The sequence below is a fragment of the Theropithecus gelada genome, chromosome 2 (genome assembly GCF_003255815.1).
Source record: "Theropithecus gelada isolate Dixy chromosome 2, Tgel_1.0, whole genome shotgun sequence".
Classification (NCBI taxonomy): domain Eukaryota; kingdom Metazoa; phylum Chordata; class Mammalia; order Primates; family Cercopithecidae; genus Theropithecus; species Theropithecus gelada.
In genome coordinates, this window is record NC_037669.1 from 51,938,967 (window position 1) to 52,080,382 (window position 141,416).

The 141,416-nt window shown below is 48.3% G+C and overlaps 3 protein-coding genes, 1 non-coding gene and 2 pseudogenes across 12 annotated transcripts; 4 read left to right on the forward strand and 2 right to left on the reverse strand.

Moving 5' to 3' along the window:
- Positions 1 to 5,338: 5,338 nt before the first annotated feature.
- Positions 5,339 to 18,412, reverse strand: LOC112619308 (annotated as a pseudogene).
- Positions 18,278 to 25,613, forward strand: RPL32 (ribosomal protein L32). Of its 6 annotated transcripts, XM_025377009.1 has the most exons (5): positions 18,295 to 18,359; positions 19,561 to 19,661; positions 20,265 to 20,446; positions 23,599 to 23,724; positions 25,593 to 25,613. In XM_025377009.1, exons 2-5 carry the CDS (start codon positions 19,566 to 19,568, stop codon positions 25,603 to 25,605), a joined length of 417 nt encoding a protein of 138 aa, XP_025232794.1. In that variant the 5' UTR covers positions 18,295 to 18,359; positions 19,561 to 19,565; the 3' UTR covers positions 25,606 to 25,613. The 6 variants fall into 6 exon arrangements, with proteins under 6 accessions (XP_025232795.1, XP_025232794.1, XP_025232796.1 ...); XM_025377010.1 differs by lacking the exon at positions 25,593 to 25,613 and having other exon boundaries at positions 18,278 to 18,359; positions 23,599 to 23,791; XM_025377011.1 differs by lacking the exon at positions 25,593 to 25,613 and having other exon boundaries at positions 18,296 to 18,359; positions 19,558 to 19,661; positions 23,599 to 23,795.
- On the forward strand, positions 19,341 to 19,479 carry LOC112619925. Its single transcript, XR_003118403.1, has one exon. It is a non-coding gene; the product is annotated as a small nucleolar RNA SNORA7 (small nucleolar RNA).
- CAND2 (cullin associated and neddylation dissociated 2 (putative)) lies at positions 25,224 to 63,952 on the reverse strand. 2 transcript variants are annotated; one of them, XM_025377006.1, is made up of 15 exons: positions 63,819 to 63,952; positions 57,399 to 57,542; positions 53,421 to 53,575; positions 52,560 to 52,683; positions 50,578 to 50,843; positions 47,673 to 47,778; positions 47,379 to 47,521; positions 45,338 to 45,630; positions 44,766 to 44,907; positions 42,898 to 44,400; positions 40,591 to 40,686; positions 35,327 to 35,496; positions 33,062 to 33,226; positions 28,739 to 28,846; positions 25,224 to 26,269 (listed from the first exon to the last, which is right to left on the reverse strand). In XM_025377006.1, the coding sequence occupies exons 1-15, from the start codon at positions 63,884 to 63,886 to the stop codon at positions 26,042 to 26,044; spliced, it is 3,711 nt and encodes a 1,236-aa protein (XP_025232791.1). In that variant the 5' UTR covers positions 63,887 to 63,952; the 3' UTR covers positions 25,224 to 26,041. The 2 variants fall into 2 exon arrangements, with proteins under 2 accessions (XP_025232791.1, XP_025232792.1); XM_025377007.1 differs by lacking the exons at positions 52,560 to 52,683; positions 53,421 to 53,575 and having other exon boundaries at positions 35,327 to 35,424; positions 63,819 to 63,929.
- A 7,304-nt stretch (positions 63,953 to 71,256) lies between these two features.
- Positions 71,257 to 72,548, forward strand: LOC112619703 (annotated as a pseudogene).
- A 29,971-nt stretch (positions 72,549 to 102,519) lies between these two features.
- Positions 102,520 to 135,446, forward strand: TMEM40 (transmembrane protein 40). 3 transcript variants are annotated; one of them, XM_025376538.1, is made up of 12 exons: positions 102,520 to 102,868; positions 117,595 to 117,675; positions 118,330 to 118,458; positions 124,535 to 124,624; positions 126,314 to 126,367; positions 131,834 to 131,869; positions 132,255 to 132,287; positions 132,672 to 132,719; positions 133,578 to 133,649; positions 133,760 to 133,834; positions 134,488 to 134,550; positions 135,297 to 135,446. In XM_025376538.1, exons 2-12 carry the CDS (start codon positions 117,603 to 117,605, stop codon positions 135,314 to 135,316), a joined length of 693 nt encoding a protein of 230 aa, XP_025232323.1. In that variant the 5' UTR covers positions 102,520 to 102,868; positions 117,595 to 117,602; the 3' UTR covers positions 135,317 to 135,446. The 3 variants fall into 3 exon arrangements, with proteins under 3 accessions (XP_025232323.1, XP_025232325.1, XP_025232326.1); XM_025376540.1 differs by lacking the exon at positions 124,535 to 124,624; XM_025376541.1 differs by lacking the exons at positions 118,330 to 118,458; positions 124,535 to 124,624 and having other exon boundaries at positions 102,750 to 102,868.
- The last annotated feature ends 5,970 nt before the right edge of the window (positions 135,447 to 141,416 follow it).

A 141,416-nucleotide genomic window follows, 5' to 3' on the forward strand; every position in this document is an offset into this window, starting at 1 on the left:
AAGCAGGGATCCGGACATCATGGAATAGAGAATACTGCTGAGGTGGTATACGTCTATGGCAAGTCAATGGTACCCTGGGCCCAGGAAGATTTCTGTGACTATGTAGGGGTACACCCCACAAAAGGTTTTCAGCAATCTACTGCTCCCTGAATATTGTGCTAAAGTCAAAGTCCATGATTTTTATATTGCCTTCCTCATTGAGTAGGATGTTTTGTAGGTGTGGATGTGTGATGTTCTTTAAGTGGCAGTACTGCAGGGCTGACAGAATCTGCCTTAACATGATCCAGGCCTCCTCCCCATCCTTGATGTGGTGGTGGTGGTGTATTAGGTGGTGCAGCTCTTCTCCTCTGGCATACTCCATTACCACCTAATTGTCAAGGTGACTGCCTTGTCAATCACTTGGTGGAGTTGAATGATATTTGGGTGATGGAGAATTTTTATGATGCTCATCTCTGTCTGGAGAGCAAGGCCAGCCTTTTTAGAGATGATTTGGAGGACAACCTGGGTCTCAGTTAGCCTATGCTGGACCAGATCCCTGGTGGATGGTGCCTATGATCTTACAGTTTTGTATTTCTTTGTCAAGTGAGGTGGAGGCCGATCCCTGTTCCACAGTACTCCTAACTATGCTGTTTACAAGTCCTACCTCTCTGCAAACTAGGCTAAGATGCACAGCACCACTGTGGCTAACTAGGCTAAGGTCACTAACTGTTGCTGACAACACCTCAGCTGCCAGACTTTCTGGGCCTGGAGGCCCTTCCCTTTCCTGGTTATAACAGACTGGATCCCTGACCTATTGCCCACTTCACAGGGAAGAAGCAGAAATGTGGACACATGGACAGACTCGTGGTGTCTCCTGGTGGGGCAAGCCTGGGCACCATGGCTGCAGGCACAAACAGGGCAGAGACTGGGGCAGGGCCAGGTGCTGGGGGTGGGTGTGAAACAGAACTCCCATGGGCAAAGGACCTGCCCAGCTTGGTCTCCCTAGGCACAGCTGGACCCCTGTGGGCTGCCATGGCCACCTTTCTCCAGGCAACGCTGTCCCCACACGGTTGGGCGCTCTCAGCAGGGTTCTGCGGCTCCCGGACACACTCAGCACCTCCAGATACCTCAGGGGGTCCCCTCTGCTGTGTCCCCCGTGGCCTCGAACCACTGGGCCCAGCACAGATTCACTCCCCTGAGCCTCTCGACCTTCGCGTGGGTCCTTTGGAGCCCTGGGTTTTGGAGTTTGTCCTCCCTAAGTACCGCCTACCCAGACGCGGCTGCCCCAGGACCACAGCTGACCGAGTGTGGCTGTGTCCCCTGGGGGCCACCCATCAAGGGCACATGCAACAGGCACCCCAGGCACAGTGGCCTGGCCTGCCTGGGGCTGACCCTTGGGGTGGGGAGAGGGCATTAACTGGGCAAGAGAGACTAGTCTATCAGTGCAAAAAACTCCCAATAGAGATAGCAACTAGGAAGGAAATACCAAGAAAAATGATGATGGAAGATGGGGGGTAACCATACTGCAGATGGGGTGCTCAGGGAGGGCATTTTAACATGCTTCTCAACTGACAGAAATCATCTTTTAAAAATCCTGCACATAGCTCAGGCTCACCAGACAGACTAACTCCTAGTACTTGGAAATGAATTAAAATCTGGCAGTGAGCAAACAAACAAACAAACAAACGGTTTTGGCTGGGCATAGGAGCTCACACTTGTACATCCTGCACTTCGGGAAGCCAAGGCAGGAGGATCGCTTGAGCCCAGGAGTTCCAGACCAGCCTGGTCAATAGAACAAGACCCTATCGCTACAAAATATATATTTACAATAAGAATTTACCAGACATGAAATTCAGACCGTATCCATTCTAGGCCCCAGGATATCACTATGACCAATAAAAACGATCTATGGCCTGGCACTCAGCAGGTGCAGGTCAATGTGGACAGATTCTTTCCCCCATCAGCAGGATAAGAACATCTTCCCTCTCCAAAAGGCACCTGCTGAGGATCTGCAGTTCTCTGGAATTACGCTGGGCACCCAGATGTGTGCACCTAAGGCCATAGGACAGTCAACATGGAGTGTACTCGAAGACACTTTACTTTTTTTCGAGAAACACTCTTAGGAGTTTACTTTAACCCACTTCCCACCTCATAGCACATGAGGAGAGGCAGACATTTTGACCTCAGTAAGACATGACAAATGACGTTAGTTGGACCCCACAGCAACCGGTTACTTTTGTAGAGAGAAAAATTATGCTCATTGGCTTCAGGTGAAGACTGCTAGATCCAGGCCAGCGGATTTACAAGTGAGAGTCAGCAGCCCTGGGCATTTTTGGCAATGGCTCCGAACAAGCCCTTTACCATGCAGGTAGGTAAACCCCAGAACATATAGACGCCCCTTACAATGCGCAGGTGGAGAGGGGATGTGACGGAGGGAGTATGAGCTTAGGAAACAGACGGGGCTTGAATTTCACTGAGCTTTTGGCTGTGGACCCATGGGAATGTGGCATAGCCTCACTGAGCCTTAGTTTCCTCCTGCATGGAATAGAGAAAGCAACAGTACCTGCCTCATTCAGTTGGCGTGAGGATCTAGAAGAGTGCCCACATGGATTGTCCCAGTCGAAACGGGCTGACCTACACCTAGAGGAAGCGGCAGCTCTGGAGCACTTTGAACTGAAAGTGTGGAGCAACCCTGGCCACTTGCAGCCTCTGCTCAGCTGTATGGCATGCTCCCTCCTAAAAAGACCTGGGGAGATGAGCGAGCCCCTGGCCCCTGGCTGCCTTGAAGATGACCACAATGTAACTTCATCCTTTCATCCTGCAGGGCCAGGCTTCTGGTCAGAGGCTACCCTGCAAGCATCTGTAATTCAGTTGTTGCACAGCTGGACAAAGGTGTGAGGATTGAGTGGGAAGATGCCTGTAAAGCCTGATCCAGGAGCAGCATCTCAGATTCTGGCTGTCACTCTTATTAGCTATCATCTATGGCAAGCACCTGGTAGTAGCCTGGCACATCATAGGCACTCCAAAAATAGTGGCTTTCATTATCGGTATAATCACTGGCCATGTATTACACAATGCTGCTTTTCTTAGCATCTGTCAACTAGAGTCGAGAAGATGGTCAAGGTCTCTGATTCTGACAGCAATGTGGCCACTTCCCACATACCTTCATGGCGGGATTCATGGACTTGATTCATTGTGTCCTTTCCTGGCCTAGTCTATGAAAGCTAGAGAGATGGCTGAAAACATCTGGCCCCTTTCTGCACATAAGGAAAAGCCCAGGTATGTTCCTGAGCTGTGTTTCCATCTAGAACCTGAGATGGAGGAAGGAATGGCTTCCAAACCCCTCTCCCCTACCCCTTCCCTCTTTATCTCCCCACAGTCAATTAACGAGTTGCTCATTTTGTGCATACTCCTGGGCTGATACTGAAGGACTGGCAAAGAGGGATGTGATGCCCGCCTTGGGTTAGGTCAAGACTTATAGGCATGAAGAGAGAGGAGACTGGACCAGACCGGGACTAAGAAGCCTGGCTGAGAACCAGCTGTGCCACGTAACGGGCTCTGGGACCTCAGGCCAGCCGCTTCCCTCAGAGCCCCAGTCCTCCCAGTTCTGAAATGGGGGTGGTGAGAATGCCTGCTGCAGTCATGAGGCTTAACTGAGATGCTGTAAAGGGGAATTTAAATCAGGGATGGTTGTGCAGATGCTAGCCATTACTAAACAAGGGAAGTGATCATTGTGTAACAATGATCTAGATTATATTTTTAGATGTCCTCAGTGTAGGAAAGTGGAGATGGAGGAGGCTGTAAGATTCAGAGGAGGGAGGAGGCATCTCCATGGAGGGAGCTTCCCTCTCCTGCCCCACCCAGAAATGCCAGCAGGGAGGAAGACAACATCCCTAGAATAGGTGTTGTTTGCTTTGGACACAGAATGAAATTTAAAGTCTTCCCTCTAGATTGTCACCTCCTTACACCCAGGAACTAAACAAGTACCTCATCTTAGCGTCACCCCACACCACCTAGCAGTGCCTTAGACAGGTCCTTTGTTCAGCAAATGTTTGAATGGCAGAGTCAGGACTGAAAGCCGGTGCTCCTTCCCCGAACTGCGCAACTCCTTGCCATGCTGACTGCCCCGTGAGTGGGGCAGGCACTCAGACAGGCACATCACAGCTGAGCATATGATGGATGGCTAACACTTGGACTTTCTGGGAGGCACAATTTGAGTGGAGTTTTAGAAATAGACTCACTCACCCTCTGAGACTCACTCACCCTCTGAGCTATACTTTATCTTGCTGTTGCATTCCAAACATGAAGTCACCACCACCTGGAGAAGCCCTCCCTCCTAGGGCTCACTGTCTTAGTTGGCAGCCCTGACAAACCAGTTCTTGCACAAGATGATATAAATTTTGAAGGGAAACCAAAAATTCAAGACTGTATCTGATGCTTTATCCCTCCTCTCCAGGCCAAAACCGCAGGATGGCCGGAGGCAGAGGCGACAGAGTTGCCTTTGTCTTAAGACTGCCTTTCCTAACTTTTGCCAGTCCTGACCTGCTGTATCAGCAGGACGGCCCTGGTGCAGCCAGCAAGACTTTGCTGATGAATCTTTTTTTTTTTTTTTGAAATGGAGTCTCGCTCTTGTTGCTCAGGCTGGAGTGCAATGGCATGATCTCGACTCACTGTAACCTCCACCTCCCGGGTTCAAGTGATTCTCCCGCTTCAGCCTCCCGAGTAGCTGGGATTACAGGCATGCGCCACCATGCCCAGCTAGTTTTGTATTTTCAGTAGAGATGGGGTTTCTCCATGTTGGTCAGGCTGGTATTGAACTCCCGACCTGAGGTGATCTGCCCGCCTCGGCCTCCCAAAGTGCTGGGATTACAGCTGTGAGCCACCGGACCCGGCCTTGCTGCTGAATCTTAAGGTCCTGGCAGAGGCAGCCCCAGGCCACCCCTTTGGCTCCTCTTGGCGGGCCATAGTCAGGGAGTAGCAAACTGCATTTATTTTTGAGGTCAGGATGGCAATCTTGGGAGAACACTTTTATTTTTTTTTTTTTTTTTTTTTTTATTTTTTTTTTTTGAGACGGAGTCTCGCGCTGTGTCGCCCAGGCTGGAGTGCAGTGGCGCGATCTCGGCTCACTGCAAGCTCCGCCCCCCAGGTTCAGGCCATTCTCCTGCCTCAGCCTCCGAGCAGCTGGGACTACAGGCGCCCGCCACCACGCCCGGCTAGTTTTTTGTACCTTTAGTAGAGACGGGGTTTCACCATGTTAGCCAGGATGGTCTCGATCTCCTGACCTCGTGATCCGCCCGCCTCGGCCTCCCAAAGTGCTGGGATTACAGGCTTGAGCCACCGCGCCCGGCCGAGAACACTTTTAATAAGCAGAGTTGGTTTGGTGCAATTGAGGGAGAGCAAGTTCCTGGTGGATGTGGTGCACAGGGAAGGTGCTGGCTTTGATGTTGAGGTAGCCTCCTCCCGAGAAGCAGAGCATGTCCTCACACTGGGTGTTCGAGGCCACACTGTTGGCGTTTGGTTCCTGGGGGACAGGGACGGTGGGGATCCTGTGGGAACCACCCTGGGCTTGGGCAGTGCTTGCACATTTCAGCCCAATACCCTTTTAAAGGCTGAATCCCACTAAATTGCTTACAGTGGGATGGAGGGAAAAGGAGGAAAGGGAACCACAGAGAAATGAACAGAGGCAAGCCCCTCCATGCACCTGCGTGTTTTTGGAATTTTTCAGTAAGCAAGCATTACTTTTGAAAAATGTTCTCCTGAAATATGAATTCCTATATAGAAAGTGGAGAATCAGCAAAGGGATTCCACTTCTATTACAGAAGAAATGTACATCTCTATACACAGAAAAACGTTTACCAGAATATGCTTCAAACGATTAACAGCGTTTCTGGGTAGGTGGAATTGCATAATTAGAAAATCTTTTTTGTTTGCCTGGATTTGTTTTGTCATTAACATCTGTTGTGGGTTTTTTTGGTTTGTTTGTTTGTTTTTGTTTTTGAGATGGAGTTTTGCTATTGTAACCCAGGCTAGAGTGCAATGGCGCAATCTTGGCTGACCGCAACCCCTGCCTCCAGGGTTCCAGTGATTCTCCTGCCTCAGCCTCCTGAGTAACTGGGATCACAGGCATGCGCCACCATGCCTGGCTAATTTTGTATTTTCAACAGGGATGGGGTTTCTTCATGTTGATCAGGCTGGTCTCAAACTCCTGACTTCAGTTGATCCACTCGTCTCAGCCTCCCAAAGTGCTGGGATTACAGGCATGAGCCACTGCGCCCAGCCCATCTATTGTGTTTTATAAGAAAAAAAAAAGTGTAAGATTTGTAAGATTTGAAAAGAATATCTTGCATTTGCATTTACGGTTCACACATTGTGAAAATAGAGCTTTCCTGGGAGGCACCCTGGGTACCTCAGTTTTCTGCTCGGCCCTGGAGCCCCAGGGACCAGCAGATGCTCACGGCTTTCTACCTAGGATATTTTATAATGTCTGAATCTTTTAATAATGAGCATGGATTGCTTTTATAATGAGAAAAAAAGCAATATAGCTGTTTCATGCGTAGCGGGAGGGGCAGTGGAGAAGAAGAAAAGCCGGCAGGCAATGTCGCAGCTGGGAATGCTGATGTCTCCTGGCAGGGCTGAGAATCACCTCCCCTAGCCTGCTACAGAACCAGCAGTGGGGATGGTGGAGCACACACCCTTCCACACTTGTATGGTTTTAGACTCAGACAGATTCACATTTGGGGCCTGCTACCCACCCCCACCATAGGTGGAAGTTGAGGCTGGGGAGAGAAGAAGTGACATTTTGGGCCCTGTTTTGTGCCCAGCACTGAGCTAGGTACTATGGTATCTTGTTTATTCCTGTAGCAATTCTGTGAGGGGCAATTACTAATTTCATTTTAGAGAAAAGAAATCAAGGTTCAGAGAGGCTCACTAACTTACTTAAGATCACACAGTAAGGGATGCAGGCAGGACCCAAGCCCAGGTCAGTCTGAAGGCTGTGCCCTCTCTTTCCCCTGAACCATTCTACTTTCTCAGGGACCGAGTGAGTTGAGATTGATGGGAAGTCACCTCTGGGCTAGTGGTGGCCAAGTGTATTAGTCTGTTCTCATACTGCTAATACAGACATACCTGAGACTGGGTAATTTATAAAGAAAAAAGGTTTAATTGACTGAGAGTGCCACATGGCTGGGGAGGCCTCACAATCATGGTGGAAGGCGAATGAGGAGCAAAGTCATGTCTTACATGGTGGCAGGCAAGAGAGTTTTTGCAGGGGAACTCCCATTTATAAAAGCATCAGCTCTCATGAGTCTTATTCACCACCATGAGAACAGTATGGGGAAAATCACCCCCATGATTCAATTACCTCCACCTGGCCTCACCCTTGACACATGGAGATTATTATGATTCAAGGTGAGATTTGGGTGGGGACACAGTCAAACCATATCATTCTACCCTTGGCCTCTACCAAATCTCCTGTCCTCACATTTCAAAACCAATCATGCCTTCCCAACAGTTCCCCAAAATCTTAACTTGTTTCAGCATTAACTCAAAGGTCCACAGTCCAAAGTCTCATCTGAGACAAGGCAAGTCCCTTCCACCTATGGGCCTGTAAAATCAAAAGCAAGTTAGTTACTGTCTAGATACAATGGGGTACAGGCATTGGATAAATACACCTGTTCCAAGTGGGAGAAATTGTCCAAAATAAAAGGACAAGAGGCCCCATGCAAGTCTGAAATCTAGTGCGACAGCCAAATCTTAAAGCTCCAAAATGATCTCCTTTGACTCCATGTCTCATATCTAGGTCATGCTGATGAAAGAGCTGGATTCCCATGGCCTTGGGCAGCTATGCTCTTGTGGCTTTGCAGGGTATAGCTCTCCCACCCCCACCCCATCCTGCCTGCTTTCACAGGCTGGCATTGAATATCTGTGGCTTTTCCAGGTGCACAGTGCAAGCTGTCAGTGGATCTACCATTCTAGGGTCTGGAGGACAGTGGCCCTTTTCTCACAGCTCTACTAGGCAGTGCCCCAGTGGGAACTCTGTGTGGGGCTCTAACCCCACATTTCTCTTCTGCACTGCCCTAGCAGAGGTTCTCCATGAGGGCTCTGCCCCTGCAGTACAACTCTGCCTGGACATCCAGGCATTTCCATACATCCTCTGAAATCTAGGCAGAGGTTTCCAACCTCAATTCTTGACTTCTGTGTAACCACAGGCTCAACACCATGTGGAAGCTGCCAAGGTTTGGGGCTTGCACCCTCTGAAGCCATAGCCCAGGGTGTACCTTGGCCCCTTTTAGCCACTGGAGCAGCTGGGATGCAGGGCACCAAGTCCCTAGGCTGCACACTGTAAGGAGGCCCTGAGCCTAGCCCGAAAAACCATTTCTTCCTGCTAGGCCTCTAGGCCTGTAATGGGAGGGGCTGCTCTGAAGGTCTCTGACTTGCCCTGGAGACATTTTCCCCATTGTCTTGGTGATTAACATTTGCCTCCTCCTTACTTATGCAAATTCTACAGCCAGCTTGAATTTCTCCCCAGAAAATGGGTAATTTTTCTATTGCCTCATCAGGCTGCAAATTTTCCAAACTTTTATGCTCTTGTTCCTCTTGAACACTTTGCTGCTTAAAAATTTCTTCCCCTATATAACCTAAATCATCTCTCTCAAGTTCAAAGTTCCACAGATCTCTAGGGCAGGGGCAAAATGCCAACATTCTCTTTGCATAGCAAGAGTGACCTTTACTCCAGTTCCCAATAAGTTCCTCATCTCCATCTGAGACCATCTCAGCCTGGACCTTATTGTCCATATCACTATCAGCATTTTCGTTAAAACTATTCAACAAGTCTCTAGGAAGTTCCAAACTTGCCCACATTTTCCTGTCTTCTGAGCCCTCCAAGTCTCTAGGAAGTTCCAAACTTTCCCACTTTTTTCTATCTTCTTCTGAGCCCTTCAAACTGTTCCCATGAGGCAGGAGAATAGGGCCTGGAGGCAGGGAACATAAGGCCAATCCATGCTGACTTCTTAGAACTAAATCAAATGGAAGCACTTCAGCAATGACAGAAATGTGAATGGCTGGCCAGGTGCGGTGGCTCACTCCTGTAATCCCAGCACTTTGGGAGGCCGAGGCGGGTGGATCACAAGGTCAGGAGATTGAGACCATCCTGGCTAACACGGTGAAACCCTGTCTCTACTAAAAACGCAAAAAATTAGCCAGGCATGGTGGCGGGCGCCTGTAGTCCCAGCTACTTGGGAGGCTGAGGCAGGAGAATGGTGTGAACCCGGGAGGCGGAGCTTGCAGTGAGCCGAGATCACGCCACTGCACTCCAGCCTGGGTGACTGAGCGAGACTCCATCTCAAAAAAAAAAAAAGAAATGTGAATGGCTTTGTAACTTCACTTCATCCTCTCCATTTACACCATTTACACTTTGTAGCTTCACATTCATCATCTCCATTTACATAGCCCACACGCTCCAAGTAACATCCTCTCCATTTACACTTTGTAACTGCACATTCATCCTATTTACCTAGATGACACATGCCAAGTAACATCCTCTTCATTTACATTGGACACACTCTGAGTAAATGACTTTGTAACTTCACTCCATTCTCATTTACACAGAGCACACACCAAGTAACCAAAGGGAAACCTCTAGAGTATCAAAACCCCAGAAAACTCTGTAATGGGGGCTCTTGAGCCCTGATGCTCAGGCCCACTTCCCACACTGTGGAGTGTACCTTCGTTTTTAATAAATCTCTGCTTTTGCTTTCCTTGCTTTGTTTGTGCATTTTGTCCAATTATTTGTTCAAGATGCCAAGAACCTGGATACCTTCCATCAGTAACCTCTGCCTGTCACCCAGTTCCAAAGTCGCCTCTACATTTTCAGGTATCTTTACAGCAGCATCCCACTCCAGGTACCAATTCACTGTATTAGTCTGTTCTCGTGATGCTAATCAAGACATACCCGAGACAGGGTAATTTATAAAGGAAAGAGGCTACTGACTCATAGTTCCACATGGCTATTCACAATTCACAATCATGGCGGAAGGTAAAGGAGGAGCAAAGTCACATCTTACATGGCAGCAGGCAAAAAGCGCTTGTGCAGGGGAACTCCACCATCAGATCTCATGAGACTTATTTACTACCACGAGAACAGTATGGGGAAAACTGCCCCTATGATTCGATTATCTCCACCTGGCCCTGCCCTTGACACTTGGGGTTTATTACAATTCCAAATGAGATTTGGATGGGGACACAGCCAAACCATATCACCAGGTAACCCCTTGTAATTAACTGAGGCTGCTCCCTACTCCAGGCCCCTCCCACTATCGATTTTGCTGTGGAGAACAAGGAGGAGCCTAGTAAGGGGACTGAATCTTCCCGTAACATTGGGAAGCCCTGTAGTAGTCGAGGTAACCAGTCAGGAGGGGCTCCAACTTTGGGGGGAGCTTCATTCTGGAAAACCAGCCCTGACCACCTACAAAGCCCTAAAGAGGCAAAGAATGGTGTAAGCCCAGCAGAAAGCCAGCCAGGCCCTGGGCATGGAGCCTTCGATCTGTCTTCTCTGGTGACATGCTTCCTCAAGCCACAAGGCTGAATGAGACATAAACGCCCATGTCCCCAAAGATCCAAGCACTTCCCATTCTACTGGCTCTTCTGGCATTCCTGTGAAGTAAGCAGAAGGCTGGGTTTGACCATCTCTTTTCCCCTTTCAGATAACAAAACTGATCGTTTCCTTCCTGCACTTTAGGTGTGCATAGACACAGACAGGTCTGCAGCAGGTGAAGCTTACTCAAGCTAGAGTGCAGTGGTGCCATCATAGCCCACTGAAGCCTCCAATTCCTGGCTCAAGCAATCCTCCTGCCCTGGCCTCCTGAGTAACTGGGACTACAAGTGAGTGCCACCAAATCCAGCTAATTTTTAAAAAAAATATATAAATGCGGTCTTGATTTGTTTTCCAGGCTGCTCTTGAATGCCTGGCCTCAAGCAATCCTCCTGTCTTGGCCTCCCAGAGTGCTGGGATTTCAGGTGTGAGCCACCATATCCAGCCCAGCTTTAGACTTTTAAAGAAATTTTAATAGTATTTTACACCACAGTGATTCCTTTTTTAAAAAAGAAATTTGGCCGGGCGCGGTGGCTCAAGCCTGTAATCCCAGCACTTTGGGAGGCCGAGACGGGCGGATCACAAGGTCAGGAGATCGAGACCATCCTGGCTAACCCGGTGAAACCCCGTCTCTACTAAAAAATACAAAAAACTAGCCGGGCGAGGTGGTGGGCGCCTGTAGTCCCAGCTACTTGGGAGGCTGAGGCAGGAGAATGGCGTAAACCCGGGAGGCGGAGCTTGCAGTGAGCTGAGATCCGGCCACTGCACTCTAGCCTGGGCGACAGAGCGAGACTCCGTCTCAAAAAAAAAAAAAAAAAAAAAAAGAAATTTATGTCCCTAGCATGTAAAGTAAATATCACAGTGATTCCTAAAGAATTCTTCCCTTTTATCACTTCCAGTAGGGCTATGTGAAACCAAATCTACCTCTGCTTCCAAGAAAGATGCCGGGCTGGCCTTCTCTCAAAGTCTTTCCAAACTTTTCTTGGCATTGACTTAGACACCCTAGGAATCTGACTTGAGAAAATTTTTTCATTAAAGAAAATCTCTCAGGAAGTAAAACCTCCTAAATGATTACTGAGTTGACATAAATCTTATGTATATATTCTTATCAGAAAAAAAAATCTTCATTTTGTGGGACACCAATTTATTTATTATTATTATTACTATTTTTTTTTTTTTTTGAGACAAAGTTTCGCTCTTGTTGCAATGGCGTGATCTCAGCTTACTGCAACCTCTGCCTCCCGGGTTCAAGTGATTCTTGTGCCTCAGCCTCCCTAGTAGCTGGAACTACAGGCACATGCCATCACACCCAGCTAATTTTTTGTTACTTTAGTAGAGATGGGGTTTCACCATTTTGGCCAGGCTGGTCTCGAACTCCTGACCTCAGGTGATCTGCCCGCCTCAACCTCCCAAAGTGCTAGGAGTACAGGCATGAGCCACCGTGCCCAGCCATGGGACACTAATTTATGTTTTAAGTCACTAAAATTATACAAGCTGGCCAGGAATGGTATCTCACACCTGTAATCCCAGTACTTTGAGAAGCCAAGGAAGGCAGATAGCATGAGTTTAGGAGTTCAAGACCAGCCTGGGCAACATGGCAAGACCCCATCTCTAGAAGATATTTTATATATATATATAAAATATATATATTCAGAGGATATATTATATATAATATATATTCAGAGAATTATTTTATATATATATGTGTGTGTGTGTGTATATACATATATATTCAGATGATTCGCCAGACATGCATTACTGGGTAAAGGAGAAGATCAAGGTCAAGAACAGGGGTCCCCAAACCCCATGCCAAGGACCAGTACCTGTCTGTGGCCTGTTCGAAACTGAGCCATGCAGCAGGAGGTGAGTGGTGGGTGAGCATTACCGCCTGAGCTCTGACTCCTGTCAGATCAGCACCAATATTAGATTCTTATAGCTGTGAGAACCCTATTGCAAACTGCACATGTGAAGGATCCAGCTTGTATGAAAATCTAATGCCTGATGATCTGAGGTGGAACAGTGTCATCCTGAAACCATTCCCCTCATCTGTGGAGAAATTGTTTTCCACCCGTTCCTGGTGCCAAAATGGTTGGGGGACCACTGGTCAAGAAGTTGAGTGCAACCTCCTGGTGGTGTGTGCCAATCACATTATCGTCCTCTGCCAGGTGGGCAGCAGCATGTTGGAGGAGTTGGGGTGAATTCCATTCACGCTCGCTACAACAATAGGGTGCCTACCTCATGGTTTTAACACTGGTCACTAGAAAACAAGTCTGTTTCCTCAAACTAAGTGACTGCTCTTTGGCTTTCATTTCCTGACATCTAGAGGAACCAGACTCTATTAGCATGTCATAAGCCATAAACTGGAGAATACTTTTTTGTATTGCAGAGCACTTTGTCATACTGGGACTATAGATATAGCATATATATATGCACAGCCACCTGGCACGGGATGATGTGATTGGCACACATCACCAGGAGGTTGCACTCAAACTTCTTGACAATCTTTTCTTCTACCTGGTAATGCATGTCTAATGAGTCCTCTGAATATAATTATAGCAGAGGATTAGTTGGATAGCTAATCAATTTCTATAGATGGCAATCTTCTTGGTGGTCTCTTTGCATTTAATCTGAACTGTCAAAGAAAAAAAATATCTAGTTCTAGCAAGAGATTGTTAACTAAATGGAAGGCAGAGAAATTAAAAAGCTATCACTTTAAACTACTGGCAATTAAAGTGAGACACTCTCATTGTAAAATCTTTAGGCTGGGCGTGGTGGCTCATGCCTGTAATCCCAGCACTTTGGGAGGCCAAGTAGGGCAGATCACCTGAGGTCAGGATTTTGAGACCAGCCTAGCCAACATGGTGAAACCCCATCTCTACTAAAAAATACAAAAGTAAGCTGGGCATAGTGACAGGTGCCTGTAATCCCATCTACTTGGGAGGCTGAGGCAGGAGAATCAGTTGAACCCAGGAGGCAGAGGTTGCAGTGAGCTGAGATTGTACCACTACACTCCAGCCTGGGCAACAAAGCGAAATTCCATCTAAGGTAAGGTAAGGTAAGGTGAGGTGAGGTGAGGTGAGGTGAGGTGAGGTGAGGTGAGGTGAGAAGAGAAGAGAAGAAGAAAAGAAAAGAAAAGAAAAGAAAAGAAAAGAAAAGAAAAGAAAAGAAAAGAGGGAGGGAAGGAGGGAGGAAGGGAGGGAGGGAGGAACGAACGAACTCACTGTTACCATCACTTGCTGGATACAAATATAAACTCCTCTCCACAGCACTAGTGGCCCCTGGTGATCGGAAGCCTGCTTAAGTAACTGACCTCACCTCTGGCCGCTCCCTGCCCACCTCCTTGACAAACAGGAAAGACACGTTAATTTCTGGTACATACCAGGCTCTACACTCCCACTACAGACCAGGTGGAGAGAATGTCCCTGACGGGGACACTATGGAGCTGTCCAAGAGGCTTTGCCCCAGCCACCACAGCCAGAATCTTCAGAAACATATGGTCCTCCAGGGGGACCAAAGGACACTCATCTGAATCTACAAAAGAACCCCCGACCTGGATCCCTTGCAAAGGCACCCAGCAGTGCACTAAGGCCAGCACATCCAGATATGAATACACCTGGAGTAAGTGGATTCTGAGCCTATTTAACCAGCACAGCTACTTAAGTGGACAGAGGGAGAGACTGCGGTCTTAGGGCTTGGAATGACTATGCTAAGCCTGGAACCCTGATCTTCTGACTAAGCCTGTGCCAATCCAATTCCGCTGCTCATCTCTGGCAGAAGGACCCAGCAGGAGGCAAGTGGAGACTGGGCTGAGGGAGAAGCACCCCTGAGTGACTCTGACCAGAAAGGATAAAGGTCCACAAAGACCCATGTAGGTCAACCACCTGGCTCCAACCTGTCATAAATCATCCTCCCTCACTCAGGAAATTCACGTACTCCTTGAAATTATGTGCAAAATTCTGAGTTGGTACATTTTTCAGAGAGGGTTTATTGCTTTCATGAAATCCTCAAGGAGATTGGCATCCCTAGTTCCCCCACCAAAAAACAAACAAACAAACAAACAAACAAAAAAACCCAAGACACAGACCCAGTGGCTAACATGTTTTCAAAAGGCCAAGGAGAAACCTTTCCTGTCATTTCAAGTGCCCTGTCAGTAGCCCTTTCCATCTGCTTCTACCTGTCCCTCTTCCCAAGGTCTAGACCTGCTTCTCACCTTTCTGCTCAGTAATCAGGTGCTGCACAATGACGTCAGTCATGCTATCCCTGTAGGCATAGCGGTCCTTGTAGAGCCCATGGACTGTGCTGAAAATAAGCTGGTAGAAGGAAATGGTGCCGTCCTGGCAGCCGACCACCTGCAGGGCGACAGAACTGTCAATTCCCAGCTCTCTGGAGAGAGTCTGCACTCCCATTTGTCAGACACAAACCCCAGTGATATGTCTCTCGAGACATGGCGGCTGCTCAGTGCCTCTTCAAGCCATGGCCCCACAGAACAAACTTCCTCTTCTTACCACATAGTTGGAATCCGGTTTCACTTGACACGTCCACACCCAGGAGTTCTGCTCCCCAACAGTCCCAAGCCGCACTCCATCCTTGGTGAAAAGAGATACTTGCTTGTCTGAACCCCCCAGCAAAATGTACTCCCCTTTAGTAAAGTAGCTGATGCAGCAGGGGTCAAAGTTCAGTGCCCGATCCTTCCCAATCTGAGGAAAAAGAACACACACCAAGGGAAAAACCATTTCCGAATCCATAACCATTGCAACACAATTAAGGGCTTTTCTCGCCAACTTTAATGGAGGGAGTTGGGAAGACGGAGAGCTGACCAGTCTTTTCTCCTGTGTCATCCCACGGTGAACAGGGGCCTCTCTGCCTCTCCATCTCCCTACTCCCCAACCACACAGCCCAATCCTCAGCTCCTAGAGTCAGTGGCACCTCCCCTAGGCCCACCCAAGTGCTCCAGGAGTGCAGGAGCGTGTCAGGGCTCCTCAGCCAAGATGGAGACTGGATGGTTTGGCTCCCAAAGGCCTCCCTCCTCTGCACATATAGTTATTGCTGTGGTCAATGGGTGCCCTCAGCTTCTTTTTTCCATCTCTTTTTAAAAAGTATTTTGCAGGCCGGGCGCGGTGGCTCTTGCCTGTAATCTCAGCACTTTGGGAGGCCGAGGCTGGCGGATCATGAGGTCAGGAGATTGAGACCACCCTGGTTAACACAGTGAAATCCCATCTCTACTAAAAAATACAAAAAAATTAGCCAGGCGAGGTGGCGGGCACCTGTAGTCCCAGCTGCTCAGGAGGCTGAGGCAAGAGAATGGTGTGAACCCGGGAGGCAGAGCTTGTAGTGAGCCGAGATTGCGCCACTGCACTCCAGCCTGGGTGACAGAACGAGACTCCATCTCAAAATAAATAAATAAATCTTTTACAAAGCTGATTTTATTCAGTTGAAAGATTGTCCTTTTTTCTGCAACTATGCCCATACTATTACTCTTTATAACAACTTTTTTGAGATGTAGTTCACATACTGTACAATTCACCCATTTAAAGTGTATGATTGCCAGGCGCAGTGGCTCACACCTATAATCCCAGCACTTTGGGAGGCCGAGGCAGGTGGATCACTGGAGGTTAGGAGTTCGAGACCAACCTGGCCAACATGGTGAAACCCTGTCTCTACTAAACATACAAAAATTAGCTGGATGTGGTGGTGGGTACCTGTAATCCCAGCTACTTGGGAGGCTGAGGCAGGACAATCGCTTAAACCCAGGAGGCGGAGGTTGCAGTGAGCCGAGAGCACACCATTGCACTGCAGCCTGGGTGACAAGAGTGAAACTCTGTCTAAAAAAAAAAAAATAGTGTACATGTCTTTCAGTATAGTCACTGAATTGTGCAATCATCGTCACCATCTAATTCTAGAACTTTTCCATCACCCCAAAGTAAACCCCATTAGTAGTCTATCCCAATTCCTCCTTCTCTTCAGCCCTGGCAATGACTAACATACTTTCTGTCTCTAAGGATTTGCCTATTCTGGATAATTCATATAAATGGAGACATACAATATGTGGCCTTTTGTGTCTGGTTCATTCATGTTGTAGCACGTACTGGTACTTCCTTGTTTTTCATTGCTGAATAATATTCCATTGAATGACAGATGATATTTTATTTATCCATTCGTCAGTTGATGGACATTTGGTTTGTCTCTACATTTTGGCTATTATGAATAAGGCTGCTGTGATTATTCATGTACAAGTTTTTGTGTGGACATATGTTTTCATTTCTCCTGAGCATATACCTGAAAGTGGACTTGCTGGGCATATAGTAATTCTATGTTTAACATTTTGAGGAACTGCTATTCATTTCCAAAGTGACTGCACCATTTCATATTTGCACTAGCACTGTACGGAGATTCCCCTTTCTCCGTCCTAGTGAGTGTGAAATGGTATCTCATTGCAGTTCCAGTTTGTATTTCCCTGATGGCTAATGATGTAGATCATCATTTCATGTGTTCATTGGCCAGAGAAATGTCTATTTGGATTCTTTACCCATTTTTCAATTGGGTTATTTGTCTTTATAGGTTTGTTGTTGTTGAGACAGAGCCTTGCTCTGTCACCCAGGCTGGAGTGCAGTGGCATTATCACAGCTCACTGTAGTCTAGAACTCCTGGGCGCTCACATGATCGTCCCAGCTCAGCCTCTCGAGTAACTGGGACTACAGGCATGTGCCACCAGCCCTAGCTAATTATTTTATTTTTGTAGACACAGAGTCTTACTATGTTGCCTAGGCTGGTCTTGAACTCCTGGGCTCAAGCAAATCTCCCGCCTCAGACTCCCAAAGTATTGGAATTACAGGTGTGAACCATAGTGCTCTGCCAATTTTCACAATAATCTTAAATGCAAAAGCTAAGCAAAACGAATTAAGAGTAACTTTAAAAACTAGGCAGTCTGGGAGGCAGTGGCTGCAGTGAGCCGTGAGATGGCGCCTTTGCATTCCAGCCTAGGTGACAGAGGGAGACCCTGTCTAAAAAAAACAAAAAACAAAACAAAACAAACAAACAAAAAACAACTAGGCAGTAGCTCGTGCCTGTAATCCTAGCTACTCAGGAGGCTGAGGCGAGAGGATCGTTTGAGCCCAGGAGTTCGAGACCAGTCTGGGCAACAAAGTGAGACCTCATCTCCAAAAAATGAACAAACAAAAACTAGGCCATTTAGCATCATGGTTAGGGCATGGAGTTTGGAGTCAAGTCTCCAAATTTCACCTTCCACATATGCAAAATGGAGACATAATAGGGGTACGTTATAGAATTGTGGTAGGCATAGTGAACTCCATCGCATATTAGCTATCATAGTTTCGTTACTATTTACTGTCTAAATTCGGTGAGGAAATTATTAGGAAGTCTCTGTCTTGTTCTCTTCTGACCACTAAGAGGCGCACTTCGGAGTAGAAGAAACGCGGGCGGAAATAGCCCAAAAGCGGATTGGCTTCAACTTCTGGCGGAAGTAAGTTCCTCCCTCCACCAGGTCTTATTAGCTCAGAAAGAATTCCAAATTTCTACGTAGACCCAAGGATAGGTAGAATACATTGTTCAGTCATATGCCTAGATACTACAGTCTATTAAAACATGTATACTCAGAATTTTTTGCGGCATTATTTTTTGACGTGTCTTTATTTTATTTGAAAAAGCCGAACCGGAAGTGCTTGCCTTTTCCCTGCCAGGACCCAGGGGGTTACGTCCCATCAGCCCTTGCGTGCCACTGTCCCTTCTCTCTTCCTCGGCGCTGCCTACGGAGGTGGCAGCCATCTCCTCCTCGGTAAGTTTTAATCCGTGGTCATCTGCATTCCTGCGGGATTCATCTGGCCCCATTGCCCAGTGGTGCGGGGGCCTCCCCTTCGGCGCGGTAGTGGCTGTGGGTATTGTTATTGTCAGCTTACTGGGGCGTGTACGGGAGCAGAACGAAGCAGCCCGGGTTGATGGGGCTTTGCGTCCCAGAGCCTCCTGCTCTCCGCTTGTAGTCAGAGCTGCGGGCTGCTTGTTTGTTCCTTGGCGGTGGAGGGTGCTAGTTGAGCCCAGACTGCGGGGTCTCCTGTGGGCCGTGGGACGACCAGGGGTGTCCCAGCTTGACAGCCGTCAGCTGGGATCTGTGGATCCCAGCGCTCACCGATGTCGGCCCACGTGTATTCGTTCATTGCTATAGCCCGCTTCTTCGCTGCAGTCTCGGGCCCTAGGGCTGCTGCGGCTGCTGGTTCAGTTGCAGGCAGAAATTCTCGTAGTATCTCTGGAAATAAGATGCAACTGCCCCCACCTTGCCTTCGAGGATATCATGGGCCAGAAGGCAAAGTCGTTTATGAATACGTGGTTCACTGATTACCCACTCTGTGCCAGTTGATGGCTGCGAACAGAAGGGTTGCTGCTGTAGGAAATAAATGAATGGCTCTGAAGACCACACTGAGGAAGGTGTGAGTTGATACTGGAAGATCTCCAAGTTTGAGGCATCCTTAGACGGATATGATGGTTTTGTGTGTGTTGAGGGTGTGGTAGCGCAGCAGCTCCCTAGGGAATTAAAACGTTTACCCTGTGACAGGCACTGCAGGCATTCAGCGTGCAGTGTCATCTCTATTCTACAGGTGAGGAAACTGAGACTCAGGTCCAAGTAGATGGTCAAGGCCATCTCGGGGTTCGGACACTGGCGACGTGGGATTTGCTGCCCCTTGCAAATTGAGTGTCTTGGGGTCGGTTTTGGTTTGCTCAGCTGTTGGCATTCTTTGGGCTCTGAGTGGGTGAGGTGACCCTTGACCTCCTGGGATCGCGTCTGGAGAGTGCCTAGTATTCTGCCAGCTTCGGAAAGGGAGGGAAAGCAAGCCTGGCAGAGGCACCCATTCCATTCCCAGCTTGCTCCGTAGCTGGCGATTGGAAGACACTCTGCGACAGTGTTCAATCCCTGGGTGGGAAAACCTCCTTCCAAGCCTCCTTCCAGGATTCTTCCTCACCTGGGGCTGCTTCTTTCCCAGAAGGCGTCATGGCCGCCCTCAGACCCCTTGTGAAGCCCAAGATCGTCAAAAAAAGAACCAAGAAGTTCATCCGGCACCAGTCAGACCGATATGTCAAAATTAAGGTATGTGGTCCTGGGATGGAAATGGGTGTGGGGTGAAGAAAGAAGTTTCCAACAGGCTGTCGGTTTCTGACATCACCTAGTCGGGATTACCTTTGACCTATGAACTGGTTTGTGGAAGAGCTTTCTGTAGAAATACAGGTCTCCCCCAGTGTGCCCTAGTGCTGGTACTTAACATCTCTTGATGTGTTAAGTGAAATTTAAATGAAAAGGGACACTTGGCTATTTTGATGCATTTGTGTTGTGTATTTTGGGTTGCCTTATGACAGCAGGATCCCTATTTTATAGACAAGAAAACTCAGAGGTGCTGAGAGCCGTGTCTGCAGCTGTGCTCGCCATCTCAGTATCTACACAGTCCCCTCGCATCCCACTGGTGCCTCCTCCATTGCTTGGGAGTAGGAATGGTGGGGGTGCCTGCATTCCTGGTGGCTAAAGCCACGAGCTCCTGGTTTTTCCCACCAAAAAAGTAAGGAAATAGTGAAGTCCTGTCACCAAAGGCAGCTACTGTGTGGCATACTTCCTTTTCATCTGGTCCTTTTTCCCTCCCCAAAGGAACAGTTGGCACTCTGCACAGACGCTAACCCACCTGTGTGTTATTTCCTTCAGCGTAACTGGCGGAAACCCAGAGGCATTGACAACAGGGTTCGTAGAAGATTCAAGGGCCAGATCTTGATGCCCAACATTGGTTATGGGAGCAACAAAAAAACAAAGCACATGCTGCCCAGTGGCTTCCGGAAGTTCCTGGTCCACAACGTCAAGGAGCTGGAAGTGCTGCTGATGTGCAACAAGTGAGTTGGGTCCCACCTCTAGTTTTCAGGGATCTGAAGTTTGCATCTGTGTGAGCACTTCTGGCAGAACTCTAGAAACTCTTGGGGGATGCATTTTGGCTGGGAGGGGTTGTACATTCTCTGAGGGAATCTGAAGTTGTTCCTTGCGGGATTTTAGAGAATGCTTGTTGGGGAGTGAAGAATTTGGGGAGTTCAAGGTGTTTCCTTTACCGGAGGGAGGAGGCTTGGTCTTCTAAGTGTAGAGACCCAAGACCAGGAAAAGACTGCTTTGTGAACACTGCAGTAATAACCACTTTCCACTACTACAATATCCTTTGGCTGTTGTTTCCAGAACATTGCTTTCTTTATGAAGGTGTCAGCCAAAAGAGTTGAACTCTGAAATATTTGAAGAGATTTATTCTGAGCCAAATATGAGTTGACCATGGCCTGGGACACAGCCCTTGGGAGACCCTAAGAATATGGGTCCAAGGTGGGCAGGGAGCAGCTTGGTTTTACATATTTTAGGGAGGCATGAGACATCAATCAAATACACTTAAGGCATACATTGGTTTAGTCCAGAAAGGCGGCAGTTCGAGGTTTTGAATAGATTTTCTGTTTCTCATCGGGAATTGGTTATCACTAGAAAGGAATGTCTTGGCTATGGTAAGAGGTTGTGGAAACCAAGAGTGCCCTATTCAAGGAGGGAGTGCATTCAGATGGTTGCTGGGGGCCTTTGAATTTTATTTTTGGCTTACAAGGAGGGTAGGGAGAAGATCAAACATGGACCTTAGGCCTTAAGGGGCCCTTTAGTCTGTGCTGTGGTAAGGGGTATCTTCAGGGACAGGAGGGCTTTAGAACCAAGTTTGGATTAGGTGGAGAACAGGAGGAAATTTGGCAGGCAGAGAGTGCTTACACAAAGGTGTAGAAGTGAAAGCGCATGGAGGGTTTGCAGGGCATTGGTTCTAGGTGGGTTTTATTGGTTTTTGTTTTTTTAAGATGGAGTCTCACTCTTTTGCCGCGGCCAGAGTTCAGTGGCATGACCTCGGCTCACTGCAACCTCCACCGCCCAGTTTCAAGCATTTCTCCTGCCTCAGCCTCCCATGTAGCTAGGATTACAGGCGTGCACCACCATACCTGATTAATTTTTGTATTTTTAGTAGAGATGAGGTTTCACCATCTTGGCCAGGCTGGTTTTGAACTCGTGACCTTAAGTGTTCTGCCTGCCTTAGCCTCCTGTAATCCTGCTGAGATTACAGGCATGAGCTACTGCACCTGGCCTGGTTTGATCTGAGAGAGACAGACGCATCTGTGTTGCCCTGGCTACAGTGCAGTGGCTATTCACAGCTGTGATCATGGCACACTGCAGCCCCAAACTCAAGGTGGGCTCAAGCTGTCTCTTCCCATCTCAGCCTTCCTGGTAGCTAGGACCACAGGCATGCTCCACCACACCCAGCTAGTTCTAGGTGTTTTGAGTAAGTTAGACACTTGATGAGCTCTGTGTATAAGAGACTTGGTGACCTGCTTAGACCAAAACTAGGGCAGTGGAATGAAAAATTCTCATGGGAAGTGACAGTTTATTTTCTTCACTTATTGGTAAATGAAAGCCAAAAAGCTGAATTTTCCTAAGTAAACTAGAAAGAACATGGAGTGTGTGTGAGTAACTAGGATGTTTGTGTTTATGTTTACAAAGATCTTTTATCTACAGTGGTGGTAGATATAAGTAATAAAAATGAACAAGAGCAGTATTCTAACGTGGTTACCTTCCAAGGCTGGAAATGTAACCAGGCGTTGAAATGCTGAAAATTTCTGTTAGAAAAAGATGAGCATAGGAATTAATGGTGGACACTGAAACCACAGTTGAACTGTAACAGGCCAACATGATTACTCAGTTGCAGTGCACATGTTGGCTGGTTGCCATATGCTCTGTAAGTGCAGCTTGGCAGTCTTTTTAAGATCCTTGGAAATACTCTGTTATCTCTGACCTTTGATCTCTAAGTTCCATTTCTGGGCATTTGTCCTTAAGGAATGGAAAAGCAGGGAAACAAAAGCTAGTCATTGCAGCAGTACAACTGGAAACAACTGAAAATATAATGAGAGAATTGTAGAGTGCTGGATAGAATGTTGTGAGTCTATTCAAAATGATTGGCCTGTTGTAGTATGGAAAATGCCCAAGCTAGGGGGACACATTTAAAATGGTGGGTACACTCTGTAATTATCAAATATGTAGATGGACAAGGACAGGAGAGTTTTTTGAAAAGGACAGATGAGAAGTGTAATATAAACCTAAGCCTTTGAAACATAGAAACATTTAAAAATATAGTTGCTTTGAATTTGAGTGGACTAATGTAAAACAAGAATTGTCTGGATTTGCTGTCTTGCTGTTAAGGCAGGGTTCTTGAAAAGAGCTGTGTGTCCACTGCCTCATTTAATCACTCCTCACAGTCCTGCTGCTTCTCTCTTTGCTGAAAATGCTTCAGGGGTGGAATGTCTGTTCTTAACCCACTGTGGGTGGCTTCATAAATCACCTCCTTACTGAAGTGTGCTTGTTAGGCCAATTGGTTATCAAATGGGGCACAGTGTGGCTGCCTCTTAAAAAGTCGTAAGGAATGAGTTAGAACTGGATCTGGCACACCAAGTCCTCAGGTATTAGGCATGGCTATGACTGGGTGACTTTAAGCATTGTTGCTTCTACTTGCTTTGTATCCTCAGTGGTCAAACTGGGTGCTCTTGGCTCCATTCAGACTCTTGGGTTCTGCTCTTGACCACTTTGAAGAGTTCTGAAACTTCATGGGCAAGGTAAAGCACCCTGCGACTGGGGGAGAACCATTGAACCTGGAGCGTGGGCCTGGGTTCACCCTGGATCCCTGTCCATTGCTTGCTGTGGGCCTTGGTTTCCTTATCTGTAAAATGGAGGTAATGCCTGGATTACAAGGCTGCTGTAAGGATTAGATGAGAGGGAACAGTGAGGATACTTTGTAAATGAAAGTGTTCTTGTCATCACCAGGGAACCATAGACTCGGGAGTCAGGATTTGGGGGCATGTAGGTGTCATTCCACAGCCACATACCAAGCAGCCCTCTCTTAGCTTGGTGCTGGAACTCACTGCCTTCTTAATGGAATTTTCCAAGTGTGTTCAGGGCTGTCTTGCTCCTTACCTACTTGATTCTCTTACAGATCTTACTGTGCCGAGATTGCTCACAATGTTTCTTCCAAGAACCGCAAAGCCATCGTGGAAAGAGCTGCCCAGCTGGCCATCAGAGTCACCAACCCCAACGCCAGGCTGCGCAGTGAAGAAAATGAGTAGACAGCTCATGTGCACGTTTTCTGTTTAAATAAATGTAAAAACTGCCATCTGGCATCTTCCTTCCTTGGTTTTAAGTCTTCAGCTTCTTGGCTAACTTAGTTTGTCACAGAGATCGTTCTTTTGCTTAAACCCCTTTGGCATCTCCCACTTGGAGGGGATTTGTGAAGGACACTCGGTCCTTGAACAGGGGAACGTGGCCTCAAGTGCACAGTTGAGGCTGGGGATGAGGGGCACAGACTAGGTAGGTTGTAAGACACTTAGAGAAGCTGTGGGTCCCAAGCCACAAGTAGTCATTCTTAACCTTGCTTTGTAAAGTTGGGTGACAAGTTATTCCGTGTGATGCTTGTGAGAATTGAGAAAATATGCATGGAAATACCCAGATGACTTTCTTAAACAGATTGTTATGGGATGCCTAAATTGCATCCTGTAACTTCTGTCCAGAAAGAACAGGATGATGTACAAATTGCTTTTCCAGGTAATCCACCACGGTTACTGGAAAAGCACTTTCAGTCTCCTGTAACCTTCCCACCAGCTGCTGCTTCAGGTATAATGTTACAGCAGTTTGCCAAGGCGGGGACCTACCTGGTGACAATTGAGCCTCTTGACTGGTACTCTTAGAATTTAGTGACACGTGGCCCCGATTTTTTTTTTTGGAGACAGGGTCTTGCTGTCACCCATGCTGAGAGTGCAGTGGCACACTCACTGCAGCCTTGACCTCTCCAGGCTCAGGTGATCTTCCCACCTCAGCCTGCCAAGTAGCTGGGACTACAGATGCACACCTCACCTGGGTAGTTTTTGAAGTTTTTTTGGTAGAGATGGTCTAGCCATGTTGCCTAGGCTCTTGAACTCCTGAGCCTCCCAAAGTACTGGGATTACAGGCACCTTACATAGTGTATATAGGTCATGAGGGATATGGGATGTGGTACTTACGAGATGGAAATGCTTACAGGATGTTTTTCAGTAACCATCCGGTCAACTTACCAGAAATGCTGCGCTGGTTATAACAAAGCTTCTCTACGTCTAGTCTCATTCTAGTAGATAGGCATCTTACAGATTGTCTCCTGTTCAAAACCTAGTCATAAATATTTATAATGTAAACTGGTCATTTTGGGGATTTTTTTTTTTTTCCTGGAGACTGTCATGCTGTCACTCCGGCCGGAGTGCAGTGGCTTGATCTTGACTCACTGTAACTTCTGCTTCCTGGGTTCAGGCGACTCAATTCTCCTGAGTCTCTTCAGTCTCCTGAAAGCTGGGACTACAGGCCTGCCACCGTACCCAGCTAATATTTTTAGTAGGGACAGGGTTTCGCCATGTTGGCCAGGCTGGTCTCAAACTCCTGACCTCAGGTGATCCGCCCGCCTCAGCTTCCCAAAGTGCTGGGATTACAGGCGTGAGGCACCGCACCCAGCCTCATTTTTGGGATTTCTTACAAATTGACAAGTGCATTCAAGATATTGGTCTAACAATTGGACACGAGTTGTGTAGAGAAAAGAAGTAACTTAGAATCTAATCTTTATTAACCTGGGATGTCACAGAAAATACTTGGGCCTGCCACTTGCATTTCTTTGTCCTCAATGCTAAACACTAGACACATTTGAAACCTTCCTCAGAAGGAAACAAACCAACTGGTTATTCCTGGGTGGTGGCATGGAAGATGTGTAATTCCTTGTTGCCCAATTTGCTAATAAGTATTTTGAAATTAGAAATGAAACGAGGTCCAAGCCTGTCCAGTTCCCTGCCCAACCCATTTCTCCTCCCTGGAAAAGAAACACATCATCCAAATTTCTGATTCATCGCTGCCACTTAGAAATGAACCGTTTTGAATTTTAAAATGTGAATGACCCAAGTATCTTTTCTTTTTGAGATGCCCGGCCTGAGCACTAACTTCAGGCATTGCTGAATGCAGTGAAGAAACCAGAGTGGTGTCTGCGGCCTCCTGACCTTTTACAGCTGACAGCACAGCCTATTTCTAAATGCTACTAGTTTGTGAGGCAGAGACAGCCTCTGAAGGAACCAGACAGACTATGGAGGGATACAGTGTGAAGTCACTGGAAAACTTCCTCACCCTATTTCTTTGGATGACTGTCCTGAGTTAAGGAAGGGGCCCAACTGTTGGCAGCCTCGCAGCTTGGGCTGGGGTCCTTTTGAGTTGGGTCCCTGGAGAAGGCACTGTAAGCCCTGACCAGGAGCGGCAGGGCCCCCAGTGAGATGGTGGAAGGGCAAAAGTAGAGACCTGCAGTGGGCAATGGGGAGGCCTTGGGCTTGGGTGGGCTCCTTTCTCTTAAGTGAGGGCCCACCTCGGTGCTGGGGGGACTAGCTGAGCTCCATTGAGTCTGTACTGGGGGCTGAAGTGGAATCCTTCTGGATGCTTTCAAAGAGGGCAGCAAGTTCAGGGTTGGATCTGATTTGGGAAGAGAAGTCGGCCATGATGGGGCTTTTCCCCACCTCGGGGATGGTCAGCAGGGCAGCCACTGCCCTCATCGCAGAGCGCTTCAGTTCATCTTGCTTTTCAAACTCCTGCTTCACGGAACCAGCTTTGACCTAAAGCAGGAAACAGCAGAAACAGCCATCCTTTACTGTGCCTGGCCCGCACCACTGCCTACTCACCGGTCTTTGGCTTCCTCTTTGCCCCATCATCTTACCCAACATAAATCCCTGCTGTGAGGTCTCCTAAGGCTTCTGTCTCACCAGCCATGTCCTAACTCCACCTTCGGGCTTTTACACTGGCTAGTTTCCCCACAGAGGTTCTTTGCCATTCAAATCAGCCTGAGGGGCCTCAGAGCAGCCAATCTAAAATGCTCACTTTTTGTTGATTGACAGTGGCAAGTACTGTGTTCCCATACTTACCTCCTACAGACTGCAGGGATCCAGCCTATACTGTGCTTAAAACCAGCTCTTAGCACCATATGACTAGACTGAATGAATGGATCACTGTGATGGTCTTCTAGCAGCCTCCTCCCTGCACTCAAGTCCCTGCCCAGCGATCCGTTCTACAGATGCAGCCGGAGAGTAAGCACCCCAAACTACCTCCTGCAGTTTGTTTCCTCTTCCCCCACCATCTCCCACTTAGGCAGAGGAGCTCAGCAGTTCCTCCATTGCTAATGGACTAAAGTTCAAATTCCTTATGCTGGGCTCTTCCTAAAGAATTCAATGCAGTGGATAACAGCTTGGCATTGGAGTTGCAGAGTCCTGCATTCAAATGGCTCTGCCCCCAAGAGCTGTGACTTCAGGTAACTACATCTTTGAGCCTCATTTCCCCATCTGTAAGTAACAGCTGCCTCTTCATAAGAGTTGCCAAGAAGATTAAACAACTTGACACAAGTCCACACTCCCTTCTCTGAAACCCCTGGAGCCAGATGTGCTTTGGAATCCAGGACATTTTGGGTTTTAGAAAGGTAATACTGTGCAGATTACATTCCCGGGGGGTCTTGTACAATACCCTGTAATCAAATACATGAATACTCTACTACATGTATGAGTACTGTGAGTAGTAAGGTGTCCCTCAGTATCCATGGGAGTTTGGTTCCAGGATCCCAATGGATGCCAAAATCCTCAGATGTTCAAGTCCTTTACGTAAAAGTGGTACACCGGCGAGAATTAAAGATCATAGCCTCATGCCACTTCAAGTCAAGTTTTGTGACAAACAGGTTCCTAAAAAGCTTTTGGTTGTCAGAGCTTGGTAGATTCAGAATCATGGGTAAGGACTGTGGGTGTGGATGTATCCACGCTCATCCCAATGCCCAACAGACAGCATCCTCCGCATGGCCAGATGAGTGGCTCTTGTAGAAACTCAGAGCAGAGCTTCTCTTGCCACCTCGGCCTACTGCAAGAATGTTCTGGCACTGCAGTGCCATATATACCTCCCCTCTTAAGAACTGGGACTTTTTGCCGGGCGCAGTGGCTCACGCCTGTAATCCCAGCACTTTGGGAGGCCGAGGTGGGTGGATCACAAGGTCAGGAGATCAAGACCATTCTGGCTAACACGGTGAAACCCCGTCTTTACTAAAAATACAAAAAATTAGCTGGGCATGGTGGCAGGTGCCTGTAGTCCCAGCTACTCGGGAGGCTGAGGCAGGAGAATGGCGTGAACCCAGGAGGCAGGCGGAGGTGGCAGTGAGCCGAGATTGTGCCACTGCACTCCAGCCTGGGCAACAGAGCCAGAACTGGGACTTTCCTTGGTGCCATAGAGCTCAGAGAAAACTAGAAATGATTTGGCCACAGAGACTGTCAAAACTGGCCTGGCCCTGTAGAAGCATTTTTTTGGATTGACTCAATAGTAAGCATATGTTAAAAATGTAAACTTACAAGGCAGGTCTCTATGAATAAACTACCAATTTTAATGTTTTATCCACAAAAGATTTCATTTTTGAAAATCACCACTCTATGGGTATCTCTCCTCTTTAAGCGCCAATCTAAAACACTGCTCTCCTTTTGGTAATGATTCCCATTCTTAAAAAACCCAGATGTATTCTTCCATTCAACAGGTATTTACTAGGTACCACCTAGAGCATAGATGCCAGGCTCTGCTCCCAGCACCAGCTTTCCGTGAGAGCTTCCACTCCAGATCCCTCCTCCAGACCCTTCAGGCACTCCAGTCTAGCGGCAGCTTTGCCCTAGATCAATCACCTGACCCAGCTTCCCAACAAGGAGGTGAGAGATTGACAGTAGGGAACCTATCAGGCTCAGTGTTATATCTTTAGTATCTCCCATGGGGCTCAGCACCCAGGAAGTGTTTAATGAATGGAAGAACAGACAGAGATGGGTCTGAATCCAGCTCTGCAATTTACTGGCTGTGTAGCCTTGGCCAATAACAACCTCTCAAAGCCTCTGTTCCCCTGTGTATAAAATGACAATAAAAAGCACTTTATAGGGCAATGATAATGATTAAATGAAGCACTTTCACAATATCACCTGCACTGCAGGAAGTGCTCAGTAAGGGGTAACTGAACAACTGGCCAAGGACTCAGTAGGTGCTCCAGGGCCTGGGCTAGGGCTGGGCCAGGGACTTACCTTGGCAGTGCAGGTGGCCCTTAGTGGCTCAATGAGTCGGTCCACCCTCTGCAGGACAGGTGCAGGACACAGGGTGGCCAGCCGGGCAAGCATAATGAAGGTCAGCATCTGCCCAGAGGAAGGAGACAGGAGACAGTTCTTAGTGAAATGGTGCAGGAGCAAGAGAAGCAGCCAGCCCTGGGAAAGAGCAGAGGCCCCACACCCGAAACCTGACGCCCAAGTTCAGACCACCATGAAGTCCTGCCAGAGTCTCTCCCTCTCTGGGTCTGTTTCCTCAAATGGTGACACTTTCTTTGCCAACTACACTTGGCTGACCCAAGGAGGATCAGATAAGCACCAGGAAGGGAGTCGTACTCAAGCTCCGATGCGCACCAGTCAGGCAGATGCTGGGGATGAGTGAAGGGGGCTGCTGGGGCAGCTCTGGCTGACTGTGGCCAGGTGGGAATGCAGACATGTGACTTGGGGCCACTGAAATGTTTTCAAAAGAAATCCCGATTTTCATGTAAAAAAAAGTCTCGATTTTTATTATTTATTTTTTTATTTTTTTTTATTTTTTTTTTTATTTTTATTTTTTTTTTTTGAGACGGAGTCTCGCTCTGTCGCCCAGGCTGAAGTGCAGTGGCCGGATCTCAGCTCACTGCAAGCTCCGCCTCCCGGGTTCACGCCATTCTCCTGCCTCAGCCTCCCGAGTAGCTGGGACTACAGGCGCCCGCCGCCTCGCCCGGCTAGTTTTTTGTATTTTTTTAGTAGAGACGGGGTTTCACCGTGTTAGCCAGGATGGTCTCGATCTCCTGACCTCGTGATCCGCCCGTCTCGGCCTCCCAAAGTGCTGGGATTACAGGCTTGAGCCACCGCGCCCGGCCAAGTCTCGATTTTTAAATGTTGACACCTGATTTCAAAACCAAACAAAAACTTTGACACCAACTAAACATGACTGCAGGCCTAGATTCAGCCTGTGGGAGAATAACTGTCACATCTTTTGGAAATGGTCAAGTCCTCACAAAAAAGCCTTGCACAGCATAAAGAGTGGTTGTCTGAAATCCCCACGCCCTACCCATCCCCACATGCTGACCCCTACACCCACAGCAAAGGAAGAGGCCCAGCCCACGGCAGCGAGGAGCAGCAGTGCCGGACTTCATGAGCTATGACTCTTGGCTCCTCCACGACCCTGTGCCCTCCAACTAGACAAGATTCCCTGTCTCCCCTGTGAACTGGGCGGTGTTCACTCCCTCTCACTTGAAGACTTGATGATGCAAGGCTGTGGGCTCTGTCGCTGTCACACCCACCCTCCTCACCCCAGGGGGTGGTAACAGAGTGGGCTCCAAGGCTGCACTGGTGCCTAGGCCCTGTCCTGTGGTCCTGAGGGCAGGCATGAGAGGATATGGCCAGACTGGACGGAAAGAACAGACTTGCTCGATCCTGAGAAGCTGGAGCTTTGGGGCCAGCCCAGAACTCCTCACTCTGTGTTCTGGGGTGTTCTGGGCATCTACTGAGCCCCACAAGATGCCTAATACCAGGCACACCCAAATGAGAGAAGCTGAGTACACCCCTCCCGCCTGGAGCCTTCCCTGTGGTGGAAAGTCCTGTTCAGCTTTGTGCGCCCCATGATTTTCCACTAGTTCTCATGGCATACACTGGAAAACCCAACCCCCTTTCTCAACCAAGACCTTGGGGCTGGAACCCAGAGAACTTATGTTGTTTCTTCTTCTCTCTTTCTTAGGGGTTGGCGGGAAGCAAGTTTAAAGCAATAATAAAGCCAAAGAGGAAACAGGCAGACAGGGAGTGCAGGAAGGAGCATCCCTGGAGCTCCAAGTCTGCAGTGGTCAGAGGCACACCCACTGCAGGAGGTGCAGCCTCACCACGTGCATCAGATGCTCTAGCAGGAGCACGCACTCCACCGTAGAAGCCCAGCGATCACACCATGGGTCAGTAATGCACCAGGGTGTTCACAGCAGCACTGTCTGTAATAGTGAAAATGTGCAAACAACCTACATGTGTAGCAGTGAGTGCAACAGAAATGGGAACTCCCGCAGCTGTGAAATATGACAGGACTGATACATACTGAAAAGCAAAGCAAAAAACATACAGTAAATGTAAGTTAAAAGACTGGGGGAAAAACAGCATGTGTGGTGTGATCCCATTTCTAGAAAACAGATCTCATACACTCATTTCCACAGCTTTCAGAGCAGGGACCCCACCTCTCACACTGACCTCGGCGTGGTGGCACCCACTTCATATGGATTGACTAATGAATGAGGGTCTATGTGCATCATCCCAGGAAACACAGAGACTGACAGCAGGCCTCGCTGGGTGGGGGGAAGCTTTTGGATGATTATTACTCGCTTCTTTGTTTTCATCAATCTTTTAAAACAAGTATGGGTTACTTTTGATTACTTTGTATTACTTTTTCATTATAAATAAAAAGTGACTCATGCTTACAGTACATATTTTTTAAAGTTGTAATATGGGACCGGGCATGGTGGCTCACGCCTGTAATCCCAACACTTTGGGAGGCCGAGGTGGGTGGATCACCTGAAGTCAGGAGTTCCAGACCAGCCTAGCCAACATGGTGAAACCCTGTCTCTACTAAAAATTACAAAAATTAGCCAGGCGTGGTGGCACACATCTGTAATCCCAGCTACTCAAAGAGGCTGAGGCAGGAGAATCACTTGAACTCGGGAGGCGGAGGTTGCAGTGAGCCAAGATGGCACCAATGTACTCCAGCCTAGGCAATAAAGTGAGACTCCATCTCAAACAAATAAATAAAAATTTAAAAATAAAGTTGTAGTATGGCAGTTCCTTAAGACATTAAACACAGAATTGCCCTATGATCCAGCAATTTCACTTGTGGGTAAAGTGAAAAGAACTGAAGGCAGGATTCCAAAGGATATTGGAACACCTAGGTTCACAGTCACATTACTCATAATAGCCAGAAGCTGGGAACACCCAAATATTTGTCCAGCAATGGATGAGTGGGTAAACAAACTGTGGTCTGTACATACAACAGACGGAAATTCTGATGTGCTGCAACATGGATGAACCTTGAGGACATCAGACTAAGAAGTGAAACAAGTCGGTCACAAAAGGACAAATACTGTATGATTCCACTCACAAGGGCAGAATCCTAGAGTAGTCAAATTCATCGAGACTAGTGTTTAATGGGTGCAGATTTCAGTTTGGGAAGGAGAAAAGAGTTCTGAGATGGACAGTGGTGATGGCTGCAAAGCAATGTGAATCTGCTTAATGCCACTGCACTGTGCACTTAAAAACAGTGAAGACAGGGCCTGGCACCGTGGCTCACACCTGTAATCCCATCACTTTGGGAGGCCAAGGCAGGCAGATTACTTGAGGTCAGGAGTTCGAGACCAGCCTGGTCAACATAGTGAAACCCCGTCTCTACTAAAAATACAAAAAAAATTTAGCTGGGTGTGGTGGTGGGCACTCCACCACTTGGGAGGCTGAGGCAGGAGAATCGCTTGAACCTGGGAGGCGGAGGCTGCAGTGAGCTGAGATCATACCACTGCACTCCAGCCTGGGTGACAGCAAGACCCTGTCTCAAAAAAAAAAAAAGTGAAGATAGTAACTTGTATTATTAATATTTCGCCACAATTAGAAATGATTTCTATTATATATGTGAATAAACTTTAAAATTTTTAAAAATGATATAGAAAGATATAAAATGAAGAAACCGAAGTCTCCGCACTGTTCTACCAGCCCCAGCCTCATTCTCTCTGGTAAGAAAATGGCCCTAACTTCTGGAACTAGCTCTTGCCACTCAACAGTGGGGCTTGGAGCTCCTTCAGGTCACAACATGAAGAGATGCAGCCTGCTCCTCAATGCTGCTAGTATTCCACAGCTCAAAGTGCCCTGCTGGGTCAAAAGTTTCATCTGGGAATTTATTTATTTATTTATTTATTTATTTATTTATTTATTTATTTATTTATTTTGAGACAGGGTCTCACTCTGTTGCCCAGGTTAGAGTGTAGTGGTGCGATCACATTTCACTGCAGCCTCAACCTCCTAGGCTCAAGCCATCCTCCTGCCTCAGCCTCCCAAAGTGCTAGGATTACAGGCATGAGCCACCACACCTGGACAATTTTTTTTTCTGGTTGCTGCCAAACCATCCTCCAAACAGCCTGCCCAGTGTAGACTCCCACCAAAGGTATCTGAGGCACAGGTTCCTTTTCTTATCAGAAAACAACAATGCCGCTATCTTCACTGGGTGCCTGGAGTAGCGAGCAAGGACAAACAAGCATGGCCCCAGTGGTGCCTGACTATCACTTGATACAGGGGCACATAGGTCTGGCAGGGGCTTGGTCTTACCCGGATGTCGTAGTGGTCCTTCAGCCCGTCCTCCACATGGTTCAGGAACTCACAGATATCCAGCTGGCCCAGGCAGCTCTCAAGCAGTGAATACATGCACTCAAAGGCCGCCTTCCGCACGTCCAGCCCATCGTCCACTGTATGTTTAAAGGGACCCATTTCCACCTGCAGGAGAGATGAAGGTTGGGGATACGGCCCCAGGGTGTAAGGACACCTCTTGTAGTTTCTGCTATAAACCCCACATCTAGGCCGGGCGCGGTGGCTCAAGCCTGTAATCCCAGCACTTTGGGAGGCCGAGACGGGCGGATCACGAGGTCAGGAGATCGAGACCATCCTGGTTAATATGGTGAAACCCCGTCTCTACTAAAAAGTACAAAAAACTAGCCGGGCGAGGTGGCAGGCGCCTGTAGTCCCAGCTACTCGGGAGGCTGAGGCAGGAGAATGGCGTGAACCCGGGAGGAGGAGCTTGTAGTGAGCTGAGATCCGGCCACTGCACTCCAGCCTGGGCGACAGAGCGAAACTCCGTCTCAAAAAAAAAAAAAAAAAAAAAAAAAAAAAAAAAAAACCCCACATCTCTATTCCACACTGCACGCCGGCCCCAAATCATGCCTTATACTCTCAAGTCTCCATGCCTTTGCTCAGCCTGCAGCATCCTTTCCCCTAGGTGATAATAGTGGCAATAAGAACAATTATTCTTATAATCTACTGAGCAGGCACTGTCTGAGCGGCAGGCACTGTACTGAGTGCTTGATGGATGACGTTTCATTCAAGCATCACAAATACCATCAGAAGTAAATGTTACTGGCTGGGTACGGTGGCTCACGCCTGTAATCCCAGCATTTTGGGAGGCCAAGGCAGGTGGATCACGAGGTCAAGAGATTGAAGCCATCCTGGCTAACATGGTGAAACCTCATCTCTACTAAAAATACAAAAAATTAGCCAGGCACATGCCTGTAGTCCCAGCTACTCAGGTGGCTGAGGCAGGAGAATCTCTTGAACCAGGGAGGCGGAGGTTGCAGTGACCTGAGATCGCACCACTGCACTCCAGCCTGGGTGACAGAGCGAGACTCCATCTCAAAAAGAAATATTATTGATCTCATTTAACAGATGAGGAAACTGCATTGGGCAGGTTAATTAACTGGGTTGGACAGGTTAAGGATACACTGCTTGTAAGTGGCTGAACTGGAATTTAAAACCCAGGTAGGCTGGGCATGATGGCTGTCCTCCCAGCACTTTGGGAGGCTGAGGCAGGAGGAATTTTGAGACCAGTCTGGGCAACATGGTGAAACCCCATCTCTACAAAAAAATACAAAAAATTAGCTAGGTGTGGTGGTACACGCCTGTAGTCCCAGCTACTCAGGAGGCTGAGGTGGGAGGATCACTTGGGCCCAGGAGGTTGAGGCTGCAGTGAGCTGTGACTGTGCCACTGCACTCCAGCCTAGGTGACACAGCAAGACCCTGTCTCAAAAAAACAACAAAAAAGACACCCAGGTCTTTCTGAAGCTTTCAACCATGAAGCCCTGTTTTAATGGTAAACACCTTTTCACCCTTCAAAGCTCAGCTTAAAGGGCCTCAATGCTGCTAGTATTCCACAGCTGAAACTTATTAAATCACCTTTAACCTTTGCCCCTTGAATCCTTACTTTACCAGGTGGGCTCTAAGTTAAATGCATTCTTGGTGTATGATGGGATTATGTCACAATAGGTCCATCATAAGTTGGTTTCCAGAGGCAATCCCATCATAAGGTGAGGAGCCTGCTGAACGCTACTGCTTTTGCACCATTGTAAAGTCGAACCATTGTAAGGAGGGGGCTGTCTGTAATCAGCAGAGTGGGCATCTCTCTCCTTTAGGGGGCCATGATGAGCTCCTTGGTGGCAGAAACCAAATCAGGTTCAACCCTGAGTCCTGGCACTTGGGCTCAGCGCAGATGCTCAGTGAACACCTGCCAAACGTCAACGTTTACTGGGTGCTGGTTGTGTGCCTGTGGTGGTTCTAAACACTTACAGGACCTCGCTCACCGAATTGTTGCAGCAACCCTACGACACAGACAGAGTTAGCACCCTCATGTGCTCACGAAGAGAAACTGAGGCTCAGAGAGGATCAGGTTGCCCTGGCTGGGGTCACATAGCTGGGAGTCAGGGCAGGACTTGACCCAGGGCATGTGGCCCCAGCACCTACTCTGATGAGATAATAATGCCCTACCAATGAGGCATGAGAGGTGGCATCACCCCCAGCTTCCCCAGGGTCCCCAGCTCTGCTCCACACCTCTCGGATGAGGTCCCGGCGGATCTTTGTCTCCTGGTAGAGGAGGGGCAGGATGTCATCCAGCAGGTCCCGGACTAGCGAGGGCTTGTTGTGCACAGCTGAGTTGAAGAAAGCCAGAGTCGCACGGCGCACGTTCAGATCTGGGTCCTGCAGGCTCTCCATGAACTCTCCTGGCAGAAGAACATGAGGGGTACGGGGGATGCATAGCCACAGCACAGTCACCCCCCTCACCGCCCTGGCCATCTGGTTACTGTGCATGTGCAGAACTCGCTGAATGGGGGTAAGCTGGGAGTGGTGAACATGTACTTTGTGCCAGGCACAAACAACCCTTCAAAGACCAGATAAGAATGTGGGCTCGAGGCTGACCTGGCTTCCATTCCAGCTCTACTAATTAACTGTGGGGCCTTGGAAAGCCTCAATGTCCTCATCTGTAAAATGGGAGTCATAAGAGAACCTATGCTATAGGACTGTGCTTACAATTTAAAATGTGGTGCCTCAGCATTATCTTGAAAAAAAAAAAAAAGAAAAATTTTTTAATGTGGTAATGCATGGAAGGCACATAGCAGAGTGCCTGGCACAGAGCATGAACTCTGTGAATGTTAACTTGGTATCACAGGCGAGGTTCTTAAAGATCAGAGCGGTCAAGTCACCAGCACTTCTCAGGATACTCCTTTTTGCACAGTGCTATCTTTTTGTTTTGTTGTTGAGACAGAGTCTCACTCTGTTGCCCAGGCTGGAGTGCAGTGGTGTGATCTCGGTTCACCGCAACCTCCACCTCTCAGGTTCATGTGATTCTCCCGCCTCAGCCTGCCAAGTACCTGGGATTACAGGCACACACCACCATGCCCGGCTAATTTTTGTATTTTTAGTAGGGACGGGGTTTCACCATGTTGGCCAGGCTGGTCTCGAACTCCTTACCTCAAGTGATCCGCCCACCTTGGCCACCCAAATTGCTGAGATTACAGGCACGAGCTGCTGCGCCCAGACTTGTACAGTGCTATGATTTGAATGTCCCCACCAAAACTCATGTTGAAACTTAATTGCCATGGTAATAGTATTGAGAAGTGATTAGGTCGTGAGGGTGAAGCCCTGAGGCATGGATTAATGCCGTCACTACAGGAGTGGGTCAGTTTTCATGGGAGGGAGCTCCTGTTAAAGGAAAAGCTCAGCCCCCATCTCATCTCTCTGTCTCCCATACTCACTTCTGCCCTCCCTTCCACCATGGGATGGCCCTCACCAGATGCTGGCGCCATGTTCTTGGACCTCTCAGTCTCCACAACTGTGAGGAATAAATTTCTCTTCTTTATAAATTACCCAATCTGTAGTATTCTGCTATAGTAGCAGAAAAGGGACTATGACATAGAGTTTAAACTTAAAAAAAATTTTATTATTATTATACTTTAAGTTCTAGGGTACATGTGCACAACATGCAGGTTTGTTACATAGGTATGCATGTGCCATGTTGGTTTGGAAAAAAAAAATTTTTTTAGAGATAGGGGGGTCTCACTATGTTGCCCAGGCTGGTCTCAAACTCCTGGACTCAAGTGATCCTCCTGCCTCAGCCTCCCAAAGTGCTAGGATTACAGGCATGAGCCACTATGCCCAGCCATTACAGTTGAAACATTTTAGAATTGTTAATGTTTTATATATTTAATAAAGAAAATCAAGGATGGGGGAATCCCTAAATATAAAACCAAAACGCAAAAAACTATTTATTTATTTATTTATTTATTTGTTTGAGTCAAAAAGACAGTCTCGTTCTGTTGCCCAGGCGGGAGTACAGTGGCACGATCTAGGCTCACTGCAACCTCCATCTCCCAGGTTCAAGCAATTCTCATGCCTCAACCTCCCAGGTAGCTGGGATTACAGGCGTGTGCCACCACACCCGGTTTTTTTTTTGTTGTTGTTGAGACAGAGTCTCGCTCTGTCGCCCAGGCTAGAGTGCAGTGGCGCGATCTCAGCTCACTGTAAGCTTCGCCTCCCAGGTAAGCTCCGCCTCCCAGGTTCACGCCATTCTCCTGCCTCAGCCTCCCGAGTAGCTGGGAGGGACTACAGGTGCCCACCACCACACCCGGCTAATTTTTTGTATTTTTAGTAGAGACAGGGTTTCACCATGTTAGCCAGGATGGTCTCAATCTCCTGACCTCGTGATCCACCCGCCTTGGCCTCCCAAAGTGCTGGGATTACAGGCATGAGCCACCATGCCTGGCCTATACCCAGCTAATTTTTATATTTTTTGGTAGAGATGGGGTTTTGCCAGGACGGTGTCTAACTCCTGACCTCAGGTGATCCTCCCGCCTCAGCCTCCCAAAGTGCTGGGATTACAGGAGTGAACCACCGTACCCGTCCTCAAAAACAAACAAACAAAACTGTATTTAAAATGATCCACGTAACCACCCAGGTTATGAAGGGGAAAACAAACCAACCACTTTGAGTATTTTGACTAGCTGTCCTCTAGCGGAAGACAAAAAAACTACCCATGAATATTAATTTTCACAGAGATAAGAGTCAGCAATTCTCAGACTACTTTCTGTGTATTTCAGGATTAAGAAAATAAATATCTTGTAGATAATGGGAGCTGGGTTTCTTACTGTAAGAGAAAGGAGTTACAGATATGGAAAGGGGGCTAGACTACAATAGGAAGCAGCTATGAACTCAAGATTTTCAAGATAGGTGGGTAGGTAGGTAGAAGAGAGGGAGGAGAAAGAGGGACAGAAAGAGAGGCAGGGAGGGAAAGAAGGAGGGACAAAGAAAGATGTGGATGAATGTGTATCTGGAAGCACAGATATGCACGTGCATGTTTGTCTCTGCATATAGACATGCATTTCCTAGTTCCGTCTGCTGAGAGGGCCTAGAAGCAATGAGGCCCCAATAGCAATAGGCACATCTAGTGTCCAGATCTTGGATTCTAAATACCATTCTCCACTAAAAGGAATCAGGACTCCTTGGAGAAATGGCTGATTCCAGGACTGGTGCAGAAAAGGTTTGCGATGAATCTGGAGCATCTCATCGTGCCAAAAGCAAGGATACACTTAAAAGAATGATGGAGGCTGGGCATGGGGGCTCACGTCTGGAATCCCAGCACTTTGGGAGGCCAAGGTGAGTGGATCACTTAAGCCTAGGAGTTCAAGACCAGCCTGGGCAACATAGCAAAATGCTGTTTCTATAAAAAAAAATTTTTAAAGTAGACAGGCGTGGTGGCTGGCGCACATCTGTAGTCGCAGTTACTAGGGAGGCTCAAGTGGGAGGATTTCTTGAGCCTGAGAGGCAAGGGTTGCAGTAAGGTATGACTGTGCCATTGCCTTCCAGCCTGAGTGACAGACTGAGACTCTGTCTCTCAAAAAAAAAAAAAAAAGGAAACATGTCAATAGAAAATAGGAACCAGCTTGAAGCGCTCCCAATGGCCAAATCTGAGACAATCTTGAGCATCAAAATTAAAGACAGTAATAGGTTATAACCCACAGAATGAAGTAGGAAGAAGCCATGAGTCTCTAATGACAAATAAATTGATGAATAAATAAATAAATAAATGCAAGAGAAGAAAAAGTTCTTCCAGACAGTAGAATGCAAACCTATAACTATGGAAAGAATAATGGAACTAGAAAGTCACCATTTGGCAAATATCACAGTAATCATTGACTCAGGCAAGAAACAACCGTGGATGCTAAACATAGTGGGCAAAAAAATTGATGAGAACAAGGATGTTTACATAAAATACTTATTTTATGTACTCAAGAATTCATATTCATTCCAAAGGAAAAAAGAGAAACTTTAGAGTAGAGAGAAACCCTGGCGGTATCCATCTGAACTGGGTGATCAAAGTTACCATCGCCAGTCAGGAGACAAGCCACCTCCACGTGCCCCTGATGTGATGCACTGAGGGCAGGAAGGCTCCCAGCAGAACAGGATGCAAGCTCAGAGCCAGAAGCCTCTTCTGGGCCCCTTTCAATGGTGCCGCATTGGCTCCCAGGTTCCCCATTCTCTGTGAGAACACAGCTGTGGGGAACTGGCAAGACCCGAGTTCACATCCCCGCTCTGAGTTAGTTTCCTCACATGTAAAATGGGGCCAGTCCTACACACCACGGAGGGAGCTGTGAGCACCACTGTGATGAGGTATATTAAAGGGTCTGATGTGGTGCCTGACACAGTGAGAGCTCAAAAACAGTTCAAATGTTCTAAAGCAAACAGGAACCCCAGGTGAAATCGCTGGTGGTGCCCACCAAGGGCAGCTCCGTCACGATGGAGGAAATCAGGCAGGGGGTGGGGCACGTGCCCACCGCACTAGGGCAAGGGACAAAGTTGCTGCCGATGACATTGCTAGAACTTCTGCACATGTTCTCCAGTGTAGAACGTGGTCACATCTGCTGACCCCTTGGTCTCACACAACAGGCCCCTGGCAGATGAGGATCAACACTTTTTTTTTTTTTTCTTTAGTGGGTGGCAGTCTCCCACTGCCACCATGCCTGACTAATTTTTTTTTTTCTTTTTTTTTTTTTGAGACAGAGTCTTGCTCTGTTACCCAGGCTGGAGTGCAGTGGTACAATCTCCGCTCACTGCAACCTTTGCCTCCTGGGTTCAAGTGATTCTCCTGCCTCAGCCTCCAGAGTAGCTGGGATTATAGGTGCCCGCCATTCCGCCTGGCTCATTTTTGTATTTTTAGTAGAGACGGGGTTTCACCATGTTGGCCAGGCTGGTCTTGAACTCCTGATCTCAGGTGATCCACCTGCCTTGGCCTCCCAAAGTGTTGGGAGGTCTCAGTTCCTCTCCTCACAGTGAAGGCTGCTTGGGATCCTCAGGCCAGAAGACCCTTCAGACAGAGGGCGATCTAGTGGGCAGGGTGGCGGGGGGAGCACTCTTCCCTGCCCCACTTTAGGGCCCATAAAAGCTAAGGTATGTGAGAGGCTGGTGGTTTTCCATTCCCAAGAGTCTATATGTTTATGAAGCATCTTCTCCCTCAGTTGCCCATGGGCCTCCAGGACAACTCTAGAAGATGCAGATGATAAGAGTTTCTCACGTTCATTTGACAGATGAGGAAAGCAAGGCTTAGAGGTGTGATGGACATGCCAGGCCCACCCATGATTTAGTGGCAGTAGGGAGGCAGGGATGTGAACCCAGGCCTTTTAACTGGAGGGCCAGGCCCTGCTGCCCATCATGGGCATGCCTCCCAGGTCTCCCACTGCCCTTGGCTATTGGGTAGGAAATATCAGCCCAAGCTTAAGGACTGGGTGGGGGCACTGAACAAGGTAGGGGAGGCAGGTGCTCACCAATGAAGCTCTTCAGGAGGGGGTCAATGGGATGGGGCTGGTCCAAGATGAGGAACTTGACCGCGGTGATGACGGTGCTCCGGGTGTGTGGCCGACCTGCAGAACAAGAAGAGGTGGAGGTGAGTCAGTAAGGGGCAGGGGCCAAACCTGGATGCTTACAGGTCAGAAGGTGCAGAGGCTCCTCCCTTGCTTCCCTGGAAGACAGAACTGTACCCCCTCCCCATCTCTGGGAAAGTGCATTCTACCATTTCCCTTGGCAGCCTTGAATCTCCCCTCAATCCTTCATGCTGTAGCTGAAACAGTAGGACTGACAGTGCTTAGGTAACCACACCACAGGTTGCAAACAGGGAACCGATAACCAAGACAGGAACTGCTCCGACAAAGACCTTCCCTCAGGCCTTGGGATTTTTCAGACATGTTATCTCAATTAGTCCTAACAATGATCCTATTAATTAATAATGATAAAATAGTATTAAAATCACCAATAAAAATCATCTCTTTGACACATGAGAAAAGAGACTCAGAGAGGATAAGTTCGTGTCTAAGGCCACACAACAGATCCAGAATTCCTGGCTGGGCCCTTCCTCCTGGGCCTGCATTCTGGCTGGTGGTCAGGGGGACCTAACAGAACTCGGATCATCTCCAGGCTCGGTCACGGAGAGCTCGCTTACTTGTGCTCTGCTGCTTGCTTTCTGAGTAGAGAAGCCGAATAAAGAGGGGGAGGACATTCCCTTAAAGAAAGAAACAAATGGGTGGATGCTCCACCTGCCTGAATCTCTCCTCAGTGGCTTGCCCCTCTTGCCCCCCGCCCAACCCCCAGCACACTGCAGCGAGTGGGCTAAGGTGCTTCCACCACACAGGCTTTACGTTCAGCCTCGAGGAAAAGTTTACCAATTGGTGCTAAGGCATGAATGAATGGAAGAGTTACTGAACTCAGACTTTTAGCTTTTACCTCTTTCTCTTGCCAGCCTGACTGGCTCCCAGGAAGATTTAGGGTGGCTGATGAAGACAGGCACAAGTGAGTAAGATTAAGTGAACTGAAAACAAGAACAAGGCCAAGGACGACTGAAGGCAGGGAGGTGAGAAGGAGACTAGAAGGAAGACGTACAGAGAGCATCAGTTAGGAAGTTCCAGGAACCTACTAGAAGCAGGACACTCATCTGGCTCTAGGCTTCCCAGCAGTTGGTGGTAAAAAGGAAATGTGACCAGGTGGCTAGTTCAACAGAATATGTGGGACAGAAACAAATAGGTGTTTAGGCAAAGCAGGGCTCCTCTGCATCTTAAGACTCTCGTCTGTCAAGGTTCTTTGTGTGATGTAACAGACAGTGTCCTTGACAATGTTCTTCCATCTAGTCATGAGGCCAGACAACCGCTTCTTATGAACCCAGCAACCCAAGAAGGCCTTAACTGAAATCACTAACATACCTAGTAACAGCAGCAGCTCTCAACTTACTCAGTATTAATTACTGTAGGTACCACACAGTGTACCAAACACTGTACCTGCGTTCTGTCAACCAGAGCACCCACTGGTTCCGTAAGGGGCCAGCTGGCCAGCTTGAAGCCCACTGGCCTTTCATTCTGGGGACTCTCCCTTTCCTAGGAGCCCCACGACCCCACCTGCCTGCCTTCCACCTCCTGAAGCTAAGATACCTGGTGTGCCAAAACATGACAAACCAAAACGCCTGCCCCTCCTGGTTCCTGCCCAGCCCTCCCCAAGCCTCAGGGGCATGTCAGCCTGTCCCAGTCCATACTGACATCTGCTCATGGCTCAGGCTAGCTGAAAAGAGCTGACCCTCTGCAGGTTGCAGTCTATGGCTACTCAGAAAACTGTTTTTGTTGACCTCTGTGTGGAGCACTAAGCTACTGTCCACATCGAGGATTATGAAGTTGGCATCATGTTTTTTTGTTTTATGTTTTTTTTTGTAGAGGCGGGGTCTCATCATGTTACCCAGGCTGGTCTCAAACTCCTAGGCTCAAAGTGATCCACCCACCTTAGCCTCCCAAAGTGCTGGGATTACAGACATGTGCCACCATGCCTAGCCAACATCATGAGATTTTTAAGTGTATTTGTTGTAGGGACCTATCAAGGACTCTGTCCCTTCTATCCCACAGTCCCATAGAAGGGAGCCTTTAAGTCTCAGGTATCACTGTGTGTTCCTCTGTAGCTTCCTTGCCTCTGTCGCATAGATACCACGATTCTTGTACCCAATGACTTGAAATAGCTCACTCTGCCCCAGCTGCTTGGATGCTCAGTGACAAACTGCCCACCTCTGCGCTGGGTTGCCTTGCCCACACCTGTGTGCCTACCTGCAGCAAGCTGCTTCCGGAAGCGGGGCAGAAGGAATGAAGGGTTCACAAGGACCAGCTTCCCAATGCACTCGGCCACCACCCCCCGGGTGCCCTCCTCGGCGCCCTCGCAGCGCCGGAACAGCAGGGCCCAGATGTCCTCAGCGTAGGGCTTCAGGCTGTCAGGCTGGGCGGCCCCCAGGGCCTCCCTAAGTGAGTGCAGCAGCAGGTACTGTCGTCGGGGCTCAGCCTCGATCTGCTCCAGCAGGAAGGGCAGGAAGTCGGGCAGGCTGCCAGCACCCACACGGCCCAGTGCATACGAGGCTGCAGCCCTCACATCCTCACTGGGTGACCCCAAGGCTTCCAGGAGCACTGCCTTCAGCTCCCGCTGGGGGCCTGGCCCAGCCACCTGACCCACCTCAGCCAGCGACAGGAATGCCAGGACTTTGACCCCCGTGCTGGAGTGGGGCGACCTGGCATCGCAGACCAGACGGTTGGCTGTGCTTGCCGCCTCTTGGGGACAGGCAGCTGAGAGGGCTGCCACACACCGGGCCAATGAGTGGAACACCTGCTTGTGCAGGCCAGGCCCACCATCCACAGCCTGCTCATAAACAGGAGCAGTGAGCAGGCTGATGAGTTTAGCATAGTCCACACACGGGGGACGGGTCCCCACCAGGGCCTGCAGGAAGCCTTCAGCGGCTGCCAGAACCCCGGCTGGCAACAGGGGCGAACGCAGCAGCCGCAGCAGCTCTGAGAGCACAGGGCCACTGACCTCTACCAAAGAGGCTGGCTGGGCCTGGGTCACTGTGGCAAGGAAGTCCACAGCCAGCTGGGCCACGTGCATGTCACTCTCGTTGACCAGGGCAGGCAGCTCAGCCAGCACAGCCTGCACGGCAGACGGTGGGAGGCTGAGGCCCTGGCTCTGGGCCAGGGCATCCAGGGCTGCCAGTGTGGCCAGTCGCAAAGCCCGCTGATTCTTCCGCAGGAATGAGGCCAGAATGGGCAGTGCCTCGGCCAGGATGGGCTGTAGATCAAGCTGCAGCGGGGACACAGCCACCAGCGTAAGCGCCTTGACAGCAGGCAGCCGGGTGATCTCATTCCGCAGGCGGTCCAGGAGGAGCAGTAATATGGGCTCCAGGTCATCCCCAAGCCGGTCACCCAGGTGGCCTACAAGGTGGCCCATGCAGGAAATGGCCCGCTCCTTCACCTCCTGGTCCAGGTCAGTGGCACGGAGTCGCGCCAGGGTAACCGCAGACATCTCTCCAACATATGGCTCAGGATCCAGTATCCGAGGCCTGTCCAGCGGCCACAGGGCCTGCACCAGCTCCTGTAACACCACCAGGGCCTCAGCTGCAATCTTATAGAAAGGGTCAGCCACACAGGCCATCACAGGTGGCAGGAGGGTGGGCAAGTGTGGGTGGAAGGCCTCAGCTGGTTCAGTGCCCAGCAGCCCCTGCAGAAAGGCCAGGGCATCCATCCGGATGGTGGAGGAGCTGGAGCGGTCGGCCAGCGAGAAGATGATGCCTGTAGGGTGAGTACAAGGGTTATGAGGCCACCGCCTCTGATGCAACGCGGCCCTCCCTGGAAGCAAGGCGGGGATACCTACAGGTGCCTGAGCTGGACTGAAGCACCTAAACTCTTCTGCAGAAGTTTCCAAGAAGTCAGCGCTGACCAGTGGCCAGGGTTGAGGGAAACATGTCCAGGGAACTCATTGGAACCAGCCTTGTTCTCACTACTGGTAGTGGGAGGCCACTGGAGACTCTTGACCAGGGACTGAGCCTGGGACTGGGTCCCAGACTCTCTCAGAAATTGGAGGCTCAACTCAGGGGTGGGGTCTGGGTTCTGGAAGTGGCCCAGAACAGCAGATACCTGGTTGCACTCCAGCCTACCTGATACCAGCACAGGCATGTGCTCAGCCAGGCTGCCGGGGAGGACGCCTGCCAGCTCGGTGAGGAGGCTGAAGCATCCCTGGCGCGCCCTGATGCTCCGATCTTTAAGCTGCCGCTGCAGGGCCTTGACCACAAGGGGCACCTGTGGACAGGAGGGGGAAGTCAAGGTCAGGGACCACCAAAGAAACCTCCCAGGCTGCCCACTACCAGGAGGCTTTGCCAGACACATCCCCAGGGAGGATGCTGGCATCAAGGTATCTCCCAAGCACTCATCCCTCACTCTGTGCCAGGCTTTTGGTGACTGCACACAGACCCTTGGAGGGTAGGCAAATTTCCCGCATCCATTTTACAGGTACAGAGACACCAAGCAACTTGCTCAAGGTCACCCAGGCAGGTTGGCTGTCACTACCACACTCCAGAAGCCTGGCTGGCTCCCGCCCCCCACCCCGGGGACCCCTTCCCTTCCACAGCTGGATGTTCTCCCCAGGTGAGTTTCCAAGTCCAGGGAAACTAACAGTGAGTGGCTGGGTGGGCAAATTGGGGGTAAGGGGTGGAGGTGAAGGCACGCCCACCTGTCCACGTAGCATGTGGAGGTTGCTGCCGGTCTGGGTGGGTTCCTCCATGGCCTCCAGCCATCCCTTTGGGGGCCGCGTTTGCCGCAGCAGCACGATGTAAGCGGTGAAGACATCAGCCTTGACATTCTCCTCGCGTTCTCTGAAGCGGCGGATGAGCACAGGTGCCAGGGTGCAGTGGAAATCAGGCAGCAGGTCAGGCCGCGAGCTGATCAAGGCTGCGATGCACTTGGCAGCTGCCCGGCGCACCTTCCAGCTCATGTCATCATCATCGCTGTACTCATCCTCACTCTCTGGGGCAGGAACAAGACACACGGGGAACCCTCATCTCCCAGGACAGGTCTGCGGCTCGGGGGAGAAGGGATGGGGAGGAGAGGGAGCCGGGCACTGTGCTTCACCTTTTGCTGATCAGCTTTTATAGATACCCTACGGGGAACATTCCCCTACCTTTTAACGGGTATCTACTGTGTGCTACAGATGGGGCTAAGTGTGTCAAACCCATAATCTTATTTTAGCTTCATGATGACCTTTTGAGACAGGGATTATTTCCCCATTATAGAGGTGAGCAAATTGGGGTTTAGAGAGAGGAAGTGGATTGCTCCAAGTTAAGGAAATACTTGGAGTTAAACTAGAGTCCTCCCTGCCTGCAGACCCTTAATTGTCTGGACCGTACCAGGGAAAAAACAGACTTCCAAGTCGTCATGTAGACTTGGAGAATCAATTTGGGGCAAAAAACTCATCTTTTGGCATCAGGTTTCGCTATGTGATGTTTCGTTTACTGGGACTCCAGAAGGGAGAAGGGACAGAGCCTCCCTTTGGCCTCTTCTCTTGCCTGATCTCTGCCTCTCAAGGGTCCCGATTCCAAAGGCTTCCAGGCAGGACTAATAAAGAGGAAATGCTGGGTTTGTGTGGCTTTCTACCCCACAATCTCCCTGAAAGTTAAGGGCTCATGCAGTCTTTACCATCACCTCAGAAGTGAAGGTACTGCCGAGCCCCATTTTACAGATGACAAGACTAAGGCTCAGAGGGGGTGAGACTCTCAGGGCACAAAGCGAGGAACAGCAGAGCTGAGATTCAGGCCCACGAGGCCCAGCCCTATCACCTGCGGAGGCACTCAGGAGGCTCAGAGGAGGACAGTCTTGCCTGGGAGCGCCCCGAGGCAAAGGCTCAGAGCCAGCATGGCCTTGCCCATACCACTCTGTGGACCACTTGGACCCACAGGGTGGTGTCTGGGCAGCCACGGTGGGCCACGGCCACCGGGTAGCTCAGCAGCCATCCCCTCTGATGGACCACTGTCACCCCCACAGCAGGCCACCCATGAACACACATCTTTAGCTCCCTATTACTGACAAGTGTCCCACCTCCCTGGCTTGGCATTCAAGGCCCCCACATGCCTGTCCAATCTCATTTACCATCCTATCTTGTTCCAAGTACCCCATCAGGCTCTAAATCCATCGTCTCCATCTCTGCCCTGCCTTCAGGCCTAGCAGCATCTCTGCCCTGGAAATCTGTCTGAATGACAGACAGGACCACAGGCATAGGAGGAAAGAAGCTATCAAGTCCACCCCCATTGAGACACCTCACTCCCCTGCCAGTGCCTGCCATTCCACCATCAGGGCTTTCCTCTGCTGGGTTAAAGACATTATCTCCCGAAAGCCATTCATAAAAGGGTACACAGTGGCAGTGCAGAGGTGGGGGAGTCTGACAAACCTGGCTCCAAGGCCCAGCTATGCCAACTCCTAGTTGTGTTATCTCAGGCCACTCTCTTCTCAGTATATGTCCTTGTCTGCAACACGGGGTAATAATATCTGTTTTTCTGGGGTTTTTGTGAGGAACACAACCAGCAAATGCTCAATAAATGACAGCAATGACTACTATCATTACTGTGCTCTATGCAGTCACAGCAGGTGGGACTGGAGCTTGAGGAAGAGCTGGCATCAGGACAGGGGCACCAAATGTGACCACTGTCTTTGGCTGGGGGATCCCAAGAAGGCTGTGCTCACCTCCACCCTCCAACCCCAACGACGGGCTGTCCACCAACCTTGCTCACTGAATTCACTATCCTCTGTCTCCATCTGCTCCTCATCCTCATCACTGTCGTAGTTGTAGTTGGGGTCATGTTTTATGTACTGGAGGCAGAGGCTGGTCACGTTGGGCACGTGAGGGCCCATTTCCTTGGGGCACCTGTGGGGTAGGATGAGGAATGCTTTGCCGAATCCAGTCAGGATGGGAGTAGGGGGTAGGGCCCAACGGGAGTCCTGAAATTTTACTGCTTTGAGGCCAGCATCCCCACCAACTTCCCAAAGGAGTCCCCAGGCAATCCCACCATACATACTTCCTCAAGAAGGCCTCAAAAGCCTGGAGGCAGGACTCCCGGAGCTCATCATCATCCAGGTTGCAGAAATCCTCCACCAGGGGCACCAGGCGGTCCAGGTGAGCCCCTGCAGGGCCGGGTGGGTCACTGAACCCAAGCCAGACACTCTCATGGAGTTCCCCCAGCCTGCAGCACTCAGCCTGTCCCCGCACCTACAGCGCTGACCACTGCAGATTCAACTCAGAGGTTTCATAGTCAAGCAGATGTGGGTTCTAGCCCTGACTCTGCCACCCAACTGCTATGGGACTTTGGGCAGGTCACAACATTTCTTTGACCTTAGCTGATTTTCACAACAAGGATAATAATGTCTCCTGGGCAGAGATTTTGTGAAGATAAATTATATAAAAATAAATAGCTGGCTGGGCGCCGTGAGTCACGCCTGTAATCCCAGCACTTTGGGAGGCCGGGGCGGTCAGATCACAAGGTCAGGAGACTGAGACCACGGTGAAACCCCGTCTCTACTAAAAATACAAAAAATTAGCCAGGCGCGGTGGCGGGTGCCTGTAGTCCCAGCTACTCAGGAGGCTGAGGCAGGAGAATGGCGTGAACCCGGGAGGCAGAGCTTGCGGTGAGCCAAGATTGCACCACTGCACTCCAGCCTGGGCGACAGAGCGAGACTCAGTCTCAAAAAAAAAAGATAAATAGCTTAGGCCAGGCGCAGTGGCTCATGCCTGTAATCCCAGCATTTTGGGAGTCCAAGGCAGGTGGATTACAAGGTCAGGAGATCGAGACCATCCTGGCTAACACGGTGAAACCCTGTCTCTACTAAAAATACAAAAAATTAGCTGGGTGTGGTGGCACACACCTGTAGTCCCAGCTACTCAGGAGGCTGAGGCAGGAGGATTGCTTGAACCTGGGAGGTGGAGGTTGCAGTGAGACAAGATAGCATCATTGTACTCCAGCCTGGGGGACACAGCGAGACTCTACCTCAAAAAAAAAAAAAAAAGATAAATAGCTTAGGCTGGGCGCGTGGCTCACACCTGTAACCCCAGCACTTTGGGAGGCCGAGGCAGATGGATCATCTGAGGTCAGGAGTTCGAGACCAGCTTGGTCAACATGGTGAAACTCCATCTCTACTAAAAATTCAAAAATTAGCTGCGTGTGGCAGTGCGCCCCTATAATCCCAGCTACTTGGGAGACTGAGGCAGGAGAATCGCTTGAACCTGGGAGGTGGAGGTTACAGTGAGCAGAGATTGTGCCACTGCACTCCAGCCTGGGCAACAGAGCGAGACATGAGACTCAGTCTGGAAAAAAAAAAAAAAAGTTAAGAAAAGCTTAGTCCAAGGCTGGGCGCAGTGGCTCACCCCTGTAATCCTAGCACTTTGAGAGGCCGAGGCAGGCAGATCACGGGATCATGAGGTCAGGGGTTCAAGACCAACCTGGCCAACCAACATAGTGAAACCCTGTCTCTACTAAAAATACAAAAACTAGCCAGGTATCGTAGCGTGCGCCTGTAGTCCTAGCTACTCCGGAGGCTGAGACAGGAGAATCGCTTGAATCTGGGAGGTGGAGGTTGCGGTGAGCCGAGATTGCACCACTGCACTCCAGCCTGGGCAACAGAGTGAGACTCTCTCTCAAAAACATAAATAAATAAGTTTAGTCCAGGTTCTGCACAAGCAGGCACTCGATAAGTAGCTTCTGTTATCAAAACCATTACTCATGTCCTGGCCTAATTTCCTTCACTAGGTTGTAAGTCCCTGGATAGGAGAAACGGGAGGCAAGTACTGCCCTAATAGACCAGGCAAGAGGGGTTCCTGCCTGGTCTCTAGGCTTTAGAGCATCCCACTCATGCCCTTCTCCAGCCACATCCTTCCTCACAGTACAAGAAGAGACATGCTGACCTAGAGACCCCCCCAGCACTCCTAGATTCCATTCTGTCTGGGTATCTGAGGACCCCAGAGTTTCCCGCCCAACGGATCCTGACCCCTTGTCCGAGCCTGCACAGGCCTCTTTCCCGGGTCCATGCAACCAAGGATGGCTGAGGGCTGGCTGCTGTTTGGGAGAAATGGGACAGGGTGTGGCCATGTCAGCTGGGGTTGTCCCCATGTGTGCCTGCAAGGCCGCTTGCAGTGAGAGAGCCAGGGGTTAGGAGAGGCTGACCGTAGGCCAACTCTATCCAAACTGTCTTGGTATAGTCAGAATTCCAAGGTGTCTGAAGATACATTCAAATCTGATTGCAGCTTTCCATTTCTAAAAAACTAATCTATAGTGACAGAAAGCAGATCAGTGGCTGCCTGGACAAGGCAGCGAGAGCTGGACTGCACACGGACACAAGGTGATAGAAATGTTTTACGGATATACACAAAGGTCAAAACACACTTAATTGTACACTTTAAATAGTGCGGTTTATTGTATGCACATTAAATTGTTTCTTAAAAATTCAAACTTGGCCCACGGGCTGTTACTAAGATATCTTTGTCAAAGTGGGAGAACAAAATATAGTCTAACAGTTTAGTGGCGTGACTTAAAATTGTAATTACCAGCCAGTCCCCAGGTCTCAGAAGTGGTTGATCCAACCCCCTTCTCTGAACCATCTGCACTAGGCAGGAGCTCAGGCCGGGTGGTTTGTCCAGCTCCGGCCCGCCCTGCACCTCTCAAGCCCCGCACCTCTCAAGCCGTGCCCGGCCCCAACCTCTGCGTTCCAAGGGCTTCAGGCACACCAACCAACCAAGGAAGCAGCCCGGCCCAGGCCCCACCCACCACGTCAGTCCAGGTCCCGCTCCATCCTCCCTACCAAGGAGGCTGTCCACCCTTACACCCGGGCTGCACGACGCCCCAAGCTCCACCCCCTTACCGAGTCATTGGCTCGCCCCTAAGCTCCACCCACCATGCCATCCCAGGCCCTGCCCCTTCCCCGCCCCCTTACCGAGGCGGTGGCCGGCCTGGCGGCCGACGCTGCCCAAACATTGGATCAGGGTGCGGATGGCAGCCGGGCTGGTGGGCGCCCGTGGGCCGGGAAGCCGGTCCAGTAGGTGGTCAGCGAGTTCCACGAAGAGGTTGGTGCTGCAGGCGGCCGCCAGGTGGCCAAGCGCTCCAACCGCCCGCTTGCGCACCGCCAGGCGCGGGCTGCTCAGCTGTGGCAGCAGACAGTGCAGGAGGCTAGCGTGGAAGGCGCCCAGCGGGGCACCCAGCCTGGGGAACACGAGGGGGCATCAGGCCGGTCGCACCCCGCGGGCAGCCTGGGCCAGGCTCCGCCCCTCTCCCCATTCTCTCCCGACCTCATTCCCAGGATTATGGCAACTCAATGGTCCTTGCAAAAGAGGTGCCCTGCAACTGTGAGGAGGAATTATTTTAATTATTTTGTTACATGAGAGAAAGCGGAGAGAGAAAGGTACTTCTCAGCAGTGCAAAGCCTGGCTCCCAGCCCAGGGAGAAGGACCTGATGGGGGAAGCATGGGGGATCGAGTAAGGCTGTCCCTACTTCTTGTAAGTCTAGGCCTTGCCTCAATACCATCCCCCTCTGTCCAACCTCCTTGCTGAGACCAGAGCAGTATAAAATCTACTTCTCACCTGGTCACTCCTCTGCTTAACTCCTTCCATGGCTCCTTAGTGCCTTTGGAGATGCTGAGCTCTGGGCTCAAGAGGCAACACCAGAGAATGGCTTCCACGCACACAGCACAGCCCCTGCCTGCCTCAGCAGCTTCTATCCACACCTTCAAACGAGGCCCGTGCATTTTCTGTCCCATAAACATCCCGAGACCTTTTCTCACTTTACACAAACACACTGACCTCACTCTCCCTTATTTCTATGTCCTACCCAACCCTCTCTCCTGGGTTTCATTTGTCTATTCACCTGCTAAGTGACAGGGACTGTGCTGGAAGCCAGGGTGAACAAGATAGACTGATCCCGGGACCTGCCCTCATGGAGTGTGTGGTTGAGTGGGTGCCTCCCAGGAACCTCAAGTTCAACATGCCCCAGCTTGAATCCATCACCTTCCTCCCCACACACCTGCTCCTGGCTCCCAGAGTGCACCCCATCACAGCACCTCTGTCTGTCCCCACCAGTTACTAAAGGCAGAACCCTAGGGGTTAGCCTCCAGTCCCCGCCTCTCTTGCCCACTCCAAGTCCTGTGGAGTCTACCTCCTGAATACAACCCGAATTGCTTTCCCTATAGTAGCCTTTTAACCAGTCCCCAGCCTGTTCAATCCCCTCCCATCTACTCTCCACTGCAGAGAGAAAGATCAGAGTGGAACACACAAATACCCCCACCCCATGGCTCCTGGCCAGCCCTCCACCTCATCTCTCCATACCCACCTCTCCACATTACAGCCTGCCCCACGACCCCTGGCAGACTCTGGGACCCCAAGTCTTCCCCCATCTCTGCCTTCCGGACTGGGGGCAGTCTTCCCTCCAGCATCCTCCTTATACCTGCCCAAACTCAGCTAAGTCCTGCCCCTCCTCGAAGGCTCAACTCTAGCAGCACGCTCTTTTAGAAGGCTCCTAGTTCCCAGCTGGGCTGGGGGCTCCTCTGAGCTCCTATCAGCCCTGTTCTTATCCTTAACTGTTGTGCTTACTCCATTCACAGTTTTATACATGTCTGTGAACTCCTCCCTAGGAACAACCAAGACTGATCTAACCCCATGTTCCGAACATTAGGCCAGCGCCTGCCATTTTTCTGGTTAGAGCAGGTATTCAAGTCGTGGGAGGTTTTACTGACCGTGTGACCACATCACCTCTCAGAGCCTGTAAAATTGTGACAATTGAGTTCTCCTTTACGAGGCTGCTGGGATGATTAAGGAGCCCCGAGCACAGGGCTTGGTGTGCAGTAGGTGCTAGCTCTGTGATTTGAGTCCCTTCCTGTCCCCTTTTACCCATTCTTCCTCAATACCCAGGGTGGCCTCCCACACCTGCTCAGCATGTCAGAGAGGATGTCCAGGGCTTCCAGCTGCACAGCCACATCCTCCTGCTGGGCAATGGCACTGGTGAGCTGGCCCGTGATCTTCCGGCACACGTTGGTGGCCAGCCCGGAGCCTGCACAGGGCACAAGGTGGGCACAGTGAGGCCCTGGCCTGGGGAAAAGGCAGCCTTTACCACTGGTCTGCCTCTGCTCTGGCTGTGTTCCTGAGCCCACATCCCAGGGAATCTTGCCAGGGCTTCAGAGGTCCCAGGTTTGACCCAGAGTCTGGCCAAAGTAAAGGAGACAGCTAGGGGAGCTGCAGAGCCAATGGCCGAGCTGCTGGGTGGCACTCACATACCCAAGCCCTTCTTCCTTTCCCCATTCCTCTAGGGAGGCAGGGAAAGTTAAACACTTCCTTTCCTGCCTCCCTTGCTGCTGGGAGTGGCTGGGTGATCCAGCTCTTGCCAGTGAGATATCAGTGGAAGTCGTATGGGGGCTTCTGGGAAAACGTGTGCTTTCCCTATAAAGGGAGGGGACATGGGGCAAGACCTGAACCCTGTCAATATTGAGCCACTAAATGAATTGCTACCGAAATGGAGTGGCTGATTCCTCCAGAATTGCCATGTGAGGAAAAACCACCCCTGATTTCTTTAAACTGTCGTTGGTTAGATTTCATCACTTGAGCTAAAAGCATTCCTAACTGACACAGAAGCATGAACTTAAACGGAGCTGGGCCTGAATTCTCTGCCCTGCTTACTAGCTGAGTGACCTCAGGTATGTCTCTTCAACTCTCTGTGCCTCAGTGTTTTTTTGTTTTTTACCATTAACTAGGACAAATACTAACAGTACCTAGTCCTGGGGACCTGGGTACCTGTGGCTGCAGGGGGGAGCTCCGAGAGGACGGTCTTGAGGCCAATGCCGGCGATGTCTCGCAGCTGCTCCTTGTCTGACCGCATGTTGGCGCACAGGGTGTCCACGATGGTCTCCACCTGGTACTCCTTCACTTTGCCCACCAGAGGACCCAGGCTGAGCAGGGAGTGGGAAGGTGAGTCCAAGGTCCCAAGGTTCAGCCTGAGTCAGGCTACCCCTTTATGTCCTTTCATGCTCCTGGGACCACATGTGCTGAGGAAAAGGCCTCAGATCACCAGGGGAGCCCCTGTTTGGCCAGAAAGAGGTACTCTCTGGCTATGCCAAAATTGTTCCTGGCACCTCCCAAACCTACGTTTCTTCTTGTTTTACGTCTCAGGAAATGGCCAAATAGTGCCCCAGAACAAGGGTGCTCAAACTTGGGCGTGCATCTGAATCCCCTGGAGGGCTTGTTAAAACAGATTGCTGGGCCCCACCCCCAGAGTTTCAGAGTCAGGAGGGCTATCTCGGTGGGGCCTAACAGCATGCATTTCTAGCAAGCTCCCAGTTGAGGCTGATAGTGTAGGTGGTCCAGGGAGCACACTTGGAGAACCTCTGCCTTAGAGGCTTGCTTCTCAAAGTTTGGTGGTGGGTTAGCATCGGCAACACCACTCGGAAGCTTGTTCAGGATATGGGATCTCAGGCCCTACCCTACCCTAGATCTATTGAGCCAGGATCTGTAGCGCCACAAGGTCCCCAGGTGATTCTAATGCACAGGAAAGTGTAAAAACAGCTGCACTAGATGCCTGGGTTCTCAGCCTTAGTTGCCATCACCTGGGCCTCTGAAACATGCCTACCTGGGCACTGCCCTCAGAGAGTCTGAGTTAATTGGTTTCACGTGTGACCTGGAGGCGGGAGGGCTTTTAAAATTCCCCAGGTGATTCTAACATGCAGTCGAGGCTGACAACCTCTGCCCTACCTGAGTAGTTCTCAGACATTGGTTGCATCAGAATGCAGATTCCAGGGTGCTATGGTCTCATCCTCTGCCCCAGCTCCCTCCCTGCTCCATCCCCTGAATATGAATCCCTGGGCAGGGAATATAGAGTTTCAACAAGGGCTTCAGGTGACTGCAGTGGACAATGGTTTTCTTTTTTCTTGATTTTTTTTTTTTTGAGATGAGGTCTTGCTCTGTTGCCCAGGGTGGAATACAGTGGCATGATCATAGCCCATGGCAGCCTCGAACTCCTGGGCTCAAGCAATCCTCCTACATAGATGAGATTACATATTCAAGCCACCACGCTTGGCTAATTTCTTTTTTTAGTGTCTTGCTATGTTGCCCAGGCTGGTCTTGAACTGCTGGCCTCAAGTGATCCTCTTGCCTCAGCCTCCAGAATAGCTGGGACTACAGGCATGCGCACCATGGTTTTCAAACCTTGGCTCTCTCAGCTTCCTTCTCCACAGCTCCTCTATCTACATAATGATGAAATCCTCCATCCTACCTCCTATAGCACTGGTTCCCACTAGGAGTAATACCGCCTTGGCAATTTATGGGTGTCCTTGGTCATCATAACTATAGAGTTAGTACTTCTGGCCTTTAAGCGGGTGGGGAGCAGGAACCGCAGAAAGACAACAATGCAAAACAAAGCATTGTCCATGCCCCGAAAGAAATTCTAACATCCCAATGGGCATTTGTATAGGCAAAAGGCCTTTCTGTAATTATCTAACATTTCAGTTAGAGACACAAAATATTTTTACATTGTTTTAATATACCGCATTCTAGATTTTCCAAGAATGCAATTTTCAGGTAAATAGAAGGAAAAGTGTACTTTGTTTTCTGGGAAACTTTATTGGGAGATGGTCACTCACTTTAGAAAATCCTGGCTGGGCGTGGTGGCTCACGCCTGTAATCCCAGCACTTTGGGAGGCCAAGGCAGGCAGATCACTTGAGGTCAGGAGTTCAAGACCAGCCTAGCCAACATGGCGAAACCCCGCATCTACTAAAAATACAAAAATTAGCCAGGCGTGGTAGTGTGTGCCTGTAATGCCAGCTACTCAGGAGGCTGAGACATGGGAATTGCTTGAACCTGGGAGGAGAAGGTCACAATGAGCTGAGATTGCACCACTGTACTCCAGCCTGAGTGACAAAGTGCGACTCTGTCTCAAAAAAAAAAAGAAAAAAGAAAATCTTGCCACTAAGAGCAATGCCTCCAATTCTGAAACCTGAGTCCCAACACCCCCTGTCTATATCTGGTATCTGTACTCATGATGAATACTCATGATGAGTTTACATGCAGGTACAGGCTTCTCGTGACTTCATCACTTCTACCATCACAGTGCCCCAGCACACATACACGGAAACACACACTACTTTACTATAAGCTACATTCCTTCTAGTTTGCCTTTATGGTTAAGGTTAGGGCATTATGTGTAGACGTAGGTTTTATAATGTACGAATTTCATTTCCTAATAGGAAAACAGTATTACAAACGATTTGTTATAAAAAGGTATTGGTTCTGCTGGTGGGAAACCACACTCCATCCTAAGTCTACTCCATGACCAGAAAGACACTCCCAACTCATAAACTTGTCCATGTCACCTTCCTACAGAAAACCCTTTACTGAATTCCCTCTGCTCTTGGGATCATGTTGCAATTCTTTAACATCTTCTTCTGGGGAAACTCAAGACTAAGGTACCATTCAACAAGAGCTGCTCAGCAGGTCCCCTCTGCGAGGCTGTACCCCAAAGGGACAGGGGTCCCCAGAATGCTCCCACACCAGGTAGGGCCCCTGCTCCTGCTCCACCAGGGCAATTCTTTAACACGCCCCGGAAGAATGCCTGGACCCAGCTCACAGACAGTGGTTTGAAAGACAGTGCCCAATTCTCTCACCTTGATCCCTGGCATTCTATTTAAAATTACTCAGGTGATGCTAACCTGCAGTCAAGGTTGACAACCTCTGCCCTACACGAGTGGTTCTCTGGTATGGGTGTGAGAATGACTCTACCATCCAAGCATCCCCACGTGCTCTGCACATACCCTTGTCTTGTTTTTTTCTACTCTGGAGATAACTTGCCAACGTCTCAGGATCACAGCCTCACAGTGATCTAAGGCTGGGGCTTTTAGGACCTCTCCCAATCCCATGTGCCCTAAGCCTTTTTTGTTTTTTATTTTTGAGATGGAGTTTTTGCTCTTGTTGCCCAGGCTGGAGTACAATGACACAATCTCGGCTCACTGCAATCTCTGCCTCCTGAGTTCAAGCGATTCTCCTTACTCAGCCTCCCAAGTAGCTGGGATTACAGGCATGCGCCACCACGCCCAGCAAATTTTTAAAAAAATTATTATTTAGTAGAGACAGGGTTTCACCAGGTTGGTCAGGCTGGTCTCGAACTCCTGACCTCAGGTGATCCACCCACCTTGGCCTCTCAAAGTGCTGGGATTACAGGCATGAGCCACCATGCCCAGCCTTTAAGCCTTTACCACCTTGATGTGTATCAGCTTGACCTTCCCAGCATTTACATCTGTCTGAGGGCTTTCTCTGGCTGGAGGTGGCAGAAAGTGGACAACCCTCTGTCCTACCCCAGAAGCAGCCCTTAACCAATGACTACCAGGGAGCTGGTGGACTAATACCCCAGCTCCCTCACCCTTTAAGTGGGAAAAGTCCAAGAGGCATGTCCTATACTGTGTCCCAGAGGTCCCCATGGGGTTAAGCTCATCAGGCCCACTGTGGTCACTTGCTTTGTACTGTACCCTTGATTGGTCCTCTTCCCTCTCCTGCCTCACTTCCCTACTCCACCACCATGTTTCCTGGGATCACCTCCCAAATAAACTTAGATTTGAATCCTTGTCTCAGCATCTTCTGGGGAAACTCAAGACTAAGGTACCATTCAACAAGAGCTGCTCAGCAGGTCCCCTCTGCAAGGTTGTACCCCAAAGGGACAGGGGTCCCCAGAATGCTCCCACACCAGGTAGGGCCCCTTCTCCTGCTCCACCAAGGCTGACACTCACCACTTAACAGCCAGGTTCTGCACCTCACCGTTCTTGTCCTCCAGGAGCCGGAGCAGCATCTTCACCACCTTGCGCTCACTGTCCTCGTCCAGCTGAATGGAGTCCTTCTGCAACTCCGACATCAGGTCGCTGGTGGCCATGAACCTGTGCAGGGAGGGCAGAGGAGGACTGCTGAGCAGCTCCTGGGCCCTGGTGGATTTGGGCAGTACCTCAGGGTTCCCCTAGAAGTAGACCTTAATACAAAGATTCGAGGTCAAATGCACTCCTGTGTCACATGATGATGTTTTGGTAAATGAGAGGCAACATATACAATGGTTGTCCCGTAAGATTATAGTGAGGCTGCCCTATATAGGCATGCCATTTTCATCTTTTCTACCTTATTTTTACTGTACCTTTTCTATGTTTAGACACACAGATACCACTCTGTTACAGCTGCCTACAGTACTCAATACAGGTGCGTAGCCTGGGAGCAACAGGCCGCACCATATAGCCTGGGGGTGTAGTAGGCTCTACCATCTAGGCTGTGTAAGCACACTCTATGAGGTTCACACAAGGACAAAATTGCCTAATGATGCACTTCTCAGAATGTCTCCCTGTCGTTAAGTGCCACATGACAGTGGATTATTTGGGCAGTGGGTATGGTTGGGCTACAAGGAGACCCACATGTGTGACACCAACTGCCACATGGTGGCAGACTAGGAATGGCCCAGCATGCTGGCTAAATGCATAATGCTTCAGGGTCAGTGGCTCCCGACCATTTATGCAGTGTGAATTTGGGCAAGTCATTTCACCTCTCCAAGCCTTAGCTTACCTGTCTGAAAACGGGGATGAGACTAGTATCTGCCTCATGGGGTTTTAAGTGCACATGGTGAGCGTTCAGTAAATGGCACTGCCATTATTATAATGACATCATCCACATCCCACAACAGCTGACAAAGGGATGCCAGAAGGTTGTTTTGTTTTGTTTTTTGAGATGGAGTCTTGCTCTGTCGCCCAGGCTAGAGTGCAGTGGCGCAATCTCGGCTCACTGCAAGCTCCGCCTCCCGGGTTTACGCCATTCTCCTGCCTCAGCCTCCTGAGTAGCTGGGACTACTGGTACCCGCCACCATACCCGGCTAATTTTTTGTATTTTTAGTAGAGATGGGGTTTCACCGTGTTAGCCAGGATGATCTTGATCTCCTGACATCGTGATCCACCCGCCTTGGCCTCCCAAAGTGCTGTGATTACAGGCGTGAGCCACTGTGCCCAGCCAAGGGATGCCAGAAGGTTGAACAGACACCTTGTGTCCAAGTCAGAGCTAGAGGCCTACCAAACAGATGGAGGAAGGCGAGCCCTGTCCACTCCCATCTCAGAGAACTGGCTTGGTCCCTGCCCTTAGAGCAGTGGATCTCCAGCTATAGCCAGCATCAGAATCACCAGCAGGGCTTGTTAAACAATACTAGGCCCCATTCCCAGAGTTTCTGAATCAGCAGGTCTGAGTTGGGGCCCAGGAATCCGCATTTCTAACAAATTCCTGGATGACGCTGAGGGTCAGGGACCACCGTTTGAAAACCACTGCCCTACACCATGCTGATGGGCATGGGCATATTTTGGAGACCAGCACCAATAGCTGACTGGCTCACTGACCTAGGGTGGGCATCAGAGGCAAGGGCTACCCACCCAGAAAAATCAGGCTTTTGGTGTCAGGCCCCACAAATCCTGATGCTGTCCCAGGCATTTGAAACTGCAGTGGGAGTCTAAGCTGGAAGCCATGGAAAGTTGAGGCTGGGGCCATTATTAGGCACCATTCCTGCCAAAATTAAGAGGGTAGGAGCAGAGGTCTGAAACTAGTAGCCCTCAGCTATGTCCAGCTTGCAAATGTGTTTTCAAAAATTTAAATTACTTGTCAACATTTGAACATTGGGAGAGTTGACATAAAAATACTGACTTTGGCCTGGCATAGTGGCTCACGCCTGTAATCCCAGCACTTTAGGAGGCTGAGGCCAGTGGATCACCTGAGATCAAAAGTTCTAGACCAGCCTGGCCAATATCGTGAAACCCTGTCTCTATTAAAAATACAAAAATTAGCCGAGCACGGCAGTGAGCACCTGTAATCCTAGCTACTGGGAAGGCTGAGGCAGGTGAATCACTTGAATCTGGGAGGCGAAGGTTGCAGTGAGCTGAGATCGCACCACTGCACTCCAGCCTGGGTGACAGTGCGAGACTCTGTCTCAAAATAAAATAAAATAAAATAAAATGCTGACTTCCAGGCTAGGTGCAGCAGCTCATGCCTGTAATCCCAGCACTTTGGGAGGCCAAGGTCAGCGGATCACTCAAGGTCAGGAATTTGAGACTAGCCTGGCCAACATGGGGAAACCCCATCTCTACTAAAAATACGAAAATTAGCCAGGTGTGGTGGTGCACGCCTGTAGTCCCAGCTACTTGGGAGGCTGAGGCAGGAGAATCACTCAAACCTGGGAGGCAGAGATTGCAGTGAGCCAAGATCGTGCCATAGCAACTCTAGCCTGGGTGATAGAGTGAGATTCAAAAAAAAAAAAAAAAACCTGACTTCCAGATTATCTTGAAAACATAGTATTTCTGTACAACGGGGCCTACAATCCCTGGTGACAATACCTGACTAGAGTCAGGTTGTGGTTGCCCTCTCCCCAGTTTACCTGGTCCCCACTAGGCCCACTTCACCCACTGACTGGCTCCTGCAGGCACGTGAGCAGAGTCTCAGAAGAAAACAGGACAGAGCAGCGAGGAGATACCACGAGGCTGCCTCGGAGAGAGCCTCCAGCTTTTGCTGGCCCTCCTGGGCCACTCCGCTGCCCCACACTGGCCCTGCTTTCCAGCATGGTTGAGCAAATCAACCAAGAGCCCTGACCCCAGCCTCCTGTGGCAAAAACTATCACAGCTGGGATTCTGGCTCTCATCTGTGCAGACTCAGACCTGCTCCTGGATGTCATCGCAGCCCACAGTGCCCTGTTACCAGGGGTGGACTGGTCGATGTCCTATTTATTTTTAACAGGTAGATTAGCCACCAGTTGCTAGGAGAGAGGAGGAGGCTGGGCTGGCAGCACGGGCAGGATGGTAAGACTGACTGTGCCCACCTCTGGGCAAAGGTAAAGTGAAGGAGGAGGTTTGGATTTGAGCCAGGCCAAGGCCTGAGGTGGGCACATATGCATGCCTACGTCTGCTCAGCTGAGGGGACATTCTGAGATAGCATGCAGGGTCTCCAAGTTGTGTTTCTGCTGCAGTCCATGGGGGCCCAGCTCAGCCTGGCAACCCAGGTGATGTGCCTCTTTGCCCAAGATAGGCCTCCTGCCCCCGCTCCTCTTCTCCACCTGTTGAGCTCCTATTCACCCATCAAGACCCCAGCTCAAATGTCCCAGCTCAGGGATGACTGACCACCCTGCCCTACCCCTGCATTCACAGCCCCTAAACACAATGTTCTGACAGGATCCTTTCAGAGCACTCTGCACCCCTCCTTTATAGCACTTCTCACACTGCAATACAAGTCTGGCCACCAGAGCATCTTCTCCATTGGACTGTACACTCACTGAGGGCAGAGGCCCATCAGGTTTACCTCTGGGACTCCAGGCTCAACAAAGAACAGGTCTGCAGGGGGCTTTGTCGGGGAGGGTGAGGGCAGGAGGAGAGGTAATGAGAGAGCTAGCCCTTAACAGAATTTACAGCCAAATAGCCTGAACTCAGAAACCAACTCTTCTGAAGTATGCCTCAGCATTTCAGACACCCCTGGTTCCTGCATACACTGGCTCTCAGAGAAAGCAAGCCATATTTTACACGTGTTATGTGTGCAGGGATGGGAGAGGGAAGGAAAAGTATATAATTTGGTGGATAAGAGCTTGAGCACCAAAGTTTGGCTTTAAGTGAGTATACTGGTCTTGCCATTTATCAACTAGGTGACATTGGGCAACTACCTCCTTTTCTCTGGGCCTCATATTTTCTATATATAAAATGGGAACTTTTCTTTGCCCTACCTCATAGTATCCTTGGGAGGTTTCAATAGGACAACCAGCTCTTAGCATGAGGTAGTAAGAAAACTAGGCTCAGGGAGGCTGCGCAAACTGCCTAAGGTAACAGCAAACTGGGCGGAAAACCAGCCCACCACACACGTCTCCTGGCTTCTCAATCACTACTACTGTGTTTTCAAGAACAAGACCCGCAAGTGTACTCGTTTTGACTGTTGGAGCCTCTGTGGTAAAGGGGCACCTCCTGCCCATAAAGCCAGGGTCCAGGAAGAACAGGAATCAAAGGTCTCCTCCACCCAACCTGGGACCCTCATTTGCAGTCACTGCCCCCCTCCAGGAACCAGAGGACAGTCTCAGTTTCATTACAGAGAAACCCTAGAGGCAACTCAGCTGAAACCCTTGGCCACACAGGCGCATGGACAGCTGGTCTGCAGGACCCAGCACCCTGGTATTCGGACTTTAAAAATAGACACCATTCTCACATGCTTGGGGTGGTTTTAAGTGTTCTCCAGGCCACTGGCAGAGACAGGCTGAAAGGACTTCTCGGGCTCTAGCTGGCAGGGCCAACTCCCTCTCCCAGAGACTGGACCTGAGGCCTGAGAGGCAGTAGCACAAATCCCCTAGGCCACTAGCCAGCTATGTGACCTTGGGCAAGTCACTGCACTCCTCCAAGCCTCCGGAAAACAGGAAGAACAATCACTACCACCCATGGGTGGACTGAGATTACATGCGGAGTGCACAGTAGGGAGCCTGGGACCCAGTGAACATTCACTAAGCACCTACTGTGTACCCAGCACAGGTGCTGGGGCACTAAGAGAAAGTGCATAGTCCCGGTGGCCCAGGAGCTCAGGGTCTCCCAGGGCTGAAGTGATCTAGCAGAAACATGAGGGGAGGCATGGTGGGAGCTCAGGAGAGGTGCCTAATCCTGCCTGGGGTCAAGAGGCATCCCAAAGAATTATAGGAGCTGTCAGATGAAGGGAGGAGGTCAAGGGAGAGCAAAGAATCCCCCTAGTGAAGGTTTAGAGAGGGGACAGGGCATGGCAGATTTTGAATGTGCACAGAATCATAGCAGTGTCCATTTATTAAGCACCGACCCAGTGCCTGCCACGAACCTGTACTATCTTTTTTGTCGTTACCCCAATCCTCAGAGATGGGTTCTGTTACCCCCATTTTATAGAAACAGAAGCACAGGAAACTCATGGGGGTTAAGTTACTTGTCCTTGGTCACACAGCCAGTGAGTGATGGCAGCTGGGATCTGAAGCCAAGACCTTGGATCCCAGGCTCTATTCATGTGGGGGACACTTGAGGGGTACTGAGGAATGGGCTGCAGGAGAAGAGTAGGAGTCAGACTACCAGAGCAGGTCTCAGTCTCCTAACCTGTCAGGGGGCTGGAATCAGAGGGCCTCACTAAGATCTTGGCCTCTGTATTAGACTGGCCTGGATTTGGACTAAGTCTCCCACTTCCTGGCTTTGTGACTGAAGCTACACCCTTCATGCCTGAGACTCAGTTTCCCTATCTGTAAAATGGGGACAAAGTGAAAAAGTGTTCACTGAGTCTCCAAGGTCTTCTTTCAGCTGGAGGGGCCAGAACTGGCCATGAGACCACAGGCCAATCCCTTTTCCTCCCTGGGCCTGTTTCCCAGGAGAATGCAGGTGGAAACTCATTGGACCAGATGTTTCCACCGTTCTTTTCAGCTCTATTCCTGTAGTTCTGTGATGCTGTGAGAGGGGGAAAAAAGGAAAAAGGGAGTGGGGAAGCGGAGTGGCACACAAAACCTAGAAGGTCCCACCCCAACCATCACCTACCTGTGACTGGAAAGCCAGACTCAGCCCAGCCCCCTCCTTTAGGCTGGGTCTGAACAATCCCCAGGAGGTGAGGGAGAGTGGGAGGGAGGGGTCCGGGTGATGTTGAGAAGCGGACATCACTGAGGGTGCCAGTGAGAAAGTCAGCAGGGGATAGCGGTCCCAGGAAGGGTCCGGTTTCAATGCGGAGGAGAGGGAGGTGATGGGGTCCCCAGGGAGAGGCGGAGGGCTTCACTGTGGACTTGCTGAAGGTGGCGGGGGATGGGGGCGCTGGGCATCAGTTGCGGGGGAAGAAGGGGGCCATACAGAGGGAGGAGAGGCCGAGGCAGGGTGCAGAGGGGCGGAGCTGGGGCTCTGATGGGGGATGAGAGGCCGGGCTGAAGCCTGCACGGTGGGAGACGAAGCAGGGACTGGAGTCGCGGAGGGGCAGGACCGCCACTAGGGGAGAATGGCCGGAGCTTCAGTGGGGACCACGAGGCAGGAGTGGGTCTGTGGGGAGGGGGCGCAGCTTAATGCAGGGAGAAGACAGAAGAGGCAGGGGGCTGCATGGTCATGGGGGATGGGCTGGCACTTCGGGAGGGGAAGAAGGCCCTCCGGCTTTACAGCGGGAAGGAGAGGCGGGGGGCCGGAGGCGGGGTGCACCTGAAGTCCTTGTCGCTGGACGTCATCTTCTCCAGGAGGCTGGAGATGTGGAAGGCGGCGGTGCTCATGGTGGCTGCGCGCCGCGGGGCTGGCCGGCGGGAGGGAATATGGCGGCGCGGGCGCCCCCTCCCTCGCCAGCTGCGCGGGCTGCGCTCACCAGACAGAAATAGCAGCTCCCGCCCCGCCCCGTGCTCACGCCTTGGCCATGGCGGCTGCGGGAGGCAGGCGGGCCTGGGCCTGACTCGGTGGTCTTAGCCCCGGTCCCAGCCCCTGCCCAGTTAACAGTGCAGCGCCGGCTTGCACACCCCCAGAGACGGGGAGCTCACTACCCGGCCACCACCTTGTTGTTATTCCCCTAAGTGCCAGCTCTGTCTTGCGGCATGGATATGATATCAGAGAGTCTCAGGTTCGAATCCCAGTTCTGCCTCTTCTGCTGTGTAGCCTTGGCCAAGTTACTTTACCTCTCTGAGCCTCAGCTTTCTCATCTGTGGGCATTCAAGAAACAGGAGCTATCAACCAAAGTTGGTCAGGCCAACCAAAGAACCCCTCACCCAATCCCCTCACCCACGATGCTTGCCCGCCCCTGAGCCAGACAGCATCTGGGGAATGAACTCAGTCACACAAGGCTCCCTGCCTGCCATCCCCAACCCTCAGGATGGCAGGGTCAGTTTCTTCATTTTTTTTAGCAATGCAACTGAGGCCAAAAGCAAAGGGATTTGCTGAGGGTCACACAGCTAATGAATCTGGGATGGAGTCAGGATTGACTGCAGATCCCTTAATATCCTGGGCAACAATCCTTACAAAAAGATTCTGTGCTTCAGAACCAGACAAGCCTGGCTTCAAATCTCTGCTAGGCTGCTTCCTGACTGTGTGATCTTGGGATAATGAAACAGCCTCTCTGGGCTATAAGGATAAAATAAGGATAAAATAAATCTTTATTAAATTGACACCCCCTTGAACACCTGTTATTATGAGGTGCCTAGGTTCTATACAATAGGGATGCAATGCGGCAGGGTGTTAGACACAAATGGCCCCTGACCTCTGGGGACTTTACACTTTAGTGGAGGAAATAAGCATGAAGGAAGAAAGTGATTAGATAAGGAAAATAAGAGCTCTTCAGAAAATAAAATAGACAGTTCCTGGAGCGTGGAGGGGCAACTTTAGCAAAGGTCAAGGAGGGCACTTTTTGAGGAGGAGACATTTGGGCTAAAACCTCAACAGATGAAGCAGCTGGGCAAAGGTTTGAGGGAAGAGCTTCTCAGACAGAGGGAGCAGCAGGTGCAAAGGTCTCAAGGTGGTGGCTGGGCGCGGTGGCTCAGGCCTGTAATCCCAGCACTTTGGGAGGCCAAGGTGGGTGGATCATGAGGTGAGGAGATCAAGACCATCCTGGCTAACAAGGTAAAACCTCGTCTCTACTAAAAATACAAAAATTAACCGGGCGTGGTGCCGGGCACCTGTAGTCCCAGCTACTCTGGAGGCTGAGGCAGGAGAATGGCCTGAACCCGGGAGGCGGAGCTTGCAGTGAGCCAAGATTGCACCACTGCACTCTGACCTGGCCGACAGAATCCATCTCAGAAACAAAAAAGGAAGAAAGAAAAAGATAAGGCTGTGGCTGACTGGGCGCATTGGCTCATGCTTGTAATCCCAGCATTTTGGGAGGTTGAGGTGGGTGGATCGCTTGAGCTCAGGAGTTCAAGACCAGCCTGGGCAACATGGTGAAACCCTGTTTCTACAAAAAATGCAAAAATCAGCCAGGCGTGGTGGCACATGCCTGTAGTCCCAGCTACTTGGGGGGCTGAGGTAGAAGAATCACTTGAGCCTGGGAGGCAGAGGTTGCAGTAAGCTGTGATTGCACCACTGTACTCCAACCTGGGTGACAAAGTAGACTCTGTTTCAAAAAAAAGGAAGGGCGGGTCCGGGCGCGGTGGCTCACGCCTGTAATCCCAGCACTTTGGGAGGCCAAGGCGGGCAGATCATGAGGTCAGGAGATGGAGACCATCCTGGCCAACATGGTGAAAATCCGTCTCTACTAAAAATACAAAAAAAAAAAAAAAAAAATTAGCCAGGCGTGGTGGCGGGCGCCTGTAGTCCCAGCTACTCGGGAAGCTGAGGCAGGAGAATGGCGTGAACCCAGGCGGAACTTGAAGTGAGCTGAGATCACACCACTGCACTCCAGCCTGGGCGACAGAGCGAGACTCTGCCTCAAAAAAATAAATAAATAAAAGGGAGAGAGGGAGGGAGGGAGGAAGGAAGGGCAGGATATGGCTGGAATGGAATGAGATCAGTCTTCAACTGAGGAAATGAGGACAGAGAGGCAGACAGGGGCCAGATTACTTGAAACCTTTCAGGCCAAGGCTAGGAGTTCATATTTTATGTGGGAGCACTAAAGAGGCACTGGAGGGCATAAAGCAAGAAGGTAACTTGATCAGTTTTTGTTGTTGTTGTTGTTGTTTTTGAGACAGAGTATCGCTCTGTCGCCCAGGCTGGAGTGCAGTCAGTGGTGTGATCTCGGCTCACTGCAACCTCTGCCTTCTGGGTGCAAGCAATTCTCCTGCCTCAGCCTCCCGAGTAGCTGGGACTACAGGCACGCGCCACCACGTCCGGCAGAATTTTGTATTTTTAGTAGAGACGGGGTTTCACCATGTTGGCCAGGATAGCCTTGAACTCCTGACCTCAGGTGATCCACCCGCCTTGGCCTACCAAAGTGCTGGGATTACAGGCGTGAGCCACTGCGCCCAACCAGATCAGTTTATTTTATTTATTTAATTAATTTAGTTATTTGCTGAGATGGAGTCTCGCTCTATTGCCCAGGCTGGAGTGCAGTGGCACAATCTCGGCTCACTGCAACCCCCGCCTCCTGGGCTCAAGCGATTCTCCTGCCTCAGCCTCCTGAGTATCTGGGATTACAGGCACGTGCCACCACGCCCAGCTAATTTTTGTATTTTTAATAGAGACAGGGTTTCACCATGTTGGCCAGGAGGCTGGTCTTGAACTCCTGACCTCAGGCCTCCCAAAGCATTGGGATTACAGGCATGAGCCACTGCACCCGGCCTGGTTTTTTAGAAAGATCTCTTTGGTGCTGAACAGTCCACACAATCAAGAATCAGGGTGGTTTGGGCCAGGCGTGGTGGCTCATGCCTGTAATCCCAGCACTTGGGGAGGCCAAGGCGGGAAGATCACCTGAGGTCAGGAGTTCAAGACCAACCTGGCCAGGTGTGATGGTATGTGCCTGTAGTCCCAGCTGCTCAGAAGGCTGAGGCAGGAGAATGCCGTGAACCCGGGAGGCAGAGCTTGCAGTGAGCCAAGATCCCTCACCACTGCACTCCAGCCTGGGGGACAGAGCGAGACTCCATCTCAAAGAAAAACAAAAAAAAAAGAACGAGGGTGGTTTGCATTGGGGGAACGGTGGTGAAGATGGGAAGATTCGGGTTATGTCGTGGAAATAGAATACAGCAGTTTCATTTGAGGACTGAATTCACTTTTTTTTTTTTTTTTTTGACACAGGGTATCACTCTGTTGCCTAGGCTAGAGTGCAGTGGCATGATCACCGCTCACTGCAGCCTCCACCTCCCGGGCTCAAGCCATCCTCCTGCCTCAGCTACCTGAATAGCTGGGACTACAGGCACACACCACCACACCTGGCTAATTGAATCCACACTGTTGAATGGGGTGATGATTACAGGTATATATTTGTAAAAATTAATCAAGCTGTACTTTGCTATATGTAACTGTTGCCTCAATAAAAAGGAGGGAAATAGGCCGGGCTTGGTAGCTCTAGCCTGTAATACCAGCACTTTGGGAGGCTGAGGTGGGTGGATCACTTGAGGTCAGGAGTTTGAGACCAGCCTGGATAACATGGTGAAACCCCATCGCTACTAAAAATACAAAATTAGCCAGGTGTGGTGGCATGTACCTGTAATCCCAGTTACTCAGGAGGCCAAGGCAGGAGAATTGCTGGGAGGTGGAGATTGCAGTGAGCCAAGATCATGCCACTGCACTTCAGCCTGGGCAAAAGAACCAGACAAAAAACTGAGGAAAAAAAAAGAAAAAAGAAAAGAAAATGAAATAAGTACATAGTTTAATAGGTCTTTTCCTATTTCATAACATTTTTGTAATAATTTTATGAGTCAGTGCATATGTTTTTACAAGTCATATACTTTTATGGGTAAGGAAAAGGGAGGAATTACGAGTTTTTAGTTGGAGCAGCTGAGTAGATGGTGGTGCTTTTTATGGGGATGAGGAAGTCAAGACAAGAAACCTTTTGATGGGAAGGAGGACTTGAAAACTGCAATCTGTTAACTTGAAATTACCTACTAGACATCCAAGGAAAATGCCATGTTGACAATTGAATGCATTAGTTGCATCAGGGGAGAATTCCTGGTTGGAGATATAGACGGGGGAAGGTCTCCACACAGAGGAAGTATTTAAAGCAATAAAAGTGTACAGGCCGGGCGCGGTGGCTCACGCCTGTAATCCCAGCACTTTGGGAGGCTGAGGAGGGTGGATCACGAGGTCAGGAGATCGAGACTATCCTGGCTAACACAGTGAAACCCCATCTCTACTGAAAATACAAAAAAAAAAAAAAAAAATTAGCCGGGCATGGTTGCAGGTGCCTGTAGTCCCAGCTACTCGGGAGGCTGAGGCAGAATGGCCTGAACCCAGGAGGCGGAGCTTGCAGTGAGCCGAGATCCCACCACTGCACTCCAGACTGGGTGACAGAGCGAGACTCCGTTTCAAAAAAATAAATAAATAAAAGTGTACAAGGTTATCAAGGATGCAGGACAAACAGAACTCTTTCATTTTTTGTTTTGTTTTGTTTTGAGACAGGGTCTCACTCCACCCAGGCTGGAGTGCAGTGATGCGATCTCAGATCACTGCAGCCTTGACCTCCCAGGTTAAACCGATCCTCCTATTCAAGCCCCACAAGTGGCTGGAACTACAGGTGTGAGCCACCACACATGGCTAATTTTTGTATTTTTTGTAAGGACAGGTTTTGCCATGTTGCCCAGGCTGGTCTCAAACTCCTGAGCTCAAGCAATCTACCCGCCTCAGCTTCCCAAAGTGCTGGGATTACAGGAGTGCACTACCACACCTGGCCCCAGAACTCTCTTATATGATGGTAGTGGGAGCTTTAAATGGGTAAAACTACATTGATACAAACTGTTTGTCCATATTTACAAAAGCTAAGCATGTGTCTACCTTGATGTATTCAGATAAGCACTTTCACTCTGAGGCATATATTCAAGATATATGAATGTATATGTGTTCATCAATAGAATGTTCAGGCCAGGCACGGTGGCTCACACCAGTAATCCCAGCACTTTGGGAGGCCAGTGTGGGTGGATCACCTGAGGTTAGGCGTTTGAGACCAGCTTGGCCAACATGGTGAAACCTCATCTCTACTAAAACCACAAAACTTAGCCAGGCGTAGTGGCAGGCACCTGTAATCCCAGCTTCTCCAGAGGCTGAAGCAGGAGAATCGCCTGAACCCCGGAGGTGGAGGTCGCAGTGAGCCAACATCCTGCCTTGGCACTCCAGCCTGGGTGACAAGAGTGAGACTCCCATCTCAAAAAAAAAAAAAAAAGTTCAGACAAGCCTTCTTCTGAATAGCCAAAAATTGGAAAACAACCCAAGTGTTCATCAACAGGTGAATGAATAAACAAACTGTGGTAGTTCATAAAATGGATTATATAGCAATGAAAATTAATGAACTACTGCCACGTGCAATGACATGAATGAATCTCAAAGATATTGTATTGGCCAAAAGAAGCCAGATGCAGGAGTGCATACTATATGTGGTTCCATTTGTGTGAAGTTCAAAAACAAACAAGGCGCAGTGGTGCATCCCTGTAATCCCAGCACTTTGGGAGGCTAGATGGGAGGGTTGCTTGAGCCCAAGAGTTCAAGACCAGCCTGGACAACACACTGAGACCCCATCACTACAAAAATATTTTTAAAAAATCAGCCAGGTGTGGGCTGGGTGTGGTGACTCATGCCTGTAATCCCGGCACTTTGGGAGGCTGAGGCAGGCAGATCACCTGAGGTCAGGAGTTTAAGACCAGCCTGACCAATATGACGAAACCACGTCTCTACTAAAAATATAAAAATTAGCTGGGCGTGGTGGCAGGCGCCTGTAATCCCAGCTACTCAGGAGGCTGAGGCAGGAGAATCACTTGAACCTGGGAGGCGGAGATTGCAGTGAGCCAAAATCGTGCCACTGCACTCCAGCCTGGGGGATAGAGCGAGACTCTGCCTCCAAAAAAAAAAAAAAAATTGTTTTCACCAATTTTTCCGTCAATGTCCTATTCCTGTAGAAGGATCCAATTCAGGGTTACTCGTTATATTTAGTTTCCAGGTCTCTTCAGTATCTTCCAATCTGTGACTCTTTCTCCACCTTCTCTTGTTTTTAATGACCTTGATACTTTTTAAAAGAACTGGTTGGCTATTTTACAGAATGTCCCTCAGTTTGGGTTTGTCTAAGGCTTTTCTCGTGATTAGGTTGAAGTTACGCATTTTTTGGCTAGGATACAGCACAAGCAGTGTTATGCTTTCTTCAGTGCATCGGAGCAGGGGCTTTGTGATGTCACTAAGTCTTCTCACTGCTGGTGTTCATCTTGATCACTTAGCTAAACTGTGTCTGGGTTGAGTTTCTCTACTATAAAGTTGCTATGTTTCTCTTTGTAATTAATAATTTTATACTTTTTGTAAATTTGCGTTTAAATTTTATTAACTTAAGAAATTGCACCGAATAAATATCTTGGAGGAGATTTTTTGAGATGACCAAAATATCCTATTTCTTCTCAAAATTCCACCTACTAATTTTAGCATCCATTGGTGGATCTTTCTTTTATGAATATTACTGTTTAATGGTGATTTTTCTATTTCCCTGTTTCTCTTTTTTTGAGACAGGGTCTTGCTGTGTTACCCAGGCTAGAGTGCAGTAATGCGATCTCAGTTCACTGTAGTCTCGACCTCCTGGACTTAAGTGATCCTCCCACCTCAGCTTCCTAAGTAGCTGGGACTACTGGCTTGTGCCACCATGCCTGGCTAATTTTTTGTAGAGATAGGGTTTCACTGTGTTGCCCAAGCTGGTCTCAAACTCCTGAGCTCAAGCGATCCTCCCATCTCAGCCTCCCAAAGTGCTGGGATTATAGGAGTGCACCATTGCATCCAGTCTCCTTCTACATTTATTAATTAAAACTCTTCTGGAAGGAAGATATGGTCATTTCTCCCCCATTTATTTATTTTTCAATTATTTATTTAAATCTGTGGTCTCTGGCCAGGCACAGTGGCTCATGCCTGTAGTCCCAGCACTTTGGGAGGTCGAGGCAGGAGGATTACTTGAGCTCAAGAGTTCAAGACCAGCCTGGGCAACATGACAAAACCCAATCTCTATTAAAAAATAAGAATAGGTAGTCGGCAAAGCTGAGTCCTGTCCTCTCGCCCTCCTCCCCGGACAGCATGAGCTTCAGCAATCGCTCCACCTTCTCCACCAACTACCAGTCCCTGGGCTCTGTCCAGGTGCCCAGCTATGGCGCCCAGCTGGTCAGCAGCATGGTCAGCGTCTATGCAGGTGCTGGGGGCTCTGGTTCCTGGATCTCTGTGTCCCGCTCCACCAGCTTCCAGGGCAGCATAGGGTCCGGGGACCTGGCCGCGGGTTTGGCTGGGGGTCTGGCAGGAATGGGAGGCATCCAGAAAAAGAAGGAGACCATGCAAAGCCTGAACAACCACCTGGCCTCCTACCTAGACAGAGCCTGGAGACCGAGAACCAGAGGCTGGAGAGCAAAATCTGGGAGCACCTGGAGAAGAAGGGACCTCAGGTCAGAGACTTGGAGCCATTACTTCAAGACCATCGAGGACCTGAGGGCTCAGATCTTCGCAAATACTGTGGACAATGCCCGCATCGTTCTGCAGATCGACAATGCCCGTCTTGCTGCTGATGACTTTAGAGTCAAGTATGAGACAGAGCTGGCCATGCGCCAGTCTGTGGAGAACAACATCCATGGGCTCTGCAAAGTCACTGATGACACCAATGTCACTCAGCTGCAGCTGGAGACAGAGATCGTGGCTCTCAAGGAGGAGCTGCTCTTCATGAAGAAGAACCACGAGGTGGAAGTAAAAGGCCTACAAGCCCAGATTGCCAGCTCTGGGCTGACCGTGGAGGTAGCTGCCCCCAAATCTCAGGACTTCACCAAGATCATGGCAGATATCCAAGCCCAATATGACAAGCTGTCTCAGAAGAACCGAGAGGAGCTGGACAAGTACTGGTCTCAGCAGATTGAGGAGAGCACCACAGTGGTCACCATGTAGTCTGCCGAGGTTGGAGCTGCTGAGATGATGCTCACAGAGCTGAGACATACAGTCCAGTCCTTGGAGATTGAGCTGGACTCCATGAGAAATCTAAAGCCCAGCTTGGAGAACAGCCTGAGGGAGGTGGAGGCCCGCTACACCCTGCAGATAGAGCAGCTCAATGGGATCTTGCTGCACCTGGAGTCAGAGCTGTCACTGACTCGGGCAGACGGACAGCCAGACCCAGGAGTACGAGGCCCTGCTGAACATCAAGGTCAAGCTGGAGGCTGAGTTTGCCACCTACTGCTGCCTGAGGACTTCAATCTTGATGCCCTGGACAGCGGCAACTCCATGCAAACCATCCAGAAAACCACCACCCGCCAGATAGTTGATGGCAAAGTGGTGTCTGAGACCAACGACGCCAAAATTCTGAAACATTAAGCCAGCAGAAGCAGGGTACCCTTTGGGGAGCAGGAGGCCAATAAAAAGTTCAGAGGTAAAATAATAATAATAAATTAAAAATCAACAAATAAACATGTGGTCTCCTGTATATTCATTCTGTATTTTGGGTTACAATCCAATAACATTACTATTTATTTTGTTCCTCAAATTGCTCTTGGTTTGCCCATTGAGAGCTCCTTCAAGTTGGCTCCTATGTTCCTTTGACAAGCCCCTATTCTTTTTGGAGCATTTCCTTTCTTTCTTTTATTTATTTATTTTTATAACAAAAGATATTCTAGGCTTATCTTATATTTTCCCTGTTCTAACCCTATAATCACCATCCACTTTTCTAAGGAGCACTGGTTCCTTTTATTGGAAAGTGGTACTTAGAAACCAATATCTGGGTTCTGGCTATGCTCATTGCTACTGAGATGTCATTTCTTCTAGGTCCTCTCAGAGGACAAAGCTATAAAATATGTATGTGTACACTAACTCTCACACACATACATCTCTATCTATAAAAAACCCCACAAGTTCATACTGAGATATCTGATTTCAACCCAACACTAAAGGGTTCATTCTATCCCTCTATCTTTTCTTGTTTGTAACTTTTTTTTTTCCTTTTGAGATGGAGTCTTGCTCTGTTGCCCAAGCTGGAGTACAGTGGCATGATCTCAGCTCATTGCAAGCTCCGCCTCCCAAGTTCAAGTGATCCTCCTGCCTCAGCCCCCCAGAGTTGGGATTACAGGCACACGCCACCACGCCCGGCTAATTTTTGTATTTTTAGTAGAGGCAGGGTTTCACCATGTTGGCCAGGCTGGTCTTGAACTCCTGACCTCAGGTGATCCACCCACCTCGGCCTCCCAAAGTGCTGGGATTACAGGCATGAGCCACTGTGCCCAGCCATTTGTAACTATTTTTTTTTTACAGTAATAAATATTGTTCTCATTAGCTATATTTACTTATTTGTTCAATCCTAGTATACATATACACTACTTGCAGAATTGCTAACCCATACCCCAGTGAGAAACAAATTTGCTAACTAGAGTACAGTATTTATATGCAGTTCTTTTTGTCTGTAGCCTTACAGAATCCCATTCAAATTATATATTCCACAGTTAAACTTAAGTTAGGTCTTTTCCGTCCCTTTGGTATGGTCTGTTATTCATTTGGAATAAAGTTAGGTTGATTTGCTAGTGTTTGTATTCCAGCTTGGGTTTCCCCAACGTTCTGGTTGGTTTTTTTTTTGTTTTTGTTTTGTTTTGTTTTGTTTTGTTTTTGAGACGGAGTCTCGCTCTGTCGCCCAGGCTGGAGTGCAGTGGCTGGATCTCAGCTCACTGCAAGCTCCGCCTCCCGGGTTTACGCCATTCTCCTGCTTCAGCCTCCTGAGTAGCTGGGACTACAGGCGCCCGCCACCTCGCCAGGCTAGTTTTTTGTATTTTTTAGTAGAGACGGGGTTTCACCGTGTTAGCCAGGATGGTCTCGATCTCCTGACCTCATGATCCGCCCGTCTCGGCCTCCCAAAGTGCTGGGATTACAGGCTTCAGCCACTGCGCCCACCCCTGGTTGGTTTTAATTGTTTCTTTATCTGGGGAGTATGTGAAACATTACTATTGTTCCTGGAGTCAAGGCTAACCAAAAAGGTATACTCAATAAAGTGTCGCTTCCATACCTTCCTTCTTGTCACCCCATTCAACATACCCCCTGTAGGTAGCCAAACTCTTTAATTTCTGGTTTACCTTTTCTAGATTTCTTTTGCACAAATGAGCAGAAATGTGTATTTTCCTATAACCTCTTCTTTCTTACACGACCAGTACCATGCCATGGATACTTTTTTGCACTTTGCTTTCTTTCCCCCTTAACTGTATATATGGAAATCACCCCATATCAACTCATAGAGATCTCATCCATTTTTTCAGCTATATGGTACTCCATTGCTGGAGATGTCATAGTTTATTCAACCACTCTTCTATCTATGGACATTTAAGTTTTTTTCCAATATTTTGTAATTATAAATAATGCTGCAACGAATAGCCTTATAAATATGCATTTTCTTTCTTTTCTTCTGAGACAGGGTCTCATTTTGTCACCCAGGCTGGAGTGCAGTGGCGTGATGATAGCTCACTGCACACTTGACCTCCCAAGCAATTCTCCTGCCTCAGCCTCCCAAAGTGCTGGGATTACAGGTGTGACCCACTGCACCCGGCCTCATGTTTTTTATCTTCAGGTAGATTCCAAGGGGAGGGATTACTGAGTCAAAAGGTAAATGCGTTTGTAGCTTTCTTAGCTACTGCCAAATTCTCCTCCACAAGGGCTGCACCAGTTTGCATTCTCACCAGCAGTGTGGGAAAATGTCTGTTTCCCCACAGCCTATGTGTTATGCAAATGCATGTGTTGTTATGCATTTTAGTCTCTGTCAATCTTATGGGTGAGAAATGGTATCTCAGTGTTGTTTTAATTTGCATTTCTCTAATTATGAGTGTGATTTTTTTCAAATGTATGGAGGCCCTTTTTATATCTTTTTGTGAATTATCTATTAATATCTTTCTCCCATTTTTCTATCCAGTTTTTAGTTCTTTGTTCCTCACATTTCTTAAAATAATCTTTTAATTTTAGAACAGTTTTAGAATTATGGAAAAATTGTGAACACAATAGAAAGATTCCTATATCTCCACATCCAGTTCCCCATATTATTAACAATTTTACATTGACATGGTATATTTGTCACAATTAATGAACCACTGTTGATACATTATTATTAACTAAAAGACTATATTTCTTTCAGGTTGCCTTGGTTTTTACCTAATGTCCTTTTTTTGTTTGTTTTTTGGGGTTTTTTTGTTTTTGTTTTTGAGACGGAGTCTCACCCAGGCTGGAGTGCAGTGGCACAGTCTTGGCTCACTGCAACCTCTACCTCCCGGGTTCAAGTGATTCTCCTGCCTCAGCCTCCTGAGTAGCTGGGACTACAGGCATGCGCCACCATGCCTGGCTAATTTTTGTATTTTTAGTAGAGATGGGGTTTTGCCATGTTGGCCAGGCTGGTCTCTAACTCCTGACCTGAGGTGATCCGCCCTCCTCAGCCTCCCAAAATGCTGGGATTATAGGCATGAACAACTGTGCCTGGCTACCTAAAGTTCTTTTTTGGTTCCAGGATACCACCTTTAGTTGTCATGTCTCCTTAGGCTCATCTTGGTTATGATAGTTTGTATTAGACTGTTCTCACACTGTTATGAAGAAATACCCAAGACTGAATAATTTATAAAGGAAACAGGTTTAGTTGACTCACAGTTCTGCATTGCTGGGAAGGCCTCAGAAACTTATATAGCATGGTAGAAGGCAAAGAGAAGCAGGCACCTTCTTGACAGAGCGGCAGGATGGAGTGAGTGCAAGTAGGGGAAATGCCAGATGCTTATAAAACCATCAGATCTCATGAGAACTCACTCACTATCACGAGAATAGCATGAGCGAAACCGCCCCCATGATCCAATTACCTCCACCTGGTCCCACCTTTGACACGTGGGAATTATGGGAATTACAATTCGAGATGAGATTCGGGTGGGGACACAAAACCAAACCATATCACAGTTTCTCAGACTCTCCCTGTTCTTGATGATGCTGACAGTTTTGAGGAGTACTGTTAAAGTATTTTACAGAATGACCTTCAGCTGAGATTTGTCTGATGTTTTTATTATAATTAGACTGGGGTAATGAGCTCCTGCAAGGAAGACCACAGAGGTAAAGCATCATTCTCATCACATCTCTGGGGTGCATAATATCAGCATGAATTATCACTGTTGATGTTAACCTTCACCACCTAGCTTGAAGTAGTGTTTGTCAGGTTTCTTCACTATAAAGTTATTCCTTTCCCCCACCTCTCTTTCCATACTCTACTTTTCAAAAGAAAGTCACTACGTGCAGCCCACATCTAAGGAGTGGGGTGTTATGCTCCACTTCCTTAAGGGAGGATTATCTACATAAATTATTTGAAATTGTTCTGCACTAGATATTCATCTATTCTCCCACATTTATTTATTTATTTAACCATCTATTTATATGAGTATGGACTTATGGATATTTTATACTTTGAGTTCTAATCCAATACTACTTTACTTTTTTTTTTTTTTAATTGTTCCAGCTTTGGCCATTGGGAACTCTTTCAGTTGGTTCCTGTGTTCCTTTGACATACCCTGATCTCATGTGTCCATGTGAGTGTGTGCGTGTTTGAGCACTTCCTTATTTACTGGCATTAGAAGATGCTTCAGGCTCATCTTGCATATTTCCTGAAAATCAGCTATTTCTCCAAGTATCCCTGGTTCCTTTTACTGGAGAATGGTATTAGAAATCAAGTTTTGGCTGCTAGATATAATTGTTCCTACTGGGGTGTCATTGCTTGTAGACTCTCTCAGCTGATAGACAAGGAGATAGATGTATGTATACTAATCCATGCATATCCACATATCTATGTATATTTCTATATGTAATTATTTGTATCTCTCTTAAGCTAAACACAAATTTATACTGATGTGTCCAATTTGAATCCATTATCCAATGGATAATTCTAGCTTCCTCCCCTTGTTTCACTATAACTCCTACTCCAACAATGAGAATCCTGGCCACTCATTTACCCAATTCTCCAAGTATATATATATGTGTGTGTGTGTGTATATATATATATACACACACACACACATAGTGATATCACAGTGGCTAACCTGTACCCCATGGGAAACAGCTTCACAGACTAGAGGATAGTGCTTGTGTATATCTTCTTGTGTCTTTAGTTTTGCAGATTCCATTCATTTCCAAAGTTACTTATGAGGTAGGAGATCAACAGGACTTCTTTTCACAACCCTCCTTATCTAAACAGGATTTACAAAGAAGGCAGCCCAAACCAATTAGGACCAAGATGCCCACGAAAGCAACCTCTAGTTACCCTCACTGCTTATTTGCATTGGCATGTCACTTCCACCAGTGCCACGACCATTTACAAATGCTGCCATGGCAACAACCCAGAAGTTACCTTATATGATTCTGGGGATGCCCCGCCCCTTTTCCAGAAAGTTTGTGAATAACCCACCCCTTATTTTGCACATAATTGAGTGTGAGTATAAATAGAGCTAGCCAGCAATCCAGTAGTGCTACTTTAGGCCACTCTGCCCATAAGAAAGCCCTGTTCTGTCTGTGGAGCAGCCATTTTGCTGTACAACATTGCTCGAATAAACTTGTTTTCTTCACTGTTGGCTCCCTCTTGAAATCTTTCCTGAGTGAAGCTAAGAACCCTCCCAGACTGAGCCCCAGTTTTGGGATCTGCCTGAATTACTTAGGTCAGCACCTTTCTCCCACCCTGCATTCAGTGAGGTGGTTGCATACATTTATAATGCAGTTGCATTGTTTCATCACATTCTGCTTTCCACCCCGAAATCCCCTGACCTCCTAAATGATTTTAGAAACTTTGCACATGTTAAGATTCATCCTTTGTGCTGTAAAGTTCTATAGGTTTTGACAAATGCATAGTGTTGTGAATTCACTATTAGAGTATTATATATAGTTGCTGTATATACCTTCATCATCCTAAAAAATCCCCTCTGCTTTACCTAGTCACCTTTTCCTCCTTCTTCTGGAGCCCCTGGCAACAACTGACCATTCTACTGTCTCTATAATTTTGCCTTTATTTTTTTTTTTTTTTTGACATGGAGTCTCGTTCTATCGCCCGGGCTAGAGTGTAGTGGCGTGATCTCGGCTCACTGCAAACTCTGCCTCCTGGGTTCATGCCATTCTCCTGCCTCAGCTTCCTGAGTAGCTGGGACTACAGGCACCTGCCACTGCGCCTGGCTAACTTTTTGTATTTTTAGTAGAGACGGAGTTTCACCGTGTTAGCCAGGATGGTTTTGATCTCCTGACCTCATGATCTGCCCGCCTTGGCCTCCCAAAGGGCTGGGATTACAGGTGTGAGCCACCGCGCCCGGCCTATAATTTTGCCTTTTACAGAATGTCGTATAGTTGGAAGCATACAGAATATAGCCTTTTCAGACTGACATCTTTTACTTAGTAATATGCATTTAATATTCATCTATGTCTTTCCACGAGAACTGCAGAACTTAGCCAGGCGCAGTGGCTCATGCTTATAATCCCAGCACTTTGCGAGGCTGAGGCAGGTAGATCACCTGAGGTCAGCAGTTCGAACCAGCCTGACCGATATGGTGAAACCCCATCTCTACTAAACTACAAAAATTAGCTGAGCATGGTGGCAGACACCTGTAATCTCAGCTACTAGGGAGGCTGAGGCAAGAGAATCGCTTGAACCCTGGAGGTGGAGGTTGCAGTGAGCCAAGATCATGCCATTGCACTCCAGCCTGGGCAACAGAGCGAGACTCGGTCTGAAAAGAAAAGAAAAAAGGGAAGGGAAGGGAAGGGGAGGGGAGGGGAGGGGAGGTAGACAGAACTCTTGGCATATAACAATCCATCTAAACCCCTGCACTAAGAGATTTGACCATAAGAACATGTCCCTAGAATGACCCCAGACCTTGTTAAAATGGCTGAGAAAGCTCAAGTTGCCTGGAGAACTTACTGTCTATTCTAGCCAATATCTCATGATAAGCCTCTGACCTCCCTTTCTTAAAGCATGTACTAGAAACAGCTTACAATTGCGAATATGTATCTCTTATAACTCAGAAGAGTTTTTCTCAAGGACCTGAAAGCCATTCATCTGAAATGTAATCATCAGGAACGTTTCATGATGTTAGGGCCTCTGTCTCCCACTCTCTGAGGGAGGATAGAACAAACAGAGCTGGCCTAATTGCACTGACCAACCCTTTGTAATTTTTCAGTTCTCTGATTCTACAGAGACCCGCTCTCCTGGCTCCCTCATTCTCCCTTTAAAACATCCAAATCACCTCTGCACAAATTGGAATGGAGCTCAGCTCTTTCCCCTGCTGTCAGTAGTTACTGAATAAAATCTGTTTTCACTGCTCTAACTAATGTCTGGCTGTGTTTATCATCAACAATAGTGCATTTCTTTTTATTGCTGAAGAATATTCCATTTTATGGATGTACTGTAGTTTGTTTACCCATTCACCAATCAAAGGACATCTTGGTTGCTTCCAGTGTTTAGCTATTATGAATAAAGCTGCTACAAACATTCATGTGCGGGCTTTTGTGTGGAGGTAAGTTTCAGATCAGTTGCATAATTACCTAGGAATGCGATTGCTGGCTGGAAGGTACGGTAAAGCTATATATGTGGTAAGCTTATAAGAAACTGCCAAAACTGTATTCCAAAGTGACCATACCATTTTGCATTCCCACTAACAATGAATCCAGTTGCGTCACATCCTTCCCAGCATTTGGTGGTGTCAGTTTTTTGGATGTTAGCTATTAGAGTAAGTGTGTAGTGATTGCTCATTGTTGTTTTAATTTGCAATTCCCTAAAAACAAAAGAGGTTGGCTGGGCACGGTGGCTCACACCTGTAATCCCAGCACTTTGGAAGGCCGAGGTGGGTGGATCACCTGGGGTCAGGAGTTCATAACCAGCCTGACCAAGATGGTGAAACCCTATCTCTACTAAAAATACAAAAATTAGATGGGCATGGTGGCATGTGCCTGCAGTCCCAGCTGAGGCTGAGACAGGAGAATTGCTTGAACCCAGATGGCAGAGCTTCCTGTGAGCCGAGATTGCGCCACTGCACTCCAGCCGGGGGAACAGAGCGCAGAGCGAGACTCTATTTCAAAAAAAAAAAAAAAGAGGTTAAGTATTATTTTGTGCCTATTTGCCATCTGTATTCTTCTTTGGTGAGCTATCTGTTAAGATCTTTGTAACATTATTAAATGGGTTGTTTGTTTTCTTACTGTTGAATTTTAAGAGTTATTTGTATATTTTTTGATATAAGTCCTTTACCAGAAATGTAATTTGCAATTATTGCTTCTCAGTCTGTGGCTGCTTTTTTTATTCTCTTAGCAGTGTCTTTGGTATAGCAGTAAGTGTTACTTTTAATAAAGTCCAACTTGGGCCAAGTGCAGTGGCTCACGCCTGTAATCCCAGCACTTTGGGAGGCCAAGGCCAGCAGATCACGAGGTCAACAGGTAGAGACCAACCTGGCCAACATGGTGAAACCCCGTCTCTACTAAAAATACAAAAATTAGCTGGACATGATAGTGCATGCCTGTAGTCCCAGCTACTCAGGAGGCTAAGGCAGGAGAATTGCTTGATCTCAGGAGGCAGAGGTTGCAGTGAGCCAAGATCCTGCCACTGCACTCCAGCCTGGCAACAGAGCGAGACTCCATCTCAATAAATAGATAAATAAGTAAATAAATAAATAAATAAAAGAAATAAAGTCCAACTTTTTTCTTTCATGAATCATGCTTTTAATGTTGTATCTAAAAACTCATCGCCAAACCCAAGCTCACACTGATTTTCTCTTATATTTTCCTCTATGCATTTTATAGTTTTATGTTTTGCATTTAGGTCTATGATTTTTATTTCTTTTTTTTTTGAGATAGGATATAGCAGTAAGTGTTACTTTTAATAAAGTCCAACTTGGGCCGAGTGCAGTGGCTCACTCTGTTGCCCAGGCTGGAGTGCAGTGGTGCGATCTCAGCTTACTGCAACATCTGCCTTCCAGATTCCAGCAATCCTCCCACCTCAGCCTCCTGAATAGCTGGGACCAGAGGCGCATGCATTTTTGTATTTTTAGCAGAGGTGGGGTTTCACCATATTGGCCAGGCTGGTCTCGAACTCCTGGACTCAAGCAATCTACCTGCCTTAGCCTTCCCAAAATGCTGGGATTATGGGCATGAGCCACTGTGCCAGGCCCTATGATTCATTTTGAGTTAATTTTTTGGAAGATGTAAGGTCTGTGTGTAGTTTTTTTTTTTTTTTGCAGAAAAAGTACAAAAGTACAACTTTTCTTTTTCTTTTTCTTTTTCTTTCTTTTTTTTTTTCTGAGACGGAGTCTCGCTCTGTCACCCAGGCTGGAGTGCAGTGGTGCGATTTTGGCTCACTGTAAGCTCAGCTTCCCGGGTTTATGCTATTCTCCTGCCTCAGCCTCCCAAGTAACTGGGACTACAGGCGCCCGCCGCTGCGCCTGGCTAATTTTTTGTATTTTTTAATAGAGATGGGGTTTCACCGTGTTAGCCAGGATGGTCTCCATCTCCTGACCTTGTGATCCGCCAGCCTCGGCCTCCCAAAGTGCTGGGATTACAGGCATGAGACACCGTGCCTGGCCAGTCGACTATATTTTTTTCTAATATTTTTAGAAATCAGAGGAGCTCATTTTGTTTCCCAGGCTGGTCTTGAACTCCTGGCCTCAAGCAATCCTCCTGCTTCGACCTCCCAAGGTGCTGGGATTACAGGAGTGAGCCACCATGCCCAGCTTTGACTATATTTTTGTAGATGTTTCTGGGTTCTCTATTCTTTCCCATTGACCTATTCATTCCTTTGTCAATACCACACTGTCTTGATTACTATAACTTTATAGCAAGCCTTGAAATCAGCTAGTGTAAGTTCTCTGACTTTGCTCTTCTTCAGTATTGTGCTAGCTACTCTAGGGTTTTTGCCTTTCCATGGAAGTTTTAGAATCGGTTTGTTAATGTCTACAAAATACTTTGCTGGGATTTTATTAGGATTGTGTTGAACCAATAGAACCAATAGATCAAATTGGGAAGAACTGACATCTTAACAGTATTAAGTCTTTACAACCTATGAACACAGAATATCTCCCCATTTATCTAGATCTTCTTTGATTTCTTTCATCAAGGTGTTTTCATATACAGATCTTATACACATTTTGTAAGGCTTATTCCTAAGTATTTCTTTTTATAGGTGATGTTATACATTATATATATGCCGGGAACAGTGGCTCACATCTGTAATCCCAGCACTTTGGGAGGCCGAGGCATGCAGATCACTTGAGGTCAGGAGTTCAAGATCAGCCTGGCCAACATGGTGAAACCCCATCTCTACCAAAAATACAAAACTAGCCAGGTGTGGTGGCAGGTGTCTGTAATCCCAGCTATGAGAGAGGCTGAGGCAGGAGAATCGCTTGAACCTGGAAGGTAGAGGCTGCAGTAAGCTGAGATTGCACCCCTGCACTCCAGCCTGGGCAACAGAGTGAGACTGTGTCTCAAATAAATAAATAAATAAATAACATATACACACACATATATACTCTATAATTATACACTATTAGCATATAAGAATGCAACTCGCCCAGCATAGTGGCTCACACCTGTAACCCCAGCACTTTGGTGAGAGGTGAAGCCGACTGGGCTTCTGGGTCGGGTGGGGACTTGGAGAACTTTTCTGTCTACCTAAAGGATTGTAAACACACCAATCAGTGCTCTGTGTCTAGCTAAAGGTTTGTAAATGCACCAATCAGCACTCTGTAAAAACGGACCAATCAGCATTCTGTAAAATGGGCCAATCAGCACTCTGTACAATGGACCAATCAGCAGGACGGGGGCAGGGAATAAGGTAATAAAAGCGGCCCCCCCAAGCCAGCAGCGACAAGTGATTCGCGTTTCTTCCGCAGTGGGGAAGCTTTATTCTTTTGGTCTTTGGGACAAATCTTGCTGCTGCTCAGTGTTTGGGTGCGCGCTACCTTTGTGAGCTGTAACACTCACTGCGAAGGTTTGCGGCTTCACTCCTTAAGTCAGCAAGACCAGGAACCCACCAGAAGGAAAAAACTCTGGACACATCTGAACATCTGAAGGAACAAACTCGGGAGACACCATCTTTTAAGAGCTGTAACACTCACTGCGAGGGTCTGAGGCTTCATTCTTGAAGTCAGCGAGACCAAGAACCCACCGGAAGGAACCAATTCCGGACACATTGAGAGGCTGAGGCGGATGGATCATGAGGTCGGGAGTTCAAAACCAGCCTGGCCAACAGGGTGAAACCTTGTCTTTACTAAAAATAACAAAAAATAGCCGGGCATTGTGTGGGGCACCCATAATCCCAGCTACTCGGGAGGGTGAGGGAGAAGAGTCGCTTGAACCCGGGAGGCGGAGGTTGCAAGGAGCTGAGATCGCACCACTGCACTCCAGGCTGGGCGGCAGAGCAAGACTTCATCTTAAAAAAAAAAAAAAAAGAATGCAGGCCTGGCGCGGTGGCTCATGCCTGTAATCCTAGCACTTTGGGAGCCTGAGGCGTGTGGATGCCAAGGTCGGGAGATGGAGACCATCCTGGCCAACATGGTGAAACCCCGTCTGTACTAAAAATACAAAAAAAATAGCTGGGTGTGGGGGCGGGCACCTGTAATCCCAGCGACTCGGGAGGCTGAGGCAGGAGAAAGGCATGAACCTGGGAGGCGGAGCTTGCAATGAGCCGAGATCTTGCCACTGGCCTCCAGCCTGGGTGGCAGAGCGAGACTCGGTCTCAAAAAAAAAAAAAGAATTTAACTGACTTTCATATATTAACCTTGCATTCTGTGAGCTTTCTCTACTGGCTTCCAGCTAGTTGGACTGAGGAAGAGAAAAAAGGGACAAAGATCATATGCCAGATGTGTTTTAAGCAACATTGTCAGAAGCTGCCACTGGTGTATATTCTGGCACTGGAAAGTGTAGTCTATATTCTAGTAGCCATGTGCCCAGCTATTACTATGGAAAAGGGGAAACAGTTTCTGCCACAAGGAGTTAATACCACCTAGTTCTTCAGTGGACATCAATGGGTCTCTCTTTGCTTCCTGCTCTACATACATACTGCAGAGTATATTTTTGTACTTTCTCGTGTTTTATTCCCCAACACATCCTGCTCTTTCCCACCTTTGTTGTGGTTCATGGTTTGGCAAACTGTGACCCACAGCTCAAACTCTCCTGCCACCTGTTTTTGGAATACAGCCACACTCATTCATTTAGAATTTGCTATTAATGTTGTCAAAGTCGAACTAAAAATGCATGAAACAAATATCTGAAATTAAACTGTCTTAGTGGTGAAGGAAGAACTGCAATTTGGGGCATACACACAGCCTGGGTAGTCTTTTGGTATGGCCAAAGAACAGAGAAGAGGTTGGAGGTTTTTTTTTAAAAGAGAAACGTATTGCTCTTTGAGAAAGTGCACTGGCACCAGTAAGGTTCTGGGGAACTGCTGGCAAGCTCTGGTTGGTGAGCAACAGTGGTGGGCAAAGTTAGTCCTAGAGTTAGGACAGGTTGTGTAGTTACAGATAAAATTGTTATCAAGTTACAACAGGCAGTTTCAGCAACGGGACTTGCAGAGAATTACATTTTTGGAACAATGTTGTGTGTCCAGAATGCTTCCCTGCCGCCACCACGCTGTCACAGACACTGCCTGGCCTGCAAAGCTCAAAACACTATCTCTGGTCACTTACACAAAGGGTTTGCCAAGCCTTGAGCCTAGCTGCTCCCCACAGCCCTTCTAACTCCCATCTTTCACACAGATTAACAGGATTAATTTTATTTCAAAAGACTGAGGAGAAAGCCTGGATGTCCACACTTGGGAATGGTCAAGTAAACTATGATGCAGCTATATAAAGCCGCCATTTAAAAAGTTGTTAAGAAAAACATTGACTGAAATGTCAAATTCTTCATACTATTTGGTGATTTCAATTTAGGATGTTAATAAACAACAGCCCCTTTCCCTTTCACAATGTGGAATGAACTGAGAAACAGAGACAGGCAGACAGATGGAGAGGAGGTGATTAGAAAAAGTGGTTTTAGACACCCGCCTCATGAGTCTTACTAATTCAGCACTCCCAGATTAGAGAACATGTCCGGTCTACCAGATGTCGGAGGGCAGAAAGCAATCCACACCCAAGTGAATGGTCTATGTGTGGTTCCTTCATATATGGCCCCTCCATAAGATGCTCCCTCCTCCTCTCTTAGGAAGAAACTGCAAGAAGGCTCAGCCTGCAGTGTTTCTGGGGGGAACCTGCACTAGAACCTCATAAAGCAGCCTGTACAGCCTGAGTTCGCATTTGTAACAAAGTATTTGTGGATAGAAAAAAGATGAAGGATACATACACCTAGATCAACAGTGGTTATTTCTGGATGGTGGGAATTCCAGGAGATTTTTGTTTTGATTTCTTTGTTTACCAGTATTTTACTCAAGTTGCTGTAAGGAATTGATGCTGCTTCTGTCAGGGGGTGGGAGAAGTTGTTAAAAAAACAAAACAAAACAAAAAACGACCCCCAACCAACCTTCAAAACCAACTGTCACAGCCTCCTGGAGGCCTTCGTGGATTTCTCCTCTCACTCACTGTATTAGTCTGTTTTCACAGTGCTGGTAAAGACATACCTGAGACTGGGCAATTTACAAAAGAAAGAGTTTTATTGGACTTATAGTTCCACGTGGCTGGGGAGGCCTCATAATCATAGTGGAAGGTGAAAGGCAGGTCTCACATGGCGGCAGACGAGAAAGAATGAGAGCCAAGCAAAACAGCTTTCCCCTTGCCATCAGATTTCGTGAGACTTACTACCATGAGAACAGTATGGGGGAAACTGCCCTCATGATTCAATTATCTCCCACCAGGTGCCTCCACAACATGTGGGAATTACGGGAGTACAATTCAAGATGAGATTTGGGTGGGGACACAGAGCCAAACCATATCACTCCCTTTTCCTTTGTCTCCTCTGTCTCACTCTCAATTTCCCTTCCTGCTGTTTTTTCTGTCTCCATGGCTGACTGAGAAATCCTCTTTTGGCTGGAAGACAGTTAGTAATAGGAAGAAGCGGGGTTTTAAGAGCAGAGTCCCTGCATTCAACTTCTGGCCTCACTGCTTGGCCCCCTGCTATTAAATGCAATGGTACTTACCCTCCCTGCCACCTAGCACCTGGTACAGTGCCTGGCACAGTGTAGATGCTTGAGCAAGTGACTGAACTGAGAGATCTGGTGAGGAGCAAGGAATACAAGAAAGCTATGGCTGTGACAGTGTTTTGTAGACTTTGGGAATAAAGGTTCATTTCTATCATCTCCCACTCCTACAGTGAGGGTCAGGGCTGGCTCACTCCCAGAGCCTCCAGTGGGTAGGTATCCTGCAGGTGTCTGAAGGTGGATTTGGCTAACAAACCACCATCCTCATTTATACTGGCCCATGGTCAGGGCTTCAGGTGTTGCCTGAAGAGAAGCCCCCCCAGATGCAGCCCCTTGCTCCAGAAGTCAATCTGCTTGGCCCTGTGGGGGAACCAGGCTGCTCCCTCTGGGCCCCACTTCTTCCTCCTGGGTCTCAGCAGAGGCTTCTGTCCAGGTCTCGGCAGAGGCTTCTGCCCATGGCCTGGTGCTGTGTGTGTGACACCGCAGCCCACCTCAGCAGGATGCCAAAAGAATTCTTTAACCCCTCCCGGAGAACTGAAAAAGGAACATTTGCTGAGCACTGTCAGATGCCTACCCCTAAGGGACAAGGGGTTTCTCCATTTGCCCTACAAAGAAACCCAAGCTCATGGAGGTTGTGTGATTTTGTGAAGATCACACAGCCAGAGCCAGAGCTCAAAATGGGGTCTGTCAGCTCCCAGCTCAGGGCTATTTATAAGACTGAGCCACTTCTCTCTGGGATGGAGAAAGATGTTTGTACTTGACATGAGCAAGGTGGGACTCTCGTTCCATCACACCTTTTGGCAGTGAATGAGGCAGGCAAGTTGCTCGGGGAGGGTGGCAGTCTCCCCAGAGTCGGAGGGAAGTCAAGAGTCAGAGAGGTGAGTGTTTCCTCAAGTGTTTACCAAAGAGCCAGCCATTCACTAGGCACAGGGGGAGCTAGAGGCAAGCTGATTAGAAATGTGGTTAAGAGCAACTGCTTTGTGAGAAAGAGCTGGGCAAGCCTGCTATGAATGGTAGCTGTTAGTTGATATTTTTATTACTGTTATGCCCAGTAGGGCAGACATTAACTGACCGATAATTACCACAGTGCAGTGTGTGCTATGGCTGAGGGAAGAATCATAGAGATGGTGATGGCTAATTTGATGTGTCAACTTGACTAGGCTAAGAGATGCCCAGATTGCTGGTAAAACATTATTTCTGGGTGTGTCTGTTTCCAGAAGAGATCAGCATTTAAAGCAGTAGACTGAGTAAAGAAATCTGTCCTCACCAGTGCAGGTAAGTATCATTCAATCTGCTGAGGGCCTAATAGAACCAAAAGGTGGAGGAAGGGCAAATTTGCTGCCTGTGCTTGTGCTGGGATACACACCTTCCCTTGTCCTCTAATGTCAGAGCTCCTGGTACCGGAACTTACTCCACTGACTTTCCTGGATCCCCAGCTTGCAGATGGCAGATTACGGAACTTCTCAGCGTTCATAATTGTGGAGCTAATCCCTCACAATAAATCTCTTCCTGTATATCTACGTAAACTCTATTGGTTCTGTTTCTCTTGGAACCTTGACTAATACAGGAACACAGAAGAGGGAAGGGGGAGAGGGGACTCATGAACCAAGCCTTGAGGAGGAACTGCTTTCTCCAGGCAGAGGAGTGGATAGGAGTCCCGCCACACATGCTTGCATCTGCACATCCTCAGGCTCCTGTCATTGGGTGGTGCATCTGCACATCCTCAGGCTCCTGTCATTGGGTGGGTGGGAAAAATGTGTCCTGTGACATCTGCCTGGGCTCGTGCTCAGCTCAGACTGCTCAGAGGAGTTACTTCCCAGAGTTCTTGGGAGAATTCCTAGACTGAAGGCACTGTCTCCTTCCAACAGAGATGAGCCCATTCCAAACACTTAGGGCTTGGGCCTCAAGATTATCTCAAGAGCCTTCTCTTTATCTTTATCTTCCTTCCTCCTGCTCCTTTTCTTCCTTCTGAAAGGGGCCCAAGAATCCCATAGACAGTTGTTTTTGGATAAACATAGAAATTGACCATTGTGCTGTTAAAACGTGCAACTTACATTTGTTTTATCTGAGTTCCTTCCTCAGGAAAGGACCTTCAGGCCTCTCACAAAAAGTATCAAAGAACTGAAACCAGGTGACTGCACTAGGTGCCTGACCCCTCATTCACCATGATTGCTTCCTTGCCCCTCCCAAGTTCCTGTTTTCTTACCCAAGGTTACATTTCTTGCCTACTATACCAACCCCTGGTTTTAGTCAGTCAGGAAAATAGATTTCAGACTGAGCTTCCATCTCCTCAGCTCTAGCACCTGATTAAAGACTTCTTCCTTGGCAATACTTGTCTCAGTAATTGGCTTTCTGTGCAGCAAGCAGCAGGACCTAGACAAAACCGCTGGTGTTTTGGTAACACTTCCTTCTTCACTCTCCCCTCCTCTTTTCTTGCTTCTTCCCGTCTTCCCTCTCTTCCTCCTTCCCTCTCTCCCTTCCCCCTTCCTCTCTCCCTTCCTCCTTCCTCTTTCCCTCTCTCTCCTTCCCTCCCTCCCTTCCTGTATTTGTCATAAAGGTCAACAACCCCCACTTATTTATTGCCAGAGACTGCTGAACCCTCCTAAAGAAGAGAACTATATTGGTAGATCCGACAACTCTAGAAAGGGATCACCAGGCCCAAGGGAAATCACAACCGGAGATTCCATAACATTTATAGCAAGGAGTGTCCTGGTGTTCAGTCACTAAGTGCTTTCATTCTGGGTTTAAACAAAGATATGGAATTCACAGTCCTGACATTTCTGAAAACAGTGCTGCCTCTCTGATGCCATGGAACATGGATCCAGTGATGTGCTGCATCCTTGGAAACTTTTATTATGGAAATTTTCATATATACCCAGTTAGACACAATAATATAGCGAATCACCCAGCTTCCACTGTTACCAACATTAGCCAATCTTGCTTCGTCTCTCCCTCTTCCACATTTTTCTGCTACTCAAGTGCTTCAAAACAAATCCTAGACACAAGTAATCACTTCAGCCTGCATTGCCAATTTATGACATTGTTTGTTTGTTTTGAGACAAAGTCTCACTCTTAACTCCCAGGCTGGAGTGCAGTGACACAATCTCAGCTCACTGCAACCTCTGCCTGCCGGGTTCAAGTGATTCTCGTGCCTCAGCCTCCCCAGTATCTGGGACCATAGGCGTGCTCCACCACACCTGGCTAATTTTTGTATTTTTAGTAGAGATGGAGTTTCACCATGTTGGCCAGGCTGGTCTTGAACTCCTGACCTCAAGTGATCCACCCACCTTGGCCTGTCAAAAGTGATGGGATTATAGGCATGAGCCACCACGCCCAGTCTGTTTTTTACATACCACCATGCCATTTTCATACCTAACAAAAATAATTCCTCAAATAACTCAATGCCCTATATTCAAAGTGTTCAGACTGTGTCAAAGATGTCTATTTGCAATTTGTTTGAAAGATGAGTATTCACAAAATTTCCCGAATTTCCCCCTCCCTCCTGTCCCTGGCCCATCTCAGCCCCAGGCAGGACAGCGGACTGTCTGCCCCCTGTCTCTGTTTTAGAGTAGGCTGGGCCCCACTTGAGTCAGGCCTCCTATAGTGCAGCTCTTTTCTGAGTGTTCCTGCTCAGACCTCTGCAGGGATTCTCCAGGATTTCTCTCAACAACAAAGCTCCCAAACTTCATTCATTCACATACCACTTCCAGAACTTTTGCCACATCTATAACCACGTGTATTATTTATTACATATTTTAATATTTAAGGGTTTTTGTTTGTTTGTCTTGAGACAGAGTCTCACTCTGTCACCCAGGCTGGAGGGCAGCAGTGTGATCTCAGCTTGCTGCAACCTCCACCTCCCAGGTTCAAGCGATTCTCCTGCCTTAGCCTCCCAAGTGGCTGGGATTACAAGCATGCACTACCATGCCCAGCTAATCGTTGTATTTTTAGTAGACAGGGTTTCACCATATTGGCCAGGCTAGTCTCAAACTCCTGACCTCAGGTAATCCACCCACCTCGGCCTCCCAAAGTGCTGGGATTACAGGCGTGAGCCACCGCACCCGGGAATATTTAAGGTTTTAATATTACATTATAACTTTTAAACTCACATCTTTACTTAAAATAATTTCTTTTCTTTCTTAATAATTACAATTTTATCTTCAACTTTTATTTTAAGTTCAGTGGTACATGTGCAGGATGTGCAAGTTAAGTGTGTACCATGGTGGTTTGCTGCACAGATCATCCTATCACCTAGGTATTAAGCCCAGCATCCATTAGCTATTCTTCCTGATGCTCTCCCTCCCCCTGCCAACAGGGAAAATAATTTATTTTTAAAGGAAACTTTATGTTACTACCCAAGACAGAAAGCCAGTATTATCTGCCGTAAATTGAAAATAACTATAAAAAAAGACAAAATACCAGGAAAGTGGAACAAGGTTATTATTACATTCTAATCAGATACCAGTCTGCTGAAATTTAGAGTGTATCTCCACAGAGATACACCAATATGCAGTTTAAGTGAGCTAAGTTAATATAACAACCCAATAAGGTAGGTACAATTGCTATCCCCATTTTATGGATGAGGAAACCAGAGCTCAGAGAGGTTAAGTAACTTTCTTGAGGTCAAACAGCTGGTAAGTCACAGTCAGGATCCAAATTCATGCTGTATGGTTCCAGAGTCATAAACACCATGTTATTCTTAATCAGAAGGGCCCAGACACGTTGAAAATGGAAATTCTTTCTGATTATGTGATTCGGTATTATTGGTACTAGCTATGATTATCTCTTGAACCACCAGGAATTAGAGGGGCTGGCTTGGGGATAGCCACTCCTGTGGGGTAACCTCTAAGTCCCTTTCATAAGCAACTCCTCCTGCCTCAGCTTCCCATCTCAGCTGGGACTACAGGTACACACCACCACTCCAGGCTAATGCTTTTTGAATTTTTTGTAGAGGCAGTGTCTTGCTATGTTGCCCAGGATGGTCTTGAACTCTTGGCCAGAATCAATCCTTCTGCCTTGGCCTCCCGAAGTGTTGGGATTACAGGTGTGAGCCCCTCCACCCTGCTCCAGCCTCAGCCTCATTTTATTACCCCTCCACTCTTACCTCCTGTCCAGAAGGTGGAGCTTTTTTAACTTGTTTAACTACAGGTGGCTCCTGTGGTGTCTGGCTGAGGGGCAATGATGGTCCTTAGTGTTCCATTTGGCTCTTGAGTCCGTAATTATGACACTTCCACAATTTTTGCTTCCTGGACAAGCTATAAGGGGCATGGAGATGGGAGCTGCACCATATTCCTCCCTAAAAGCTCCAACTGTATGCTAGACACAAACTAGCTCACAGTAGGTCCTCAAGATGAGACCAGACCTTTGACCCTCCTCGCCTCTTTGTTAAGTCCAAAAGTGTGGGTGGGGTATCAGCCCTAGTTGTCCTGTTTTCCCGTCCCTTTGGAGACCACCTTCTGGGGCCCCTGCTCAGAGAGAGGAGTTCAGAGGAGTCTTGACCATGCTTCTTTTGCCCTGTGAATGGAGAACATTTCTATCTAGCCAGGCCTGTAGGGACCCAGGGCTCAGATAAACTCCCATCTGATGAGGACGTTACTTCATTTCTGTCTTCACCGCAATTCTCTGATCTGCAGGTAAAACAAACGCTAAGGACCTCAGAGCTCATACTTGACTGTAGAGAAGTGGACCAAAGCTCCTGACCTGCTACTTCCTCCCATCTCTTCCATCGATGCCACAGTCCCCTGGGAAAGAGGACATCTCCCACCCTCATCATGATTGTCCCCACTTGCTCTTCTCCAAGGAGAGCCTTTTCTCCCTGCTGTCCTGGAGGCCAAATTTTTTTTTTTTTTTTTTTTGAGACAGAGTCTCGCTTAGTCGCCCAGGCTGGAGTGCAGTGGCGCGATCTCAGCTCACTGCAAGCTCCGGAGGAGGCCAAATTTTTATTCCTCTGACCCATTGATTACATCTGATGACTCTATTTTCCTTCCCCTATAAAACTCAGTATCCGGGCTGACAGGAAGGCACTGCAAAAATTTGGTAACTGACCCCCCAACTTTTACCACTTAATCACTGTGTGACCTCAAGCAAGTTACTTAACCTCCCCAGCCTCAAGGTGTCCCACAAAACTCATTCTGTAGTAGCTGCTCCAGGGTGAGATCTTCCCTCACCTGGAGGAAAGTGCCTATTTTCTGGACATAGGGTCCTTTTTGAAGACTGGCCCTTCCCCAGGAACAGACATCCCTCTCCTTTGTCTGGCTTCAGCAAGCTCAACTAGAGCTGTGGCTGTGTGGTAAGCATCCATTCAGGATGAGAGGGGAGGGAAAGGGAGGACATCTCGTTCCACAAGTTGGTCTGATCACTAGGCCGAGGGTCAGGAGATCTGGGTTCTGGTCCCACCTCTGCCCCTAAACTCCCTGTGCATTTGTGGGAAAGTCCTTTTATCCTCTAGACCTGTGTTTCTGCATCTGTGAACTGTCCCCAAGAATGCCTGTTCAGCTGGCATCTCAGAGTCCTATGAACTAGATAAGAGAATGCCTGTTCAGCTGGCATCTCAGAGTCCTGTGAACTAGGTAAGCGAATAACTGTTCAGCATTGTCAAAGGGTGGCCTATGGACTGGAGAAAATATTTGCAAACCACATACCTGACAAAAGATTACTATCTGCTATATATAAATAACTCTTAACACTCAACAGCAAAAATACAAGCAATCCAATTAGAAAAAGGGCAAAAGATATGAGCAGACATTTCGTCAAAGAGGATGTATATATATAGATGGTGAATAACAACATGAAAAGATGTTGAGTATCATTAGCCATTAGCAAAATGCACAATGACACCAATCAGAATGATTAAAATAAAAAATAGTGACAACACCAAATGCTGGCAAGGATGTGGAGAAATTAAATGACTCATACATTGCTGGTAGGAATATAAAAGGGTACAGACACTGTAGAAAAAGAGTATGGCAGTTTCTTTCTTTCTTTTCTTTCTTTTCTCTTTTCTTTCCTGTCTTTCCTGTCTTTCCTGTCTGTCTTTCTTTCTTTCCCTCTCTTTCTTTCTTTCTTTCTTTCTTTCTTTCTTTCTTTCTTTCTTTCTTTCTTTCTTTCTTTCTTTCTTTCTTTCTCTCTCTCTCTCTCTCTCTCCCTCTCTCTCTCTCTCTCTCTCTTTCTTTCTTTCTTCTTTTCTTTCTTTTCTTTGTTTCTCTCTTTTCCAGGCTAGACTGCAGTGGTGCAATCTTGCCTCACTGCAACCTCTGCCTCCCAGTTTTAAGCGATTCTCCTGCCTCACCCTCCCAAGTAGCTGGGATTACGGACATGTGCCACCACGACCGGCTAATTTTGTATTTTTAGTAGAGGCAGGGTTTTACCATGTTGGTCAGGCTGGTCTTGAACTCCTGACCTCAGGTGATCCGCCCACTTTGGCCTCTCAAAGTGCTGGGATTACAGGCTAAGCCACCACGCCCAACGGAGTATGGCAGTTTCTTAAAGTACCAAACATGCAACTACCATACAACTCAGTAGTTGCACTCCTGGCACTTATCCTAGAGAAATATAAACTTATTTTCATGCAAAAACCTATTTGAATTTTTTTTTTTTTTTTTTGAGACGGAATCTCATTCTGTTTCCCAGGATGGAGTGCAGTGGCGTGATCTCAGCTCACTGCAAGCTCCGCCTTCCAGGTTCACACCATTCTCCTGCCTCAGCCTCCTGAGTAGCTGGGACTACAGGAGCCCGCCACCATGCCCGGCTAATTTTTTGTATTTTTAGTAGAGAAAGGGTTTCACTGTGTTAGCCAGGATGGTCTCAATCTCCTGACCTTGTGATCCGCCTGCCTCGGCCTCCCAAAGTGCTGCAATTACAGGCATGAGCCACCACGCCCAGCCCTGTATATGAATATTTATAGCAGTTTTATTCATAATAGACCCAAACTGGAAACAATCAGATGCCCCTCACTGGGTAAATGGCCAACCAGCACTTGCCTATCCACACCGTAGAATCTGAACATCCACACTACTCTGCAATAACAAGGAACAAGCTGGCCGGGCATGGTGGCTCATGCCTGTAATCCCAGCACTTTGGGAGACTGAAGTGGGAGGATTGCTTGAGCCCAGGACCAGCCTGAACAACATGGCAAAACCCTCTTTCTACTAAAAATACCAAAAAATTAGCTGGGTATGGGTGGTCTACACCTATAATCCCAGCTACTCAGTAGTCTAAGGTGGGAGAATCCCTGGAACCCAGAAGGTGGAGGTTGCAGTGAGCAGAGATGGTGCCCACTGCACTCCAGCCTGGGCAACAGCGCAAGACCATGTCTCAAAAAGAAAGAAAGAGGCCGGGTGCGGTGGTTCACGCCTATAATCCCAGCACTTTGGGAGTCCCAGGTGGGTGGATCACAAGGTCAGGAGATCGAGACCATCCTGATTAACATGGTGAAACCCCGTCTCTACTAAAAATACAAAAAGTTAGCTGGGCGTGGTGGCAGGCACCTGTAGTCCCAGCAACTCGGGAGGCTGAGGCAGGAGAATGGCGGGAACCCGGGAGGCGAAGCTTGCAGGGAGCCGAGATCATGCCACTGCACTCCAACCAGCCTAGGCGACAGAGCAAGACGCTGTCTCAAAAAAAAAAAAGTAATCAAACAGAACCATTTTTCTTTAGAACTCAAAGCAACCATTTAGTGGACCTTCTTGTCTCTCTTCAAACAGATCTCCAGCGATGGTTTGTTTGCATTGCTGCCCTCCAGTGATTGTCAAACTGGGTTCTCTGGCACCCTTGGGCTCTTCGTTGGTACCCCAAGGGCTGCCTGCAAGGCCAAGGTGATGCTGGGCCGGTGTTCCCATTGACAGCCCATAGCTCCTACTTCAAGCAGAAAAAAAAAAAAAAAAAATCCACTTTGATGAGATAAGATTTCTTTAATTTTATTTGTCAAAAGGACTTTTCTGCTTAAAACAATAAGAAGATTGTTGATTACAAATCGCTAGTTTTGCACTTACCAGAATGAGCTAGGATTAACTTTTCCTCTACTCCCTCTTTATTATTATTTTTTTAATTTAACTTCAGGCCAGGCGTGGTGGCTCATGCCTGTAATCCCAGCACTTTAGGAGGCCAAGGGCTGTGAATTACTTGAGGTCAGGATTTCAACACCAGACTGGCCAACATGGCGATACCCTGTCTCTACTAAAAATATAAAAATTAGCCAGGCATGGTGGCAGGTGCCTGTAATCCCAGCTACTCGGGAGGCTGAGGCAGAAGAATTGCTTGAACCTGGGAGGTGGAGGTTGCAGTGAGCTGAGATCCTGCCACTGCCATCTACCCTGGGCAATAGAGTGAGACTCTGTCTCAAAACAAACAAACAAACTTAAATGTTAAAATATGTAAACCCGCCTCCGGGTTTAACTTTAAATTAACTTTAACTTTAAATTTAACTTTAGTCCTTGCCTTTTAAAGTAGGCGCAGGGACACAGGCATCTGAGGGTTAGGAGAGCCCTCAGGATCACAAGATCCAACTTTCTGCCTTCAGCCAAGGCAAGCTTTCATTATACCCATTTTACAGGTGAAACAACTGAGACCCAGAGGCCCAGGGTGAGTAAGGCTTAATCTAGATTTAGGAATCTTTTAAGCTCCATCTCAAATGGCATCAGCTACAGCCACTGTTTCTCTAAGACCATAGATTGCAAGGATTCCAAAATGGATGAGAAGCTAACACTTCAAACATGGATTTAAATGGCACATGCAGGAGCTTCCAAATCTGTGAGTTAACTTGGAGTTTCTCCATGGAGGGATAGAAAGAGTCCCAGGTTTCAAGTCAGGGAGACTCAGGTAAAAATCCTGACTCAGCCACTTCTCAGCCATGTGGCCTTGGGCACATCATTTAACCTTTCTGAATCTCATTTTTCTCATCCATGAAATGGGCACAAAACTCTCCAATTTAGAGTTCATTTAGCAGATGCTTTAAGATGACGGGCTGGGCACGGTGGCTCACGCCTGTAATCCCAGCCCTTTGGGAGGCCGAGGCGGGTGAATCACGAGGTCAGGAGATTGAGACCACGGTGAAACCCCGTCTCTACTAAAAAATACGAAACATTAGACGGGCGTGGTGGCAGGCGCCTATAGTCCCAGCTACCCAGGAGGCTGAGGCAGAATGGCATGAACCCGGGAGGCAGAGCTTGCAGTGAGCCGAGATCGCACCACTGCATTCCAGACTGGGCTACAGAGCAAGACTCTGTCTCAAAAAAAAAAAAAAAAAAATCCGATGACTAAGGCAGGTGCTGCCGTCATAGACATCTTTCTGGTGACTAAAGAAAAATTCATGTAGCTGGGCATGGAGGCTCACACCTGTAATACCAACACTTTGGGAGGCTCGAGGTCAGGTGTTCAAGACCAGCCTGGCCAACATAGTGAGACCCTGTCTCTACTAAAAATACAAAAATTAGCTGGGTGTTTTGGGTTCCTATAGTCCCAGCTACTTGGGAGGCTGAGGCAGGAGAATCACTTGAATCTGGGAGATGGAGGCTGCAGTGAGCTGAAATCACGCCACTATACTTCATCCTGGGCGACAGAATGAGACTTGTCTAAAAAAAAAAAAACAAAAAGCTCATGGCTCCCAGGTGCTCATAGTAGGTAAACATTCTTTTCTCCATACACTTACAGGGCATCATTCTCAGACCTAGGAAGTCACTGGGGAGTTCCAATCAGCCTGAAGGATCCCATGGCCTCATCTCAAGAACACCAAGGTATAGCAGGGGCTGATGTGCGCCAGGCGCTGCCTCAACCACTTTATACAAATATTCTCACCATGGATAGGGGTTGTGTCTCCCCATTTTTATGGATGGGGAGACTGAGGCTGAGCTGTCTAACTGTTGTCTCCAGAACACACATGCCTGCTGAGTCAGGCAGGCCCCCGCTGGCAGTTCTGGAATGCAGGGAAGCTGGATGCCATGCTCAGCTGCTGAGCCGGCTCCCCTGGGCTGTCAGCTGTGCTCACAGGACAGTAGGAGGTTGTCCCATGAATCACCCACTACACACAGGGCAATGAGGTCACCTCAGGATGGAGCTGAGCTGGGGCCTGCCTTACACTTCTGGCAGCTCTGTCATGTCCCCCGAGATCTGCACACAGCAAAGAGGTAGGAAACGCCCTGAGGTTCATCCATCCTGTACCAGGTACACACACAACCAGATGCTGTAGGAGGTGCAGAGAGGGAAACTAAGGCTCAGGGAGGGAAGTACCTGAACTTGGGAGTAGGAGGCAAACAAGGTAGTGAATAGTTTTTTTGGGGCACCTACTATGTGCCAGGCTTTTTTTTTTTCTTTTTTTTTTTGAGACGGAGTCTCGCTCTGTCGCCCAGGCTGGAATGCAGTGGCCGGATCTCAGCTCACTGCAAGCTCCGCCTCCCGGGTTTACGCCATTCTCCTGCCTCAGCCTCCCGAGTAGCTGGGACTACAGGCGCCCGCCACCTTGCCGGGCTAGTTTTTTGTATTTTTTAGTAGAGACGGGGTTTCACCGGGTTAGCCAGGATGGTCTCGATCTGCTGACCTCGTGATCCTCCCGTCTCGGCCTCCCAAAGTGCTGGGATTACAGGCTTGAGCCACCGCGCCCGGCCAATGTGCCAGGCATTTAAACTTTTTTTTTTTTTTTTTTGAGACAGAGTCTCGCTTTGTTGCCCAGGCTGGAATGCAGTGGCGCGATCTTGGCTCACTGCAGGCTCCGCCTCCCAGGTTCACGCCATTCTCCTGCCTCAGCCTCCTGAGTAGCTGGGACTACAGGCGCCTGTCACCACGCCCAGCTAATTTTTTGTATTTTTAGTAGAGACGGGGTTTCACCGTGTTAGCCAGGATGGTCTCGATCTCCTGACCTCGTGATCCACCTGCCTTGGCCTCCCAAAGTGCTGGGGATTACAGGTGCGAGCTACTGTGCCCGGCCGCATTTAAACCTTTAAGTGGCAGGAAACATCACCTAGTCCAGTGGGGCTTGTTTAAATACAGATTCTAGGTCCCACTCCTGGAGTTTCTGATTCAGGCCTGGGATAGGGTCTGAGAATTTGCATTTCTAAAAGGTTTCCAGGCCGGCACGGTGGCTCACGCCTGTAATACCAGCACTTTGGGAGGCCAAGGCAGGTGGATCACAAGGTCAGGAGATCAAGACCATCCTGGCTAACACAGTGAAACCCTGTCTCTACTAAAAATACAAAAACATTAGCCGGGCGTGGTGGCGGGCTCCTGTAGTCCCAGCTACTCAGGAGGCAGAGGCAGGAGAATGGCTTGAACCCGGGAGGCGGAGCTTGCAGTGAGCAAAGACCGTGCCACTGCATTCCAGCCTGGGCGACAGAGCGAGACTCCGTCTCAAAAAATAAAAAAATAAAAATAAAAGGTTTCCAGGGGATGTTGTAGCAACTGGTCCAGGGACTATATTTTGAAAATATCTAGTTCAACCTCCTTTCCTCTGTTTAATGGTGGTGCTTAATTTTCTTTTTACATACCACCAGAGACAGAGAACTCACTGTCTATTCAGTCAGCCTATTTCATGTCTAGATAGATCTTACTTTGAAGATATGAGTGTGTGTGCTTATGCTGAACTGAACACTCACTCTGTAGGCTCTCCCCTGTGGCCTCTGGACCACAATGGTCTCATTAGAAAGGAGCAACTGGAGAAGAGAGACTTACAATTAGACCTGGGGTCCCCTTCACCCTCACAGTACTCCAGCCTCCAAACCCTGCCAGTTCTACCTCTGAATCACCGCCATCCAATATAGAAGTTCTGTAGCTACTGAAAACTTAAAATTTTTTTAAATTTTCAGTATGTTAAAAAATAGTAAAATGAAGCAGGTGAAACTAATTTTAATATATCCAGACCAGGTGCAGTGGCTCATACCTATAATCCCAGCACTTTGGGAGCCCAAGGCTGGAGAATCGCTTGAGCCCAGAAGTTCAAGACCAACCTGGGCAACACAGCAGACCCTTTCTCTACAAAAAAAAAAAATGTAAAAAAATAAAAGTTAGCCAGGCATGGTGGTTCACACCTGTAGTCTCAGCTACTTGGGAGGCTGAGGTAGGAGGATGACTTGAGCCCATTTCAAGGGTACCATGAGCTATGATTGTACCACTGTACTCTAGCCTGGGCTACAGAACAAGATCCTGTCTCTACAAAATAATAATAATAATATATCCAAATATCATTTTAACAGATAATGCAACATTTTTTTTTTAATATATATATATTTTTTGAGATGGAGTCTCGCTCTGTCGCCCAGGCTGGAGTGCAGTGGCTGGATCTCAGCTCACTGCAAGCTCCACCTCCTGGGTTTACACCATTCTCCTGCCTCAGCCTCCTGAGTAGCTGGGACTACAGGCGCCCGTCACCTCGCCCGGCTAGTTTTTTGTATTTTTTAGTAGAGACGGGGTTTCACCGTGTTAGCCAGGATGGTCTCGATCTCCTGACCTCGTGATCCGCCCGTCTCGGCCTCCCAAAGTGCTGGGATTACAGGCTTGAGCCACCGCGCCCGGCCAATACAAAAATTTTTAATGAGCTATTATACATATATGTGTATGTGTATATATACACATATATTTTTCATACCAAGTCTTTAAATCTAGTGTTGTTTTACACTCACAGCACATCTCAATCCTGTCCAACCATGTGTCAAGGGCTCCATAACCACATGTGGTTGGTGGCTACTGTTTTGGACAGCGGAGCTGTAAACTTCCCATGACCCTGTCCCTAGTCCCCATCTCCTCTGCATGGCTCATGCTCACCCACATGCTGGATCCTCACAGCTTCTCCACCAGTCCACAGTGCAGCTGCCAAATCCTTAACTTTTTTTTTTTTTTTGAGATGAGATCTCACTCTGTTGTCCTGGCTGGAGTGCAATGGTGTGATCTCTGCTCACTGAAACCTCCACCTCCCAGGCTCAAGTGATCCTCCGACCTCAGCCTCCCGAGTAGCTGGGACCACAAGCATGCACCACCACACCCGGCTAATCTTTTGTATTTTCAGTAGAGATGGAGTTTCACCATGTTGGCCAGATGGTCTTGAACTCCTCCTGGACTCAAGTGATTCACCTGCCTTGGCCTCCCAAAGTGCTGGGATTATAGGCGTGAGCCGTGGCACCCAGGCAAAATTCTTATCTTAAACGCAGGTTTGGTCATGTCCCTCTCAGATGGCACCCCATCCCTCTCTGGATGTCTGGCTGCTGAGGCCCTGCCTCTCTTGCTTCCTCCTCTCCCCTCTCCATCCCTAAGGCCCCCACTCTCTGGCTGTGCAGAATTATTTACAGATCCTCAACACAATAGTGCTCCTCACCTCTAAGCCCTCACACACATGGCTCCCTCTGCATGGAATGTCCTTGGAACACTTCTTGGGCTAACCTTTCAGGTCACTCATTCATTCAACAAATATATTGAGGGCCAGATGCAGTGGCTTATGCCTGTAATCCAGAGTCTTAGGGGGCCAAGGCCGGAGGATCGCTTGAGGCTAGGAGTTCAAGACCAGCCTAACATAGCAAGATCTTGTTTCTACAAAAACTATAAAAATCAGCTAGGTGTGGGGGTGCATGCCTATAGTCCCATCTACTCAGCAGGCTGAGGTGAGAGGATGGCTTGAGCCCAGAAGTTTGAGGGTGCAATGAGCGATGATCATGCCACTGCACACCAGCCTGGGCAACAGAGTGAGACCCTGACTCAAAAAAAAAAAAAAAAAAATTAGACTGGGCGCGGTGGCTCACGCTTGTAATCGCAGCACTTTGGGAGGCCGAGGTGGGTGGATCATGAGGTCAGGAGATCGAAACCATCCTGGCAAACATGGTGAAACCCCATCTCTACTAAAAATACAAAAAAATTAGCCGGGCGTGGTGGCGGGTGCCTGTAGTCCCAGCTACTCGGGAGGCTGAGGCAGGAGAATGACTTGAACCCGGGAGGTGGAGCTTGCAGTGAGCGGAGATCGCGCTACTGCACTTCAGCCTGGGTGACAGAGCGAGACTCTATCTTAAAGAAAAAAAAAAAAAAATTAGTGAGCACCTACTATGTGTCAGACATGATCCTAGGTCCTGCAGCAAAGCAATACATAAAGAGGAAATAGGCATAACAAGAAAATACACAGTACAGCAGATGGTGAGCAGTGACGCAGGCAGATGGTGCGGGGTTACTACTTTAAGCAGGATGGTCAGAGAAGGCTTCATGGAGAAGGTGACTTTTGAGTAGACAGCTGAAGTGAAGGAGGGGCCAGGTGGCTTTCTAGGGGCAGAGCACTCCAGGCAGAGGGAACAGCCAGGGAAAAGGCCCTGAGGAGGGAGCCTACCCAGGGGAACTGGGACATGTTCCAGTGTTACTGGAGCAGAATGAGGGAGGAAGTCATGGGAACCAAGGCCGGAGAGGGCCAGAGGTGTGGGGCAGATCTCGCAGGAGCCTGTAAGACCTTGGGTTTTACCCTGAGTGCGGTGGGAGTGTGGCAGCTGCTGAGCGGGGAGGGGCGTGAGCTGCCTTGGGTTTGAACAGGACCCCGTGGCTGCCTGGCTGATGAGAGTAGTCAGGGGTGAGGGCGGGAGCTGGGAGCCCAGTGATGACGCTGGCTGGATCAAGGTGACAGGTGAGGAGTGGAGAGAAGAGGCTGAATTCAGGCTATACTGAAGGCAGGACCAACAGGATTTTCCAGATGGGTGAGATACAGAGTGTTAGAAAGCCAAGTGTCAAGTATGACTCCAAGATTTGAGGCCTGAGCTTAGGGTATGGATGACCCCTCTTCAGGAAGTCCTCCTGGGGAGCCCACAGCTCGCCGGACCTTGCCTGTTTCCCTCTGAGGCTGGGGGCTCCCGTGGTGGGATTTGTTTCCTGTCCTGCTGCCACAGTGCTGGATAAGTGAGAGGGGATAGGCGGAGGAGGCAGGCTGAGCTGGGGCCCTGCCCTCGGCTGTGTGAGGTGTGACACTGCTCCTCTCACCTCTCTAGGGACCTGTGTTTTCCCACTTGCACAAGGCGAGCGGGTGCCCTCCAAAAGTTCCTCTAGCTGTAACCCAGTTTCCTCCCTAGGAGCGGGCACTGCCAGCTTCCTGAGCCCCCAGGCCTTCTCTCCTACTCCCTGCCCAACCTCAGCCTCGTGGGAGCATCGGAGTATCTTCCTTCCCCTCTGGGACGCACAGGGCAGGTTGGGACACGTGGCTGGGGCCTGAGTCAGCCTCACCAATGTGGGTGGAGGGGGTACCTGGGACACGTCCCCTCCTCCCTTCCCAGAGCTTGGTACAGCCAAGGGTGGCACAGCTGCCCCCATTTCACTGGCTTCTGGAGTCCAAGGGCATGGCTGTGGCCCTGAGGCAAGGCCAGGCATGTAGCTGCCCCACCTGCCCCCCTGTAGTGCTGTAGGGAAGAGTCAAGTCAGACAGGAAGGCCTGGGGCAGATAGCACCAGCAGGAAGGAATGCCATCCCAGTGAGCGAGTGGGGCCCAGGGGCTACGTCACGGTAGTCCCGCCCTCCTTGCTATCACAGGTGCAGCCTGTCCTGTCCTTCCCCTGACCAACCCAGCATCCACACAGTCTACACAGAGTTCCTCTTGCTGCCCAGACAAGCTAAAGGACCACAGGTAATGGGACATGGGGCTGGGTGAGCAGTGGGGTGGAGGGTCAGCTTTTAAGGAAATTGGGAGAAAGAGTGTCCTCAATAGGCTTGATATTGTGTGGTTCCTTGGTGGACGTGGGTTTGAGTCCCAGCTCTGCATCTTCCTAGCTGGGTGAGAACTTGTCTCTACCTCAGGGGAGGATGACAAATATTCACCTCTCTGGGTTGTATTGAGGCTTCCACCCGCCTATACTTGGCCGTGGTAGGTGACCAGCTCCCAATTCTGTCACCAACTTGCTGCAAGACTTTCAGAAAAACCCTTGACCTCTCTGAGCCTCAGTTTCCCTACTTGTGAAATGAAGGGTCCAACTAGATCTCTGAAGGCCCCTCACACCCTCGCTGTTATGGAACCTAACAGCTTAGGAGGGGAGGGGCATTCCCGCAAATGTCTCAGCCTCTGCACCACCATCAGTGACTGCAGGCAGCCGCCCCTCTCTCTGCCCCTCCTGGAGGAAGCCACCCTGAGCTGCCAGCCAGGTTTGGGAGACTTGGGAGGAAGAAGCCAGCTGTCCCCCTGCTTCCAGCTCAAAGGCACCCCGGGGAGGATGTGCCAAACAGAAAGCTGGGCCATGGGGAGGGGCCCTGCTGCCTGTCAGAGCCTCAGGCGCAGGTGATGTGGCCCAAGGGGAGGGGGGCTTGGCAGACCTCTCAGAGCTCCCCCCACCCATCCCCCTAGGCTGTCATCCTCATCCTAGAGCTGCCTCTGCTCAAAACACTCTGGTTTTCAGGCCTCAAGCCAACCTAGTTTCCATTTATGGGGGATGAGAATGATTATGGTCTTGTGCTTATTATTTTCTTCTGTTTTGTTAAGAAACTGCCCAGAAGAGTTCAGAGCCCTGACTAATGAGTCGGAAGTGTGTGTTAGGGGGAGTGGTGGGGAGTGAACTCAGGCTAGTGTAGCCCTAGAGCACCAGGTTACTTGTGCTGGGAAATCCTCCTTGTGAAAAGGATCAGAGAGCGAGATCTCAAGTGCTGGCTGCACGCCAAGGACCATGCTGGGCCTGCCCTGCTCCCCGCCTTATTTCACTTTCACAACAACCCTGTGGGTGGAGTCTTTCCTTTTTCTTTTTGTTTCTTCTTTTTTTTTTTTTTTTAAATAACAGATTTACTGAGATGTAATTCACTACTATAAAATTCACCCTTTAAAAGTGTATAATTCAGGGCCAGGTGGCGTGGTTCACCTGTGTAATCCCAGTACTTTGGGAGGCTGAGGCGGGCAGATCACTTGAGGTCAGGAGTTCGAGACCAACCTGGCCAACATGGCAAAACCCCATCTCTACTAAAAATACAAAAATTAGCCAGGCATGGTGCGCACCTGTAATTCCAGCTACTCAAGAGGCTGAGGTGTGAGAATCACTGGAACCCAGGAGGCAGAGGTTGCAGTGAGCCAAGATTGTACCACTGTGCTCCAGTCTGGATGAGAGGGAGACTCTATCTCAAAATAAATAGATATATAGATAGATAGATAGATAGATGAATAGATAGATAGATAGATAAAAATGAAGTGTACAATTCAGTGTTTTTGTGCATTCACAGAGTTGTGCAGCCAGTGCCACTATCTAATTTTTTTTTATCATCTCCAAGGTGAACCCTGTACCATTTAACCGTCACTCCCCACTTCCCCTTCCCTCTGGCAACAACAAACCTACTTTCCATCTCTATGGATTTGTGTATTCTGGACATTTCATCTGAATGGAATCATATGGTGTGTGGTCCTTTACGAGTGGCTTCTTTCGCTTAGCCCAATGTCGTCAAGGCTCAACCGCATTGCAGTGGGTGTCCATCCTTCCTTCCTCGCACTGGTTGGATGAGGTTGCATTGTATGATGATCTCAAACTTTGTGTCTCCATTTACCAGGGGATGGACATTTGGGTTGTTTCCATTTTTGGCTGTTATGTGTAATGCTGCTATAAACATTCATTACAAGTCTTTGTTCGGATATAGGTTTTCAATTCTCTCACGAATATACTAGGGATTGGAATTGCTGGGTCATGTAGTAAATCTTTTTTAACTTTTGAGGAGCTGCCAAACTGTTTTCCAAAGTGACCTCCATTTTACAATCTGACCAGCAATGTATGAGGGCTCCGGTTTCTTCGCACCGTCACCAATACTTGTTACTGTCTGTATGTCTCATCGTAAGCCACCCTAGTGGGTGTAAAGGGGTATCTCATGGTGGTTTTGATTTGCACTTCCCTAATGACTAATGATGTGGAGCATCCTCTTTTTTTTTTTTTTTTTTTTTTGAGATGGAGTTTCACTCTTGTTGCCCAGGCTGGAGTGCAATGATATGATCTCAGCTCATTGCAACCTTTGCCTCCCAGGTTCAAGTGATTCTCCTGCCTCAGCCTCCCGAGTAGCTGGGATTACATGCACCCGCCACCATGCTTGGCTAATTTGGTATTTTTAGAAGAGACGGGGTTACTCCATGTTGGTCCGGCTGGTCTCGAACTCCTGACCTCAGGTGATCTGCCCGCCTCGGCCTCCCAAATTGCTGGGATTACAGGCATGAGCCACCGTACCCAGCGATGTGGAGCATCTTTCTATGTGCTATTGACTATTTCTGCGTCTTGTTTCGAGCAATGTCTATTCGAGCCCCCTGTCCATTTTTAAACTGGATTATTTGTCACTGTCTGTTGAGTTGTAGGCATGCCCATTTTTCCAGCTAAGGATTCTGAAGCTCTGAGAATGGATGTGACACGCTCCAGGTCACAGAGTCAGTGAGGGGTCGAACTGAATATCTAGGTCTGTCTGATGTTCAAGAGAACTGACAAGCTCTTGTACTGGATGCCACCTTTCTGTTTCTTATTGTCAGTTGTGTGTGTGTGTGTGTATGTGTGTGGTGTGTGTTGTGAGAGAGAGTGAGTGTGTGTGTGTGTGTGTGTGTGAGTGAGAGAGAGGGAGAGAGAAAGAGAGAGAGAAAGAGAGGTGGGTAGAAACCGAGAGAGAGGCCGGGCGCGGTGGCTCAAGCCTGTAATCCCAGCACTTTGGGAGGCCGAGACGGGCGGATCACGAGGTCAGGAGATCGAGACCATCCTGGCGAACACGGTGAAACCCCGTCTCTACTAAAAAAAATTCAAAAAAAACTAGCCGGGCGAGGTGGCGGGCGCCTGTAGTCCCAGCTACTCCGGAGGCTGAGGCAGGAGAATGGCGGGAACCCGGGAGGCGGAGCTTGCAGTGAGCTGAGATCCGGCCACAGCACTCCAGCCTGGGTGACAGAGCAAGACTCCGTCTCAAAAAAAAAAAAAGAAACCGAGAGAGAAAGATGGGAAAGAGAGAGAAACAGAGACTGAGATTCCAGGGACCCGCCTGGCTCTGTCTAGTGGGGCACCCACCTTGGTGCTTTGGTGTTTGACTCAACACTACACCAAGTTAGGATGATCAGAGCCAGAGAAAGCCTTTAATGAGTTTTAGGTTTCTTCCTATTAATCTTCAAATGTGTCAGTGGAGCCTCAAAAATGTTTTGTGGAGTGCATACTCCCCTTCTAGTTTTCCTTGTCCCTAAATCTGAAACAAATTATCCGATTAGACCCAAAAACCCCAAACCAGGACTAGCATCCCCTAGTGTCTAGCTAGGTCTAAGGATCTAGAGCAGCACTCATCTAACTTTTTGATTGCACAATCTTCTCAAGAAGAATGCTCTGGGCACCCCCAGCATATACATATGCATAGATATATACATGTATATACAAGTATAGTGGCCATTAGCTGATGTCTCAGGACCAGTGTACGTTCACAGTGAATTTCATCACCAGTGATAGTGGATGGAAATCCACCTTTCAAATCGTTTCTCATTATTATTTCAGGAACTCAAATACAATTGTATTTGAGTTTGAGTTTGTATTTGTTTCTCGTTATTATTTTGTATTTTGAGTTTGTATTTGTTTCTCGTTATTATTTTGTATTTTGAGTTTGTATTTGTTTCTCGTTATTATTTTGTATTTTGAGTTTGTATTTGTTTCTCATTTTTTCAGGAACTCAAATACACAGGAAAGAATTGTTTTGTGTGTGAGATTCCTTTCCATTGCTCTTTCCAACGTGGTAATGTGGCTAAACTAAGAGCAAGGACAAGTCTGTCCCACACTTTTCCTGTTGCTTGTTTGTACTTTCATGATTAGGGTTATCTCCATCCGCAGTTTCTTTGCAGACTCTTTGAAGTCACTTGTCAACAATAAGGGGGCTGATTCAGTGAAAGCTATTTCATTTGAGCCTCAAATTAACCCAACTGGGCTCCTGCACACCACAATATATGGCAATAGTCTGAATGTAGAGAAAAGGAAGACGTGGTCACAGTCAACCTGTCTGCCTTGTGGGGCTCCCCACTGGCCTCTGGGAGCCCCACTTAATGGACATGACATGTGGTGTCTGACATATGATCCAAGGGTGCACATCAGGGCTAACCTATATACTATTAACTATTTTTTAGTTAAAAATTACATAGAAATCGATAAATTAATATTTTCCTCCTGTACTTTGGAGAGAATTGCTTGAGAGACTAATAGGTTCTGAGCTAAGAACATCTAAGCCAACCCCTGCCACTCCTCAACTTGCCACCTCACATGGCAGCGTGCTCAGGACAACCCCAAAGTTGTTGTCATTTTTAGAATATTATTTTATATATTGAGGCCAGGTGCAGTGGCTCAGCACAACACTTTGGAAGGCCAATCCCAACACTGGAGAGGCAGGAGAATTGCCCAGGGTCAACAGTTCAAGGCTGCAGTAAGCCATGATTGCTTCACTGCACTTGAGCCTAGGTGACAAAGTGAGACCCTGTCTCTAGAAAAGAAGGAAGGAAGGAAGGAAGGAAGGAAGGAAGGAAGGAAGGAAGGAANCTCTAGAAAAGAAGGAAGGAAGGAAGGAAGGAAGGAAGGAAGGAAGGAAGGAAGGAAGGAAGGAAGGGGAAAGGAAAGGGGAAGGAAGGAGAGAGAGGAAGGAAGAGAAAAAGAAAGAAAGAAAGAAAAAGAAAGAAAGAGAAGGAAAGCAAGAAAGAAAGAAAAAAGAAAGAAAAAAAAAGAAGGAAAGAAAGAAAAAGAAAGGAAGAAAGAAAGGAAGGAGGGAAGGAGGAGGGAAGGAGAGAGAGGAAGGAAGAGAAATAAAGAAGGAAAGGAAAAGAAGGAAGGAAGGAAAGAAAGAAAAAGAGGCCGGGCGCGGTGGCTCAAGCCTGTAATCCCAGCACTTTGGGAGGCCGAGACGGGCGGATCACGAGGTCAGGAGATCGAGACCATCCTGGCGAACACGGTGAAACCCCGTCTCTACTAAAAAATACAAAAAACTAGCCGGGCGAGGCGGCGGGCGCCTGTAGTCCCAGCTACTCGGGAGGCTGAGGCAGGAGAATGGCGTGAACCCGGGAGGCGGAGCTTGCAGTGAGCTGAGATCCGGCCATTGCACTCCAGCCCGGGCGACAGAGCGAGACTCCGTCTCAAAAAAAAAAAAAAAAAAAAAAGAAAGAAAAAGAAAGAAAGAGAAAAGGAAGAAAAAAAGGAAGAAAATTATTTTATATATTGAAGTTGGCAACTTCCCTGGTGACTTCCTCAAGGTACTGACCTTTCCTTCTGAGCTCACAGCCCTACCTGCTCCCCCTGTCCTGGAGTCCTGGAGTAGTTCTGCAGAGACTTGGGGACAGTGACTAGGCCCATCCATGTGGAGCTCATCCCTAGGTTGAGTGCCCTGCTCCCCAAGCCACTTTTCTTGGGCATAGTCTCTGTACCCGCTACATCCTCTGGATTCCCTTTGTCTGTCCAGAACTTATTCTATGTAGGACCCAGGAGCAAACCCAGGATGGAGGATTGGGGATGGTGGGATGTGGGCCACCTTCTTCACTGTAGACTCTGTGCTTCTGTTAATATGACCTAAGGCTATGGTAGCTTTGCTCTGTAGCTATATCACCTTGTTGGCTCATATTGCCACTTTAACAAACATTGGTTGTGCACCTACTATGTGCTAGACAACAACCTCGATGCTTGCACTGTTTTCTTTCCTTCCAGATTATCTTTTAAAAATCCTAGATCTTTGAGTATAAACAGCCTCCACACAGAACCCAACCATCCTCTTTCTGTACAGCCATTATTATTATTATTCCTTTTTTTTTTTTTTTTTTTTTTTGAGACAGAGTCTTGCTCTGTCACCCAGGCTGGAGTGCAGTGGTGCAGTCTTGGCTCACTGCCAGCTCTGCCTCCCAGGTTCACACCATTCTCCTGCCTCAGCCTCTTGAGTAGCTGGGACTACAGGTGCCCACCACCATGCCTGGTTAATTTTTAGTATTTTTAGTAGACACGGGGTTTCACTGTGTTAGCCAGGATGGTCTCAATCTCTTGACCTTGTGATTTGCCTGCCTCGGCCTCCCAAAGTGCTGGGATTACAGGCGTGAACCACTGCGCCTGGCCTTGTTTTTGTTTTGTTTTTGTTTTTTTGAGACGGAGTCTCGCTCTGTCACCCAGGCTGGAGTACAGTGGCACCATCCCAGCCCACTGCAACCTCTGCCTCCTGGGTTCAAGCAATTCTCCTGCCTCAACCTCCCAGGTAGCTGGGACTACAGGCATGTGCCACAACACATCCGGCTAATTTTTTGTACTTTTAGTAGAGGCAGGGTTTCACCATATTAGCCAGGATGGTCTCGATCTCCTGACCTCGTGATCTGCCCACCTCAGCCTCCCAAAGTGCTGGAATTACAGGTGTGAGCCACTGCTCCTGGCCACAGCCATTATTTTGAAACTTGGGTATCACACTTGATTTTGTCCCTTTTCACTTTTTAATTGCAGCCTAGGTGCCATTCCACACTCCTCAGGGGCAACCCCAGGTCCTGTCTGCATCCTTGGGTATGCAGTGACCATAAGGTTCCCCCAGATTCATGGAAGTTCATCTAGTACAGTCAGCTGGATGGCCGGCCAGTGCGGCTTGTCATCCCACTGTTAAACTGCCTGGCTGACTTAGACGAAATGGTGGAGGTGTAAACCGTAGCATCTTCTTTCTTCCCCTCTGCACGATTCCCCTCACACTCTGATGTTGATGTTGATGTGTTCATATCCACACTCCTCACTGTGTGGTCTTGAGCGAGTCCTTTTCCCTTTCTGGGTCTCAGTTTTGATCTCCTGGATGCAACACTATAGAATTCCAACTTGGGGAGGGGGAGAGACCTCTAAGCCTGGAGATCTGTGGGGAGGTAAGGTGGGCCTGGGGGAGAGTAGTGAGAAAGAAGAAGGGGTGTAAACAAGTGGAAGATGCTATAAGGGGAGAGGGAGATACAAAGAATCTTTGTAGTCCTAATATTATTTATTTTTTTATTATTTATTTATTTATTTATTTATTTTGAGATGGAGTCTTGCTCTGTCGCCTAGGCTGGAGTACAGTGGTGTGATCTCAGCTCATTGCAAGCTCCGCCTCCTGGGTTCATGCCATTCTCCCACCTCAGCCTCCCGAGTAGCTGGGACTATAGGCACCTGCCAGCACGCCCGGCTAATTTGTGTGTGTGTGTGTGTGTGTGTGTGTTTTAGTAGAGACGTGGTTTCACAGTGTTAAGATGGTCTCGATCTCCTGACCTCGTGATCCGCCCGCCTCGGCCTCCCAAAGTGCTGGGATTACAGGCGTGAGCCACTGCGCCCAGCCTCCTAATATTATTTCTTTAAGCTCTTAAGTTCAGCACTTTGTGACTTCTTTTAATTAAGCATTTCGTCTAAGCCAGGGGCTAGAATGTAGCCGGGAGCCAGAAAAACATGGTTTCTACTTCCAGGGAGCTCAGAATCTAAGTCCTTTTAATCTCAATCCTCACAGCAATCCTGCAAGACAGTGACACTATCCCTAATTTACAGATGAGATAACAGAGGCCTGGAGACGTAAAGTAATTTTCCAAAATCATGAGCTGGGAAGTGAAGTGCTTAAGCCTGACTTGAAGCAGGTGCTACCAGACCCCGTTGTCCCACTGGCTTCATCAGGGCATCCGTCAGTATCGCCCCCTGGGTAAGGACATGATATTGCGTCCTGTGCTATCCAAAACCCCATCTGAGCCCCAGAGCCCTTAGTGTGTGACGTTATTCCCTGTTTGATGGATGAGATAAAGGGCCTAGAGAAGGGAATTGAAGGAGAAGCAGCTGCACTAGCAGCAGCAGCAGCAGACTTTCCACTCGAACCTCCAAAAAGGAACACAGCTCTGTCAACACGTCGATTTTAGCCCAGTGAGACCTACGTTGGACTTCTGACCTGCAGAACTGTGAGATAATTTGTGTGGTTTTAAGCCACGAAGTTGGTGGGTGTTTGTTATCACAGTGATAGAAAAACCACTGAGGTGCTGAACCAGGTCCAAGAGGTACACCTTCAGCAGGGGGACAAGTCTCTAGGGCAGGATCATCAGGGCTGCTGCTGCTTTGGTGATCACCATGCTGGAAGATGAGGGAAAGGAGGGGGCTGGGGAAACCCAGGAGGTCCCCAACCCAGCCTGAAGTTCAGCCCCAGCCCCTCATATGGGGGCTCAGGGACACTGCCAAGCCTCAGCCTGGAGGCTGGAGTGAAGTCTGTGGAGCTGGTCTGCCATGAGCCCTGTTGAGCTCTGCAGGAAGCTGGAGCCCTCCCCAGACATTTGTCTCAACTACAGTGCTTTGGTTGCAAGTCACAAAGCCACCTCAGGCTACGAAAAAAGACTTTCCTGGGAAGATAAGGAGGTGGGGGTGGGTCTCACAGAACAGAGGGAAAGGTAAAAAACAAGACTGCAGAAGAGGCTGTGACCAGGGGGGCAGAATAGAGAGCACCAGCCTCTTCAGGGCTCTGTCTCAGGGCAAACTACCCATGCCAGCCTTTAGAGCTCTGGGTCACTCATGTCACAAGTCAGATTCCTGCGGAAAGAGAGGCTGATGTTCTAACCTGGGTAATGGGAGTGACCACTCCACAGATTCCATGTAAAAGGGGCTTAGGGAGGGAGTGCAGTTATTTTGGGGAGTACCTATTTTGGAGCTGTGATTGCATAACAAGGATCTGTTTGAGGCTGGGCGCGATGGCTGATGCCTGTAATCTCAGCACCCTGTCTCAAAAAACCAAAACAAAAACGAAAAAGGGTCTGTTTGAAATCAGAGTGCGTGCTTGTCTGGGGTGGCTTGGGAAGCTGAAGGAGATTACTGAGAACACTGTTGTACCCTTGGCTCTGCCCTTGGCCTTGTCCCCACCCCTCAGCCAGGGAGGGCTTGACACATCGAGGGCCAGCCCCAAGCTGTTGTCCAGTGGGGGCTGGATTTCCTCAAAGCGAAATCCTGTGTAATCACCAGAAGATGGGGGCTTTCACGCCAGGTGGGCAAAAGCAGCAAATGTCCATTCCTCTGTCCACTCTGTTCCCCTCCCAGCTGCTGTTTCTGCTTCCAGAGCTCCCACCCCATTTCCCACACTGGGCTTGTTTAGCTGAGCTTGCCCTGCATTTCTGGCCCACAGACACGTTCCTCGGTCTACCCTCAGGAAAAGTTGGCCATCTTCAGTTTGGCATTCAAGGCCCAGGCTGATCTTCTCCACCCTTTCTGGCTCTTACCCCTTCAACTGCCTGCTGCCCCCAACCTCCTCCACTGAAACTTTTATCCTACTCTGCCTTTCGCTTTCTGTTGAAATCCAATTCCGTTTCAGTCACCTCAGCCCCCTCATCCAATATGGGACACCAGGAAGACAAGCAGCCCCTGAATCAAGAAGCAGGGTTCTGGAGCTGTTACCACACAATCAATGGGCTCACCGCCCAATGCACATAGAGGCCAATACCATGGCACTGGCTTTTGAGAAAAGAAAGGCTTTATTACAAGTCCAGTGGCAAGGAGATAGGAAGAAACACTCAAATCTGTCTCACCAAGCTGGGAGCTGGGCAGGTTTTATAAGCATACGGTAATGAGGTATGATCTGATTGGATCTTGCAATGAAGTGATGTGGGAGGCATGATCTGATTGGATCCTGCCATGGGGCGATACCAGAGCTTGATCTTATTGGATACTGAATCCTGGCATGCACTATCTGCTTCTTAATTCAGTCCCCACTCCTCAGTCTGAGCACTTACTTAGGTTCCCCTTTAGTGGCACGCATAGTAACCTGGCATGCTCAGGTTATGTGACTGTCAACCTGCGGGTCCATGGCAACTGAAAAACAACTCACAATTTGTTACATAAAAGTTGAACCAAATTGATCTGATGTGATGAAAGAGCCAGCCTTGCCCCTGTGTGGCTCCATGACCTGTGCAAGTTCCTCTCCATTTCAGGGCCTTGGTTTCCTCTTCTGTAAAGTATGACAATAATCTCCACCCTGCCTCTCTCCTGGTTGTATGAGAGTCAGGAGAGCTGGGAGAGGAGAGTGCTGTGAGGCTGTCATGGCTCATTGTGCTCTGTCAGCCCTCCTGCCCTGGGCCCAGGCTCTGTGACAGCAGGAGCTCAGGAAATCTGGGCTCACCTGAAGGGGAAATCCAGTTTAGCAGGACCCGTGGGTACAGAGGCCCTGGCACCACCCATGACTCAGCAGGGCTGGGCTTTTTGGAGAAAAGTGCCAGAAAGTCAGGCATTCCATTTCCTTGTAGGATCAGCCTTGGATGTGGGGGCCACCTGAGGCGGTGCTAGAGGCCTCTAATCAGGCGGTAGCTGGGGCATGAAGCTTCTCTGTTGGGGTGGGAGTCAGATTTGAATCCATCTATAAGCTGGAAGACCTTGAACAAGTCTCTTCCTCTACCTCAGCCTCAGTCCTTCCCTATGTTAAATAAGACCTGTGTGGAGGCTGGGGGGGGTGGCTCATGCCTGTAATCTCAGCACTTTGGGAGGCCAAGGTGGGAGGATCACTTGAGCCCAGGAGTTCAAGAGCAGCCTGGGCAACATAGTGAGACCACATCTCTACAAAAATATAAAAACTAAAAAATTAACTGGCTGTAGTGGCAAATGCCTGTAGTCCCAGCTACTTGGGAGGCTGAGGTGGGAAGATCACTGGAACCCAGGAGGCTGAAGATGCAGAGCGGTGATCGTGCCACTGCATTCCAGCCTGGGTAATAGAGTGAGACCCTGTCTCAAAAAAAAAAAAAAAGAAAGAAAGAAAGAAAGAAAGAAAAAAGGCAAAAAAGAAAAATGGGTGGAGGAGAAACAGACAAGGACATTAAAAGGAGAAACAGAGCCACGTCAGGTCTTCCCTCTGTGATGGTTCCATTCCTCCCCTTCAGTGTGCTAAAGACCTGCCCAAGGAAGTTCCCTTGGCTATGGGAACAATTACTCAAGGCTCCATCAGTAGCTAAATATAAGCCAGGTCAGCATATTTGCATAACACTCTGATGACTGTTAGTGTGTCCTCTTTCCTGGTGCCAATGTTAGTAGGGTCCTGAAAAGAGGAGCCAGCATCACTCCTTTAGTCTCCCAGCATGGGCTGAGCAACTACCCTTGCTTAACCACTTACCATGTGGTCCTGGGCAAGTTTCTTTCTTTTCTGGTTTTTTTTTTTTTGAGACGGAGTCTCGCTCTGTCGCCCAGGCTGGAGTGCAGTGGCCGGATGTCAGCTCACAGCAAGCTCCGCCTCCCGGGTTCACACCATTCTCCTGCCTTAGCCTCCCGAGTAACTGGGACTACAGGCGCCCGCCACCTCGCCTGGCTAGTTTTTTGTATTTTTTAGTAGAGACAGGGTTTCACCATGTTAGCCAGGACGGTCTCTATCTCCTGACCTCGTGATCCACCTGTCTCGGCCTCCCAAAGTGCTGGGATTACAGGCTTGAGCCACCGCTCCCGGCCTACTTTTTTTTTTTTGAGACAGAGTCTCACCCTGTGGCCCAGGTTGGAGTGCAATTGTGCGATCTCAGTTCACTGCAACCTCTGCCTCCTGGGTTCAAGTGATTCTCCTGCCTCAGCCTCCCGAGTAACTGGGATTACAGGCCTGCAACCACCACACCCAGCTAATTTTTGTATTTTTAGTAGAGACTGGGTTTCACCATGTTGGCCAGGATGGTCTCGATCTCCTGACCCCGTGATCCACCTGCCTCGGCCTCCCAAAGTCCTGGGATTACAAGCGTGAACCACCATGCCCGGCTAGTCCTGGGCAAGTTTCTTATCCTCTCTGTGCCCCAATATTCTGACCTATAAAATGGGCACGGCCTTAGTGAGCCTTCATAGGTTTGTGGTGAGGAATAGATTAGTTAACACAAGTTAACTGTTAGAACCTTGCCTGGCAGATAGTAGGCACTTATAGCTGCTTGTTATCATCATTTTTCCTTTGTTCCTGGCTCTGTACAGGGTATGGGTGACACAGAGATGAATCAGCCTTAGTCCCTACTTAGGCTGCATTCATGATCTAGGGAAGGACACAAACCCTGGATGGTTGTACATGCTTGTAGTCCTACCTACTCAGAAGGCTGAGGCAGGAGGATTGCTTGAGTCCAGGAGTTCAAGGCTGCAGTGAGCTGTGATTGCACCACTGCACTCCAGCCTGGGTGATAGAGAGAGACCGTGTCAAAAAAAAAAAAAGCTAGGGATAGTGGAGGGAGTAAGGTTAGGGGAGTGGGGAATAGAGTTGGTGGGTATCATTTAGACAACTGAAATAGTACTTCATGAAGGAAGTGGGTTTTGACCTGTGCTTGAAAGGTCAGATTTGCATCTGACCTTAGGAAAGAATGGACTAAGCCAAAAGTGCTGTGTGTAACCAGGACACAGAGCAGGATGGAGATGAGACTGGAAAAAGAGTTCATCACTTTGTAAACTTCAGTCTATCTGACATCAGCCAGCAGCTCTCTTTCCCCCATGTGGCTCTACAACTCTTCTCCACTCTAGCTGAAATGCCTTCATTAGAGATGATCTCAGCCAATGAATATATACTAGTCACCTCTTGCGTGCAAAGAACACTATTCAAAATAGAAATATGCCCTGGAGGCTTCTGTTGTCAGTCATTCCATCTTGATATCGATGCGTTTTAATGGCTAGTGACTTCCTAATGCCTAGCTGAATTCTGCTCTGAGAAATGGGAAGTTTTATTCTAGAAAAGGGTAGGCCAGGTGCGGTGGCTCACGCCTGTAATCCCAGCACTTTGGGAGGTCAAGGCGGGCAGATCACAAGGTCAGGAGTTCAAGACCAGCCTGGCCAATACGGTGAAACCCCGTCTCTACTAAAAACACAAAAATTAGCTGGGTGTGGTGGCGGCGCCTGTAATCCCAGCTACTCAGGAGACTGAGGCAGAAGAATCACTTGAATCCTGGAGGCAGAGGTTGCAGTGAGCTGAGATCGTGCCACTGCACTCCAGCCTGGGTGACAGAGCGAGCAAGACTCCATCTCAAAAAAAAAAAAAAAAAAAAAAACAGTAATGGAGTCTGAGGTCTAGGAGATGGGAGATGAGCGGGGATGGGACTGGACACTGGATGTCCAAGGGTAAGAGGAGGCCTGTAGAGGAGGAAACACACATTCACAACGACCCTGCTAAGGACTGTCCTGCCATTTTCACATACTATGAGGTAAGCACTATTACTGTCTCCATTTTATAGATGAGAAACCCAGGGCACCATGAGGGATTAAGTAACTTGCCCATGCTTCCATCGCTAGAAGAGGCAGAGACAGGATTTCAGCCCAGGCAATCTGGCTCTAAGACACAGGAGAGGAGGCTTCCTGCCAAGGTCTTGTGGTAGATTCTCTAGACCATTCTCAAATGGGGGACGATGTTTGCCCCACAACAGGGGTCATTTGGCAATGTCTGGAAACATTTTTTATTGTCACAGCTGAACAGGAAAGTGCTACTGGCATCTGGGAGGGAGGAGGCTGCTAAACATCTCACAATGTGTTACCCAGTCCCAAATGTCAGTCGTGTTGAGGCTGAGAAACTGTGGTTTAAATTAGTCAGAGGCTGGGCACAGTGACACATGCCTGTAGTCCCAGCTACCGGCTGCGGTGGGAGGATTGCTTGAGCCCAGGTGTTCAAGACTAGACTGGGCGATATAGCAAGACCTCTGTCTCAGATAAAAAAGTAAAAAATAAATGAGTCAGAGACTAGTAAATCTACCTCCTCTCAGATTTGAGGTCTCAGCCTCAGAGCTGAGAGTAGAAGAAATGGGGCAAGGAATCAAAAGGGAGCCTGCACTTCCTGGCTCAGCTGCTATAACAGAGACTCACAGCACAGCGGCTCCACTAAAAGAAACTTCTTTCCAGTGCACGTAGCTGTCAAGAGGTGGCAGGTGGCTCTGTGTGTGGGGCCTGCCAGGGCTCAGGACTCCCTTGCCTTTTTGCTCAGTCATTCCTGGATGTTGGCCATGTTTGTGGGATTGGAGTTGGTTCACCAACTTCAAATATGCATTCCTGTCAAAACTGTACCTAGGCTGGACATGGTGGCTCACACTTGAATCCCAGCACTTTGGGAGGCCAAGGTGGGAGAATTGCTTGAGCCCAGGAGTTCAAGACCAGCCTGGGCAACATAGAGACAACCTGTCTCTACGAAAAAAAAAAAAAAAAAAGATGGTGCCTGACTTGTCAGGTACAGATAAAAACTGACTTCCTTCATGAAGCCCCCTGCTAGTTGTCTAACCAATACCCACCACCCCAATTCCCCACTCCTTTAATCCTCCTCCCTCCACTGCCCCTGGCCTTCTTGCTTGCCAACAGAACTACCATTTTTTTGTTAATTAATTTTCTTATTCCTTTGAATGTTGAGTGTTTGTCTTTTTCTTATTTATTTGCCAAGCTCTTTATATATTAAGATATTAACTAAGGTGATATTAACTACTGATTATTGTTATTCCTCCAGGAAAAGCCATGGAGACTTCAGTATCCCCCTCCCAGCCTCAAGACAACAGTCAAGTCCACAGAGAAACGGAAGATCTAGACTGTACGTTTGCCTTCTCTGACCCTCTGGGCAAAACCACATGGGAGGTGGAGTCCAAAAGTAGAAGGGATGGAAGAAGACCCTGCTCAGCTCATTTTGCACAGGGCCTCAAATCACAGTTGAAATGGGGAAGTAGTGGTTATACACACATGCACACATACATGTGCATGGTCCAATCTGTCTTCCTGTGCTATCTAGCTATGGGGACCCTCAGCTGCTTGCCAAATCTCAAGAATTCTCTGGGGGCTTGGGCTGGCACTAGGGATACCCCTAGAAGGTAGAGAGGGTCCTGTGTGACCCCAGAATGGGGAATGGGAAGGTTTAGGGCTTGATCACACGCCATCTTGGCTGTAGTTTACAAAGGATCCTAAATTGGCAACTCCTCTACAGAGTCTAGCTTTCTCTGGGCAGGGCAGGGGGCTTAGAAACCCCTTTTCTGAGTCCATATTCAGATAGATCTCTGTACTGAGCCTTCCTTGAGCCCCTGGTATCTCTGAGAGCCTTGGTCTCCTGCACGTTGCATTGGCCCTAGATATTTGGGAAGATAATCCAGTCCTTCCTGGCTCAAGTCCAAGTAGAACCCTGGAGAGGACTGGGTGGTCCCTGGGGTGGGAAGGGTGGGAAATGCTCATCCCCTGGCCTCTATGTGCCTTGCAGATGGAGAGACAGATTTCCATAAGCAAGATGGGAAGGCTGGACTATTTTCCCAAGAACAGTATGAGAGAGACAAGTCTTCTTCCTCCTCCTCCTCTTCCTCCTCATCCTCTTCCTCCTCCTCCTCCTCAGGTATAGCAAAGATTTAAATATATGTGCATTATTCAAGAAAAAGATTTACATGGGGAAACAATCCCCCATACTTGAAGTCATTGAAGTATTTGAAACTCCAATACTGTTTCTCCACATTCTCTTCTAGAGCCGATCTGTCCACACGTCCTTCTATGTACACAGTTATAATTGATAGTATAGGCAATTCTGTCCTCCATTTAAAAATTTCCCCCATCTTGTCCTAAGCTTTTTGCCATGTTATTCTGTAATATCTCTGCAGCTATTTTTATTTATTTATTTATTTATTTATTTATTTATTTATTTATTATTTATTTTGAGATGGAGTCTTGCTCAGTCGCCCAGGCTGGAGTGCAGTAGTGCAATCTCGGCTTACTGCAAGCTCTGCCTCCCGGGTTCACGCCATTCTCCTGCCTCAGCCTCCCAAGTAGCTGGGACTACAGGCGCCCGCTGCCACGCCCAGCTAAGTTTTTGCATTTTTAGTAGAGACGGGGGTTTCACTGTGTTAGCCAGGATGGTCTCGATCTCCTGACCTCGTGATCCACCGCCTCGGCCTCCCAAAGTGCTGGGATTACAGGCATGAGCCACTGCGCCCGGCCTCTGCAGTTATTTTTAATGTTTACCGAACAGCCCCTCAAGTGGCTGCATCTCATGTAAAGTAACATTTAGGTTTATTAGGGGCACCCCAGTGCCATAGTCAAAGCATGTGTTACAGGTTCAAATCCTGTCTTTACCACTAATTAGCTACATGTTCTTGGGTAAACTGCTCAACCCCTGGCTGCCTCAGTGCCCTCATCTATAAGATGGGGATGATAGCAATACATAATACCTCATGGGATTCTTGTGAGGATTAAATTCGTTATACAGGTAAAGTCTTAGCAAAAAGGACATATTAATAGCTCTAAAAGTAATTGTTGTGTTATGATCTTCCCCTCCCAGGTTTATCATGCTCATGAGCATCCTTGTGCGAAAGCTTTTGCCTTTTGAATTTTTGTACAAATAATTCCTAAGTATTGATTCCTTGCCAGTACTTTAGTGGGTTTAGAGGAACAACATCTCCAATAGCATCTTTTTTTTTTTTTTTTTTTTTTTTTGAGACACAGTCTTGCTCTGTCGCCCAGGCTGAAGTGCAGTGGTATGATCTTGGCTCACTGCAACCTCTGCCTCCTGGGCTCAAGCGATTCTCCTGCCTCAGCCTCCTGAGTAGCTGGGATTACAGGCACTTGCCACCATGCCTGGCCAAATTTTTGTATTTTTAGTAGAGACAAAGTTTCTCCATGTTGGCCAGGCTGGTCTTGAAGTCCTGATCTCAGGTGATCTGCCCGCCTCGGCCTCCCAAAGTGCTGGGATTACAGGCATGAGCCACTGTGCCTGGCCTCCAATAGCATCTTGATTACAAATAACCACATTATTCTCCAAGAAACAGCAGAATGTTCTTTCATTTGTATTCTTTTAATTCAAAATATAAGGCTGAATTTTATAGCAGTAGCACCAGCAATATTTATTGAAGGCTTACTCTGTGCTGGGAGCGGTTCTAAGCACTTGCATGTAATAACTCAATTCTCCCAGCAACCCATAAAGGAAGGTACTATTATTATTCCCAGTTTACAAGTGAGAAAACTGAAGCACAGAGAGGACAACTGACCTGCTCTAAGAGAACTCAGTAACCAACTTGGGATTCCCTGGAGGTTTTTGTGGAACCGGGGAGGCTAACTCTCCTCAGCCAGAGCTCCTGCACTATGATCTCTTTTATGCCGTGGGCTTGAGCTTAAGATTTTATTTAGTGGAAGGTCCCCTGGGCTGGAAGGAAAAAAAAAAAAAAGAAAAGAAAAGCTCTGGTCTTATGTCCTCATGTTGCAAATGCTGAGACCAAGGCCCAAAGCCACAAAATCAATGATCATTTCAGCAGAGGAGGGAGAGTGGTCAGTGGGCCCCGTGGGTTTGTTTGTAGCCAGTCTCCTCATGGCACTGGAAAGGAAGCTGTCTCCCCAATTAAACACAAAAAACGAGAAAACACACAAGCCCACCGTGTATGAGGTTTGGCTCTGGAAGAAGAGTTTCCAGGTGCAGGGAGGGGGCTGTTTGTTGCCTGTCGTTTTGTTTCTCCTCCCTGGGCCGGAAGGAGTGTTCTGTCCTCTGGTTGTCCCTCAAGGAGTGCTGCTCCTCCAAAAATGTCCCCCATGTGACCATAATCCCTGGCACCCAGGCACCCTGGAGTCTCCACCTCATACATGGGACTGGCTGAAATTAGCCAAATGGAGCACTAAGAGAAAGCAGCAGGAGAAAGCCACAGTCCTAGAAGCATGAAGACAGGCTGACATTCAGGATCCTGGTCCCTGATCCTACCGTGACTGACCTGCAGCCAGAACATGGGGACCTGTTACCCCAGAGGCCCCAAGTCTGGGTACCTCATTGCAGCCCTGCCGTCCTCACACGCAGGACCCTCACTCATAGTCACATCCAGTATCTCTCTCCCACATACCTGTTTTTTTTATTTATTTATTTTTACTTATTTATTTATTTTTTTGAGACAGAGTCTTGCACTGTTGCCCAGGCTGGAGTGCAGTGGCGTGATCTCGGCTCACTGCAACCTCCGCCTCTTGGGTTCACACCATTCTCCTGCCTCGCCTCCCGAGGAGCTGGGACTACAGGCACCCGCCACCACCCCCGGCTAATTTTTTGTACTTTTAATAGAGACGGGGTTTTACCGTGTTAGCCAGGATGGTCTCGATCTCCTGACCTCGTGATCCGCCGGCCTCAGCCTCCCAAAGTACTGGGATTACAGGCGTGAGCCACCGCGCCTAGCCCACATACCTGTTTTAATCTAGCTATTTTTAGATGAAGTTTTATTGTCAACTGTAAAAGATTACACACAGGTACTTTATAGAAAATATAGAGTATATAGGGAAACAGAAATATGAGAAAATAAATCACCCTTTGCTCCATTACCCAGAGATAACCACCCAAAACGTATTAGTGTATTCCTTACATTTATTTAACAAATATTTACTGAGCACCAAACTTGTGCCAGTCTTTGTCATGGGTACTAGGGACGCTAGCAAAGAATAGTGAGTCTTTTTTTTTTTTTTTTTTGAGACAGAGTCTCGCCCTCTGTCGCCCAGGTTGGAGTGCAGTGGCGCGATCTCAGCTCACTGCAACCTCCACCCCTTCAGGTTTAAGCAGTTCTTTGCCTCAGCCTCCAGAGTAACTGGGATTACAGGCGCATGCCACCACACCCAGCTAACTTTTTTGTATATTTTTAGTAGAGATGGGGTTTTACCATCTTGGCCAGGCTGGTCTTGAAGTCCTGACCTTGTGATCCACCTGCCTTGGCCTCCCAAAGTGCTGGGATTATAGGCGTGAGACACCATGCCCAGCCGAACAGTGAGTCTTTCTGCCATGGTTAACTTTTTTTATTTATTTATTTATAAAGAAAAGAGGCTGGGCGCAGTGGCTCACTCCTGCAATTCCAGCACTTTGGGAGGCCAAGGCAAGCAGATCACCTGAGGTTAGGAGTTCAAGACCAGCCTGGCCAACATGGTGAAACCCTTTCTCTACTAAAAATACAAAAATTAGTCAAGTGTGGTGGCGGGCGCCTGTAATCCCAGTTACTCAGGAGGCTGAGGCAGGAGAATCACTGAAGCTGGGAGGCGGAGGTTACAGTGAGCCAAGATTGTGCCATTGCACTCCAGCTTGGGTGACAGAGTGAGACTCCGTTTCAAAAAAAAAGAAAAAGAGAAAGAAAAAAGGTGCATTTAGCTCACAGTTCTGCAGTTTGGGTAATTTTTTAAGTAACTCAATCAGAGAGCATATACAAAAAATAGTCTTCATTTTAAACAGCATATATTCCATAATACCTTTTATTTAAAAAAATTGTATTAGGCTGGACAGGGTGGCTCACGCCTGTAATTCCAGCACTTTGGGAGGCCAAGGTGGGTGGATCAATTGAGTCCAGGAGTTCGAGACCAGCATGGGCAACATAGCGAAACCCCATCTCTACTAAAATACAAAAAATTAGCTGGGCATGGTGGCACATACCTGTAATCCCAGCTATTCAGGAGGCTGGGGTGTGAAGATCACTTGAGCCTGGAAGGTCAAGGCTACAGTGAGCCCTGATTGTACCACTGCACTTCAGCCTTGGTGACAGAGTAAGACCCTGTCTCCAAAAAAATTGTATTATGAATATATCACAGAAAAAGCTAAAACAATGTTTATTCACACATTGATGGCAATTGTCTCTAGTGGATAAAATTTAGAGTAATTGCCAGCTGTGGTGGTGCACACCTGTAATTCCAGCACTTTGGGAGGCCAAGGTGGGTGGATCACCTGAGGTCAGGAATTCACAACTAGCCTGACTAATATGGTGAAACCTCCTCTCTAGTTTAAAAAAAAAAAAATGGCTGGGCGCCGTGGCTCAAGCCTGTAATCCCAGCACTTTGGGAGGCCGAGATGGGCGGATCACAAGGTCAGGAGATCAAGACCATCCTGGCTAACACGGTGAAACCCCGTCTCTACTAAAAAATACAAAAATCTAGCCGGGTGAGGTGGCGGGCGCCTGTTGTCCCAGCTACTCGGGAGGCTGAGGCAGGAGAATGGCGTAAACCTGGGAGGCGGAGCTTGCAGTGAGCTGAGATCCGGCCACTGCACTCCAGCCTGGGCAACAAGAGCAAAACTCCGTCTCAAAAAAAAAAAAAAAAAAAAAAGCCAGGCGCGGTGGCTCATGCCTCTAATCCCAGCACTTTGGGAGGCCAAGGCGGGCGGATAACCTGAGGTCGGGAGTTCAAGACTAGCCTGACCAACATGGAGAAACCCTGTCTCTACTAAAAGTACAAAATTAGCCGGGCGTGGTGGTGGGCGCTTGTAATCCCAGCTACTAGGGAGGCCGAGGCAGGAGAATCGCTTGAACCTGGGAGGTGGAGGTTGCAGTGAGCTGAGATCACGCCATTGCACTCCAGCCTGGGCAACGAGAGAGAAACTCTGTCTCAAATAAAAAAAAAAAAGAAAGAAAGAAAATTGGAATAACTTTTACTTTGTTTTCTGTATTTCTTTATTTTGCAACATGCATTATCTTTTTAGCAATAAAAAGTCATTTTTTGCACTGATGAATATTTGTGAAATATAGAAGAGAATAGAAGTCAAAATCCTCTCTTCTGAGATAAACACCACTGTTGTGATTTTGTTGAGCTTCCCAATCCCTCTTCCTCCTTATCCAATTGAGATCACAGATGCACTGATGTTTAAGCACAATTAATTTGGTTTCCTGGAATTTTTTAAATTGCCCATGACTGACCAGGAGGTCCCATGGTCCTGTCTTGGGATAAAGGAATCTTTTGGACCTGGAGCCAGAAACTCGTAGACCTGAATTCTTGGAATGCTGACTGGCCAAAGAGCACAAATGACAACCATTTTCAAGTCTTGATCAAGCTCCTGTTCACAGCTAGGCACCCTTGCAGGGTGGAGAACCCAGGTCATGTCCTTCAGGAGATGAAATGTTTGGAGAGAGGCACATCATGAGACCGCTGGCCTTCATGTCCATTGAGTCAAGGACAAACAGTTGGTGCTATAGAAACCCCAGCAGGGAAAGGCAAGACCAGTGTGAGCTGGGGCAGTTGGCAAAGGCTTTCTATAGGAGGTGTGACATCAGCTTAAGCTTCTCAATAACACAGACAAACAGGAAGGATATTCCGGCAGGTGGGAGACACAGCAAACATCCAGAGCCAGTGTGATGGGTGGGGAAACAGAGATGACACAGCCCCTGCACTTGGTGGGATGGAAGCCATCTCAGTACTGTGACGCCTCATGGGACCTTGTCTTATCTTCATGGAAGTCTTATAAAGTAGGCAAGGCAGCAGCAGAAATATTATATAGACATGAAATCAACAGAAATATTAAGGGATTTGTCCAAAGTCACACAGAATGTGAGTGGCAGGTCTCCTATCTCCAGTCCCCAAATCAGAGTTCCTCCCACCAAACCACACTCTTTGCATAAACTAAATTCTGAGAATGGCCACCAGAATGAACGCATTCCCAGCTCAGTCCAGGCTGAGCTTCTCCTCCAGCTTGTGTTTGTTCCCCGCAGAGAGCAGCGATGAAGACCAGCACCCCAGAGCAACCAGAAAACGTCGACGGAGCCTGGGGGCTGGACACCCCCATGGGAACAGCTCACCCGGTAGGCAATAGGCCTTACCATTTTTCTTTTGCCTACTCACTCACTGTTAAGTTTCTCAGTGGGACTGAACCTGCCTGTGTGATGTTCTTCACAGCATTGTTTACGGCAGGATAAAATAGGAAATAGCCTGACAGCAGCAGAATAAAGGATGCTACACCCTGTCCTGGTGACAGCTCTGCTCTTCATCTGAACCAAAAAGAAAGATGCCAAATCATAGAATTAATTTGATCTCATATATACTTTATAAAAATTCAGACATATGGTTATAATCAAAACTGGAAGGAAAAATACCAAAATGTTAATAGTGGTTATCTCAAGATGGTGGAATTATAAGTGATTTTTATTTTCCCTTTTTTGAACTGTCCTATACTATAAATAATTTACAATGAGCATGTTTTATTTTTTATTTATTTATTTTTTTGAGACAGGGTTTCACTCTTGTTGCCCAGGCTGGAGTGCAATGGCGCGATCTTGGGTCACCATAACCTCCACCTCCCGGGTTCAAGCAATTTTCCTTCCTCAGCCTCCCAAGTAGGAGGCTAGGATTACAGGCATGTGCCACCATGCCTGGCTAATTTTGTATTTTTAGTAGAGATGGGGTTTTACCATGTTGCTCAGGCTGGTCTCCAACTCCTGGACTCAAGTGATCCACCCACCTCGGCCTCCCAAAGTGCTGGGATTACAGGGGTAAGCCGCTGCGCCTGGCAGAGCATGTTTTATTTTTACAACCAGGAAATAATTTTTGCAAAAGAAATAAACAACAAATTTCATAGGAAGGAAAGACCACTGGGAAAAGGGCTGAATTATTGCCTAGTACAGAACCTGTTACACAGAAGCTGTTTAATAAATGCTGCCCATGAGGCTAGAGCTGAGCCCTGGGTTCTCTTTCTGGATATAAACATGATTAGGAACGCAGGCTTTGGCAACAGACCTAGTAGAGTTGCCACTTGCTGGCTATATGACTTTGGGAAAATAATGTAACTGTTTGAGCCTCAGTGTCCTTATCTGTATAATGGGTGGGGTAGGTACTAATACCTTCTTCATAGGATGTCTGTGAGGAGCAAATGAAGTATTAAATATAAATCACTTAGTACAGTGTTGGTGCATGCTAGTGCCCAATATATACCCACTATTAACCCTGAGCAAGGTCCAAGTCCTCTTAGGTCTTGAGTGCTTTATGAATGTGGTCACCTCTGGAAGCTCTGGGGGCATCAGAGAGGGCAAAGGGAAGGTACTTGTGCTGCCTTGCCTCTTGAAGACCACCCCCCACCTCACCTCCAGCACAAGGACTCTGGTACTTCTTTTTTTTGAGACGGAGTCTCGCTCTGTCACCCAGGCTGGAGTGCAGTGGCCGGATCTCAGCTCACTGCAAGCTCCGCCTCCCGGGTTTATGCCATTCTCCTGCCTTAGCCTCCCGAGTAACTGGGACTACAGGTGCCCACCACCTCGCCCAGCTAGTTTTTTGTGTTTTTTAGTAGAGAGGGGGTTTCACCATGTTAGCCAGGATGGTCTCGATCTCCTGACCTCGTGATCCGCCCGTCTCGGCCTCCCAAAGTGCTGGGATTACAGGCTTGAGCCACCGCGCCCGGCCGGACTCTGGTACTTCTTAAGCTTCAAAGCCATGGGAGATGGAAGTGGCCTGGGTCACTGTGTTTGGGAGTGCTGACTAAGGGGTTTGTCTCCATCCAGGTCCTGGGCATGGGGAGCCTGACGTTTTGAAGGATGAGCTTCAGCTCTATGGAGGTAATCACTTGCCCAGTGGCTTTGGAGAAAACAATTAGACGAAGGAAAAGAGGGCTTTGTTGGGCGGAAACAAGGTCATGAGGGTGATTCATGAGCTGAAAAGTCCCACCCAAATACAGGAGATGTGGCCAGTTGGGTGGTTATGACATTGGCAGGTGGGGAGGTGGGCATGAGATTGTCTTGAGGAAATCCTGCATTTTCTGGGGTCTTTGTTTGTTTTGAGACGGAGTCTCACTCTGTCGCCCAGGCTGGAGTGCAGTGGTGTAATCTCAGCTCACTGCAACTTCCACCTCCCGAATTCAAGTGATTCTCCTGCCTCAGCCTCCCCAGTAGGTGCGACCACAGGTGCACACCACCACACCCAGCTAATTTTTTGTATTTTTAGTAGAGACGGGGTTTCACTATGTTGGCCAGGATGGTCTTGATCTCCTGACCTTGTGATCTGCCCACCTCGGCCTCCCGAAGTGCTGGGATTACAGGCGTGAGCCACCGCGTCCAGCCAATCCTGCATTTTCGTCTGAGCTATAACCTTGACTTATGGGGTGACCATGAACAGTCACCCACTTTTCTGGGCCTCAGCTCCTAAACGAGTAGAATGGGACGTGATCGGTAACCCCTCTCTTGGAATACTGGGCTGTTTCAGCACACAAGGAAAAATTAAGGATCTGATCTCCACAATACCCATTTTACAGAATAATTATTTCTAATACCCTGATTACTACAGTGAGGAGGCATAAATAATATGGCGCTTTGGTTGGTAGCACTAGGATGCAATAGAACTTGTAGAATGAGAAACAAAAAAAGAAAAAAAAAAGAACTTGTAGAATGAACTCTTTTGCCAAAGAATATGACAAATGCACACTACTAGATAAGAAAGCTTTAATATCTGTGTTTAATCCAATATTTCTGAAATCTACATCGTCTCCTAATGCCTGGCAATAACCTAAGTAAAACAGTGGAAAACACTTATGTATATGCTAAAGAAAAGATTTCATTTGTTATGTAACAAATACAATCAGTGGTTGCCTCTGGGTCATCTGTCTTGTGGGTTTTTGTTTTTGTCTTTTGTTTTTTTTTTTGCGACACGGTCTCACTCTGTTGTCCAGGCTGCAATGCGGTGGTGTGATCATGACTCACTACAGCCTCAACCTCCTGGGCCCAGGTGATCCTCCCATCTCAGTCTCCCAGGTAGCTGGGACTACAGATGTGTGCCACCACACTCAGCTAATTTTTTGTATTTTTTAGTAGAGACAGAGTTTTGCCATGTTGCCCAGGCTGGTCTCGAACTACTGAGCTCAAGTGATCCTCCCGCCTTGGCCTCCCAAAGTGCTAGAATTACAGCATCTTTCTTTTCTTTCTTCCTTTTTTTTGTTACAGAAACAAGTATAATCTGGTTTAGAAAAATGTTTTTAATTACTCAAGTAATTTAAGAAAGGTTTCACTGGGTGTAAAATAAGATAAACCTTTATGTTCATACATATTTTAAAATATTTTTCTCATTAAGTAATTCATATTCACTGTAGAAAATGTAGATACAGTCACGTATTCATGAATTACTTCTTTCCCCTAGACATTGGAGGTGCTTGGTAAATTACATTGCTTAAGTCTCATTTCATGTTGTCCTTGATATGCTCTCTACACTCTCCGTATTGGCTCCTCTGGTCACTTTGCAGATGGCGTTCAGTGTGCTGAGTGCCTATTGTCACATGCTAAGTGCCCCTTGTGGTGTTCATGTCCTGGGGCTGCCCTGAGGGACAGGAAATGTACAGAAGTCAGGGCCTGATGGTAGGAAGATCATACAAGTGCCTGTCTGCCCTTAAGGGAAAGAAGATGACAGGCTAGGAGCAAGGTCACCAGGGAACTAGAACAGGCACCAAGAACCACATGGTGAATGGTGTGGGAAGGACACCCAGGACTGGATTAATGCAGAGGTGGCAGCTCAGGTCTATAGGACTCAACTCACCCTTGGCAGCCCAGACAAGTGGTTCAACAATCAGGGCGGGAGCCAAGGATTGAGGTGTACAAGCCAGCTTGGCTCCCCCATGCTCAGACCCTGGTAGGTCTAGAAGCCAGCAAGATGGCATGAGCTTGGAGTTGCCTGTCTAGTCCAGAGTTCTATGGGTAAAAGGCAGCAGGTGTCATCACCTGCATCTGGATAGCCTGGAGCAGGCATGTGCAAATGGGTGGCCCATGTGGGCAGATGCTTTTTATCTGGCTCACAGAATGGCTTTTGGGGGGTCAGGTTAGGGGTAGGTTTGTTTTTTTATTTTTTGGTTTTTTTGAGATGCGGTCTCACTCCTTTGCTTAGGCTGGAGTGCAGTGGTGCCATCTCGGCTCACTGCAACCTCCACCTTCCGGGCTCAAACGATTCTCCTACCTTAGCCTCCTGAGAAGCTGGGACTACATGCATGCGCCACCATGCCCAGCTAATTTTTGTATTTTTGGTAGAGACAGGATTTTACCATATTTCCCAGGCTGGTCTTGAACTCCTGGATTCAAGTGATCTATCTGCCTTGACCTTCCAAAGTGCTGGGATTACAAGTGTGAACCGTCGTGCCCGGCCCACACAGAAACACAGAATGCTTTTTTTTTTTTTTTTTTCCTGTGTTTTTAGTAGAGATGGAGTTTCACTGTGTTAGCCAGGTTGGTCTCGATCTCCTGACCTTATGATCCACCCGCCTCAGCCTCCCAAAGTTCTGGGATTACAGGTGTGAGTCACCGCACCCGGCCCAGAACGCTTTATTTATTTATTTATTTTGAGACAGAGTCTTGCTCTGTTGCCCAGGCTGGAGTGCAGTGGTGTGATCTTGGCTCACTGCACACTCCGCCTCCTGGGTTCATGCCAGTCTCCTGCCTCATCCTCCCAAGTAACTGGGACTACAGACGGCCGCCACCACGCCCGGCTAATTTTTTTGTGTTTTCAGTAGAGACGGGGTTTCACTGTGTTCACCAGGATGGTCTCGATCTCCTGACCTCGTGATCCTCCCGCCTCAGCCTCCCAAAGTGCTGGGATTACAGGCATGAGCCACCGTGCCAGGCCTAGAATGCTTTTTTTTTTTTTTTTTTTTTTGAGACGGAGTCTCGCTCTGTCGCCCAGGCTGGAGTGCAGTGGCCGGATCTCAGCTCACTGCAAGCTCCGCCTCCTGGGTTTACGCCATTCTCCTGCCTCAGCCTCCCGAGTAGCTGGGACTACAGGCGCCCGCCACCTCGCCCGGCTAGTTTTTTGTATTTTTAGTAGAGACGGGGTTTCACCGTGTTAGCCAGGATGGTCTCGATCTCCTGACCTTGTGATCCGCCCGTCTCGGCCTCCCAAAGTGCTGGGATTACAGGCTTGAGCCACCGCGCCCGGCCTAGAATGCTTTTTTAAAATTATGATTGTGTGGCCAGGCGCTGTGGCTCACGCCTGTAATCCCAGCACTTTGGGAGGCTGAGGCAGGTGGATCACTTGAGGTTAAGAGTTCAAGACCAGCCTGGCCAACATGGCAAAACCCCGTCTCTACTAAAAATACAAAAATTAGCCAGATGTGGTAGCACCCTTAATCCCAGCTACTCAGGAGCCTGAGGCAGGAGAATTGCTTGAACCTGGGAGGCAGAGGTTGCAGTGAGCTGAGATCATGCCACTGTACTCCAGCCTGGGCGGCAAAGTGAGACTCTGTCTCAAATAAATAAATAAATAAATATTATAAATATATAATAGATAATTTATACAAATTATATAATATATAAATATATGTTTATATATAATTATATAATATATAAATGTATATAAATATGTTTTTATATAATTATATAATATATAAATATATAAAAATATGTTTATATATTATATAATATATAAATATATAAAAATATGTTTATATATTATATAATATATAAATATATAAAAATATGTTTATATATTATATAATATATAAATATATAAAAATATGTTTATATATTATATAATATATAAATATATAAAAATATGTTTATATATTATATAATATATAAATATATAAAAATATGTTTATATATTATATAATATATAAATATATATAAATTATATATATATAATTATGATTGTGAGAGCCAGACACTATGGCTCGCACCTGTAATCCCAGCTACTTGGGAGGCTGAGGCAGGAAGAGTGCTTCAGCCCAAGCATTTGAGACTGCAGTGAGTCATGATTGTGCCATTGCCCTGCAACCTGGATGACAGAGAGAGAACCTGTCTCTAAATAAATAAATTTTAAAAATAAAATTATGAATGTAAATATATTTCAACAATTCTACACCACATTTTTTTCACATTTGAATATTTCTGAAATCAGGATGCATCTTAAAAATCACTGGCAAAGTTAGGCATAGTAGTTCATGACTATAATCCCAGCACTTTGGGAGGCCAAGGTGGGAGGATTGCTTGAGCTCAGGAGTTCAAGACCAGCCTGGACAACATAGCAAGGCCCTATCTCTGTTTTAAAAAATCACTGGCGGCTGGGCGCAGTGGCTCGCGCCTGTAATCCCAGCACTTTGGGAGGCCGAGGCGGGCAGATCACGAAGTCAGGAGATCAAGACCATCCTGGCTAACACAGTGAAACCCCATCTGTACTAAAAATACAAAAAAATTAGCCAGGCGTGGTGGCGGGCGTCTGCAGTCCCAGCAACTCAGGAGGGTGAGGCAGGAGAATGGTGTGAACCTGGGAGGCAGAGCTTGCAGTGAGCGGAGATCGCACCACTGCACTCCAGCCCGGGGGACAGAGCGAGACTTCATCTCAAAAAAAAAAAAAAAAAATCACTAGCAACTTATAGTTATAACTGTCAAGGGCTTTTCCTACATGGTAGTACATAAAATAATGTCATGTCTCACAAGCAATGGCATTTTGATTTGAGAGTTGCCAAACTTTGTTTTTTTTTTTTTTTTTTTTGAGACAGAGTCTCACTCTGTCGCCAGGCCGGAGTGCAGTGGTGTGATCTCAGCTCACTGCAACCTCTGCCTCCTGGGTTTGAGCGATTATCCTGCCTCAGCCTCCCAAGTAGCTGGGACTATAGGCGCGTGCTACCATGCCCAGCTAATTTTTGTGTTTTTAGTAGAGACGGGGTTTCACCATGTTAGCCAGAATGGTCTCAATCTCTTGACCTTGTGATCCGCCCACCTCGGCCTCCCAAAGTGTTGGGATTACAGGCGTGAGTCACCGCGCCCGGCCCAAACGTTTTTATAATTAGGAAGTTTAACTGAAAACCTGGCTTCTCTGGGGAAATTGACAGACCTGTAAGAGTGGGCAGGCATTCCTACAGCAGCTTTCTGTGGCTGGTGGGTGGTGGCTGCCCCTTTAGTTGGAACAGGAACCCTCCAGCCGGCTCCATTCCCCACCTGGCACACTCCAGGTTAAGTGGAAGGTCTCCCAGCAGGATCCACCTTCCCTGAAGCATGACTTCTCCCTCCCCAGAGGATCATGGGTATATGATCACTGATTTCCTTTCTGTGCAGATGCTCCAGGAGAGGTGGTACCCTCTGGGGAATCAGGTGAGTGTCCAGTTAGGGGAGAGAGGTTGTTGGTGCTGGTGTTGAGCCGGGTCTAGGCATCACCTCTCCCCTAAGACAGCCAGCTCCTGTTGGGGTATCTGACTGTGAGAAACAGGAGCCCCAGGTCCACTGAGCCTAGGCTCATCAAGCGGGCTGGGCCAGCTGTGGCATGAAGCAGGGAGCCCGGGGAGCTTGGAAAGCTGTCCCAGCAAGACCCAAGGAGATTACAACCAACCAGCCATCAATAGAAAGGAGGATCCTTGGGGGGCTGCAGAATTCCATGGGGACATTTTTTTAGGTCACCTATAGCCTTCCCCAGGGTGGAGGCAGCTGTTAAGGCACCCCAAGCAGGGTTGGGCACTAATGTTGAGTTTCTCGTTTCCAGGACTCCGAAGGAGAGGCTCTGACCCAGCAAGTGGTAAATATACAAGCTCAAATAGGACAGCCAGAGTGGGTGTTGATTCCAGACGATGGGTTGGGACTTCAGACAGCCTGAGAGGGTGGGTTAGTCCCAGCAGGGACTGTTGCCAGCCAATGTCACTATGATTCAGAAGGGGGATCTCTAGTGCAGGGGAAATGGAATGGAAGGTGGACTCAGGCCTGAGGAAGGAGGAGGAAGTCAGTGGGGGTTCCAAGGACAGCACCCCCATCTTCACAGTTTTGCTTGACTGGTCCTGCAGTGAGTGCCCTCTGACCCAGGAAGAAGTACCTGGGATATTAATTCTCAATGAGGTAGGGAAGAGAAAATCCCACCTGCTGTCCTGCTTCAAAGTTAAACACTCATCTCTCTCTTGTTCCTAAGGAGAAGTGGAGGCCTCTCAGTTAAGCAGACAGAATATAAAGAAAGATGGTAAGGAACTTGGTGTAGCAGACCTGCTTTTTCCTGTCTGGCTGGATTTCTAGGGGTGAAATAGCACAGTAGCAATCATTACCCACCTCTGTCGTATGCCCAGCAGTTTACGTATTACTCAGCTCAGAATCAACTCAACAGGGTGGGACAATGGTTCCCATTTTGCAGATATGAAAACTGAGGTTCCAGGCTGAGGAGTGGCCTTACAGCTCGTGAGTGGTGTGGCCTGAGCTTGAGCCCTGGTCCTCTGCTCTTTCTGCTATGCACAGTCACTAGGATGGTAAATGCCTTCCAGGCCTTGTGGCCAGGATAGGGAGCTGGAGGTCAGCTGAGCTGAGAGAGTTGTAAGGTTAGATTAGACCAGACTCTGGGAAAGGAGCAGTGAAAATGGGAGTAACCTCCCCGCTCCAGGCCTGGAATCCATGGGGACTTCTAGGAGGAAGGGGAGGGCAAGAGGAAAGACCATGGTGCTCAGCACAGAGACTTTTTGTAATTAAAAAAAAAAAAAAAAAAAAAGGCCAGACATGCTGGCTCACAACTATAATCCCAATACTTTAGGAGGCCAAGATGAGAGGATTGCTTGAGGCCGGGAGTTCAAGACCAGCCTGGGCAACATAGCGAGACCTTGTCTCTACTAAAAATTTAAAAATGCGTTGGGTGTGATGGCATGCACCTGTAGGCCTCGCTACTTGTGAGGCTGAAGCAGGAGAATTGCTTAAGCCTAGGACTTGAAGGTTGCAATGAGCTGTGATCACACAACTGCACTCCACCCTGGGTGACAGAGCAAGACCTTGTCTCCTCTGCCCCCAAAAAAGAGAGAAAGCAGCAGATACTGATTCCCCACCCCTGCCTTCACAGATGAGTTTTTCCATTTCGTCCTCCTGTGCTTTGCCATCGGGGCCTTGCTGGTGTGTTATCACTATTATGCAGGTGAGGGGAGGTGCCCTGGGGAATGCACCAGGGGAATAGCATGGGGGGTGCAGGGGGCAGGGGCGTCAAGACCTGGAGGCTGACCATTCCTTCCCTCACTGCCCTTCCAGACTGGTTCATGTCTCTTGGGGTCGGCCTGCTCACCTTTGCCTCCCTGGAAACGGTTGGCATCTACTTTGGACTAGGTAAGCCCCTCCTCAGCATGTACACACACACAGGCTCTTGGAGGGGTGACGGGTAGAAATACTCATTTTCATACTTATTCAAGTGTGGACCAGAGAGTCACAATCTACACTTTAAAACAAATTTTCCTTATGCTCATGTTTTCTTCCTGACCACTTTCAAGGTCAACGTAAGGTCACTGGCAAAACCCTGTGGGAAAAATGGGCAGCTCCATACAATGCAACAGCAACAGTTTAAAGTGGCAAACAGGCTGGGCCCAGGGCACACGCTCATGATTCCAGTTACTCAGGAGATTGGGGCAAGAGGATCGCTTGAGCCCAGGAATTTGTTCAGCCTGGGCAACATAGCAAGACTCTGTCTATAAAATAAATTGATAAAAGTGGCAAACAAAATAGAACTAGCCAGATACTGAAAACAAGTTAGTTAATGGAGTTGGGAACTGAATTTGGCAAGTGAGTTTCCTGCCACTATTCCTGCTGTTCACGGTTGTTGTTTTCAGTAATAATAACTCGAGTACCATTATCTAAGCTTAACCTGCTGCCTGAAATTCCGCCATCAGAGCTTTGTTTGCATGAGTTAGGTCCTTGTCCAATGGTGGCCAGGTATCCCTTGTGGGGGTACAAACTTAACTCACTTTTTCTTTGCTTCTGAGCAGTGTACCGCATCCACAGCGTCCTGCAAGGCTTCATCCCCCTCTTCCAGAAGTTCAGGCTGACAGGTAACTTTTAAAGTCTTCCTGTGTTCACTCTTTTTCTCCCTAGCAGGGTCTTCATTTAGAAAGAGACTTAGCATACAGGAAAGAACACAGCCCGGAGGCAGAGGACCCAGGTTCGAGTCCTACCTCTGCCAGTTTACTAGCTCTGTGACCCTGGATGAGCCATGTAGCCTTGACTTCCTCAACTGGAAAATAGGTGTAATACTTTTCTGCTACACAAGTGTGTTGTGAAGATCAAGTGAGGAATGGATGCAAAGGCCTGAAGTGTGAAACAGTAGAAAAATGTTAGTCTTCATTCTCTTATAGAACTTTACACTTCCCCAAACACTATCTTCTTCATGGCTATACTTGCCTAATAGCAACTGGGGAGGTAGGCTTTAGCAATGCTACACTTGACCAATAGGAAACTGAGGCTCAGAGAGGTGGAGTGACTCGCCCACAGTCACACAGCTTCAGTGGCTGGGCTGGGCGAAAGCACATCGTCTTTCTTGACTGACAGCTCTGTGACCACCTTATGTCTCAGAATGGAGAGGCCAAGTGGCTGTGCTGGGGAAATATCTGTCTCCTTTAATCCATGTAATAAATAAAAAGAAAACTAGCTATTATGACAGTGGGTCATTGAGACCCATGGCTTCTGGGGTGACTACATCATGCCAGCTGTGAGGGGTACTTGGGCATCTGAGGTGATGGTGGGGATGAAGCCTGCTGCCTTCAGAATCCCATGCCATCTTGTGGCCTTTGCCTTCCAGGGTTCAGGAAGACTGACTGAGGCAGGTGGGCAGCAGAGGCAGGCCCCACTGTGACCACCACTGCGACACCTGAGCCCACAAGGACAGACCGGCATTCTGAGAGATGCGCAGGAGAGCAAGCCAGACCAATAAAAAGAACGCTTTTCCTTCCATGTGGTCTGAATGTTGGCACCAGCCCAGGCAGGGGCATCATTTGGGCAGTACTGCTGTGCAACCCAGCTGCCAGGATGGAAGGCAGAGGGTGGGCGTGGGGCCTGAGCCTTAACAGTACCTGGACCAACAGGAAGATTCTAGGAGGTCATTGCTCTCAGAAGATAGCAAGAGACCATGGGCTCTGCAAGCTGTGATCTGTCTGGGTCATGGTTTTTCTCAAATCCCAGGCCATCCGGGTATGCTCTCAGGTGCTACCAAGCCATCCCGGGAGAGATGGATAGTCCATTGCCCTGAGGCAGGGAGCCACCAGTTTGGGGTCCCTTGGTGAACCTGATGCAGGTAAGATGCTGGGGACTAAAACCATTTTTTTGCACCTCCCCAAAAAAAGGCAGGAAAATGATCATCAGAAACAAAATGGCAGCCAGGCATGGGGGCTCACACCTGTAATACTAGCACTTTGGGAGGCTCAGGCTAAGGGTCGCTTGAAGCTAAGAGCTCAAGACCAGCCTGGGCAACATAGTGAGACCCCCATCTCTACAATTTCTTTTTTGTTGTTAATGACCAAATGTGGTGGTACATACCTGTACATACCTGCAGTTCCAGCTACTCAAGAGGCTGAGGCAGGAGGACTGCTTGAGCCCAGGAGTTCAGGGCTCCAGCAGTCACTCCACTCCACGATCAAGCCACTGCACTCCAGCCTGGGCGACAAAGCAAGACACTTTCTCTAAAATTTAAAAAAAAAAAAAAAAAGACAAATAAAAATTGCATATATTTATAGTGTACAACATGTTTTGAAATATGTGGAATGGCTAAATCAAACTAATTAACATATGTATCACCTCACATACCATTTTTTTTATGATGAGAACAGTAAAAACCTACTGTCAGCAATTTGCAAGTATACAATACATTGTTTTTAACTATGATCACCATGCTATATGATAGATCTCCTGAACTTGAACTGAGTTCTTGATGGTCACAGACATGCTGTTCTCAAAACTCAGAAAGGTAACTTCTGGCCAGGTGTGGTGGCTCATGCCTATAATCCCAGCATTTTGGGAGGCTGAGGCAGGTGGATCACAAGGTCAGGAGTTCAAGACCAGCCTGGCCAATATGGTGAAACCCTGTCTCTACTAAAAAAAAAAAAAAAAAATTAGCTTTAATTTTTTTCTTTTCTTTTTTTTTTCTCGAGACAGAGTTTTGCTCTTTTGCCCAGGCTGGAGTGAAGTAGTGTAATCTCAGCTCACTGCAGCCTCCACCCCCGACAGTCAAGTGATTTTCCTGCCTCAGCCTCCTGAGTAGCTAGGATTATAGGTACCTACCACCATGCCCAGCTAATTTTTGTATTTTTAGTAGAGATGGGTTTTCACCATATTGGCCAGGCTGGTCTCGAACTCCTGACCTCAGGTGATCCACCCGCCTCGGCCTCCCAAAGTGCTAGGATTACAGGCGTGAGCCACCGAGCCTGGCCCTGGCTGTGATTTTGGTCAAGTCCTCCCCTCTCCCAGCCTCAGTGTTCTCATCCGTACAATGGGGAGCATAACAGTGCCCACCTTACGGTGTTATGTTGAGAACTGCATGAGATACTTACATAAAGTCTTATGCACAGACTCTGGCACATAGGTCATGCTCAGTCAATGGGTGTTATTATAGTAGACAGGAACACAAATCAGATCCCCTTAGGGTCAGGCAGGCAGAGTTGGCAAGATGTAGAAAAATGGGGGCTGGGCGCAGTGGCTCACACCTATAATCCCAACACTTTGGGAGGCCAAGGTGGGTGGATTGCTTGAGCTCAGGAGTGTGGTGGTGTGTACCTGTGGACCTAGCTACTTGGGAGGCTGGAGTGGGAGAATCGCTGGAGCCTAGGAAGTCAAGGCTGCAGTGAGCCATGATCATACCACTGCACTCCAGCCTGGGAGACAGAGTGAGACCCTGTATCAAAAAAATAAAAATGAAAAAAGTAGGGAGCAGGAATAGGGGAACAGAAGAGCATATACCTGACCAAAGTGGGCAGCTGCTGTCTAGCAATTTTAGGTGAGAACACCAGCTGAGTGGGATCTGTCAGCCAAGAGAATGAAAACCACACCAGGTGCTTTAACAGAGAGAATGTAATAGAGGGGACATGTTAACCAGGTGCAGGACTACTGGAAAGACAAAAAGGGACTGTGGTATCACAAAGTGTAACTGAGGGAACTGCCTAGGGTTAGAGGGAAAAAGGAAAGAGGTTGGCACTATTAGAAGTGAGACGCCAGGTGTGGTGGCTCAGTCTATAATCCCAGCACTTTGGGAGGCCCAGGAGGGCCGATCACCTGCGGTCAGGAGTTCGAGACCAGCGTGGCCAACATGGTAAAACCCCATCTCTACTAAAAATACCAAAATTAGCCAGGCTTGGTGGTGGATGCCTGTAATCCCAGCTACTTGGGAGGCTGATGCAGGAGAATCACTTGAACCTGGGAGGTGGAGGCTGCAGTGAGCCGAGAGCGTGCCACTACACTCCAACCTGGGCAACAGAGCAAGCCTCTGTCTCAATAAATAAATAAATAAATAAATAAATACAAATGTCCATCAGTGACAGACTGGATTAAGAAAATGTGGTACATATACACCATGGAATACTATGCAGCCATAAAAAAGGATGAGTTTGTGTCCTTTGTAGGGACATGGATGCAGCTGGAAACCATCATTCTCAGCAAACTATTGCAAGAACAGAAAACCAAACACCGCATGTTCTCACTCATAGGTGGGAACTGAACAATGAGATCACTTGGACTCAGGAAGGGGAACATCATACACCGGGGCCTATCATGGGGAGGGGGGAGGGGGGAGGGATTGCATTGGGAGTTATACCTGATGTAAATGACGAGTTGATGGGTGCTGACGAGTTGATGGGTGCAGCACACCAACGTGGCACAAGTATACATATGTAACAAACCTGCACGTTATCCACATGTACCCTAGACTTAAAGTATTAAAAAAAAAAAAGATAAAAGACTGATTTTTAATAACAAAAATAAAAATAAATAAATAAATAAATTTATTTATAAATTAAATAAATAAATAAATAAATAAAGTATGAGAAGATTGAGAGAGGGTCCTCCAGAGCTGGGACCCAGACCTCTGGGGAAAGGGCACTGCTCAGCTGGGAGGTGTCTCTGAGGGGCCTGAGGAGGCTGGTTCTGCAAGTGCAAGACCACTGGGGTCAGATCTCCAGTTTCTTAGCAGAAGCCCCAAATCTAGAGTTTGGCAACTTTTTTTTTTTTTATTTCCACTTCTGCTGTGGAAAACAGTATAGTGATTCCTCAAAGAACTAAAAATAGAATTACCATATGATCCAGCAGTTCTACTTCTGTGCATATGCTAAAAAGGGACTTGAAGGGATATCTGTACACCCATTTTCACAGAAAGATTATTTCCAGTAGCCAAAAAGGGGAAGCACAAGTGTCCATAAATGGGTAAATGAATAAACAAAGCATGATATATTATCAGCTTTTAAAAAGGGAAATTATTTGAGACTTCACAAAAAAACAAAAACCAAAGGGGAAAAAAATGGAAATTCTGGCCAGGCATATTGGCTCATGCCAGTAATCTCAGCACTTTGGGAGGCTGAGGTAGGAGGATCACTTGAGCCCAGGAGTTCAAGACCAGGCTGGGCAACACAGCAAGACTCCACTTCTGCAAAACATAAAAGCATTAGCCAAGCATGGTGGCACATGCCTGTGGTCCCAGCTACTTAGGAGGCTAAGGTGGGAGGATCACTTGAGCCCAGGAAGTGGAGGCTGCAGTGAGCCATGATCATACCACTGCACTCCAGTGGCTGAGTAAGACTCTGTCTCTAAAAAAAGTAAAAATAAAAAAAAAGAAATCCTGACACATGCTACCACACAGATAAACCTTGAGAACATTATGTTAAAAGGACAAATACAGGCCGGGCGCGGTGGCTCAAGCCTGTAATCCCAGCACTTTGGGAGGCCGAGGCGGGTGGATCACGAGGTCAGAAGATCGAGACCATCCTGGCTAACACGGTGAAACCCCGTCTCTACTAAAAATACAAAAAAAAACTAGCCGGGCGTGGTGGCAGGCGCCTGTAGTCCCAGCTACTCGGAGGCTGAGGCGGGAGAATGGCGTGAACCCGGGAGGCGGAGCTTGCAGTGAGCCGAGATCGCGCCACTGCACTCCAGCCTGGGCGACACGGCGAGACTCCGTCTCAAAAAAAAAAAAAAATAAAAAAAATAAAAAAAAAAAAAATAAAAGGACAAATACAGTTATGATTCCACATATATGAGGTACCTAGGGTAGTCAGATTGATAGAGACAGAAAGTGGAATGGTGGGTGCCGGAGGCTGCGGGACAGGGAATGAGAGTTAGTGTTTAATGTTCCCAAACAGAGTGTCAGTTTGGGAAGATGAGAAGAGCCCTAGATATGGATGGTTGTGATAATTGCACAACACTGTGAAAGTATTTAACGCCACTGAACTGTACACTTAAAAATGGTTATGGTGGTTAATTTTATGTTATGTCTATTTTACTTTTTGTTGTTGTTGTTGTTGTTGTTGTTGTTGTTGAGACGGAGTCTCGCTTTGTCACCCAGGCTGGAGTGCAGTGGCCGGATCTCAGCTCACTGCAAGCTCCGCCTCCCGGGTTTGCGCCATTCTCCTGCCTCAGCCTCCCGAGTAGCTGGGACTACAGGCGCCCGCCACCTCGCCAGGCTAGTTTTTTGTATTTTTTTTTTTAGTAGAGACGGGGTTTCACCGTGTTAGCCAGGATGGTTTCGATCCCCTAACCTCGTGATCCGCCCGTCTCGGCCTCCCAAAGTGCTGGGATTACAGGCTTGAGCCACCGCGCCCGGCCTATTTTACTTTTTTTTTTCTTTTCTTTTCTTTTTTTTTTTTTTTTGAGAAAGAGTTTCACTCTGTCGCCCAGGCTGGAGTGCAATGGCCCCATCTCGGCTCACTGCAACCTCCACCTCCGAGGTTCAAGCGATTCTCCGGCCTCAGCCTCCTGGGTAGCTGGGACTACAGGCACGTGCCACCATACCCGGCTAATTTTTTGTAGTTCTAGTAGAGATGAGGTTTCACCGTGTTAGCCAGGATGGTCTCAATCTCCTGACCTCGTGATCCACCTGCCTCAGCCTCCCAAAGTGCTGGGATTACAGGCATGAGCCACTGTACCCGGCCACTTTCTTTTCTTTTCTTTTCTTTTCTTTTTTTTTGAGATGGAGTCTCACTCTGTTGCCCGAGCTGGAGTGCAATGGCACGATCTGCAACCTCTGCCTCCCAGAGTCAAAGGATTCTCATGCCTCAGCCTCCCGAGTAGCTGGGACTACAGGCAACTGCCACCATTCCTGGCTTTTTTTTTTGTACTTTTTTTTTTTTTTTTTTTTTTAGTAGAGACAGGATTTCACCATGTTGGCCAGGCTAATCTTGAACTCTTGACCTCAGGTGATCCGCCCACCTTGGCCTCTCAAAGTGCTGGGATTACAGGCGTGAGCCACCGCACCCAGACCACTTTTTAAAAAAAAAAAAAATTCAAATTATTAGTGGTTAAATAAAACTGGATCAGACCTGCAACCCACAAGCTTACAGCTGCTTTGTTGAAGGCTTTTTATCGTGTCAAGCTAAAGACAGGAGCTAAAAGCGGTCCACGCAGGGGTCTGATTACACCTCAGGCATCAAGTGCATTCCTGGAGCCCCAGTCCAATGCGTGGGCTAAAAATAAAGCATTGAATCTGGAGCCCAGGAAGGCAGCGTTGAAAAGTGGAGGGGTGAGGAGGAGGTGATGTGGAAGGGGATGGGCTTTGGTCTTTGGCTGTCCTGGATGCTGTGTGCTAGATCTCTGCTTTGATCTAGCACAGAATCAAAGGAGAGAGGAGGGAGGGCGAGAGTACGGATTTCAAAACCATACAAGCCAGCTTGTGCCGGGAAGATTTTTTTTTAAATTTAATTTCAACTTCTGCTATGGAAAACAGTAT

What these genes read in the sequence shown, in the direction of transcription:
- TMEM40 (XM_025376538.1), top strand. Translation starts at nt 117,603, where the DNA reads ATGGAGACTTCAGTATCCCCCTCCCAGCCTCAAGACAACAGTCAAGTC. An exon ending in CCATGGGAACAGCTCACCCG is followed by an intron (nt 124,625 to 126,313) that starts GTAGGCAATAGG and finishes GTCTCCATCCAG; the next exon opens with GTCCTGGGCATGGGGAGCCT. An exon ending in GTGTTATCACTATTATGCAG is followed by an intron (nt 133,650 to 133,759) that starts GTGAGGGGAGGT and finishes CTGCCCTTCCAG; the next exon opens with ACTGGTTCATGTCTCTTGGG.
- RPL32 (XM_025377008.1), top strand. Translation starts at nt 19,566, where the DNA reads ATGGCCGCCCTCAGACCCCTTGTGAAGCCCAAGATCGTCAAAAAAAGA. An exon ending in ACCGATATGTCAAAATTAAG is followed by an intron (nt 19,662 to 20,210) that starts GTATGTGGTCCT and finishes CCCTCCCCAAAG; the next exon opens with GAACAGTTGGCACTCTGCAC. An exon ending in GTGCTGCTGATGTGCAACAA is followed by an intron (nt 20,447 to 23,598) that starts GTGAGTTGGGTC and finishes ATTCTCTTACAG; the next exon opens with ATCTTACTGTGCCGAGATTG.
- CAND2 (XM_025377006.1), bottom strand. Translation starts at nt 63,886, where the DNA reads ATGAGCACCGCCGCCTTCCACATCTCCAGCCTCCTGGAGAAGATGACG. An exon ending in CAGAACCTGGCTGTTAAGTG is followed by an intron (nt 53,576 to 57,398) that starts GTGAGTGTCAGC and finishes CTCCCTGCTCAG; the next exon opens with CCTGGGTCCTCTGGTGGGCA. An exon ending in CCTCCTGAAGAGCTTCATTG is followed by an intron (nt 35,497 to 40,590) that starts GTGAGCACCTGC and finishes TTCTTCTGCCAG; the next exon opens with GAGAGTTCATGGAGAGCCTG.